Source organism: Colletotrichum aenigma (genome assembly GCF_013390185.1).
Source record: "Colletotrichum aenigma strain Cg56 chromosome Unknown KSG_Cg56_contig08, whole genome shotgun sequence".
NCBI classification, from domain to species: Eukaryota; Fungi; Ascomycota; class Sordariomycetes; order Glomerellales; family Glomerellaceae; genus Colletotrichum; species Colletotrichum aenigma.
In genome coordinates this window covers 1,208,981-1,343,773 of record NW_023500914.1, presented here as the reverse complement: position 1 = coordinate 1,343,773, position 134,793 = coordinate 1,208,981, and the positions used below count along the sequence as shown (strand labels likewise).

The 134,793-nt window shown below is 52.9% G+C and overlaps 38 protein-coding genes across 38 annotated transcripts in view; 23 read left to right on the top strand and 15 right to left on the bottom strand.

Moving 5' to 3' along the window:
• The window catches only part of ccsA-1 (Polyketide synthase-nonribosomal peptide synthetase), a gene marked incomplete at both ends in the record, with an annotated part of 3,704 nt that extends 1,501 nt beyond the window's left edge, over positions 1-2,203 (bottom strand). Inside the window, 3 exons of the mRNA XM_037327133.1 lie at positions 1-556; positions 616-1,129; positions 1,184-2,203. The exon at positions 1-556 is cut by the window's left edge and continues 1,501 nt beyond it. Of these exons, the coding sequence (XP_037174380.1) occupies positions 1-556; positions 616-1,129; positions 1,184-2,203 (2,090 nt within the window). The remainder of the gene's footprint in view (positions 557-615; positions 1,130-1,183) is intronic.
• Positions 2,204-2,817: 614 nt separating this feature from the next.
• Positions 2,818-3,637, top strand: BOA3-2 (Cytochrome P450 monooxygenase BOA3; the record flags this gene model as incomplete). The annotated part of the gene is made up of 5 exons (XM_037327132.1): positions 2,818-2,877; positions 2,974-3,086; positions 3,144-3,193; positions 3,263-3,322; positions 3,375-3,637. The coding sequence occupies 5 exons, from the start codon at positions 2,818-2,820 to the stop codon at positions 3,635-3,637; spliced, it is 546 nt and encodes a 181-aa protein (XP_037174356.1).
• Positions 3,638-4,193: 556 nt separating this feature from the next.
• Positions 4,194-4,785, top strand: BOA3-3 (Cytochrome P450 monooxygenase BOA3; the record flags this gene model as incomplete). The annotated part of the gene is made up of 2 exons (XM_037327131.1): positions 4,194-4,385; positions 4,441-4,785. 2 exons carry the CDS (start codon positions 4,194-4,196, stop codon positions 4,783-4,785), a joined length of 537 nt encoding a protein of 178 aa, XP_037174371.1.
• A 1,640-nt stretch (positions 4,786-6,425) lies between these two features.
• On the top strand, positions 6,426-7,748 carry ccsE-0 (Hydrolyase ccsE; the record flags this gene model as incomplete). The annotated part of the gene is made up of 1 exon (XM_037327130.1): positions 6,426-7,748. One exon carries the CDS (start codon positions 6,426-6,428, stop codon positions 7,746-7,748), a length of 1,323 nt encoding a protein of 440 aa, XP_037174372.1.
• A 269-nt stretch (positions 7,749-8,017) lies between these two features.
• Positions 8,018-8,515, bottom strand: ccsC-0 (Trans-enoyl reductase ccsC; the record flags this gene model as incomplete). Its single annotated transcript, XM_037327129.1, has 1 exon — positions 8,018-8,515. The coding sequence occupies one exon, from the start codon at positions 8,513-8,515 to the stop codon at positions 8,018-8,020; it is 498 nt and encodes a 165-aa protein (XP_037174369.1).
• A 1,294-nt stretch (positions 8,516-9,809) lies between these two features.
• Positions 9,810-11,156, top strand: ccsF-0 (Diels-Alderase ccsF; the record flags this gene model as incomplete). Its single annotated transcript, XM_037327128.1, has 1 exon — positions 9,810-11,156. One exon carries the CDS (start codon positions 9,810-9,812, stop codon positions 11,154-11,156), a length of 1,347 nt encoding a protein of 448 aa, XP_037174370.1.
• Positions 11,157-15,169: 4,013 nt separating this feature from the next.
• Positions 15,170-17,223, top strand: mlcE-0 (Efflux pump mlcE; the record flags this gene model as incomplete). Its single annotated transcript, XM_037327127.1, has 7 exons — positions 15,170-15,436; positions 15,493-15,569; positions 15,631-15,682; positions 15,740-15,998; positions 16,067-16,576; positions 16,630-16,790; positions 16,843-17,223. 7 exons carry the CDS (start codon positions 15,170-15,172, stop codon positions 17,221-17,223), a joined length of 1,707 nt encoding a protein of 568 aa, XP_037174376.1.
• Positions 17,224-19,483: 2,260 nt separating this feature from the next.
• CGCA056_v011882 (uncharacterized protein) lies at positions 19,484-20,644 on the bottom strand (the record flags this gene model as incomplete). The annotated part of the gene is made up of 1 exon (XM_037327126.1): positions 19,484-20,644. The coding sequence occupies one exon, from the start codon at positions 20,642-20,644 to the stop codon at positions 19,484-19,486; it is 1,161 nt and encodes a 386-aa protein (XP_037174377.1).
• A 658-nt stretch (positions 20,645-21,302) lies between these two features.
• On the top strand, positions 21,303-22,688 carry CGCA056_v011881 (uncharacterized protein; the record flags this gene model as incomplete). Its single annotated transcript, XM_037327125.1, has 1 exon — positions 21,303-22,688. One exon carries the CDS (start codon positions 21,303-21,305, stop codon positions 22,686-22,688), a length of 1,386 nt encoding a protein of 461 aa, XP_037174374.1.
• A 134-nt stretch (positions 22,689-22,822) lies between these two features.
• Positions 22,823-23,818, bottom strand: CGCA056_v011880 (uncharacterized protein; the record flags this gene model as incomplete). The annotated part of the gene is made up of 1 exon (XM_037327124.1): positions 22,823-23,818. The coding sequence occupies one exon, from the start codon at positions 23,816-23,818 to the stop codon at positions 22,823-22,825; it is 996 nt and encodes a 331-aa protein (XP_037174375.1).
• Positions 23,819-27,365: 3,547 nt separating this feature from the next.
• CGCA056_v011879 (uncharacterized protein) lies at positions 27,366-28,497 on the top strand (the record flags this gene model as incomplete). Its single annotated transcript, XM_037327123.1, has 3 exons — positions 27,366-27,626; positions 27,746-27,871; positions 28,210-28,497. The coding sequence occupies 3 exons, from the start codon at positions 27,366-27,368 to the stop codon at positions 28,495-28,497; spliced, it is 675 nt and encodes a 224-aa protein (XP_037173847.1).
• Positions 28,498-28,965: 468 nt separating this feature from the next.
• CGCA056_v011878 (uncharacterized protein) lies at positions 28,966-29,562 on the bottom strand (the record flags this gene model as incomplete). The annotated part of the gene is made up of 1 exon (XM_037327122.1): positions 28,966-29,562. The coding sequence occupies one exon, from the start codon at positions 29,560-29,562 to the stop codon at positions 28,966-28,968; it is 597 nt and encodes a 198-aa protein (XP_037173846.1).
• Positions 29,563-30,856: 1,294 nt separating this feature from the next.
• Positions 30,857-33,449, top strand: CGCA056_v011877 (Transcriptional activator protein acu-15; the record flags this gene model as incomplete). Its single annotated transcript, XM_037327121.1, has 4 exons — positions 30,857-30,972; positions 31,300-32,089; positions 32,142-32,393; positions 32,445-33,449. The coding sequence occupies 4 exons, from the start codon at positions 30,857-30,859 to the stop codon at positions 33,447-33,449; spliced, it is 2,163 nt and encodes a 720-aa protein (XP_037173702.1).
• Positions 33,450-37,978: 4,529 nt separating this feature from the next.
• Positions 37,979-39,695, top strand: phacB-0 (3-hydroxyphenylacetate 6-hydroxylase; the record flags this gene model as incomplete). Its single annotated transcript, XM_037327120.1, has 4 exons — positions 37,979-38,347; positions 38,403-39,160; positions 39,215-39,333; positions 39,388-39,695. The coding sequence occupies 4 exons, from the start codon at positions 37,979-37,981 to the stop codon at positions 39,693-39,695; spliced, it is 1,554 nt and encodes a 517-aa protein (XP_037173701.1).
• A 1,162-nt stretch (positions 39,696-40,857) lies between these two features.
• ATG29 (Autophagy-related protein 29) lies at positions 40,858-42,527 on the top strand (the record flags this gene model as incomplete). Its single annotated transcript, XM_037327119.1, has 5 exons — positions 40,858-41,118; positions 41,198-41,270; positions 41,323-41,332; positions 41,387-42,333; positions 42,397-42,527. 5 exons carry the CDS (start codon positions 40,858-40,860, stop codon positions 42,525-42,527), a joined length of 1,422 nt encoding a protein of 473 aa, XP_037173994.1.
• Positions 42,528-43,074: 547 nt separating this feature from the next.
• On the bottom strand, positions 43,075-43,500 carry CGCA056_v011874 (uncharacterized protein; the record flags this gene model as incomplete). The annotated part of the gene is made up of 2 exons (XM_037327118.1): positions 43,075-43,115; positions 43,164-43,500. The coding sequence occupies 2 exons, from the start codon at positions 43,498-43,500 to the stop codon at positions 43,075-43,077; spliced, it is 378 nt and encodes a 125-aa protein (XP_037173700.1).
• Positions 43,501-45,311: 1,811 nt separating this feature from the next.
• On the bottom strand, positions 45,312-47,075 carry CGCA056_v011873 (Cytochrome P450 52A13; the record flags this gene model as incomplete). Its single annotated transcript, XM_037327117.1, has 4 exons — positions 45,312-45,513; positions 45,586-45,802; positions 45,858-46,333; positions 46,384-47,075. The coding sequence occupies 4 exons, from the start codon at positions 47,073-47,075 to the stop codon at positions 45,312-45,314; spliced, it is 1,587 nt and encodes a 528-aa protein (XP_037173705.1).
• A 2,588-nt stretch (positions 47,076-49,663) lies between these two features.
• Positions 49,664-51,523, bottom strand: DCW1-0 (Mannan endo-1,6-alpha-mannosidase DCW1; the record flags this gene model as incomplete). The annotated part of the gene is made up of 3 exons (XM_037327116.1): positions 49,664-51,207; positions 51,256-51,360; positions 51,412-51,523. The coding sequence occupies 3 exons, from the start codon at positions 51,521-51,523 to the stop codon at positions 49,664-49,666; spliced, it is 1,761 nt and encodes a 586-aa protein (XP_037173704.1).
• A 5,541-nt stretch (positions 51,524-57,064) lies between these two features.
• CGCA056_v011871 (Synaptobrevin-like protein 2) lies at positions 57,065-57,343 on the top strand (the record flags this gene model as incomplete). Its single annotated transcript, XM_037327115.1, has 1 exon — positions 57,065-57,343. The coding sequence occupies one exon, from the start codon at positions 57,065-57,067 to the stop codon at positions 57,341-57,343; it is 279 nt and encodes a 92-aa protein (XP_037173703.1).
• A 2,662-nt stretch (positions 57,344-60,005) lies between these two features.
• CGCA056_v011870 (Protein arg-6) lies at positions 60,006-62,738 on the top strand (the record flags this gene model as incomplete). Its single annotated transcript, XM_037327114.1, has 2 exons — positions 60,006-62,631; positions 62,683-62,738. The coding sequence occupies 2 exons, from the start codon at positions 60,006-60,008 to the stop codon at positions 62,736-62,738; spliced, it is 2,682 nt and encodes an 893-aa protein (XP_037174115.1).
• A 1,316-nt stretch (positions 62,739-64,054) lies between these two features.
• CGCA056_v011869 (uncharacterized protein) lies at positions 64,055-64,493 on the top strand (the record flags this gene model as incomplete). Its single annotated transcript, XM_037327113.1, has 3 exons — positions 64,055-64,210; positions 64,323-64,445; positions 64,491-64,493. The coding sequence occupies 3 exons, from the start codon at positions 64,055-64,057 to the stop codon at positions 64,491-64,493; spliced, it is 282 nt and encodes a 93-aa protein (XP_037174422.1).
• Positions 64,494-65,863: 1,370 nt separating this feature from the next.
• On the top strand, positions 65,864-66,064 carry CGCA056_v011868 (uncharacterized protein; the record flags this gene model as incomplete). Its single annotated transcript, XM_037327112.1, has 1 exon — positions 65,864-66,064. The coding sequence occupies one exon, from the start codon at positions 65,864-65,866 to the stop codon at positions 66,062-66,064; it is 201 nt and encodes a 66-aa protein (XP_037174423.1).
• Positions 66,065-66,846: 782 nt separating this feature from the next.
• CGCA056_v011867 (Vegetative incompatibility protein HET-E-1) lies at positions 66,847-68,504 on the top strand (the record flags this gene model as incomplete). Its single annotated transcript, XM_037327111.1, has 2 exons — positions 66,847-68,425; positions 68,500-68,504. The coding sequence occupies 2 exons, from the start codon at positions 66,847-66,849 to the stop codon at positions 68,502-68,504; spliced, it is 1,584 nt and encodes a 527-aa protein (XP_037174316.1).
• Positions 68,505-68,710: 206 nt separating this feature from the next.
• On the bottom strand, positions 68,711-69,934 carry CGCA056_v011866 (Fasciclin-like arabinogalactan protein; the record flags this gene model as incomplete). The annotated part of the gene is made up of 3 exons (XM_037327110.1): positions 68,711-68,936; positions 68,989-69,763; positions 69,826-69,934. 3 exons carry the CDS (start codon positions 69,932-69,934, stop codon positions 68,711-68,713), a joined length of 1,110 nt encoding a protein of 369 aa, XP_037174654.1.
• Positions 69,935-72,876: 2,942 nt separating this feature from the next.
• On the top strand, positions 72,877-75,599 carry CGCA056_v011865 (uncharacterized protein; the record flags this gene model as incomplete). The annotated part of the gene is made up of 3 exons (XM_037327109.1): positions 72,877-75,037; positions 75,096-75,348; positions 75,413-75,599. 3 exons carry the CDS (start codon positions 72,877-72,879, stop codon positions 75,597-75,599), a joined length of 2,601 nt encoding a protein of 866 aa, XP_037174317.1.
• A 1,498-nt stretch (positions 75,600-77,097) lies between these two features.
• GH5FP-1 (Glycosyl hydrolase 5 family protein) lies at positions 77,098-78,573 on the top strand (the record flags this gene model as incomplete). Its single annotated transcript, XM_037327108.1, has 2 exons — positions 77,098-77,423; positions 77,484-78,573. 2 exons carry the CDS (start codon positions 77,098-77,100, stop codon positions 78,571-78,573), a joined length of 1,416 nt encoding a protein of 471 aa, XP_037174662.1.
• An 86-nt stretch (positions 78,574-78,659) lies between these two features.
• Positions 78,660-80,643, bottom strand: ZEB1-3 (FAD-linked oxidoreductase ZEB1; the record flags this gene model as incomplete). Its single annotated transcript, XM_037327107.1, has 5 exons — positions 78,660-78,827; positions 78,878-78,999; positions 79,058-79,694; positions 79,750-80,174; positions 80,229-80,643. The coding sequence occupies 5 exons, from the start codon at positions 80,641-80,643 to the stop codon at positions 78,660-78,662; spliced, it is 1,767 nt and encodes a 588-aa protein (XP_037174668.1).
• Positions 80,644-88,408: 7,765 nt separating this feature from the next.
• Positions 88,409-89,125, bottom strand: E2AA-0 (Heat-labile enterotoxin IIA, A chain; the record flags this gene model as incomplete). Its single annotated transcript, XM_037327106.1, has 1 exon — positions 88,409-89,125. One exon carries the CDS (start codon positions 89,123-89,125, stop codon positions 88,409-88,411), a length of 717 nt encoding a protein of 238 aa, XP_037174319.1.
• A 1,353-nt stretch (positions 89,126-90,478) lies between these two features.
• On the top strand, positions 90,479-92,059 carry CGCA056_v011861 (uncharacterized protein; the record flags this gene model as incomplete). The annotated part of the gene is made up of 3 exons (XM_037327105.1): positions 90,479-90,964; positions 91,621-91,875; positions 91,931-92,059. 3 exons carry the CDS (start codon positions 90,479-90,481, stop codon positions 92,057-92,059), a joined length of 870 nt encoding a protein of 289 aa, XP_037174322.1.
• Positions 92,060-93,128: 1,069 nt separating this feature from the next.
• Positions 93,129-95,044, bottom strand: CGCA056_v011860 (Beta-lactamase-like protein; the record flags this gene model as incomplete). The annotated part of the gene is made up of 5 exons (XM_037327104.1): positions 93,129-94,008; positions 94,069-94,269; positions 94,368-94,488; positions 94,544-94,614; positions 94,659-95,044. The coding sequence occupies 5 exons, from the start codon at positions 95,042-95,044 to the stop codon at positions 93,129-93,131; spliced, it is 1,659 nt and encodes a 552-aa protein (XP_037174691.1).
• Positions 95,045-96,326: 1,282 nt separating this feature from the next.
• Positions 96,327-101,447, bottom strand: rgf3 (Rho1 guanine nucleotide exchange factor 3; the record flags this gene model as incomplete). The annotated part of the gene is made up of 2 exons (XM_037327103.1): positions 96,327-97,304; positions 97,356-101,447. The coding sequence occupies 2 exons, from the start codon at positions 101,445-101,447 to the stop codon at positions 96,327-96,329; spliced, it is 5,070 nt and encodes a 1,689-aa protein (XP_037173980.1).
• Positions 101,448-106,247: 4,800 nt separating this feature from the next.
• Positions 106,248-107,246, top strand: CGCA056_v011858 (Superoxide dismutase; the record flags this gene model as incomplete). Its single annotated transcript, XM_037327102.1, has 4 exons — positions 106,248-106,260; positions 106,661-106,840; positions 106,920-107,168; positions 107,224-107,246. 4 exons carry the CDS (start codon positions 106,248-106,250, stop codon positions 107,244-107,246), a joined length of 465 nt encoding a protein of 154 aa, XP_037173884.1.
• A 1,373-nt stretch (positions 107,247-108,619) lies between these two features.
• snd1 (Staphylococcal nuclease domain-containing protein 1) lies at positions 108,620-111,283 on the top strand (the record flags this gene model as incomplete). Its single annotated transcript, XM_037327101.1, has 1 exon — positions 108,620-111,283. One exon carries the CDS (start codon positions 108,620-108,622, stop codon positions 111,281-111,283), a length of 2,664 nt encoding a protein of 887 aa, XP_037173644.1.
• A 2,357-nt stretch (positions 111,284-113,640) lies between these two features.
• Positions 113,641-114,894, top strand: CGCA056_v011856 (Transaldolase; the record flags this gene model as incomplete). The annotated part of the gene is made up of 4 exons (XM_037327100.1): positions 113,641-113,710; positions 113,875-114,158; positions 114,221-114,604; positions 114,658-114,894. 4 exons carry the CDS (start codon positions 113,641-113,643, stop codon positions 114,892-114,894), a joined length of 975 nt encoding a protein of 324 aa, XP_037173643.1.
• Positions 114,895-115,678: 784 nt separating this feature from the next.
• Positions 115,679-116,953, bottom strand: apaH (Bis(5'-nucleosyl)-tetraphosphatase, symmetrical; the record flags this gene model as incomplete). The annotated part of the gene is made up of 1 exon (XM_037327099.1): positions 115,679-116,953. One exon carries the CDS (start codon positions 116,951-116,953, stop codon positions 115,679-115,681), a length of 1,275 nt encoding a protein of 424 aa, XP_037173647.1.
• Positions 116,954-120,447: 3,494 nt separating this feature from the next.
• On the bottom strand, positions 120,448-121,529 carry CGCA056_v011854 (uncharacterized protein; the record flags this gene model as incomplete). Its single annotated transcript, XM_037327098.1, has 2 exons — positions 120,448-120,972; positions 121,035-121,529. The coding sequence occupies 2 exons, from the start codon at positions 121,527-121,529 to the stop codon at positions 120,448-120,450; spliced, it is 1,020 nt and encodes a 339-aa protein (XP_037173645.1).
• A 2,469-nt stretch (positions 121,530-123,998) lies between these two features.
• Positions 123,999-126,104, top strand: CGCA056_v011853 (uncharacterized protein; the record flags this gene model as incomplete). The annotated part of the gene is made up of 1 exon (XM_037327097.1): positions 123,999-126,104. The coding sequence occupies one exon, from the start codon at positions 123,999-124,001 to the stop codon at positions 126,102-126,104; it is 2,106 nt and encodes a 701-aa protein (XP_037174321.1).
• Positions 126,105-133,066: 6,962 nt separating this feature from the next.
• CGCA056_v011852 (Casein kinase I-like protein hhp1) lies at positions 133,067-134,333 on the top strand (the record flags this gene model as incomplete). Its single annotated transcript, XM_037327096.1, has 4 exons — positions 133,067-133,078; positions 133,231-133,792; positions 133,852-134,265; positions 134,317-134,333. The coding sequence occupies 4 exons, from the start codon at positions 133,067-133,069 to the stop codon at positions 134,331-134,333; spliced, it is 1,005 nt and encodes a 334-aa protein (XP_037173649.1).
• Positions 134,334-134,793: the final 460 nt, after the last annotated feature.

Here is a 134,793-nt window from a genome sequence, read left to right as displayed (position 1 = left end):
TCCGCGTCCTCCAGAGATGTGCCAATGGCCATCATCGCACCCTTTTGAGACTTATTCTGGCCGGCGAGTGCAGTGACCCTTTCGCGGTAGTAGGCGATTCTGATGGCACTGCTGGCGGTGATGAAGCCGGCAGCGTAAGCCGCGGCTATTTCTCCAGACGAGTGGCCGACGACAGCACTGAATTCAACGCCCGACGCTCGTAAAAGGTCGACCAATACGACTTGCACAGCAGTGCACAGCGGCTGAGAGAAGGCGGCCAGATGAACTCTTGAGCGTGTGGCATCAGCCAGAAGCTCGTCCACCATTGACCACTGCGGGCGATGATCATGCGGTAGGGCCCCCAAAGAGCGGTCCATATCAGTGAGAATAGACCGAACCTGCGGGAAATTTGTGATCAACTGTTTTCCCATGGTGGCCCATTGCGCGCCTTGGCCTGTGAAAACTCCCAATACACGAGCTTGGCCTGAGCTGCCCGAGAAGCGAGTACTGTGAGATACATCAGGACTTGACCTCGTCTTTTTGAGCCACTCATTCAATCTGTCCAGCAAGTCCTCGACTGATTGTGCAGGAAATGAGATTCTGCAAGACAAGGCAGATCGACGGGACAGGGTATACGATGGTCTGAAAGGTTTGTCGTCGGATTCTCTTCGATATATGAAACGTAATGCTGAATCAGATTTTTCAATGACTTCTCCGACGAGGCGGAAAACACGAAAGGCGAGAGCAGATGATGCCGAGAGTTTTCGTTCTCCTCCAACTCCAATGGGTGTTGTAAGCTCTGGTCGAAACTCTCAAGGATGACATGGGCGTTAGTGCCTCCAAAGCCAAAGCTGTTGATACTTGCTCGACGAGGGACACCCGGTGGAAGAGATGGCCATCTTTGAGGCGTTACGGGGATCTTGAGATTATTGTAGAACGGAGCGACTGCGGGGCTGAGTTTATTGAACAGGAGATTTGGCGGAATTTCACCGTGTTGCACAGCAAGCGAAGCTTTCATGATGCCGGCTATGCCTGATGTGCCTTCGGTGTGTCCAATAACAGTCTTGATGGAGCCGACGTATAACTTGTCTGCAATGTTGTCGCTGCGGTGACTCTCACAGAAGAACGCAGTGGCAATAGCTCTGGCTTCCTGTCGACCTAGTTAGCGATTTACACTTGGTAAATTACGACATGGCTGGCTTACTCTAGGGTCTCCAGCACCGGTGCCTGTACCGTGTGCCTCAAAGTATTGGCAGCGATCATTAGGGTTAAGGGCATCCAGACCTGCTTTCGAGTAGGTTCGCTGAATCAACTCGGCCTGTGCTTCCGAGCTTGGAACAGTAATGCCTTCAGCGGTCCTTCCGTCTTGATTGACTAGACATTCCCTGATCACGCTCTCAATATGATCGCCATCAGCGAGGGCGGCAGATAGGGGCTTCAGAATGAGCGCCGCTACACCGTCACCGCGGGCGTATCCCTTAGCATCCTCGTCCCACATACGCGATCGACTGTCGTGAGAAAGCATTTTCAACTTGCTTTCGCCGATGTATGGCTCGGGAGTCAAAATGATGTTAGCACCGGCGACAATTGCCATCGGGGAGTCGCCGTTTCGAAGTGTCATCACCGCATTATAGACGGCGACTAAGCTAGACGAACAAGCTGTGTCAATCGTTGCCGAAGGACCATGCCAGCCAAAGAAATGTGATATGCGGTTTGACAAAATACTTCGGGCAGTCCCAACACCCGCATATGTCGGCAGACTGTCCATGTCCCGTTGAAGATGGTCGTTGTAGTCGCACCACATTTGACCAACGTAAACCGCAGTCTGAGACCCAGCCACTCCCTCCATCGGGAATCCGGCCGACTCAAGAGCCTCATAAACGGTTTCTAGCAGAATGCGATGCTGCGGGTCGGTCGCATGTGCTTCGACTGGTTTGATACTAAAGAAGCCCGCGTCAAAGACCCGAGGATCTTCTTCAAGAAGATAAGACTCGGTAACATTGCTGGTTCCATGATGGGTGCCGTCGGGGTGGTAAAAGGCTTCAGGGCTGAAGCGATCTACGGGTATCTTGCGCAGGACATCTCGCGGTTGTCGCAACAGGTCCCATTGCTTAGATGGGTTGCTTGCACCCCCGGGGAAGCGGCAAGCAGAACCCACGATTGCGATGGGCTCTTGCAATTTGCTCTTAGCCTTGGAGGCAGAAGGCTCAATAGCTTGTCTCATGGCTGTTCGTCTGATTGGTGAAGTCGATACTTCAAACTAAGATAATGGTTGACGTTGCTGCGAAGGCTGAAAACCAGATGATGCAGCAGGCAAGTCAAAGCAATGCTGTTGCCAATGACAAAAGGCTTCCAGAATATGTTAGTTGAGGCTATACGGCAGGTTATCTAGATAGTCTAAGTCTAATCCCCCACTGATTCGGAGTTGTCACTTGGAATCGAAGCCTGTTCTGTCTCCGTCTCCCTCCGGCTCCGGTCGTGTTCACTCAAAGGAAACCCTGGGCCCGCTTCCTCATGATTCACCCGACTCGGCCTATGCCCCCCTGTCACCCAAACCTCCGAACTATCCGACAACGATAGCTCTCTTAGCCAAAATTTCCGACGTTTTATCGCAAGAATTGGTGGAATGGTTCGTCCCGACTTTTGGGTGTGCGCATGGCACGAAGCCCGCTTTTCCAGTTGATTGACACATACACTTAGCACTCACTCATTGCATGGAAGTTTCCTCTTCGATCCGCACACTGTTGGCCAGAGCGACATCGCTGCATTTGGTGACTTTCACTCAAGCTCATTGCCGTAGTGCTTTTCAATCTGATCACTCAGTCTATTCACTGAACAATGGGTGTTTTTACTGAATTATGGGACTCGGGGGAGGCGTTGCACCTTGCCATTCTCACGGTTAGTCTGTTCTCGAGATTTTCCATGCTCCCAATGCGCACCTTGCTTTACCATTGAAGAAAACAAATGGGAGCTGACTGAATGATTTCGCAATAGCTCGCCATATATGGCGTCTGCCGTTCAGTATACCTCCTGTACTTTCACCCCTTAGCTCGATTCCCAGGCCCTAAGCTCGCGGCAATCTCTGAGTTATCCTATGTTTATCACTGGTGAGCGGCGTACCTCCCCATTCTCGGCTTCTTGTGAGTTATCTTCTGACTTTACAGGCTCACTGGCCACTATCATGAGTACATCCACAAGCTTCACCAAAAATATGGTTAGTAAACGCACCTGTTCGAAGGCAAGATCGACCGTCCACAGAGCTTTAGCTAATATTCTGGTGAAGGTGACGTTGTACGCCTAGCTCCCAATGAACTCAGCTTCAATACTGCCCAAAGTTTGCAAGGTAAAAAAACGTCGCACCACAACCTTCCCAAATCTGACCAACTTTCGCATAGACATTTATGGTAACCCCTCCAAATCGGGCCAGACCTTTCTCAAATCATCATTCTACGCAGGTCCAAGCGGATACAGCACCATAGTCATGGAGAGAGACCCAATTAAGCACAAAGAGACTAAGAAGCTGTTATCCTATGGCTTCAGTGCCAAGGAGCTTCAGGCTCAAGAGCCGATCTTGAAGACAAATTTAGACATGTTGATCACCCACATTGACAATCAGATTGCCGCGGAAAAACAGGGGCTTTCACTCAACAAGGCATAGATCACCCCATTGATAATAGTTGTCACTTGCTGATGATCGACAGCTCCTGCAGTCTTTTGTCTTTGATACAATCGGGGAACTAGGCTTAGGAGAAGCATTTGGCGCACTTGGAACAGGTATTTGCCTCCCAGCTGCCGACCAACTTTGCCTAAGTACCAGACCAAATGCTCACTGTCATTCCCAAGGCACAACGCATCCATGGATTAGCACAATTCATGGTGCTATCTACTTCATGAGTATTGTGCAAATTGCGCCTCGTCTTCCAATCCTGTGGCTCACGGTACCGCTCGTTGTGCCTTGGAGCTCTATCGGTCAATTCATCCGCTTCTTCAAATACCAGACTTCAATGACACGGAAGAGACTATCGCGACCATCTCAAGAACAAAAACGGGACTTATTTAGCTTCCTTCTGAAGGAAAAGCCTGACAACTTCTTGCAAGTGGCGTCTGAAGAATGGCTTGGAAACCAGGCTGGCGTACTCATCGCGGCAGGGTTTGATACCACGGCAGTCACCGCTACTGCTGCATCATACTATCTTGCAAGGAGACCAGAAGAGATGAAACGCCTGCAGAGAGAATTACGGGAGAGGTTCTCGGATGCGTCTGAGATGAGCGGCACCTCCGTCCATCAGTTGCCTTATCTCAGCGCATGCATCGAGGAGACCATGAGAATCATGCCGCCGTTGACATTTGGGTTGCCTCGCGAAAGCCCTGGCGCGGAAGTTGATGGGAACTTTGTTCCCAAAGGGGTGCGTAACCTGATATTTGAAGCTTGTGCCTGGCTAACGGATTATGATGATTCAGACTGTCGTTTCGACCAGTGGTTGGAGTATCACTCGCCAACCCGACTACTTTTTTGAGCCCGAAGAGTTCCATCCTGAGAGGTGGCTTCCGGCATCTCACGGCTACTTTGACCCATTGTTTTGTAACGACTTAAAGGAAGCGTCGCAACCATTCTCGCTTGGTCCCCGGGTATGCTTGGGAATCAACTTGGCCTACACCGAGTTGAAACTACTACTGGCGCGTCTTGCATATGAATACACCTGGGAACTGGTCAATGATATCAGGTTTGACTGGGATAGAGAACGCAAGTTTCAGGCTCTATGGGTTCTACCCGACCTGCGAGTGAGATATACACGCACTACTTGAGATAAATAATACAGGCATCACCTCTGCATGCCTCGTTTGCTTCGCTTAATCGGTGTTCAATTCACCTGCTCTCAAAGAGAGCAGCATTATGAAAAGGGTTTTGGACGATTCAATAACTGTTATGTGACCTAGTCTAACAGCCATCATTGACTGTGTTATCCCCTTCGTTCGCGCACGAACAGCATTTTCTTCCTCTTCGTCGATGTCTGCTTTATTTTTCAAGGCCTTTTAATACTGATCTAACCACATTCGCGTACATCTGAGTTCTATGACTGACGAAGTTGGTGACAGAATCAACGATAGGAATCTATTGATTATACTCAAGTCTATGATTTCGACCGCAAGATCCCCCTGACGCTAACATAGCAGCTTATGATCAAGGCAACCATTCCAAGCGCCAAAGAAGCCTTTTGAGAATGGCATCCCCAACAAACACCCAGGTTCTTGGTAACAGCTGCCACAGTGAAGATCCAGCTGGGACCATCTGTGAGGAAGAGATGCTCCAGATTGACTCGACGATATCCTCGTAAGAAGTAGTCCACCTTCTCTGCACTGTAAGACTGATCGCCACCTCTGCTAATACGCATCAAAGCTGCCGTAACTTCGCGAGGCCTAGGCTGCCCCATGCTACATAGAAGTGCGGCAGCCCAAAGCCAGCGAGGGGCACCTCCGTGTTGCAAGCCAGACGGAGGATCCAGATAGAGGTCGAGACCAATAAAGGTAATGTTGAACATGAACACCAAAGCCATGGACCAAGCAAAACCAGCGAATATTTCTATCCAGTGAAGAAACACTTCGCGACGCGCTTTTGACCCCAACCTTGGATTCTGAAAGCTTCTGAAAGCAACTCCTTGGGCAAAGGACCCCATCAAACTGTTTCACATTGTCATCAGTATGATGAAATCGAGGAGCACTAACAACGCCAAAGAAGTGATCAACGGGGCAACGTGGATGAATGCCACTGCCATCTTGGCTGTATCTCAAAAAAAAAAAGAAAAAAAAAAAAGAAAAAAGATGGGAAGTCTGTACAATACTGGATGCGCGCAAGTGAAGCTGTCACAAATGTGTCTCAGCCGTAAAAGAAAACAACCGGTTTGGCAGCGATTTCTGTCGTGTCTCGGGCACAGGGTGTTGTTGTGGTAACGGGGTCAGGCCTTGGTGCCCACGAGAGTCTCAGCACAGCCCCGACGATTTTTCGGAATTGTACGGTCGTATATTAATTCGGTCCGCAAATAATGCAAGCTTTTCTGTTACTTTGTAGCTGTCAAGCGTCGAGTCATGCGAAATCCGGTGGTTCTGATCCTGTCTGAAGTGTGTTCTGGGAAATTTCCGAGAGCCATCCAACCTCCGACCGGTCACTCCGAACAACCCCAGCCAGTTCGGCCAAAGTTGCACTCCCCAGAAGTGACAGCGGCATGCGGTTTCTCCATGAAGTCTGCCTGAGAACTGTTCAGATCTGAGTTGCAGTAAGTTCCCTGCCTGTATGAATCTTATGTGTACGGGAATGATAGTCGCTTCTACACTTTGCGTGTTGAAAGCATCCACCCTTTGATATCAACTCTGTCGAAAAGCCTTTGCACTTATCGATGGCAGGTGCTCGAAACTCTCTAAACTTCAACGACCAACCATCGAATGCTATAATGCATCACTTCTTCTCTTCTTCCTTTTACAACTTTGATCTTACACGCATCCTTGGGACAACTGCTACCGGAGGGTGCGATGTTGCCGAGTTTCTTGAGGCAGTAGGCGAGATCAAGAAACATGACCCAGAAAGCTGGTATCGCGCCTGGTGGAAGCAGGCAAGCAGGGCAAGCCAGGCCGCTATGGATGCCAGTCGCCAGGGCCTTGCGCCTCTAGCCAAGGCCGCCTACCTAAGGGCTGCCAACTACTACCGAGCTGCCCCATACATGCTTCCAGCGCTGGACCGCCGCGCCTTGAAGTGTGGCGAGCTCAGCGCAGAGCACTTTGAGAAAGCCACTGAGTTCATGGAAGGCAGAGTTCTTAACATGACATTTCACTTCGGCAACATCGACATTCCAGGTCGCCTGTTCCTGCCCCCGGAGGCAAAGAGATTGAGAAATGAGCAGAAGACACCTCTTCTCATCAACTGCGGTGGCGCAGACTCAACCATGGAAGAACTGTATTTTGTCTTCGGCACGCTGGGCCCAGAGCTCGGCTATGCTGTTCTCAACTTCGATGGTCCTGGGCAAGGTCTCACATTGAAGCGCGACGGTGAACCAATGAGACCTGACTACGAAAAGGTTCTCTCGTGTGTTCTTGATGGAATCTGGGCTCTGGCTAAGGAGCGGCCCGATGCCAATCTTGACCTTGCCCGCGTCTGTGTCGCAGGCATCTCTATGGGCGGATACATTGCTCTGAGAACGGCCGCCGCTGAGCCATCCCGTGTCGCAGCCTGCATCTCAGCCGACCCACTCTACGATATGTGGGAGCTGGCCATGACAAGACTGCCGGGCTGGTATGTGCGTATGTGGCTCAGCGGCTGGATCTCAGACGGCTTCTTTGACTGGTCATGCAATTCTCATATGTCGCTGGACTTCCCTACCAAATGGGAGTTTACTACGACAATGCATGTGATGGGTCAGAGAAAGCCGGCGGATGTTGTTCGAGAATTTAGAAGATACTCTCTACGACGGCGACCTGATGATGACTTCAAAGACAAGGACGTGGATGAAGAAAGGGGTGGGGCAACCATCTTGTCGCAGGTAAGGTGTCCTGTCTTGGTTAGAGGAGCATCTCAAGCTATCTACCAGCTCCCTGATGCCAGCACGCAACGCATCATGGATGAGCTCGTTCATGTTCCTCTCCAGAAGAAAGAGGTGTGGATCCCAGAGACCGTGGGGGAGGGTGCCTTGACAGGCAAAGTCGGGGCGTGGAACTCGCTCGCGACAAAGACCTTCGCATTTCTCGACAAGCAACTGGGGGTCAATAGGCCTTCGAGATGAGCTATTGTAGCTCTGTTTAATAGCATGCACTTGACATTATTTGAGCACAGCCATATCCAATTTACGGCGGTTAGGCCACTTCACATGAATTGATTGGATCAAGTCAAGAGTTTGCCTGAGTGAACGTCGTGGCATTTGACCCTTGGATGCATTTTGTTCGTTTGCTAGGACCCAATCACAAAGCTTTCACGAGCAATCGGTTCGATCAGATTGGAATATGGTTGAATTCAAAGTTTCTATAGGGGAATCGAGATGTTCTCTCTAATGCTCTACTGAATTGTGTAAACCAACTTTTCACCACTCACCGCCTTATCTTGCAACAGTTTTACTCCTTTAGGAACCGCATCTAATCCCCCGTCCATCATCCTCACTGGATGAGGCTTCAGTAAACCTTTATCCATGAGTTCTTGGACGACGGTACGGAACCACCACTTGCCAAACGCACGCTTCTCAGGTCGTGGCTTGCTGTAATATGGCCCCGTAAGACCCTCCTCTCTGCCAATCATGCTGGTACCCATGACATACATCCACTTGATCGTCTTTCGAGCGCTGCCAGTGCCATCAAGCACGTCTTCAGGCAGAGCCTCAAGCCCAGCGTATCGACCACCAGAACGTCCCATGGCCTTGTCCGCGACTACGATAGACTTTGGGTCCACGATGGTATCCAAGACATAGTGAAGTGTACTTTTGGTGTAAGACCGTATGTCAGCTGCACAAGATGCGCTATTGTAGTCAAATGTGTGCTCTGCTCCATATGACAACACCATATTCGCATTCTTCGGTGAGCATGTTGCGATCACACGAAAGTCACAGCTAATTGGGCAAGACAAAATCAGCCGTTAATGTCAACAGGAAGCCTCAGATTCATTGACTCACAGTTTAGCCAGTTGGATCGCCATAGTTCCTGAAGCAGTACTTCCTCCATAAATCAACACAAAAGGTGGCTTGGAGTTCTCGAAAGACTGATTCAACTCATATCTGAGCCCCAAAGCGTCCTCAGCAAAGAGGGCAAGCCCGACCGTGGCCACACAGCAGCCTCCGATTGCCGCAGCATCTGTCAAGGACAATGACCGAGGAACTTTCCACGTTAGATCTGCAAAAGCACAGGTATACTCTGCAAATGAACCGGCTTGAGGATCTATGGGATTGGCTCCGTGAACCGCTCCAGCGACGGCATCACCAACTCCAATGCCTATTTTTGGATCAAGCCCGGGACCGGTCGCTACCACCACTCCGGAAAAGTCCATGCCGCATCCGGCCCCGGGGCACGGAAACTGCGTGGACATTTTCCAATCTGATGGATTAGCCGCAACGGCATGGACGCGAACCAAAATTTCATCGGATGCTGGCTTAGGTACAAGTCGATCAGAGCTAAGAGCCAGCTTCCCTGGTGGGGTTTGAGCTTGGATGATGGCGCGCTGCCTTTCGGGCAAGTTTGGAACACCAAGTGAGCCCATTCTGTGAGAGATCAGATGCTCGAAGATGGAAATTGAATAAATGCTGTGACCAGCTCCCGACTACCAACGCCTGTTGCACATAGTCCTCATAAACTCATAACATCGAAGCAACTCACTGCTTGAAGCAGTGTAACGTCGGCTAACACGAGACTATTCGGGTGGCGCTGCTCAGTCGCATTCGGGCCCGAGATTTCTCGTACTAAACATCCGATTAATGATAATTGCCGACTAGGGGTAACCTTCTCAGCCTCCAATCATGTGTTGAGTAGCTATAATCCCAGGGGCTTTCAGTCTGGAGGCCGAGTGGTCGGGATGCAGCGGCCTATTGGATCGGTATGGCCGTTCGAATAAGTGGCCCACATGTAGCCTAGAACTCTGGCCATGACATTGAATTAGAGTTATTGCTGGCCCCATCAGCTGTAGTGTTTTCCAATCCGTATGGGTTATATCAATTGAAATACCTGTTCTAATGTTCCAACCCTTTGCTGCGTGTCCCCTAGTCATCTGTTACTCTCTGTTGTTCTCACCGCTTTCTTCAACTGCCGTTTAAAGTTCGAATGAGTCATTTCAATACGTCGTCACACAAGCTCGAAACGTTGAGACGATGGTTCGTTTGAAGCTGTGGGGTCTGATCCTCTTCGAGGCTGTCACAACCGTATCGACGGAATCCAGATTCCAACAGCAGAAGCACCTGGCCCATGATGATAGCAGCAATCTCCATGGGATACCCCAAAGCCAATCACAAGATTGGAAGCAGGGATGCAAAGAGCACCGAATTGGGTCTTATGAGATGGTGGCGGGAGATGTGCACTTTGGTCCACGGAAGCACGATGAGCACCCCACCGTTGGCAAGTTGTCTGGCATCAACTCAACTCCTTGGGAGCAGTGGGTCTTTGATAGTGTGTCCGACAATGGGTCGAGTGGTATCTTTCTCTCTCTCGGTCGAGATGCCTCCTATTCATTCTTCGGGCAGGGCAACCTCCATGTTGAGTTTTACGCCTTGCTGGAAGACGGCACCAAGATCCAAGAGCTTGCTTTTGTCGACGAATCCTCCATCTACGACTGCGGAGACTTCGTGGCCAGCACCTGGACGTCTGACAGCCACTCATTCGAATTTCGCGTCCCCAGAGAAACGGAAATCGGAGCCAGTACCACCTTTTCCGTGAGGACGCCCAAGTTCCACGGAAGCTTCCTCCTCGCCGGCTCGGCCCCGGGCCATTTCCCCGACGGAACATTACACGCGTCGCCGCGAAGCTCATCACAGGTGGCACCGGGGCTCCACATGCATGGCACCGTCCCTGCTGCCCAGGTCCGGGGTAACTTGACAATCAAGGGACGCCGGGGTGGGTCGGTGTCGTACTCCGGGATGGGCGGCCATTTCCACTTGTGGGCCACAGACAACTGGTTCAAGATCATCTGGGGCTTCCGCATTATCCGCGGAACTGCCGGTCCGTACTCGTTCTTCTACTGGGAGCCCACGTCGAGAGTCGGCGGCAGGACCCCTCACTACACGGCTATATTGTTCAAAAGTGGACAGAAGCTCGCCTCGACACAAACCAGCGGACCGCCTATTAATGAACCGCCGGAGGGAGACTATGTAAAAGTCTTGGCAACTCAGCATGGACGTGGGGCTCGTGCTTCAGTTGCTGGACGCTCGACCGGTCATATCGTTGAGTTGCGGTCAGCCGGCAAGCAATGGCGCTTCGAGCTGGAACACCAATATGTTAAGGTTCAAATGCCATTCGGCCGAGATACAGGTCTGGCAGTATTCACAAACAGAGTCTTTGGAGGTGAAACCGGGGGGTGTCAATACTTAGGAAGTGCCTTTTCCGAAGAAGCGGAGTTCCCGGAAGAGCTCGCAAGGTGGAAGATCTGGCTGGTCTATGGTGTTGGAATGATGGGTCAAATGAAGGCGCGTGCAGAGACCTGGCTGGCTGATTTGGGGTTCTAGTCTTCATTATGAAGCGGTTCGATATTGGTTTGGGTTTTCCGCCACCCCGAAACACTGCTTTGAGTAGTTTTCTTTCTTTTGAAAGGGGTAGTTACCTTCTCAGTGACGAAACATGAAGTTTAAAAGGAGAACCTTTTACCAGCTGCATGGTACTGGGTGTGGTGTGGACAGCCTTGCGATGTGATTAACCCAGTAATGGGATGAGCTTTGGCTGATATTCGGTGAGGACGGCGAGTCAGTTGTGACAATAGAGTTCAGAACGCGAAAGCATAAGCTTCGGTTGTGCTAGCTGTCAGCAACGTGAGCTGGCAACTCGGACCATGTCCCTTGACGTTGCATTCAGGTGTTTGCTACATGCTGAGAGGTTGGTCCGTAGTTAAACAAATCGATTGAGTCTTTCGACCAAGGAGATTTCTGGAATTGTATGTTGCCACAAAGCTTGTTTGCTTACAGTGGAACCGCGACTTACTTTCTCCCTGATACGATGTTATGATCGCGAAGGTGCATGTCGCGACCCCCGGAAATCCCCCACGCTCCGCAACCCGAGTATCTGTCTGAGTACCGGTATCTCCCCCGGTGGCCTGAGCTCCGTCTTTCTGAGGCTGAATGCAGATAGCGAAAAGTGCCATGTGTTCCATGGAGCTCTCACCTTTCCCGTGGCAATACAGACGGGGCTTAAGGGTTTGGGCTGGGGTTAACAAGGCTTTGCTCGCTGCCCTCACCTAGCTCTACCTAGGATGCCAGCGTCCCGTTGCAACGCAAGTCGCCTTCAAAGTTTGAGGGAGTTTCTGTTGTACGTAACCCTTCCTGCTTTTGAGGGGCATCCTTCGCACAGTATCCTTACCGTGAATATGCCATCAGGCGTAACCCAGAACATGTTCCTTCATGACACGAGGAGACAGGGCCGCAAGATGCTCCCCTCACTACATGTAGCTACCCCTCATCTGGGAGCATCTCTGCTGCATAGTGCTGACACTTCGGTATCCTCCGCTTCACCTTGTGTCGTTGACAGCGTCCTACAGGTTATTAAAGTTCGCCAGCTACAGTTGATGCTGGCTGTCTTTTTGGAGATTAATGATCGCTTAACCTTATCACGAGTCAGCTTTGAGCACCCGCATGCAACTACTGACATTCCGGGGCCAAGTACCTCCTGAGCGAGTATCGTACCCATGTGATGATGGGCAGACATCGTCGCATTAGTCTCTTTTCTTAGATCTGATAGTAGCGCCTACTTTACCGATTTCGAGCTCACGCATTGAACTTACTGTGCAGCGGACGTCTAATTGTCGTATATGGCCCGACATCCTCGGATTCTTCTTTTTCGCTAGTGCACTTACTCTCATGTCATCTGGCGTACACTTTCGCCTCCTCATGTCACATTGAAGCCAACGTGAAGCTTGCTCGTATCCGGCCGAAAGACACGAACTAAACTACAGCACCTCACCACCATGTCTTCCACCGATCCTTCCAAACGCACGAACAGCCTAGCCTGCGAGCGATGTCGAGCACAGAAATTACGATGCGACTGGCCTGCCGCTGGGAGCTCCAATCCATCATGCGAGAGATGCAGTCGTAAAGGAGTTCAATGCAGAAAGAATCATTCTCGTCGCGTTGGTCGCCCGCCGAGATCGCGAGCGGGGAGGGCAGGGTCAGCTTCACTTCATCTGGTTGATCCGAGGGGAATTTCGTTCATTCCGCCGGCGCTATGGCAAGAACCATGCGATAGGCGAGGTGCATGGGAAGAGAATCACACAGGACTCACCCCAATAGATCCTGCAATGGTCAGTAGAAGCACTGGGTGCACTTCCCCAACTCCCCAGCCCTCATTCGATACTGATTGATGTAGATGGCGTCCGGCTTGGAGAGTCCGCCACTATCTGGGGTCTTGGCTCATGACGGAGAGCTGATGAACTTCTTCGCATCTGATCTTGCCACGGACTGGATGGCTTGGAGCTCCGACGGCTCAAATTCTGTCAACTTAGTATCGGAGCAAAGTAGCTCAGGTGAATCTCTCCAGTCCTCATCTGACAATTCGGAACCTCCACCAAAAGAACCAGAGCCGCCAATCGAGGACCAGCAGTGTGACCCGCCCCCGCCGCCGGAAAGCTCATTCAATGCGGCCTTGACATGTGAGGTGGCCAGCCTTACTTCGTGTCTATTCGAGCTGGTCCCGTCAAATCCTGTGCAAAAGCCGAGACTTCACCAGGAGGAGCGAAAGGCAGATCAACGGCAACCTTGCGAAATATTCTGCAACATACACAGACGTTGAGTAATCTCGTTACCAAACACGATCGCACTGGGTCCGGAACAGCCCCGCTAGCTCTCGACTGACCGACGAAGTTGCTATTACTCTCGTGTTACGCCAAGATCTTCCAGGCATTTCGCCAGATTTTTGCTGCCGTATATTCTGGTCTACAAAGCGGAGAAAACATTGCAGAGCTTCTCTACGACCTGCGAGTGGAAGACGTGATTCTTGATGGGGATGACGACCTCAGGATCTTGGTGCTAATGCAGGTTGTAACGCACAAGCTCAACACACTTGGCGTGCAGCTTGGCGTCCCAGAAAAGCACTACATTAGTGTCGGTTCCGGGGGTCTGGATGCCCCAAAGCAAACCCAGACCCGCGGTCGTCAGCTAAGCTCAGAAGAGACCGAGCCGACGTTGGATGCGATTTTGTCCGGCAGCGAAACGGACAGGTGTGTGTTTTGGGGAGAGTTCAAGGACAACAATAGAGCTATGGAAAGTGCTGCTGCTGCGTTTCGGGAAGAACTTGGATTGCTACGGGGGCAGCTGGGACATCGCAATCGATGTCGAGCGCTGACAATTTTGTCATGATCTATTAGCGAGAGCAAACAAAGATGGCGAAACACGTTTAAATGGCATGCTGCAATGAGCAGAAAAATCGAAGCTTGTTGTAACAACCGTTTGCCCATCGGACGTGATGAGCAGCAATGTAGAAATCGGCCCTATTCTTCTTCATCGTGGTACGCACGTGGTGCTGCGAACCACGAAGTCTATGCTCACGACAAGCTGCTCGCGATTCAACCGTTGGACCGGCACTCCCCTAGCTTCGACTCAGGTCCCCTAAGCTGTGCTTCCCCGCACCGATCAGTGAGGGGTAGGTCGGCCAGGAAACTTCTCGGTGGCTACTGAAGCGAGTCCGAACATGGTTAAGGTTCCTCTGTACAGGTACTAACACTAACATCAAACGAACCCCGGAAAGCCTGAGGTGGCATGCGCGGATAACTTCCAGAATGTGCACTCATGCTCTGCTGAAGGTTTCCGCTGTGCACTAGTTGACACATGATAAAAGCTACAAACTACAAACGGCTGGGACACAGATGCAAACTGGGTGTGGTCTTGTTCCCGTTCGGGAGCCTTCAACGGCGGTTAGTGCAGATTACCGCGCCGATTGTGTGCAAGATTACTGTCAAGATATATGCAACAGAAACTTCGGCTGACTCTCGGCGAAGAAAGCTCTTTCTATGCGATTCAAGCTCAACTTTCCATAGTGAGTGCGGGAAGTATTGACTTTCCTCATGGCAGCTTGTTCGCACATCCGCCGGCTGGCACACCCGACGGGATAAGCTTGTTTGTGCCGTATTATAAGATACCGCCGTGCAGTAGGTTCGAGGCTATAGACTCTGAGCATGAATTGCACATGGCAAAGGGACTTCTAGAACAAGTAATGTTATCCAGGGCATGTACCTTCCTTCAGAGGATGCTGAACTCTGCACTGATGATCGACAGTACGACGGCACGCGAGACAGAGTGATACCACCTGCTGAGTCGGTCAAAACCTTAAGCGATGTGTACCGATTCCAGGGCATCTAATCCCCGAAGATTTGAATGTTCGGTGACTTAAGGCCTGCACATTAAGCCTGTATTACCACTTTAACGATGCGCTGTGGTGTTCAGTACTACTGCACTACTGAACCCTCATAGCCTAGCCAACCGTTCTCACCATTTTTGTAGATCCATCTTGCAGGATCTCATCGTTCGCCTCAAAGCTAATGGAGCCCAAAAACAGTGATATTACACCCAATGTGCTAGAGTCACGTGGCTCTTTTACTGAAGACACCAAATTCATCGGAAATGAAGACATCGAGCCAACGTCGGGCGATGATACGTTGGGAGCTGCGGATAAGGAACTCCAAGACCCCCTAGAGGATATCAACGAAGGACCAAAACACGTCACCGGCTACAAGCTGCTATTCGCAATGGCAGCTCTCAACCTGAGCGCCATACTAATTAATTTAGACAATGCGATCCTCTCAACGGTACGTAAATCAGAACACTCTTTGAGCAATTCTCATATAGCTAATGGTGCACAAAGGCAACCCCTACTATTACCAATGAGTTTCACTCTGTCAAAGATATCGGCTGGTACGTGAGTTCGTATCAATTAGCTGTGTAAGTCATGAGCCATGTTCTGTTGGTCAAACCATTAGACGTTATTGCTCACATACCAAAGATCGGCTCTACAGCCTTTGACCGGCAAGTTCTTCACTTACTTCAGTAACAAGGTGAGAGCTTTTTTTATCCAAGGCCAAATGTTACATAGCAGCGCTCACATGTTGTAGTGGACGTACATCGTGTTCCTAGTCATATTCGAGGTTGGCTCACTGATCTGCGCCCTCTCGCAGTCATCAGTTCAGTTCATTGCGGGGCGAACAGTGGCTGGCATTGGTGCTTCGGGCCTTTTCAATGGCTCAATGATCATCATTTACGGCATGGTGTCTGCTCAACAGCGACCCGCTATGATGGGCACCATGCTTGCGATCTCGCAAATCGGACTGATTGCAGGCCCGCTCATTGGTGGCTCGCTAACACAGTACACCAGTTGGCGCTGGTGCAAGTATCAAGCAGTGCCCGTCTCTAGTGCCAGCAGGTTCTGACCAACATCACAGGCTTCTGGATCAATCTCCCTATCGGAGGTTTTGCTTGCATTCTGCTTGCATTGGTCTACATTCCTGAACAGATGGCTAAACCAAAGTTCACGGCGGTGCTCACTGACCGCAACATTCTGAAGAAGTTCGATGTTGTAGGCTCAGGGATCCTGATTGGAGCCATCGTCCAGCTCCTGCTAGCGCTCCACTACGGTGGTGCTGAATACCCCTGGAATAGCGCCGTCGTCATTGGGCTCTTCTGCGGTTTTGCTGGAGCCACGATTCTGTTCATGGGCTGGGAATACCGAGCTGGCGCGAATGCTCTCATGCCACTTGAGATGTTCAAGAACAAGGTCGTGGCATGCGGAGCCGCCATGAATACTTGCTTGTTTGGAATAACGTATATCGCGACTTACTTCATCCCTATTTACTTCCAGAGTATTCTTGGCGACAGCCCTATGGAGAGTGGCATCCACATGTTGCCAAGTATCATCGGGTCCATTGTCATGACTCTTCTCTCAGGCATGATGGGTGAGAATCAATGGTTCAAAACTCTCAGAGAACAACATGTTGACAGGAAACAGTTTCCAAACTGGGATACTACCTCCCGTGGGCAGTATTTGCGGCCATTCTGACCTCAATTGGTGCAGGTCTGATAACTACCTGGTCTACCGACACAAGTGCGGGAAAATGGATTGGTTACCAGATTCTATACGGATGTGGCAGAGGTCTGGGACTGCAGATGGTAGGTTTTACAACACGGCTTCAAAGGTTTAGATCGCTAACTTCTGGGCCAGGCTATTGTGGCTGTTCAAACGGCGCTTCCGCCAACACTGGTGGCCATCGCCCTCACCATCCTTGTTTTCGTACAAGGACTCGGCGGTGCGGTGCTCATCAGTATTGGCAACACGGTTTTCGATAACACCGTCATCAACCAGATACAGATACACGCACCTAACGTGAACCCAAAAGCCGTTCTCACAGCGGGCGCGACCGCTTTCAGGAGCCAGGTGTCTGCTGCTGACCTACCCAACGTGGTAAAGGCATGGGCCGTCGCTTTCCAGAAAACGATGTATATCACCACGGGCCTGTCTGTAGCCATGTTCTTTTCTACTTGGGGTTTGGGCTTTTATGACGTCAGGAAGAAGGAAGCCGGAGCGGCGAAAGCATCTAAATGAATCGGCAACAAGGTGTAGAAGCCTGGTCTACCAATCACGTATATGTAGGTAGTTATTGAAGCAACCTTCAGTGTCGTGAAATAGACGTGTTGGCCCAACAAAAGCAATGAAGGTAACCATTAAATTCATTTCTATGAGCCATACCCATACGGCCAAGACAACATGAGCTCTTGTCAACTCTGAGCTGGTTTTGAGACTTTGGTGATCCACGCGACTCTCATTCGTCGCTCATGTCACTCTTCCAATTATCGTCTTGGGAAGGGCACATGCATCTTGAGTAAAACATGTAGGGACGCAATTCCTGACCGTGAAATTGGTGAAATGAGACTAAGTAGCATAAACTTAAGGAGCTAAGTGATCTCTTTCTTGATCATTGACCCTTGCTGAACTCATGATTATCTTGCAACGCACGCTCTCTAAGGTGCTATACAAAGTCATCTTCTGCTAGTAATATCCTGACTCCTTTGAAGACTTCCTCGCCACCATCATACTGTTGTGCATCAATTGACGCGGAGAGGCGACATGCAAAGCCAAATGCAGAATGAGCCTCAGTCCATCCAAGTTTCTCGAAATCGAAGACCTCTCGGTACGTTTTCCCGACGCCCTGAAAAACGTCGGGCTCTCTTGCGACGTTTTGCTTCAGCTGTCTGCTATGCAGTAGTCGATACAGCCTCCCTCTCTGCTGAAGACTCGACGCATTGAGGTGCTCTGGTCCACTCTTACGACCCTTTTCCTCAGCATCGTCTATCAGGTAAATGCATTCCAAGCCTTTCTGAATACAAGATGCCAAATACTCAATCTCGACTAGACTCAAGGGCATCGATGTCTCTCTGACATCGATAGCTATGCGTCGTGCCTGCCACACAGTGAGCGCCATCTCTGTACTCCAGTGAGCCTCAAGAGCTTCGGCTATACTGCTGAAATGGGGACTGCCGTGCGATGAACTCGTCTGCTCGACATACTCGGCGTGGTACTGGCTAGAAAAGCGGAGATGCAGCACGTCTCGGTCGTTGTCATACTCGAACTTTCCGGCTTGGCCAGGGAAGTAGACGGTGTTAATGTTTGCAGCTTTGAGAGACGACACCGATGCCGCCTCATGACAGGCCTGGCGCTGAAACCTTCTGTGAAGATACATACTAGGGTCTCGCGTACTGCGCCGCGGCCATGTCATGGTCGGTCGGCTGTCTTCATCTTGAATGCTTGGTACACTGTCGAGGAAGGCGATGTACTCGTGCCTGCTCCAAGAAGAGGCTTCTCGCGGAGGGTGATGATTGGCTGCAAGGGTTAACCCCTGAAAAGCACGTCTGCTGCGGCTATTACCTCGACGCGATGGAAAGCAAACATCAACGACGTGCATTGATGGGCCAGCCACCGCTTCTTCCCAGATAGAACGACGGAGCTCCGTGGGGAGGCTCGAGAACTGAGGAAAGGTCGTCGGGGCGGTCGCCATCGTGAGAGGTTTACGAAGGAGATGCGCGCGGGAGAGGGAGGAAGTTCGGATGGCAGTCGTCTGGAAGCGAGAAGAACTAATTGCTGAAAAGTTTGCCGAAGAGTCGAATCCTTTCTGGTCAGTACCTAGGCAATTGGGTGTTTCACCCTGACACATGGGCTGGGCATCAGCTATATGGTCGGCTTTTACTGAAGACCGTAATTGAAGCGACGAAGTCCACAGAGCCTTACTCGCGCAACGCCTTGTATGCCGAAACCGATCCACTCATATTTCGCCGTTCGGCCAGTAAACCCTGTTGCGACACTCGGGCCGGAGTTGAGGCCGGGGCCGCACCGAAGGCTTCGGCAATGTGACCCACAACAACTCCGGAGAGAATACCGGGCCCCGAACGAGTCGGGTTAAGGCGCGGCTCCAATGGCTTTTTGGGGACAGTTAAGGAAAGTTCGTACGAGAAAGTTGCTCAACGCGTAAATATTTGGAGATTCTGTGTTCTTTATGAAGACATGACTATGCCCAACTTATGCTCGTGATTCAAGCCTCGGAAATTCGGGTATCGGACATTTTGCTGTTCGCCTGAGCTGCCCGCCGACTCCGACGGAAGTATCCATAAGCAGAGGATGATCATTCAACTTGTCGCTCAATTCTTTTGAGACGTTTGAGGTAAGCTAGCCGAGGCCTTTCAGAAAGCACGGAGCCAGAAGCAAGATGATTTGTGCATGGAGGTAGTGGCCCTCGTAATGAGACTCTTCATGCACCTAGTACTGTATTTTGGAGGTGTTCTGCAATTATTCCACAAAACATCTCAGTAAGCTAATCTTCTTCCTCTTCGGACTCCTCTTCGGACTTCTCTTCGGAGACCTCGTCGGCGGCGTTCCCTCTGTCCTTTGAAGGCAATTGGCCCTCCAGCCCCGCAAGTATCCCCCTTAATCCTTCTTTGAGTTGCGGGTTCACGGTCTTTTCGATGCGTTCTTCCAGTTCACGTATACGCTCTTGAAGCTCAACCCTATTCGCCTCCTCGGGGTCGACTTCACTCTCATCCTCATCCCCTGATTCGTCGGCTTCTTCCCGCGTCAACCCCTTGCCAAACGCCTCCTCGAACGCATCAGCCATACCGGCGTCCTTGATGGCGAAAACAACTTTGTCAATATCGTTCCAAGTTTCCTTGTTGCCCTTCTTCTTTCCCTTATTGTCGTTTCGAGGGAGAAGCACCTTCTTCCAAGCCGAAGCAACCTCTCCAACCGGATTGCCAAATGCGCCGCAACCCCAAGCCCCGAGAACTACCTTCTTTACCCCCTTGGCTTGACAAATGCGCAGAACCATCTTCATCTTTTCGAGGACGAGCTGGCGATCCGTGTCGTTGACGTAGCTACTGAATCCCGTTGACTCGTCGCGGTCCGTCTCTGGGTTCCGCAGCATCGCAGCACTAATGCAGTCGACGAACCAGCGTTCCTTCTTCTCTAGCACTTCGTCGGAGTTCTCTCCTCGGAAAACGAGGACGTCGGGAGTGTATATCGCGCCAAGCTCTGGCAGCCGGTACCACTCATCCTTGAGGGATGGAAGCAAAGTACATCTCATACAGAGTGACTCCTCCTGGCTCCCCGCTCCATTGATGAACCCGCCTCCAGGCGTAAGTGGTGAAGCCATGTTGAGAATGGCGACCCGGCCCTCACCTGGTTGGTCAGATATGAGAGAGTGAGCTGCCGTGAGAGTATCCGCCACGCGAAGGACAACACTTGGTGGGGAGTCAGCTTCAAGTGGCCTGGTTGAACCATCTTGCGAGGGCTCCAGCTGCTTCTTCGCTGGCCTTGGCTCAATTATGAGCTCTGCGGCGTCGATTCCCCTGCGAGCGCGGGGATGTGTGGGAAGGAGAGATGGAATGAGCTGGTTGAGTGTGACCTTGGCCTTCTTAGCCCGGGCGGCTTTCCGGAAGCTCGCCGGCGGCTGGCCGACTGAAGGTTGAAGTCTTCCCATGACAGAGAAGTTCAATACAATTTATGGAGAAGGAGTTGAGCAGGTGTTATCAGAGGAATGTGTGAGAAAGTGGAAAGAGCATCTCGGTATTAAATGGCAACTTCGTGGGTGGGTCTTCGGCACCCTGATGGCCTCCGGAGCGACTGCTTACTGTGTCAGTGAATTGATTGGATATCTCCGTTTTAACACACTGCGGCTCGTTTACGTCGATCACCTGCGTCAAGGTTTCGAGTCTTGTAGGGGAGGTGATTGTCTTTCTCACGATGACACCGTGAGAGAAAATGGTGTCCAAGCTCCGATTTTCTTGTGGCGAACGATAAAGACTCCAGCCGTTGCCAGCTGGTCTCACTATCTACCGTGATAAGGTGTCCGTCAATCCAGTGAAACTGCCAAGGAGTTGGAGTAAGCCACGGCTTGAGTACGATATTAGGTTATTGTTTTCTTATTTCTCGGCATTTGCCTAAAAAAATCAATGATTACAAATGCTCGTCCGTGAGAAAGGGGCTGGTGAAAGTTCAATTTTTCATGATTCCCGAGCAAAGTGAGGCATTCGGATGAGACTGAAATTCTCAGAGTGAGCCAGCTCACTGTAGAATGAAAACCCACTCACTGAGTGAGCCGCTGAAGTCACCGGACCCACCCGGGAAACAATCTCGAAATGGACACGGCGCTCGCCGCCGGCTCCTGCCCTGCCTCCAACCTCACCCAGCTCGTTGCGGCAACCTCGTTCCCGAACACCGGCACTGATTCAACCCAACTCGTTCTGGCCGCAGCAGCAGTTTCCTTCACCATGGCGTCTCTCAAGGAGCCCCGACGTGTCGCAGAGATCATGCTCTCGTGGCTGGGCCTTGACCTCGTCTCCATCGTCGAGCTCCAGACGCTGTGGGCCGGCTACGGCCACATCTGCGCCATTACCGCCCGTCAGAGTGACGCTGTCAACGGAAACTTCGACGCGGGCGCCATCTCGCCGGCGCTGCGGCCGGACGCGCAAGGATCGTATCGCCTCGTTATCAAACTCATCTCGCCGCCCCGTGCCAAAGCTGGGGATGAGGGGCACCTGCGCAAGATGCTCAGCTACGAAGTCGAGCAGTACTTCTACTCGGAGATCGCGCCGAAACTCAGCGACGAAGTTGCCGTTGCGAAGTGCCTTGCTTCGACGCGAGACATGACGGGCAAGCCACGCGCCAACGAGTTGGAGTCGTTGATGGCGACCATCATCACCGATCTTCGCCCCCAATTCCCCGTCGCGGGCGAGAAGAGACTGGTCCTTAACCGACTGCAAGTCAGAGCTGCACTAGACTGGCTCGCCAAGTATCACAGCAGTTCGTGGGCATCGCTGCCAGACGACCTGGACAGGTTTCTTCTGCCGCCGCTAGACGAGCAGAAACGCAGAAACTCTGGTCAAGCACCCACGGACCCCAAACTATGGCTGAACGGAGGGTATACCTACCTAGCGACGAGGCGAAGGGAGTACGGCTCGTTGTGTCGGGACGACTACTCCGAATGGAACTCGGCTTTCTGCGACCCTGTCGACGGTTCTTCCAAGTCCGTCGCCGAGTTGGTGGCCGACTTTCTCACGCCCTCCGGAAGGCCGTTCGAATCCTACATCCATGGCGATGTGAAGTCTGAGAACCTGTTCACCACGCAGGCCGGCGACAGGGTTGCCTTCTTCGACTTTCAATACGCCGGACTGGGCGTCGGAACCTGCGACCTCGCCAAGCTCTTCACCTGCTCAGTACCTCTTGAGATGCTCACGCAGCATGAGGATATACCCGATCAGCTGCCGATGGATAAAGGAGAGAAAGCATTGCTGGAACAGTATCGGGCAACACTGTTGAAGGAGAGACCTTCAGGGAAGGGCCCATCGGAATACGATTGGGATGTTTTTGTCCGCCACTGGGAGACGGCGTTAGTCGATTGGTGCCGATTTCAGGCGTCTTGGGGATTCTGGGGAAACACGGAGTGGTTAGAAGCAAGAGTTAGATCTATTTTGGCCGACGAGGGCTGGGTAGCCTGGCTGAAGAAGGAGGTGACACAGGAGTAGATATAGATTATGCTCTAACGACTTCAGCCAATCCTTGGTGGAGAATCACGGGTAGAAAGAACGCTCATGATACATTAGACTTGAGAGAAGCTGTTTCGAGCACTTGCAGACTGGGCTTTCACACTTCTCTCTTACTACATCTTCGCACTGAATGGGCACCCTGGGCCGCTCATCTTCTCCTTGATGAATGCTTCGTATGATTTATCCAGCTTCCTGCTCTCCTCCTTGCGCTTCTTCACTTCCACCTCCGGCAAGGTCTCCAGTTGCTCGAAGAAGGGTACTTTAGGATCAGGCAGCAAGGCTTCTGAGATGAGGAACATTGTCCTCACGATGAACACGATGACCGCTCCAAGTACTGCATTGGCCGGCTCAATGCGGAAGTACTTCAACGTCGTAGTCAGCGAGAGCGTACGGGGAAATGCCATGCCAAACCACCGCAACCCCGGAGGAAAGTACCGATATGCAAAGAGGTTGAAAATCGACAGTCCAATATAGCGCGCCCTCTCATCATATTCGCGAGGGGTGTTCTCATAGGTCTCACAGAACGTAATGCAGCCTTCAAAGTCGTCTGGAAAGCCAGTGATTGGCACGCCTTTGCCTTCAAGCTTGAACAACGGCATCATGTCCCGCCAGAAGTGATGGGCCGCAATCTTCTGCTTATCATTAAAGCCTGAGAGCCCCAGGCGTAGTCGGAGACGATGCATGAGCACAGCGCTGAAGGTGAGCGTGTACACGTAGTCTTCGTTGTGGGTGAAGGTGTCTGGGTATCGGCTCGCTAAACCTGCGTGCAGTTGGTTGATCCTCTCAACGGCATCTCGACAGCGTTGGTCGCTGGGGCCGTAGTACCACCAGGCCATGTTGTACTGCTCCGTCCTGTCGACACGATCGCTCGCTTTGTGGACTACTTTGCCGCCATCTGAACGCCAGACAGGTGTAGATCCATGGCTTGATACGACGAAATTAGGGAAGGTGAGGGTGTAGATTAGGTTGTTGGCAAAGTCTGAGAGGTCATAGCTCGACGTTAGGCGCCAGATGAGTTCGTAGTCGGTTTCAGGGTCGAGAGATTCGACTGCTTTTGCGATCCATTTGTAGCTGTTCTGGCTTATTTTGTGGTCGGATGGCAAATGCATGTTTGCAGAGAGTTTAGACAAGGAGTTTTCGTGATTGGAAATGATAATCGGAAACTTGGGAAATGCCTTGAACCCAGTGGTTTCCATATTCCTTCGAATTGAGTCGTTGTTAAATACATTCTTCAGCACATGCGAATTGGGTGTTCGTCGGGGAGTTAGGAGCTAACCGACAGCCTCCAAGATCTTATGATGTGAGTTGTTCTTGGTTTTACTCGACAAGATGCTCCGTGTGTCTCCGGGCGGCCGCCTCAATGATCTTGGTCGACATGGGCACTGAGGAGGCCGAACAGGAGGCTCGCAATTCCGATTGTCCGTCAAAGAAGAACGCAACCCACTCTTGGGGTGCTCATGGTGTCAATGCGCGACGCCCGGAATTCCGAATCGCCCGATTAATAAGCGGCCAAAACATGATGACAGTGAAGCTGAAATAAGAGCAACGCCCAATCCAGGCGGTAGAGGTGATAGTGTTGTTTCCTCGTTCATCTAGACACAGTTGGTTTACTCGTGCTGCGAAGCTACTGAACTCATCACTGATCGAGGTGCTTTTACTGCTTTTTACCCTACTGTGAACCCCCTCACTGGGTTGGCTTGAAAATTCCTGAACATGAATTTCATCTAGATACACATAGGTAGGGGGCATCTTCGCTGCCAAGTTCGCCAGTCTCTCTGTTCTCTGCATCATTGACACGGCATGAAACAAATGGTCCACAAACTGTACAGGAACACCAGCGTCAACTTACAACATGCTAGTCATTCCACCGCAAATATCAACGCTCTCGTAGTTCAACTCAGAGCTGTTCAGCTTAGGAATGATGAGATTGTAGAAGTTGGCGGTGTGATTCGTCTCCAAGTGAAGCTAGTAAGATTCTGCACCTTGGACTGAGAGAGAACATTGATTGTAAGACGATGTTTTGGATTTATACGTCTTTTATTGTTCCCGCAGTCAGGGCCGAAAGCACGATTATCACGAAAGGGCCATTGCTATGAGGCGTCACGGATGTGTCTTTTAGCACTTTTGATGTACAATACCAATGTCACGATTTCGAGCCTCCAGTCCTATCTGCCCAGGCTTGAGCTCCTTCATTGCTCTATGTAGCCATTTGGGGAAGGTGCAAGGGGACTTTTGGAGCTAACGAAGGTGACTGTGCTCCCGTTTAGAGGTGAATAAACGACTGCGGCTGATTCCAGGTCGAGATCGTGAATGGAGTGGGGAGGTTCTAGGACGGTTTCCTGCCTATGAGAATCAGAAGACCCTTGTCAGTGGAACACTGTTCAGTGATGCATTCATAACATATCAATTTGGTAGAATCCTGCAGCTCTTTTTATCCCCACGGTGAGTTCAAAAGCATCGGTATCCTTGGGTAAGCTAATATGCACAACTTTGAGCTCGATTTACAGCAAGGGGCTTGAGAGCAAATAGAGCATGAATAAGCTTATCAAGAGTGTATTTGTTTTGTCTATCATTTTTCAAACTAATAATTCGCTCGAATTTTCATATCTACGGTTTGCAGATCATTTGGTTGGCTACTCGTCGATGAGGTTAAGCCCCTGGCGCATCGGGCGTAGCCGTGCCGCAGGATAGATGGAGACTGAACTCTCACCTGGGATGGATCAGGTTATGGAGCAGACAGGATCACATCCTTCAGAAGCTAAGATACGAGGACCCATCAGAAACGCTCGGAAGCTGTGCCGGGCAGCCTCATCTCTTGGCTCTTGTTGCCTGTGACGTAGAAGTACAAAAGCCCAAAAGCTTGCTGCCGGATACCCGTTGCCTTACTTTTTAAGTACACGAGCCCCATTATTAACCTTAGATCTGCGGGTCAAAGGTTCCCCAAAGTGGCCACGATCGCGTGCCGAACCGGCCGATTATCTTGGCTTAAATGCTTATTCAATGAACTACAACAGAGTGCCCTTAGCTAGGCAGGTCACCAGCCCCTCCATCAATTCCAAATTCCAGCAACCCTCCTGGCTGAACTCTTCACACTCAACCTTCTCCCAAACTAACCTTGTCATTGTCACATTACTTCATGAATCGGATGACTGCCATGGAAAACCAACGTGATGGTCCTTCAAGGGATGGCAAGGTGACCCACTCTAATCTTGCACCAGCCCTCCCGAAAAAGAGAGAGCAAGATGTTGCCATGATCTTTCTGCAAAGCCGATACACGTGAGTAATCTCTCTTTTTGGCTCAAATTCCCGCAATACTCAGGATGGATCCGAAATTGCGACGTCCTCTGCTTCGTTCTGACACTGGACAGCCCAATGGTTCTCATGCTCGGCAATGTTCATTCAGTCTCTATCTCGATACGTAGGGGTCGTCGAGTGTGATTCTACTGCCCTGATCTTCTGGTATGCTGCCACGATAATTTACACTGCTGGCATGCTATATAGAGGAGTTATCTATTGGAGGCTATCTTGACGTACCTCTGTCATGTGAACTGCGTGGGATTTGTTGCCAATGGAGTCCGACCTCATGGAGACTTCTAGATGTAGTAAATGGAGAACCATTCCCATCGCCACTGGAATTTATCACGACTTTTGTTCTTCAGTTGCTGAGCCGGGCAGGGCATACCATAGATCCTGAGGTACTCATTCATCCAGGATCATGAACACCCTTTACGAGCAAAAGGTAGAGTTTGTCTGTAAGCTCCTGGTGAAGCTGTTTGATGCGCTGTCCAATGACACTTTGGTATATTGCCTGATTGATGGTATTAGCCTTTTCCGAGTCCCTTGAAGCTCGTCAGTGACTCAGTAGGACATGGTCGTTGTTGTGGAACTTCTCCTGCATCATGCTGGGAAGAGACAGAGGAAGGCGCGCGGTGCTAAGCCGAAGGTGTTGTTTGCCGCTTCTTCAAATTGCCATGAGCATGGGATGTTTGAGGAATGGGAGATATTCACTATTCACGACGGCTTGCGCGACAGAGACGCCTGGAGGTAGCATTGCTTCGCGTAATGACGTCTCGTCACACAACCGTCAGAGGCTGAGAGAGAGATAAGGGAACTTGTTTCGAGTATTTTCTGTTCTCGATAGTGTTTCGTTGCACTTCTCTCTGCTTCTATAGATGATTGCACTCACAGTACGTGAGAATAGTTATGCTTTGTGGTTGTCTTCGATCGCTTAGTTTAGCTGTGCTTGAGGTAGCGCTTAGCCCAAGACAAGAACATTGTCGGCATTTGAAGAATGCAATTTCAAATGGTATTTATTCCGGTAGAGATATTGTTATGTAGGCGAAGTTTACCAATTTTGTGCGTTTTGAGTCATGACTTCGATTATTCACTACCATCTAAGAAGCCGAAGAAGCCTACTTAACGTGCTGTGGGGAATTTGACAACAATGACATCTTCTTTCAAGCTACTACCACCAATTTGTTGTAACAAATCTGATCAAACTAGAAGTCTGATTACAAATCTTGATTCCGATGAGTTGATTAACAATCACGACGCATCTGCTAGCATCTCTGATATAAGACAGCTTGGGCAACCGTGCCGATTGCGTTTGGGATTTCGTTTCACTGAACTTGATCTGCTTTCTTTCTGGAGACGAAAATGACGAACGTACTCATCACTGGCAGCTCAGGCTATCTTGGTGGATCGCTACTTGCATCATGGGCGGAAGCAAACATTGAGGGTTACGACAAGCTGTACGCACTGGTGCGATCCGGCTCGCAAGCTGCCGCAGTAAAGTCGCTCTACGGCGCTGATCCTGTCAGATGTAGCCTTGAGGAAGGCGATATCAGGAGTCTGGTCGTGGGCAACGACATCACCGTGGTGTTGTACCTGATTGATGCCTACCGTGCCGAGCGACCCGTTAGCTTCATCAAGGCTCTTGGTGAAGTTAAAAGTGCAACTGGGCGAGAAGTTCACTTTGTCTACGCAAGTAATTTGTTTTGCTGAGCATCTGAACTTACAATCTGACTGGCCTTCAGACTACTGGAACGAAACAGTTCTCTGAGCATGCCGGTGCGCCGACAGACAAACCGCTTCTGGACACGGATTCCAATCTGTATTACATCCAGAGAGGCCAAAAGGCGCCAGTTGAGGAGATGGCGGTGGTATGTTACTCCTATTCCAAGTGCTGAAACCCCCTGCCGAGAGTTCCAAATGCTATAGCCACCAATTGCGCAGTAATTGATGCCGGCGAGAATTTCGACGTCAGGGTGTACCTCTTTTCACCCTGTATTGTGTGTAAGTACTGGACATCCCAACATTAAATCCACTACTGACATGAACAGACGGTAAGGGACTGGACTTTGGGAACCTAATTTCCATCCAAACGGTAGATGTGGTCACCGCAGCAAAAGGGGCAGGACGCGTTTACCGGATTGGGCCTGAAGGACAGGTGCGTCGCGGACCAAACGTCTTTTGTTTTACCGGCTAATTATTCGAGTAGACATGGCCGGTGTGCCACACATCCGACAACACATCGCTCTACATCGCGCTGGCCAGAGCCATTTTGAGCGGTTCCAACCCCGATCATGGGAAGTTCGGTTACTACCTAGCTTCATCAGGCTCAGGCAGCTGGGATGACATTTACGCAGCTGTGGTCAAAGCAATGGCGGAACGGGGTGTCATTATTGATGACACAGTCGCACCCGTCACAGATGAAGCGTTGAGGAAGATGTCCGCTGCGTTGAATGTAGAGCCGGCGTCGGCGGTGTCCAAAGTTGGTGGAAAGTAGGTCGCTCATTCCTCCTTCCATCATCACATGAACTTACTAGGTCGACGTATACTCCCGGGCATGGGAGAAAGCTGGTTTGGAGCCCGCGATTTCCACCAAGTCATATCGTTGACTCCTTGGACGATGAAGTTGAACTTATCTTGGAGAGTTGTACCACCAAGCACCAAGGTATTAGGTAGCATATGACTATGTGGACTGTACCAGAGAGAAATCACGCCACAACATATCATAAATTTGCTATTTGGGTATTTGTTCAGGCCATCTTTCCCGGACTAGCTTGCCCGTCAGAAATTTTGCTATACGGTTTGTTTCCCATAAGTGTCGATATTTTCAAATAGAATTAAAAGTCTGTGTGGTTCTCTGAAGAGGCCGCACAATCCAACGTGACCAAATTCCGCTCTCGCTAAATGTCCTTTTGGCGGTTCCGCTCGCAACAGCCCAATCGCCCACGGTGCAGTCTAGCTTTTTTCAGGAGGTCTTCTTGAAGTCTAGAGTCTGGCCGTTTAGCATCCTTCTTACTCCCTCGTAGTATTCCGGCGTCATCTTCACCCAGTCCATGCAGTCCGAACCACAGGGAATGGGCATGCCAGTGCCGTTGACAGCGCCCCCGAGCATGGTGGCCAGATTCATGCACACAGGGGGCACTCCTGTAGCTCGAATTCCATGATCACCAACAGGACCACTGATCGATATGTTTGCCTGGCGGGCTTGGTTGAAGCAATCATCCCAGTTGTACTGAGGCACTCCAGGAGGAGCCAGGCCGGGTTCCTCTAATGACTGAGCTCGACGCGTTTTAATCTCGGCTGCAATTTCCCGCACCATTCTATGCGCATAGGTAACGGCGTACTGGTGACGTCTGTCTTTGCCTTTGTTTTTCTCATCTTCTTCCTTCTTCTTCCTCTTTTCGTCGTCCTTGATGCCGACGGCGATAATCGCGGTAGACGAGCCGGCAAGAACCCCGAATGTTGCGGCGGCGCCTATCCATGCTATTGCTGGTGGCGCCGGCACACCTTGAATGAATGTCAGGGCTGCGAATATTACTGTGAATGCTGCGGTGCTTCGCATCTTGATAACGAATTGGGAGTGCTGGGTTATTTCGAACCGCCGATGGAACGTGCAGGATTTAAGAGAAAGCGTGCGCACGACTGGCTATCCCATCTTTGAGGACTAGAAATTTGAGGTCTTATACATATCTCACTTAAACATTGGATACAGTGTCAAATTAGTCATCGACAGGAAGTTCATCCTGTGCTCCATTCAGTGGGAAGGCCGGTAGAAGTAGACCATAATAATCAGTACCACAAGTACGACCCATCTCCCTTTTGCTTTGTTTGACCCACCGGATGCGTCAGAAGTTCATCAAAGCATTGTTGTCATCATCCTCATATTTTATAAGCCGTAGACTTTTATTTCATGCTGGAAGAGACTCGACTCCAAGCTTCTCCCGATGTCGCATTCAGCAACGCACACCTATGATTGTTCGTGGAGAGACACCGTATGAACCCTCGTCAATCTGGTTAAGCCGAACTCGTAACTGAAAGCCATTGGAGCCGTCTGTTTCATACTTAGACGCGGTACTGATGTTGCAAGTGGCCGGATCTCTCTTTGAGCCCGGCCATGATCTCTCAAGAAGGCAGGGCCTGCGATACCGTGTAAAGTGCAGTTCAGTGGTTAAAAATACTGTGCTTGCGCGGAATCTCACAAGAAAATTCCGCTCTAAGTGCCGGACATCCTAATTTCCGTCTTTCCGCGCCCCGCAAACCCCTCTCACCTCAGAACCAGTGATACAGGCTCACGAGATCAACTGCCAGGGATGAACGGTGCTGACATCCGAACTAATAATGCTAGTTCACGAGATCGTGATTGGAGAATGTGTAATCACAAGTTGACGGTGCTGTAAGATTGTGTTCAATGCCTCTCAGTTGGCGAGACATCTCACAGACCTCAATTGCAGCATCTACCTCCTAATTGTACAAGTAGTGTACTGTTTCCCCCAGCAAAGACCCGTCTTAGAGGTGCCAGTTCTCACCGCTGAGCGCTGTAACCAACGTAGCACCCGGCTATCACTGAGCCGGACAGTACGTCAGAGTGCCTTAGCCTCCCTGTCCGGCCTGAAAACTCTACCCCGGAGAGGATAACAGTGGATCTTGCGGGGTGCTCTATGCGGGGTGTGCGGCGGAGGATGCCATTGCCCAACATTCAAAACCGCGGAGGTTCACCAATTCCGCTCATTCTTCCTCCCATCTGTGCCACCCAACATTTGTCGGACAACAACCCCTAGAAAGACCGCCTGCAGGACGTGGAGAAAGAAAAAAGCAAAAGGGATTACGAACTCTTTTCCTCATTTCATCTTTCCGCCATGGACCCGCCAACTTCCGAAGCAGCACCGGGTTCCGGGTCTCCAGCCACCGCAAATGGAAATGCCACTGCAGCCAAGCCGCGTGCAACCAGGGGGAAGTACATCTCCAAAGCATGGTAAGACCACCCTTGACAGTGGTACCACATTACAGTGGCCCTTCTGGCATATTGTGGCTGACTGTTATGGTGATGCTGCAGCTTTGAATGTAGAAAGAGAAAGAGCAAGTGCAATGGGAGAAGCCCCTGTCTACGCTGTGCACGTCAATCATTGACCTGTAAGACCACATTCTCACGCTCTGCAAAATATGCTTTGATAGATGCTAATTGAACACCAAAGGTGCTTATCCCGCTTCCAAGAAGCAGAGGGAAATCCCAGCAAATGGGACGTGAGTTCAGCCCCATCCGGTCTGCTCGGATGATTCCTGTCTAACTCGAAGATTGCAGCGATGGTGATACTCAAGCCATTCGGTCTTTGAAGGAGCAAGTTGCCTCATTGCAGGGCGATCTTGAACTGCTCCGTCAACAGTCTCCCCACCGGCGGTCAAGCTCACAGACACACTCTTCGCCCCATTTCGATGAGACTCTCAATGCCTCTCGTGCTCGCTTGATCTCACCAGATTACACCGACCCAGGCAGTAATCCTGCAAGGGCAGATCAAGCCTTGCCCACGACTGAGCCCCCTGAAACCCAGGACAACTGCCAGCCGTCAGCAAGCTACACGTTCAACATCAGTCTGGCCCGGACACATCTTCGTGCGCAGGGCATCGCCATATCTGATAGTGATAAGCAGGGTGCCTCATCGTCTGCAGATCGCACTCGACCGCCTTCCCCTTCCATCCACACACCCCTGGAATTCGGTGTCGGGTCCGTCGACCCTTTATGGCTGATTGATGAGAAAGAAGCCATCAGGCTCTGCAATCTCTACGAGGTCGAGATAGGCATCCAGTATCCTTTCCTTGACATCACTCGCATCATCGAGAATGTGCGCGTCCTTTACAGGGCCATGGCCAGTGGTTCGCAGAACGGCTTCGCGTTCACTGCTATGCCGGGTCCCACCGTCATTGATCCCTTGGATCTGGATTTACTCAAGATGGTCATTTCTGCGGGATCAATCGTTGAAGCAGGAGGATCCAGCCAGCTTGGGAAAGCCCTCTTTACCGGAGTGAGGAAGTCATCACACGACAAGTTGTGGGAGCCAGCAAGCGTCAAGAACACGATGCTATTCGTTCTTCTGGTCAGTCAAGCATCATATGTAGACTCCTGTACTTATGCTAACGCGTTTATAGGCTGTTTACAGCTTTCTCACTGGGGATGACCTGCAGGCCTGGAGGCTGGTCGGCGTTTCCGCTCGCTGGTGTTTAGAGATTGGCCTTCACCAATCAGGCACAGTCAACAGAATCTTCAAGGAGGTAGAGGCGCGGAAGGTAGCGCTGAGACTCTTCTGGTGTGTCTACACGCTAGACCGTCGGTGGGGCTTCGGTGCCGGCCTACCATTCGTCATGCATCATTGCGATGTCGATAGAAACCTGCCAGAGCCGGTAAGTTCCCAGCAGACTGATACATGGAGAGATGAAAGCTGACTCTCGTAGGACGATGACGTTCCATACCTCAAAGCCATGGTGGCCTACAGCCAGATCGGCAACAAAGTCTGGTCCACATCCTACAACTCTGCCCGGACAACAGGTGCAGTTCGGGATGACGAGATATCCTATCTGCTGTACCTGATTGGTCAGTGGTATGAAGAGCTACCAGAGAGTCTGAAGCTCAGCCCAAAATGGGAATCGAACGACTGGACAGGGTCAACAAGAGGCCCTCAACGGCTCCAGCTTTTGTTACATCTGCGAGCGAACCAGATGAAGATCCTCCTCCTGCAGCCAATCTTGCATTCCCCGTCGAGCCTCAAGATCAACAAATCCAAAGTCCAATCGCTCATCAGATTCGCCAAGGACACCATTCAGAAACTGAACTCGTTGAACAAATCCACGGACATCTACCAGACGCAACAAATGTGCTTCAATCACTTCTTGGTGTCTGCTCTTGGTGTCATCTTCTTGGTCGTGGCACTCGCACCTTCAGAGTACGGCGCCGCAGTGCGCGACGAGTTTCACATCGCGCTAGATCTGATCCGCGGTCTCAGCGCCAAGTCCTACGTATCAAGCAGACTGTGGAAGATGGTCAGTGATCTTCGGCTTGCGTGGAGGAAACTGGGCTTGAATCCTCCCCAGACAAACGAGGACAGGGAGACGCGTGCCATGCGCAGCGCAGTTGCAACTCCTCCGCCCTCTTCAAGCGGCGTCGATATCTCGCCTCACAACACAACGCATCTCGACGAGGAGGATTCAAGAGTGGGAGAGTCTGAGGTCTGGCAAACTGGGGCAAGGGAGCCCATCAGCGACGTGCAGATGGCACAGGAACTGAGCGATTTCTTCAACGCGATGGGTAGTGCGCCAGACTTTACGAGCTCATATCCATTACTCGGCATTTGTGGCGATGCGCTTGAGTCCGCGGAGGGACATCCTGATGACAGTCTACCAGAGAATGCTCTGGACTCGTCAATGCTGAACGTGTCTCATTTGTTTGTAGATATGTTATAAGATGCAATAAGAATTTTGTCGCTTGGTCAAGTCGGTGCGGCACGATTACGAGGTTTCTTTGAGATCAGCAGTGTTGTATTATTTGCGAGCCAACGCATCTAACAGTCACTGATTCCGGAGGCCATTGGCGACAAATTTTCCTCTTCAAACTCCAAGTCCCACGCTAGTCTAAGCAATGAAAGAAACCAAATTTGCTGTCAGCAGCCCAGTCCGCCATAACCTGTATTTGCTGAATGATGATGCGATGATCACATTCTGAACATCTCATCCCCAAGAAGCCTACAACTTGGTTGAGCGATCACTCAGCTCGTCGGTACTGGATGCCATCCGCTTCCTGACAGGTTGTTCTACCGCTTCGTCCGTACCCTTCGTCTTTCCATCCACCAATGTCATAGTACTTGATGCTAAGGACACCTTTCCATAGCAAGCTCTCGAGGATTTTCCGGAATGCGGAGGATCTAGCGATTGTACCGCTTTTGCCGAAATCGATTCACCGTCTGTCTTGTGCGATTCTGGGTGAATGAGTGCGTAGAGGATATCCCCGGCGCCCTCCAAAGGCTTGAAGTGAAAAGCGTCAGAAAACAAGTACCCATCGATGGTCGGTCTATCGAAAGTCAGCAATGGGTTTCAACTGCCCAAATTTTGCACATACTGATTGAAACCAGCGGGGTATTCTGGTTGCCATTCAAATGATACCGACATTACGACTCGCAAAGACTTAGCATTGTCAAAGATTTGATCAAACAGCCGCCGATGTTGTATGTCGTCAACCGTTCCGCATCGTTGAGCAGCGGTGTCCCATCTGTAATGCTGGACGGAATCAAACGTGTCGTGGGATATTGAGTGAAGTCCAGCAACAAAGTCGGCCTGCAAGTCGTCAGCGTACCCTCGGCGTTAAAGGGACAGGACACAAACAAGATAGTCTCCAGCGGTATGTTTTTCCTCCTTTTTGGGGTGTTTGATGACGGATTCCTTTGGGCGCCGGCAACGTTTGATTGCGTCTGCCACAATGCAAAGCGCATGATACAGAGAGGGGATTGCTTTCTGCAAGCTCCACAGTACCTGAACACTCCACTACCTTCTTCAGGAGGCGATGAAGCAGCTCAGCGACATGATAGGACAATGTGTACATGAACTCCAAGAACAGTACCTGGTAGACTGCAGGGTGATCATGCCCTAACGACGTTAAGGTGGTCAATCTGTCTACGAACAATTGATGGCGATTCCAATTGTACAAAGCGTTGATGAAGAATGCGCATTTCCAGGCGTCAGTGGCAACTTCTTGCTACTCTCATGTCAGCTAGCCAATCAACAATTTGAATACGTCAATGGATAACTTACATCCACATCTGGAAGTTGTTGTATCAGATTTTCCGGTGCCCTCTCAAAAGCGAATTGGCTCATCTCCTGATAGTCAAGAAAAGGAGGGCTGTTGCTGGAGCTATGTCTGGCGGAGGGCGGCACGCCAATGGCAGGTCGAACAACGATGGTTTTGGCAGATTTCGAGGACTTCATTCGAGAGAAATGACCGCATTCATCGTCAAGATGGCACAATAAGCTCCACTTCCCTCGGAAAAGATCGTTGATCATGGGTACAGCTTTCGGAGGATGCTCGCTGTTTACATGCTGGCGGAGCTTGTTCAACAAATCGTAGGTTTTGTCTATTTGACGTATGTTAGCGTCTATTACTTTTGCATTCCTCAAGATCTTGAGGGTCTTCATACCGATCTGAGTTCTGAGAAACTGAGGAATGGGAGTTCCGTTATGCATGATGCCTTTAACGCTCGGGCGTTTGCTCTTCCTTTTGCAGGTTTTCTCACACGTGCTGCAACGAACGCCGGGTTTGCCGTCACACTATCAAGTGTTAACGATAAACGGATCCGTAAGTTTCAGCAAGTTCTCATTCGTGTCTTACCGGCTTTTTGCGAATATGGCATTCATAGCATCGGTAGGTTGTCCTTGTCTTCTCGGGTAGGCAAGTCTAGCGAAACGTCAGTCTTTAAAATAACCATCGGATGTAGCATGCTCTTACCGAGGGAGTATATATTGGGGTTATATTTGGGATCAAAGCAGCAGATGCCGTGGCAAGATTTGTCGAAGAGTGACTGGAGGTCTCATGGGCATTCTCCGCGTGGAACTCCTGTGGCGTGAAACCCACGTTGTCTTGTCTGTTTGCGACAAACAATTGTGTATACATCTGTTCTGATTGAGCACTTATGCCTTCTGTGGTTGAATCTTGCCAGGTTGACATGTCTGGACCAGAGGGTAGGTCCATATACCTATCCCAGTCGATCAAACCCAAGTCATCAGTCACACCGTTGAATCCTGCGCTGGGCAGTTCTTCGTTGAACATTGCTTCTTGGACTGAGAATTGTGTTGTCTGCTCGGAAGGTAAGTTAAATAGCAGCGGGTTTTTCATTTTTCCAACGCGGAAGCTTACGTTGTTCGCTAACAGGCCGTTGAAGACCTCCATCTCCTGTCCGATGAGATTATACCGGTAATCCTCCATCATCTCTTCGATGAGACCTTTGGTGATGGTGTCAAAGCTGTGCGAGCCCGCTACGTAGTTTCCATAAGTAAGTATGGCATGTCGCATTGAACATTGAACCAAGTAATAGGCCTGGACTTACCTTCTCCAGCTTCTGGCTCAATCCCAATCGTTTCCGCGTTCCATTTTATGCTCTCTAAATTGCAGATGCTCTCTATCGGCGCCAGATCAAGGCCCGAGTCTTCGTTTGTTGGGTCGTGATCGAGGAGGGGCCATTCTGCATCGAAGCATAGCTGCAGTCCTGCGTCTTCCGCAATGTGCGGGGTGAATAAAGAATCCATGGTCCTTTGGTCGACTAATTGAGATGAGCCTGATGTAGCGTGGGACCAGGATTCAGACGACGAAAGAGTGAAAGGTTTTATGTTCATCTTGAGAAGATACGTTGTTTCAGATGTTGGCTGTGGCTCAGCTGGGTACATGTCATTCGCACCGTTCCGCGGGTTACACAACGCCTCGCTTCGAAAATTGGACCAATAAATGGTGTGTACATGGAGCGACTTATGGAAGTGCACATCCCATTATTTCGGCTCAGGACCTTATTCGACGATTTTTGTCGGCCCCATACTCTACTGGACTGGGGTTTTGTCGGACTGCAAGTTGATTTGCCTACGAGCCTTGCTTGCTTTTTCGGACTCGACACTCATTCGACCGGGACGACGTAAGATCCCAGTCGTTTGACCTCATGAGACATACGATACCTCCAAGCCACCGCCCTCTCCGCCGCACACCTCGGTGTATGTCGGTGAGCTGAGGACTTTTAACACAATCAGCTGAAGAGGGGCTGAGCCCCTGACCCCCTCTTCCCTCGAGCTGCCCTCACAGCCAGTAGAGCCCCTAGAAGATCCTATGCAACACGCGCAGCTGCAGGGGGCCTCATAGCTAGAGGGCCACTGGGCTAGAGGGAATTCTTTTCGTTCACCCTTGACACAGGTGCACCGATAGTTACCACGAGTTAGTGGGGTTCGGATTGGGGGTGTCGTGAGATAGGCCCTTATTTCATGGGCGTTCTCCAAGCATCGACGGCGTCTAGCCACCTCTAGCTCATGTCAGTAATGACACGGTGTTCGAAAGCCTCTGTGTAGTAATTAATTAGCGTATTAGAACAACAGCAGATGATTCAATGCAACCCGACATAGTACTACGCAAACTTGGGATTTTCAAGTACTGCCAGTGTTGTAAGTGGTATTAGGCCCTGACAAACGAACGATTATTCAGGAATGAGCCTTCAGTTCGGGGAGTAGAGTACCAAAGTCGGAATGGTGTCTTGGGTGCCTAGATTCATGAGCCGGTTTCCCTTCTCACATGTTGACTTAAATGTGATATCGGCAGTCTGTGGCTACGGTCGTGTCCTACGGGAGAAGAGGCACTGGAAATGAAAGCCGCGGTTGGCCTATCTGTAAGATGAATGTCTAGAACTAGGCACGTTGAACCAGCGCGTGAGATAGTCACATGAGTGAACCAGAACCCAGATTCGCTTTGGATTGGATGGTGCGTTTCGAGATGCTATGGCAAAACACGAAGTTGACTACTTGGAATTTCCTGCGACAAAATTGCAAAGAGAATAGACTATCACCGCTCCTTGTGACTGGTTCATATTATACCTTGTAGTCTTAATTACTGAAAGTTCCATTCTCTGATGTACCAATTGCGATCGAATCGTTACTTTAGTTGTGGTTCCGCGTGATCACTCCGTAAACATTCGCTGTGCCGGAATTCGGTAGGGGCGGAAGCGGAATCTGGAATTCCGCCACATGCTCACCATGCTACGGTACGGGAGGGATGTCACACAAACTTCGAGATTTCCTTGAACCGGTGGGAGTGAACGAACCTTCCGCCCAATGAAACATTGTATATTATAAATTTCCCCGGGTCGGCCGGTGGTAATAAGTTGGCCATCCTTCAGAACATCCAGACTCCTTAAGACGATCTCATCTCAGCACCAACTCGTCGACCACTCGTCAACACCGTCAGTGCTACGACCATGGCCATCGCGGACCTACTTCAGATCCTCGCCCGGGAGGCGACAGACCGGCCCATCGAGTTCATGGCCAAGGGCCTGAGCTTGGTATTTTTGGTTTACGTGATCGCGAACGAATTCATCCGCTCCAAGGCGCGGTTATCCAACTTTGACGGACCAAAAGGCTTTCCCCTCATTGGAAACCTATGGCAGGTCAGACATGACGCTGCGGAGAAGTACAGGGAGTGGGCGAAGGAGTTTGGTTCGGTGTTCCAAGTGCAGCTTGGCAACATTCCCGTGTTGGTCATCAACAGCGCCGCCGCGGCGAAAGTCATTCTCGGTCACAATTCACAAGCAATTGCATCCCGCCCAGAGCTCTACACTTTCCACAAGGTATTTCTCATCGTCCCCATGACCAAATGAGCCCCCAATACTTACAGTGTGAAAGATCGTGGCCAACACCGCTGGCACGACCATCGGCACTTCACCATACAATGAATCCCTCAAGCGCCGCAGAAAGGGCGCCGCTTCAGCCCTCAACCTACCCGCCATCAAGACGTACATCCCCCACCTGGACCTCGAGACCAAGGAGTTCCTCAAGGACGCCCTCAACTACGGCAAGGCGGGCAAGCTGCCCGTGAACCCCATGCCCCTGGTCCAGCGCCTCAGCCTGTCCCTGGCCGTCACGCTCAACTGGGGCTTCCGCTTCCCGAGCCACGAGGACCCCCTGTTCAAGGAGATCATCGACGTCGAGGTCAACATCAGCCGCTTCCGCAGCGTCACCGACAACCTCCAGGACTACATCCCCCTCATGCGCTGGAACCCCTTTTCGGCCGGCACCCGCGCCGCGCTCGGCATGCGCGGCCGCCGCGACATCTACCTCTCCAAGCTCAACAACGACCTCAAAGAGAAGGTCGCCAACGGCACCTACGAGCCCTGCATCCAGGCGAACGTCATGCTCGACGAGGAGGCGAAGCTGAACGACGTCGAGCTGGTGTCGATCAGCTTGACCATGCTGTCGGCTGGGTTCGAGACGTTCTCAACGGTTACGACGTGGGCGATTGGCTTCCTGGCGCAGCACCCCGAGATCCAGCAGAAGGCCTTTGACGCGATTAAGGAGGTTTACGACGTGAACAACCCGCTTTGCGACGCCAACGACGACCAGTCTATTCCTTACATCAGAGCTCTGGTCCGTGAGAGTTTGAGGTGAGTCTCGCTTTCCCCTGAGCTGAGATGAATCCCGAGCCTGACCCTTGACAGATACTTCACCGTCCTCCGCCTCTCTCTTCCCCGCGCAACGAACAAGGACTTCGTCTTTGAGGGCAAAGTCATCCCCAAGGGCACCGTTGTGTTCCTCAACTCCTGGGCTTGCAACATGGGTAAGCCCCTCCCCGTCTCGCTCACTTCAACTCCAGTACCTGACACAATTATAGATACCGAGGTCTGGGATGACCCCGAGGTTTTCCGCCCCGAGCGCTGGCTGGAGAACCCCGAGGCCCCGATGTTCACCTACGGCATGGGCTACCGCATGTGCGCGGGCACTCTGCTCGCCAACCGCGAGCTGTACCTGACCTTCATGCGCATGCTGGCCAGCTTCAAGATCTCCACGACCGAGGTCATCGACTCCAGCCCTCTCACCGGCGTCGACGACAAGAGGAACTTGGTGCTTGCGCCCAAGCCGTACACTGTCTCATTCACCCCTCGCAACGAGGCGGCTCTCCGAAAGGCCCTTGAGATTTGATCTAGGTCATTGCGTGTGGATTCTTGTTGAGATTCTTGGTGATGTATTTGGGTACTGGCGGGGGACGTTGGGGCGGCTAAGGTCAATGGCATGTTTTCATGTTTGTACGCGATCAAGAACGGGTTCTTCAGGCACTTTCACAAAACGGTTGCATTCGATGTCGCAAAGCAGCGTCCAAATAGGATGGATGACCAAAGATATCAAAAATAAACATTTCCCTTTTCAACATGAGTCAAAAATGTTCCGAAACCGAGAATCGAACTCGGGGCTATGCCTAACCTCTCACAAGATGAGAGGGCATCATGTTGGCCACTACACCATATCGGATTGGTTCATGTGGATCGCGAACACTGAGATGGTCTTCAATGGTCGGCGACGGCTAGTGGGAGTTGGACAGTGTTGGCAAAGAATTTTGGAGACTTTCAATCCGCTATGATGGGTCTAGCCGTCGAGCGAAACTTACAACTCAATTCTTGAAAGGTTCTTGGGTTCTTTATCGGCTTTGCAAGGTTAGGTTGTTGTGATCACCGCAGCAGTAGAAGACGCCTTCTTGATTAGCAAAGACAGACCTTCCGCCTGTGTTCAGCGGTTCTATTGGTCTAACGTCCATTTGCTGTACGGTTAATCAGCGCAGATAAATAAAGCGAGTCCGGTGTATCTCTTAAATCCAATTGCTCGTACGGAACTTGCGTTCCCAACTCCCGATTTCTCTACCATCAACTAGTTCAATCTATCACAAGTAAGTCGGTCCAACCAACATGTTGGCTGAATCAAAAGGCCTTCATGCGTCTCAGCCTCAATACATACGGGCAAACGTGGTCTACAGGGTGCGACCCAGTCTTGGAAAGCCTCGCCTTGTCGTCCAATGACATTGGCCCATCATCCTCACGGAGGTGCAGTGTAGATGATGAGACGCAACTATTGCGAAGGTTTGGGGCTTCCTGGGCGGGGTTGGGCGATTCAGGGTGATGCCATGAAGAGAGCGCTCGAGAAGATGCGGGCTTTTGACGGCATTGGGTATTCTTTGCTACCTTCCTGACAACTCACCATCGCATGGCGTGACTCTGAAGAAGGTTCATCCTTGGTCAGCAAGAGGTTGAGAGAGTGAGGACGAAACTGCAGCCAACGGGCTCCCGAACAATGGCCCAAACACCAGCCCCCCATGCACACCGGTGCCAGCCGTCAGCGGCCGTGCCATCCGGCACCCGTTATCGCTGCCGCAGCTCCGATAAGGAACGACGAGTTAAACCACTTCCGTCATCCTCGTTCCCGCGGTCGCGCTCCTTCAAAGCTCCCCAAGGCTGTCACCATCCCGAGCTACGCCAGCAAGCATGACGAACACACGTACGGCATGACTGACCCTAACTACACAGTCTTCGTTCGGCTGCCCATCCTCCGGGGCGAGTTCACGGATCCCCCTCCGGTAGGTTTCCCCCGTCGACGCCGTCCCCCGATGGCTGTACCTCGCGGGGCTGAAGGCTGATGCGATCGCACCTTTGCAGGTCACCTGGGATTCCACAAAGGACGATGTGCTATGGAACATCCTCTCCGGCGCAGCCAAGACGGAAATTGACTGTAGGTCTCGATAGCTCCCTTCTGTTGACATTGCTAACTCTTCTCGATCCAGGGAACGAACTGTAAGTCTCCCGCCGAACGTGGACTTCCCCCATCAAAGCTCACCCGTCTCCCAGAGCTGCCCATTTCGACGTGACCGTCGACTTCCTCCTCCAGCAAGTGGCCTACCTCACCGAACGACACACCGCCCAACTCCGCGCCCAGGTCCGCAAGGCAACAGCCGCCGCCAAAGGCTCCGCGGCACCCTCCCCGATCCCCGGCGCCGAACCGCACTCCCACCAACGCACGATATCAGCCCTCTCCATCCGCCGCGACTCCCCCCTCCCCCGAAACGATGCCAGCACCCCCGCGACCCCGATCACCACCTCCCTCCGCCCGAACCTCTCCCGCAACGGCTCCGCCGGCACCATAACCCGCAACCTCGGAGGCGAAGGCACATCGACCGCCCGCCCGGGAGCCACCACCAAGCCGTCCACCACCTCGCGGCCATCCAACGACGGCCAGCAGCAGCAGCGCCGCCGCCTCTCCTCCCTGCCGATCCAGAGCACGCCCCGCAGCCCGGAGCCCGCCTCGCCCCCGGACGAGTCCAGCTCCCCGGCCTCCTCGGACGACGAGTCCAGCCCCGCGCAGTCGCGCATCATCCGCCGTCCGCCCCGCTTCCAGCAGCAGCGCGAAGGCGGCATCAACCTCGACGACGAGGACGACGACGACGCCGAGCCCGCGTTCCTGCAGTACAAGCCGCAGTCCGCGTCCAACGCCTCCTCCGCGCAGGACATGGGCTCCACGCTGCGCGGCGACCCCCGGAACGCCCGGCGGACCCCGAAGGGCAAGGAGAGGATCCACCACTCCGAGACGTCGGACTCGTCGACCAGCTCGCCCGCGCTCATCTCGCGCAGCTCCGCGACCAGCGATCGTCGCACGGCTGCTGGCGGTGGTGGTCCTCTGTCCCCGCGCCGCGCCGCCGAATTGTCTGGGAAGAGTCCCAGTTCGAAGGGCAAGGGATACTCGCGCGACGGGAGCGACGGCACGCCTAGCATGGGTAGCAGTTTCAGCGACTTGGACGGTATGTTTCTCGTCCCGCGTGCGCGATGAATTTCTTGGGATTTCTTAGCTGACTATTGTGCAGACGCATCAGTGACGCAGTCCGCTTTGGAGGAGGCCCTCGCGAGTAAGATGCAAGACGGCGCCATAGGAAGCAGGTTCAGCATCAGTCAAGCGTTCAGGAGTCGCTACATGCCCAAGCCTGGCCAGCAATAGCAGCATTACGAAGGACAACGTTATTTCCTCTTTTTCTTTCCTGGTAGATCATGGGACGAATGGGTTGGGTAGCATCCGCGGCGTTTAGGTAAGATCACGAAGCGGTTCAGAATGTCTATTTACTTTGGTTTCTCTCGTGATGCAGTATGGGCTTAGGGAATGACGACAATAAACCTTCCCTGGACTAAGTGTCCTCCTATATTCCAATACGAGCACAATTAGCTTTTCACCAGGTTCCATGCGAATCGTTCCGCTGGGGCAGGTACATCTCCTTCACTGCCGGATTTCTCGAATGCATTTGAGGATATTCAGTATTATTTCACCCCAGTGAGCAGGAAATATGGTGCAACAAGTTAACGCCAGCTATGTGCAAGAGGTGCTGATACCAGAGACAAATCGCAAATGCTCCCCCAAACCAGGCCCAAGTTAAGACTCTCCGCAACGTCATGTTCAAGCCAGCACCGGTTGTCCCTTCACGTTCCGCGTCCACGTTTGATGCAGGGGCTTTTGGTTCTGCAACTTCTGCACTTCTTGCAATGACAAAGATCTAGGTCTTGCCACGCATCTCGTACGCCTCTCCCCTCTCAACTGCGTCATCGTCAGTATGTGGCACGGCCTGATTCGAGGTTGACTTACGGTCACCCTCATACTCCCTCCCAGAGCCAAAGTCATTCCATGCTCTCTTTTTCCTCGTGGGAGGCGGTATCTCGAGATCCGCGAGTTCTGCCTCTCGAGACGATCCGCCGTCGCTTTTGGCCTGGCCTGTGTCGGGGTGGTCGTTCCTGTATGGTGGCTGTGCGTTGTTGGAACGACGCTTTTTGGCCTTTCGGTTGCGGTAATAGAAGAGAGAGCCGATGGCGGCGAAGAAGACGGTGATGGTGCCGATGATGACTCCAACCTCGACAGGAGTCAGGGCTCGCGGAGGAGGCGCGGGCTGCTCACCAGGACGGGAGTCTCCTTGGAAGAAAGACATGGCAGGGCTTGTTGACGAGAGTCTGTTGTTACATTCGACGGAGAAATCGAGTCAAGCTTGTGGCTTCGGGGCGCTTCAGATCATTCGTGAAAGCGATGATGCCCAGTCGAGGAGCAAGGTCGACGATGTTCAAGAGCGCGGCTATTCCAAAAGGAGAGAACCAGAGTGTCGGGACTGGGGGAGATGAAATACGAAAGAGCGGTGGCCATTCGAGGCAAGCAATCAAGCAAGGAAGCAAGGAAGCAATCAGGTTAGCAAGCAGCAACACGGTGCCAAGGGAGAGAAAGAGAGCCCGAGGTACGGATATCCTGCATTCAACGTAGAAGATCAGGAAGCAGCCAACGGCGATGGTGTCTCTTGTCTCCACAAAGATGCCGTGCGGGAAGCCGTGCTTCCTTCTTCTTGGGACAACCTGAAGCTCTTGCAGCTCTGGTGTCTGTTAAACCTTCCCACCTAGGCCTGCACTATGCGGGTAGCCGCGATGGCCCGTCGCCCTCTTTCCTGGCAGACGCGCCTGTCCTGCCCTGCCCTGCCGGCCTGGCTGTCTTTTGCCTGCCTTCCCGATGAGAGACACGCCTAGCAAGCGAGATGGGGAAGGGCCCAACCTCGAAGAGGAAGGTCTGCTTCCCAAGGCGGTCATCGAGAGACATGCATCGTCTTCTTCCCTGGACCCGAAGCTTCAATCCCGCTCATGAATATTTCAAGTCGGCAACTGCGCTGGTCCTCGAGCTCGAGTGTCCGTCAGCAAATACGACTCTCAATTTGTCCCCGACTGAGATACCTGAGCACTGTGCTCAACTCGAAACTGCTCACAAACACAATCACCAACCAACATACGAGTCGACCAAACGGAAAGCAAACACTGCAAAAGCATCTTCTCAGCACCCGGTGACTAATACAATGGGGCCAGGCAATAACAAAATGAAGATCGTTTCACTCGTCGAAACGGCTAGCGGCCATATTTCTTTTTCCCAGACCACGCAATCTCAGACTGATTGCCCAACGGAAGACGAGGTCTGGACGTTGTCGAGTCGGGTACACGCATCGGAAACCCAGTGCCACCGACCGGTTGGACTCTGCCCTCCCACCGAAACCTCCATCCGTTTGTCGTCTCTCCCAGCTCGATTCTTGTCGCGCAATGGCACACAATTGGCTACCCAGCCTTGCACGAGCCAGCCGTTCCCCGTCCGCGTCAGACCTCAACCTTCCCGTCATTCATGAAAGACCACTTCACGGCAGCGACGATGAAGTTATGGCGGTCGGGTCCCCTCTCGAACGATTGTCTTGGCTGGGGGCCGAGACACGACACACATTGATCTTAGCAACCAAGGATTCCAGGGACGGTCCCTTGGCTTTGGAGCGACATGTTCTCGCTTCCAGAAGACATCAATATGGGATTGTTCCACCTGACTCCGATCCATGAGATGAGCGCGAAGATCCCGCATGTCACCGACCAACCATGTGCGAGCTGTCTGGGGTGGTGCCGCATCACGAATCGACGGCTGCATGCCGAGATGGGACGCACATATGCTGCTTGCATACCATTGTGTATTGTCAGTCCCGTCGAGGTTCTGTTACCGCAAGCCTCGCACGCGGGAAGCAAGCCACTGAAGAAGTTCGACTTGGGTCTAACAGGCTGTCTGTCCCAGGACCAGGCAGCCCACTGCACTTATGCGAAGAAGGCGCAGCCAGCCGCTGCCATCATGCCATCTCGATCGGGGAGCGATCCGCCATTCATCATGCCGAGTGTGGGGTCAAACGCCGTATCTATCATTATAACGTGTTCAAAGATCTACACTACAAAGCTTGCTTCACGCGGGTGTGAAGCTTAGGAGAACATCATGCGGCAGCTTGGTCGTGATGCCTACAGTCTGAGCCAAGCGCCTCTCATCCCTCGGCTCAATCGTCTTGAACGTCTGCAACACTCTCACTACGAAGTAGGCCATCTGCGTCAGAGCGAATTGCTGGCCAATACAAATCCTTGGACCACCAGAAAAGGGCAGGTAATCCCAACTGCACGCACGTCAGCACTCAATTCTCGCGACGACGAATGGATCATCGACGATAAGAAGGGAAGTAACTCACCCCGGGCGACGATCCTCCCAACGTTCAGGGCGAAACTCGTCGGCATCTTCACCCCAGATGTCCTTTCTCCGATGGGTGATGTACATGGACCAACGTACGAGTGTCCCCTTCGGAACGAACACGGGGGATTTGCCGTCGGGCCCACCGCCAACTGGGAGGGTGGTATCTCGTGCTGCGCCGCGCGACATGGTCGCAACTGTCGGGTACAGCCGCAGAACTTTGGTCATCGTCGTCAGCTTCTTGAACGTCCATTCAAGCTTGGCATCACTCACTCTCCTTCAACACCATGTTGAGGTACTTCATATCCTTCATCTCCTCCCACGTCGGCTGACGCTCACCGAGCTCCAGTTCGATCTCGTCTCTCAAGCGGGCTACCACCTCGGGCCTTCGTGCCAGGATCCAGAAGAGCGCGGAGAGCGTCGATGCCGTGGTGTCGCGACCCGCGAGAATCATAGAAAGCAGCTGCCCGCGAACGAATTCTGGGGTAGTACCCTGTTCCATCATTTGGTGCAGAAACACGTAAGCTCTCTCAGGGTCCTTCTCTTCTGCCTTCACACGCTTGATGTAGCTGTCGCAGTAATTGTCGATGATCTTCAGCCCCTCATCCCACTTGTTGTCCCGATCCAAGAAGGTGAACAGACCCAAGCGGGAGCGGATGGCTGAACGGGTGAGAATGTATTCGAACGTGGCCGTGAACTCGGACGCCTCAACCGATGGTGTCGTGAGCATAGACGTAGACTGGCCAAACCTGTTGTCGCATCAGTGTTGCGATCCACAAACTCCCCCCAAGCAACTCACATGAAGTCCGTCGCCGAGTCCATCGTCATCATGTACAAAAGCGCTTGCAAATCCACCGTCTGCCCATCCTTCGGAATCCTCTTGATCAGATTCCCAACATGCCTCTCAAAGCACGCCAAATCAGCAATCTGGTTCCTCACAAACGTAGGCCTCATCATCGCACGCGCGTCGTGCCACGCCTGCCCGTTCGCCGCGAAGATGGCCTCCTCCCCCAGAATCGGCGCAATCACGTCCCGCCGCGGGCCCATGATCGGCCAGTCCTGGAACCCCGACGCCAGGATCGTCTTGAGGTTCTCCGGCTCCGTCGTCATCAGCACCCACGTCACCGGCGTCTTGACCCACCACGTCCACCCCAGCCGGTCGAACACCGTCTCCCACCACTCCAGCAGCCCGTGCTCCTCCTGCTTGGCCATCGACGCGCGCACCCAGTCGCTGCCGAAGATGGGGTCCGTGTGCGGGAAGCTCGGCGCCTCGGCGCAGCCGCGCGCCTTCATCTTGAGCAGGTAGCTCGCTTTGCGGTAGAGCACCAGCGTCGGGAGGATGAACAGCGCGGCGAGGAGGGGGAATGCGAGCGCGTGAGAGGGTGAGAGGTGCGGTCTGCCGCTGTAGGCGAGGTATGTCTCGGCGGCTGTCCAGAGCACGTACGTCCCCAGTACAACCGACGAGGCCAGGTAGAGGTACTCTCGCGCCATGTTGAAGTTGTTTCGCTAATACCGACGTGAGCTCGCTGGTTCACGAGATGTGCCGAACCAGTCTTTTATATCTTCGCGCGTCTGCTTCACTTACCCCTCAACGGACCTTCTCCAGCTATTTTGAATCGCCGTCAGTGTTGCGCTGACGTTCCTAAACGTCCGTGCCGGGGTGTCCGATGGAAATAGGATATATCATCAGACGACAAAGGCTAAAGGTAGGAAAACAGGCGGGCTAGGGGGAAAGGCTAACTACTTTTCCCTCAGGTTTATAAAAAGCCCAAAAGAACGCTCCCAACCTTTGGAAATACGACGTTTCCCTCGGCATCATGCAGTAATCAGAAAAAAAGAGCACGGAACCGTCACCCATTATATTCACACCGGAGGAGCTGGGGGACCATCTGCCGAGGCGAGGGGACGGGGACCATGGGAAGGAGGGGCGGAGAGGAGAGGGTGATGTAACATGCCCATCCCTAGAGCGCTAGGTACTTCTCCCCCCTCAACGATCAGATGCGTGCTGTTTGCTGGATTTTCTTGTGCCACAACACCCCGACTTTCCTTTCTCGCGAACATGTGGTTTGCTGGGAAAAGGCACACCACACCGCATCGTCTCTAGTCCGTGGAGTTCCGGCCCCCCGACCCTTGTTCTTCCCCCACACAAACATCGTCAGTCTGGGCGTGATCAGCTCCAAGCCTCCCCCCAATAAACGGTCGCGCAGGGCTGATTACGATCGCGCCCGCGCCGATTGGACCTGGGATTAGCCCCCCCCCCTCCCCCCCCCCCCCCGCAGCCCTGGACGGGAATAATCCCGAGCGAGGCAAGTCTGCTTCATTCGGGAAGACAATAGAAGAGTAGGGCCAGGCCTAGATCGGAAGGCCGGCGATGGTGGCGTGAAGTAGTGCAGCTAGCTTTTTCCCACGCCGTAGTCTGGCCTGGAGTAGGAAGAGCAAGCAGCAGGCAAACAGTGAGCTCACCCTTCGCATTCGCTATTTTGCATTTCTCCCGCTCCGGCGCATGTGCGAATAGCGCTTTAATTATCAACTTTACGCAGCCAAGAAATACCGTAATGCACCGCTGTTATCAAACCCAAGAACTCACTCAACATAACGCGTGAATTGCTGGTATTGGCGTACTACTGCCTTGGACGCGGATTGGGCCAGCGACAGCAGTTCTCCAGGGTCCCGTCGCCGAGACCCCGTTCGTACGTCAAAACCCGTCGGGACGGCTGGAAAGTTTGTTCGATGAAAAATTACCCACCTTTGCTACGAAAAGCCAATTCCTTGGTACGAACGGGACTACTCCGCCCCCTTTTCAGATGTTAAATGTCAATATCAACGCCCAAGTTCCATCTTACCATAGGTCTGCGACATTTGTGCGTGATGTCACAGCCGGTTTCCGGCGGGACTGGTCCGAGAAACGACATCCTCGACCTCCCCCAGCAGATTGGCTGGTCTCAACGATAACCCGGCGGCCGCTCGTCGTCCGTCGCCGTCGTTCGGTTTCGGCGGACGGGGGCGTAATCTGCCCCGGCCCCCGGTCTGCGGCCTGGATTGGGGGCCGGAAGCTCTCGGCGGCGGTCTTGGCGGGCCTTATGCACACAATCAAGCCAACTATCGCGTGCCGGCGAACATTAGTAATCACCTCCGGGACGTCTCTCCAGCACAAGCAGCCCAGGCCCATCTCTCATGAGAGTTTCGCGGGGCACTCGCCAAGACATATCCTGCCACGATACCTCACTTAAGCTCCAAGATTCCTCGGCGAAAAACCCTGCGTATTGAAACAGTAAGCTGTGCAATCTACTTGGAGACCTCATCCATCAGAAAGCCTTTGCCCCAACCATCTGACCATCTAAGCCGGAAAGACCAGCCAATCAAGACAGCCAAATTTCATCCCATTCATCTCATACCAAACGTGGACTCTTCAGAGACCCTCTATCCAGTCTACTGGTAAATTCTCACGTCAGATCGTAGCTAGTACGGAACCTCACTCTTCTTGCGTTTGGATAAGGGGGTCGCAAGGATCGGTCATCTACTCCGGCGAGTGGGATTTGTCCATGTCGGCCCGAGGATCGAGAAGTGAAATCATGATGGTGATAACCAAGCGTCTCATATCGAGCGCTTAGCCAAGAGAACAGTTATGATCACGATGTTTAATGAGGCGCGAATACCTCTTGTTGTTTATAATATAGCCGCCATCAGGCTATTTCAATCACTCCAGCTGGGGGATGAGGTAGCGACAGCCTGAAAATTCTCACGAGACTCGCAAATGAGGGCATAACGACCTTCAGGTCGTCTCATTATAATTGGCATCATCTATCTATGTACCATTCGTCATAAGGTCGTAGGCTTTTCTGTTGCTTCCGGTTGTGTCGGCTTTTGAGCTGATCCTGTCTGTCAACCGATATTCATTCTTTATCCCCCAATCAATGCAAGATGATGCTCGACCCAATGCATATGTCGAAATCCAAGTATGTTCCAGAAAGGTAAGGCCCAACGCGGGCTCCACGCCGTCTGAGAAGGAAAACCAGACCCAGTGCGCCACCGCCTGGACCCTGCAATATTTTAGAGCGCCATCACGCACCTTGCGTGAGTTATTCGATCCGAGCCGACTGTTGAGACGCCACACTATTCCGCAAAGCAGGGTTTCTGCTCTTTCTGCTCAGCCTCTTCTCTCTCACCATCGGGATGCCCGCCACGTCTGTGGCACCCGACATTTGGGACACCATACTGCCCCTCTGTCTCCCGTCGTCGAAGGCAGGGGCTTTTGTCGGCAAGGGTGTAGTAAGACCGTGGTCGCGCGAACTTCTCCCGTCGCTTGAAGTATCGCGATCGACTCCTTTGCCCTTCTCATTCAAATCATCCGTCTTCCTTCTTGTGGACAAGGCCGCGATGGCGCCACCACCGAGGAGTGCAGACCTAAAATCAAAGAAACGCTCTTGGAGAGACTTCTCTGACGTTTCATCCATGAACATCCAGATGATGCCGGCGATCAACAATGCAAGGACAATGAAGGTCAGCATTGCTGCTCCAGCGGTCTCGCCGGGACCGAGAGGCGGGAGGACGGCGACAGCGGGGACTGTTCGGCCAATGTCATTACCACCGGCACCTGGATCGCCCACAGAGGTTCCGCCGCCACCCGCAGTGACTGGTGCTTTCGACTCGTCAATGAGGTTGCTGAGTGTGACCTCGAGGGCCGCCATCTGCTCTCCAACGCCTTGCATGCCATCCCAGGTCCCGTTTTCTGTCCACTTCAGCCCACACATTCGACCGTTTGAGCCACCCTTGCACTGAGCTGCGGCGGCGATCGACGATGGTCGGAGTTTGTCCATGACACGATCGTGAAGATGTGGCGCCCATTTCGTGATGGCAGCCATCCAACGGCTGAGGTACGCCTTGAAGGATCGCTGGTCAAGGTTGCAAAGTTCGACTGTTTCGCATGCCACTTCTTGCATGATATTGGTTTCCGGACCAACGAAAAACACATCGGAACCTTTCATGAGGCCATCGAGCCTGTTCTTCCACACTTCGCTGCCGGTGTGGTTGTACATGGCTGCTGCTCCGAGTATCATGCCGCCAGCGTTATAGGTCCATTGGTACGGTACGATGTTCGTGCAGTTGTACTGGATGTGGCCGCCATCGTATACATAGTAATCGTCCGAGATGAACTTGACGCCAACCATCCAATCCCATGTCTTGTCGGCCCATTCAGCGTACGAGGAGTTGCCGGTATACAGCGCGAGACGACCAGCCAAGGCGAAGAAGCAGGCCTGCGAGATGGTGTTCTTGTAGTCGTATCCGTTATTCCATTGGAAGATCTGCCACCTCAGTCCACCTGCACAGTGATCCGGATCCCATCGAGCGGCCTGTGTGTTAAAGACTGCCTGAGCGAGGGCAAGCCACTGAGGTTGGTCTGAGGGCGGGTCGGGGAACTTAAGCTCGGCTGCCGACATGACGGCAAGTCCCCAGAATCCCTGGTCGTCGTTACCCTCGGTTCGTGTCTGGTTTTCTGGCATGTAGTCGTTGAATTTGCCGACTTGGTGGAGGAGGCCCTGGGTGACAACATCGTTCCAGGTATCGTCGCCTGTGAAGTACCAGTAGTCGATCATCGTACCCATCATAGCGCCAGCTTCCCACCCTAAAGCCATGTCAGCCAATGAGCCGAATAACCAAGCAGTCCACTTACAGTAGTATGGGTCGGGAAGGAGACCGGGTGTTTTCCCCGGCTTGTCTCCGTCGTAGAAGGACATGAGATCTTCCGTCATTTTCCTGGCGATGGACTTGACATTGCCTTACGGACATGTTAGCAATAGGTGGAAAGCGGTGGATCAAGGCCACTGACTGGGATCATTCACGTCCAGGTCGTATGCAGTGGTGAACTGGGTAGACACCAGCAGCAAGGCCGACAACAGCCGGCTTACAGACCATGTTGACGTGCCCCGCAGTGCGGCCATGATGTCGGAGGTTGGTGCGTGAGGGGTCCTTGGCTTGAAGGGACGGACCGCATGAAAGACGGAACTCTAGATCCAAAGAACCGGGGGGCAGTCGAAGACTAAATGCCAAAAAAGAGGGATGCGCGGGCACCTCAAGGTTGAAATAAGAAACCACCAACAATTGATTGCATCAGGTGGAGGAATCCTTAGCGCAAACGAAGCCAGCAGGGCGTGCGCATGGGTAGTCGAGCCACGTTTGTGAGGTGATGGAGCAAGTCAAGGGTCGATGAAGTGCTTCGACAGGCTGACAAGTTGGTTGGCGGTGTCTGCGGTTGAGTTGCCTACCAGCACACAGCAAAGCGGCACCTTCACACTTGGGAAGGTAGGTGTACTTGTATGTAGGGATGCAATGGCGAGTGCAGAGTTTCCTGCAGGTTGGACGCCCCCAAGGAAGTAGTGGCACCTTGTCAGTCTGGCCGTCGGTTCTTGTAGGGCCAAAGCAAAGCAGCCACGAGGAGGGGATGATGAGGGGAAAGACTGAGAAGGGGTGAGTGATGACGGTGGACTTGCGCTGGCCTCCACCGGGTTACTTTTCCACCCGACGAAAGAAAGGTGTGGTGTGCAACTGCAAAGAGGAAAACGAGTGGCTGCCCCCCAAGGGTAAATACGAGCTGCTTGGTCAGGAGCGATCGAGGGAACGGAACGAGGCCAGTCAAGAGACCATGCAAGAGAAGGTGAGCGGCGGAGGTCCACTAATAGCTTCGTCTTCGGAGAAGCATCAATACGAGTAAAGGGTTAATTGTAGGTACATAAGTATGTATGTACGAATACAAAGACCAAAAACGAGATTTGCCTCCGTTTCTCGCAGACTGAAACGGGGGAAAACAAATAGGCCAGAGACAGAGCTAAACAGAAACACAGGCATGGGAAACGAGAGCATTTCGGGACTGGTAAGACTGGGGAAATCAGTCAGGAGAAAGCGCGCAACCAGTTGAATAGCAAGACTGGCCCCCTTCCAGCCGTAAAGGTAGCTGTCTCACACTCCTCGCCGCCGCTGGGCTGCGTAGTGTTATGCGTGTTGTGTTATGATCCCATCTTTTTTGCATCACTCCCGCCTGCCGTCTGGTCCGCCCTGGGCTTTGGCCGCCTTCCTTGCTTGTTTCTGCTTCTAGCGTTGGCATTGGCAGCTAAGCTTGTTCGGCGTGCATGTGGTGGTGCACCATCTCATCATGTCCCCAGCCGGCTGCAGTCCGAGCCCTTGTCATCCCATGAGCTTGGTGCTGTCCCCTGCTGACTTGTCGCTGGCATCCCCCAGCCTGCACAACGTAAGGTGATGCGGTGACGTTTTCGGGTCCCGCTGGCTGTCTTCTGCCCTGTAAGAAACACTGATTGATTATTGATGCGTCCAGCTCTGCCCTTCCCGCCAATTTTCTCATGTCAGACAAACCTGGGGTTCGTCTGTAGTCTGTCGAAGCCATGGCTTCTATTGTCTGAGTTTGGCCGTGACAGGCAGAGAGGGAGATGCTCGAGCTGAATCGACTTGTGGCTCGAAGCGTCTGCCCGACCGTCTTCTCAGCTCTGCGCTGCGACCCCGTCCTGTCACCAGTGCAGTGCGGTGCGGTCGTAGTGTTTGTTGGAAAGCCGCTTGGAATCCAGCTTGAATAAAAACTGGACTGGTTGACGTCGGTGATCAGCAGGCTCTGGGGGCCTGGCAGCCAGCGACAAGGCCCCAGTGCCGATGATCCCGGACTCGACAGTGGGCAGGGCGGCCAAGCCCGACAACCAACGAAACGTCCAGGCCTTTGCCGTGCCGTCGTATTGCAGCCAGCATGCTCATCATCGCCAAGGGACGAGAACGTCGAGCGGTAAAACGAGCGGGGAAAGTTGAGCGTTGGCCAAGATTTTCCGCTGCGGACGGGGACCTTAGACTTCCATCTTCGTCGTTGTCGGCAGCATGTGCGATCAAGACGATGATGTCCTGAGAAAACAACCAAACACGCTACTCGGCCGATTAGCGGCGCATCGACATCGACAGGTCCGTTTATCTCTAGCCGCTCTCAGCTCGTAACGCTTTAGCGCTGGTGCGAGCGGGTAGGCTCATACTCGTGAACGGTCAAGTCAAGTACCAGCTATCCGCCCCCATTCCTGTGGTGTCAACCCCCGACCACCCGTAACAGAGGGGCCAAAAACAACGAAACCACGAGTCCACCGTTCGTGAGGGTGGCCGTGAGTAAGGCTTTTGCATGGTGAGTGCAATGCTAATCTCGAATAAGCATCTTTTAAGGAATGCAGCACGGCCGTCGGCCCAGGCAACAGAGAAACGGAATGCCAGCGGGGCATCTAGATACGGGGCGGCTTTGTCATCGCCAGGGGCTCTGGCATTGAACCTCATCTTGCGACATTGCTGTGTGTGGGAGGCGCAAATTGTTCTCGGAGGGCTCCATTCCTCGAAAAGTGACTTGATGGGACAATCATGATTGACCTGATCGGCCTCGTTGGCTTCTGCAAACGGTCAAAAACGAGATTTCCATCGTCCAACGACATTCGACTTGAAAGCCGATGAAACCGTGTTGTAACAGTTCAGGGCGAATGGAGGGAGTTGCAAAACAGCCTAACGCTTGCAGAGTGCTTCAGCCGTGTATCTCTGGAATCGAGCCTTTGAGCAACAACCTCGCTGTGGTCAGGCTGAGAAGATTGTGTGGTTGCGAATCGCAGGGTGCGCCTTCGTTGCAACGTATGTCGACGTGGCTGTTCGCATTGCTGCTCCTGCTTCGAGGTGCCTTGACGAATGCTGACAACGTGCGACGGAGGCAAATGGTCTTTTTTCAGTTCTCAACGGAAAACGCTCCGTGTCCGACAGAGGCAACGTCGAGTTCAACGACGTTGGCCGACTTGACCGGTGCTTTCCTTGAGCGGCGGTTGAGCACCGCAAAGAGTGATTGCGCGGCCAGGGTCTGAACGTTGAGAGCAGATCAACCGAGGGGCCTGAATCTCGCAAGACAGACTCCCGTCGATCAGGGGCAGATGAAGATATGTTGCATTCGTGGCCACCAAACAGAAGCCCGCGCGTTCAAACGCTGATGGAATCCAATGGCTGTTGGAAGTGAATGGCGGTGGCCAAGAGGATTCCAAGCAAGGGCAAAGCCACAGAGCTGCGCCGCATGGAAAGCGGGTCTGTGGCTGTCAGTCCCTCGCCCGGGTAAGCTTCGGGCAGAGACCCGGACTTTGTAATCACGTGAAAGGCTTTCACGTGCATCGAAGTGAGCCGTCGTCTGGTCCCAGCCGCCGGGCATGAAGGATCTTGACGGGAAGGGGCCAAGTCTCCGGGCCAATTCAGCTCCGTCGGGGTCCAGGTCCCATCCAGCAGCAGTGACGAATGCGCAGCACCGCCTCGACGATTACATCAGAAGCCGCGAGTCTACGGCATTGGTTGGTGAAAACGCCTCCTTCCTGCACAGCTTTCCTAGCTGCCCGGCCCTCCTCAGCCCAAATCAATACGCGCGAGGCATACGATTGAGGCGGATGGAGACGGCGACCGGCGAAGGCGATGGAAAAGAGGCACCAGGCTGGCTGGCAGGCAGGGCAGGGTCCGATCATCCAGTGCTGTATTGTTCGTATCCATACGGAGGTAAGCAAAGCAGGGAAGGCAAGGTAACCATGGAAATGGTGGTCCCTGGCATGAGGGATGCGTGACCAGCGACCAGACACTCATTGACAGACTGCGACCTCAAGGCGTCGCCGTGCCGGGCATCGGATTGTGTTGCAGAGATGACGAGGAAATGGCTGTGCTGTCCCGGAGACACGCTTCCAGATTGTTTGGTCCAGGGAACATCCATCGCAGCGCCTTTGTCATGTTTATGGAAAGTCGGGCACACTTTTGAGTTAAAGGCGACGAGCCACTGCGTTCAGTGTTCACGACTTCGTGTTGTCCACTTTTTCCGGGTTCCCCAGGCACCGGACGGGGGTTGGAGGTCGCTGCAGAGCGATACGTACCGCACTGCCCGTGTGTGATTTGCTCGAAACGCCGGTCATGATTGGCCCTCAGGCGCCGCTCCAGCGAGCGCCGTCCCCCAGTCCCGTCCACTCCCACTCAGGTCTCCAACAGTGGCCGTGCTGAAGCTGCCGCGCTGTGGTTTCTGTTTCGCTCCGGTGCTCTGGGTCTGAATAAGAGACCGGGTATTCGTGGGCAAGGGAAGGCAGTATTCCCCATCACGGCGCATCCCAAAGGCGGCGATAAAGGGGACAAAAACAACGAGGCGATAAACCCAGAGAGCGGCAGGAAACCGCAGGCAAGGGGGAAACATGGCAATGAACAGCAAAGTAAACTCGGGATGACATGTCCTGTCGGAATCAAGAGCGAGCAACCTAACCTTAGAGACAATCACTCACTCATCCATCGCCAGCCCGGCTGGAGGAGGGAGGTTTGTCGCAGTGGCTGGGCGTTCCCAGCTCAACTAAAATTAGTGGCCCAGTTGGCTTGCCAGCAGCTTCCCTCCTTCCGGCCCCCCCTCCCAGCACCCTCAGCAGGCACCTCGTCCTCAAGCGCTGTGCCACTGCGCATCCCTCCCCCAAATCCTCAGACGGACACCTTGTTTCGGCCGGGCTCTCGCCTCTTTTCCAAGACGTCTCATCACCTGAACTTAACCACCTCATCAACCTCCCACGCCCGCCAACCACCCATCCTTTCTCCTCTTTTTTTCCAACCACACTACACCTTCGACCGCCTACCAAACTACTGCTACCGACCCTCATCTGCCTCGAGCAACAAACTCCCGGCCATCACCGAATTCTAAATCTTGCATCTCGCAACTCCGAAACATATTTTAATCGACCCGCTTGCCGCGTCGACCCTCTTCCGCACACCTCTCTCGCACCTCCGTCACCACAGCGACAATGCCCGAAGACGCCCCCTACGACCCCTACATCCCCAGCGGCCAGGCCGCCGGCGGCGCGCAACAGCAAGGAGCTGGCGGCAATGCGAGGACGCAGGCTTTGCAGGCTGTAAGTTGCGATGCTTTTCTTGACCGAGCTTCGCTTTTCTCTCGATGGACTGGATCGTTGGTTGCCCCGGATTGTCCGACGCCTGATGACGACGACCCGACCGAGCTACCCGCCCGATTGAACATGTCGCCGATGACGCCTGATTGGGTCATCACAACAATTCACCGGCACAACCCGCTGTTCGCGATGACCACGGCAATAATGGCGGCGATTGACAGAGGAACGAGGTACGGTCGCTGTTGGGCTTGCTATCGCGACGGGAAAAAATCAGCCCCTGTCTGGCTACGCGGGTGTCCAGTCTTTCAGCCTGGTGACGACATTAGCGACCGCGACGGCAACAACGAAGACTGCATCGACCGGATTCCATCAGCGGTCTTCGTGGAACCAGACGACAATTCTCTCCGTCATCCGCCGCTCGAAAACCCGATTCTCGCGTGTTTCCGTCGTCGGCGTCGCAATCAGGGGCCGGATCCGTTTCGCTAACTGCGCGCCCGTAACCGTGTCACCAGAGTCATGTGCTGACGTTTCTATTTATAGCAAATCGACGACACCGTCGGCGTGATGCGTGAGAACATCAACAAGGTCTCCCAAAGAGGCGAGCGTCTTGATGCTCTGCAAGATAAGACCGACAACCTGGCTGTCTCGGCCCAGGGCTTCCGTCGGGGCGCCAACCGCGTCCGCAAGCAGATGTGGTGGAAGGACGTCAAGATGCGCATGTGCTTGATTGCCGGCATCATCATCCTTATCCTCATCATTGTCATTCCAGCGGGTGCGTTTCCCCCCTCCCAGTGCGCCTTTCCTTTGGATGGTTCGCATTTCTTAAGTCTCGTCCGGCTCTAATCTTGGTTTTGCAATGTAGTCGTTGCAACCCGCTAACTTACCCGCCCAGTTGTTGCTACCCGCAAGTAACTAGATACCACCATTTTTGCATCACACGACCCCCTGGGTCCATGGTTATGGTCCGTCCTCATGATATGGAATGAAATGTCAGATATCTCGCAGGCTTCGAGCAACCGTGGGAGACTAGGGGAAGAGTCGGCACACAGGGCCAACTCTATGGGATAATGACTTGGGAAAGGGGCGGAGGTTGTTCGAGACGGACTCCGATCTTCTTCGATGGTCTGCATGCAAGAGGCCGTCGGCCGGCTACGGAACCCGCTCCGGTGCAGTCGGCCCGGTCAGTTCGGCTGCGGATCGACCGCATGTATGTATGAGGGATGGCAGGCGTTTGCGTAATTGAATTCTTAAATGGCCCTGAATATGTGTCTGTTTCGGCTCTTCGTGAAGAACCTGTAGATTATCTTCGGTGATGCCCTGCAGCTAATCTGCATTTGCTAGACACACTTCGGGGCGGGACTCGGAGGATGATGCTCCGTAGCACGAAGTGCGAGAGCATATATCCCGTGTCTGTATTTTAGCATCTCGAGATAGTGACATGTCCAAGAACGCGAAAGAAGCTCTTTGCAAAGCAGTCCGCGAGAGAATGCATCGACATCTTCCACATCGTGTGACGAACCTACGCACCTTATGGGAGCATCTACAAAGTGATCTACAACGGGCGCGGTGCAGTCGGTCCCCGAGTCTATGATTCACGGTCGATACGGATACCCATATGCGCCTTAATTTCCATTACGTCGTATATGGAGGTAGTCCGAGATGGAGGGGGGTGTGTAGACGTGCAGCCGAACAACGTGCTCAAGAGGGAACTTGTCTTTTTTCTCCAGTGTTCAAGGGTGTCTTGGCCGAATGAGACGGGGTCCTGAAACGTCGTGGCCCAAAGTCATCGGCAGGACAGCCGATGGGCATATGCAGTGTGGACGAACGGAATCACACAAGGGAGGCACTACGCAGAATAGTATCCTTGGAAGAGGGGACCGGATCCACGATGTCGAGCGGTGTATCGAATGCAAGCTTAACGGGCGGTCGGCGTTCCGGGGGTTCAGGGTCAGGTTCGTCTCATCAAAGCTCGGAGGGGATCGCCGTTCCGTCGGCGTTGCAAGAGCTTGGCTACGGAACCGAGGAGGCGTTTAAAGTTGCATTTCCGCTGTTTGCAGGTTCCCACCGGTTCCTGGGAACAGACGGACCAGAGGGACGGGCAGGTTGTTGCTGGTACTGATGCTACTGTTGCGTTTCTCCATGTCAAGGTTGGGAGTCTTTTATGTGGTCGCGTAGTTATTTTCAACCTCATCGCCTACGAGCCTCTGATCATCTCATCATCTCAGTTACCTTGGGGTGTGTTGCGAGGTATTGCTCTTATCGATTCTTGGAAGGTTGCGACGTCGTGGCTGCCTCGGCTCGAGCTTGCGTGCTTCTTCTTGTGTGCCTCCTTCCCCACCGGGCAAGATGAAAATTTTCAAGTAATTGCTTTACCAGGGCAACTGCCGCAGATGCTGCCTCTTTTAGTGTCTTCAACGTTCCTCCCACAGGACTTGGTGATGGGTACGTACCGGCAGATTCCTTATCAGATCCGATCAATAACCGGACTGTCGACCCAATTGGCCGACGGAGCCACAGGGCAGAGCAATGAGAGGCTGCGCTGGGCGGGCGAGGAGCCACACTTGGAGGGGAGGAGACACCACGCTGGACACTGAGGGGAGGGGGGAGGAGGGAGGAGGAGGGGGGCCACAGTGTGCCACAGCCCACTCTGGCAGTCACCCACACCGCCCTGGTCACAGTGCGCAAGTACCTTACCCGGCGACAGACAGCTGCAGCAGCAGAGGTGAGGTGCAGAAAGGGCGCGGACCTGCCGCCTGTGAGCGGTTTCGGTCAATTTTTTTTTTCTTACGGGCTGTGAGCGCAGGTGCAGTGCTCGCGCGCTCGGAGCCCCCCCTGCCCCTCCTCCACACCTCCACTGCATCATACTGTACGCAGGCCAAAGTGCCCACACTCACCGGCCTGCCCACCACAGCAAGCAGCAACACTAGCAGCAGCCCACCATCCACCCGCCCACCACGACGTCCAGTCCAGTCATAGTCTCGCAGGCCTCAAAAAGTAAAAAGCCTCGCTGCTGCTCCCGACTCCTGCCCTTCTCCCCTCCCGCTCCTCGAACATAGTCCCTCTTTGCTTGCTCTCCCCCGTCCGCAACTCGTCTTTTCTGCCCCGGGCTGCCAATTGAGCCTGTTGTTCCCTCGTTGGCGTCGCCAATTGACCAGCTATCGAATCCAGCTGGCCCGCCAAAGAGCAAGAAACAGACAGAGACAGACAAGAGAGTGGTAGCTCGCTTGTCCGGGTCTGCTGAGGTGTACAGTCCAGTGTGAAGTCATACTCTGCCTGACCAATCCACCGACGTTTTGAGGTGTTCCAATTCGAAAGAGGTGTGTAGCTGCGTCCTGCCCTCTGACTCCCGGAAAATGAGAGCGGGAAAAAAACACACATCTTGCCAATGCGGTGTTGTGCGCGACATCGGCTCGGCGCAGAAACCCCTCCTCCATACCACTAACTTTACCACTGCCGCCGCCACAGAATGGGCTGACCTGTTTGCCGTCCAGTCCCAGTAGCCACGATGCTCTCCGCAACCTCTGCCGTTTTCCGGGCCGGCGCCCGTCGAGCCGTTCCTCGCGTCGTCCGCCAGCGTCAAGCCGTCGCCGGTGCCCGCGCCAACCCTTTCCAGCGCCTCAATGCCATCCGCGCCCTGTCCAGCACCAGCTCCCAGTCCGAGCAGGCCAACCGCGACCGCACCCGAGCCATCATCATCAGGACCCTGAGCCAGATCGGCAGCCGCCGCGAGGGCCAGCAATACCTCTCCTACTTCACCTCGGTCTCCTCCCAGAAGTTCGCCGTGATTAAGGTTGGCGGTGCCATCCTCACCGACTACCTCGATGACTTGTGCGAGAACATTGCCTTCCTCTACGAGGTCGGCCTCTACCCCGTCATCGTCCACGGTGCCGGCCCCCAGCTCAACCGCCTTCTCCAGGAGGCCGGCGTCGAGCCCGAGTTCGAGGAGGGCATCCGCGTCACCGACCCCAAGACCCTCACCGTCGCCCGCAAGCTGTTCCTCCAGGAGAACATGAAGCTCGTCGAGAAGCTCGAGAGCCTCGGTGTCCGCACCCGTCCTCTGACCACCGTCCTGACGGCCGACTACCTCGACAAGGAGAAGTGGAACCTGGTTGGCAAGATCACGAGCGTCGACAAGGCCCCCGTCGAGCTCGCCATCTCGCAGGGCTACGTTCCTATCCTCACCTCAATGGCTGAGACCACCGAGGGCCAGATCCTCAACGTCAACGCCGACGTCGCCGCCGCCGAGCTTGCCCGCGCGCTTGAGCCCCTCAAGATCGTCTACCTCTCTGAGAAGGGCGGCCTGTTCAACGGCGAGACTGGCGACAAGATCTCCCACATCAACCTCGACGAGGAGTACGACCATCTCATGTCTCAGTCTTGGTGCCGCTACGGTACGCGCCTCAAGATCAAGGAGATCAAGGAGCTTTTGGAGACTCTGCCAAGAACCTCGAGCGTTGCCATCATCCACCCTAGTGATTTGCAGAAGGAGCTGTTCACCGATTCCGGTGCCGGTACCCTGATCCGCCGCGGCGACAAGATTGAGTCTGCCGACAGCATCGCTGCATTCCCCGACCTTGCCAAGCTGAAGCAGACCCTCATCCGTGACAGGGAGGGTATGGATGCCGAGGCTACCGTCGACCGCTACATCGAGTTCCTCAAGGGCACTCCCTTCAAGGCTTACTACGACGAGCCCCTCAACTGCCTCGCCATCGTCCTGCCCCCCAACGCCGAGCGCTCTCACCCGACCCTCGCCACCCTGACCGTCACCAAGGAGGGCTGGCTCAGCAACGTCACCGAGAACGTCTTCCACGCCATCAAGAAGGATCACCCTAAGCTCGTCTGGACCGTCAGCGAGGAGGACGAGAACCTTACCTGGTTCTTCGACAAGGCGGACGGCAGCTTCTCCAGCAAGGGCAACCAGCTGTTCTGGTACGGCATCGACAACCTCCAGGAGCTGGGTGTCCTCACCGACGAGTTCAACGCCCACGGAAGAGCCATGCTCGGCGACTCCAACCTCGAGGCCCGTCTGCGCCGCGCCGCCCAGGTTTCCAACCGCAACCTGTCTCAGTCCAGCCAGCCCGCTCAGGCTCGCGCATTCTCCACCATGGCCCGCCGTCCTCAGTGGGCCCCGGCCGCCGCCCGTCTCAACGGCAAGCGCACCTACGCCACCACCACCAACCCTAACCCTCCCCTGGGAAAGAAGAACGCCTCTAACGACGTTCCCTCACGCGTTGCGCTGATTGGTGCCCGTGGCTACACCGGCCAGGCTCTCATCGACCTCATCAACTCCCACCCCAACATGGACCTCAGACACGTCTCCTCTCGTGAGCTTGCTGGAAAGAAGCTCGAGGGATACACCAAGAGAGAGATCACCTACGAGAACCTGAGCCCCGACCAGGTCACCGAGCTCGAGAAGAAGGGTGCCATTGACTGCTGGGTCATGGCTCTCCCTAACGGTGTCTGCAAGCCCTACATCGAGGCCATTGAGGAGGCTCGCAAGGGCGGTGCTGACCACCGCAGCGTCATTGTCGACCTGTCCGCTGACTACCGCTTCGACAACACCTGGACCTACGGTCTTCCCGAGCTCACCAAGCGCTCTGAGATCTACAAGGCTGATAAGATCTCCAACCCTGGCTGCTACGCCACTGCTGCCCAGCTTGGCATTGCTCCCCTGGTCGAGTACCTCGGCGGTGCCCCCTCCGTCTTTGGTATCTCCGGCTACTCTGGCGCTGGCACCAAGCCCTCCCCCAAGAACGACATCAACATGCTCAGGGACAATCTGATGCCATACAGTTTGACGGACCACATTCACGAGCGTGAGATCAGCTCCAAGCTCGGTGCCGAGGTCGCCTTCTCCCCTCACGTCGCCTCTTGGTTCCGCGGCATCCAGGCCACGATCCACATCCCGCTTAACAAGACGTTTACCTCTCGTGACATCCGCCAGATCTACCAGGACCGCTACGCCGGTGAGAAGCTCGTCAAGGTCGTCGGCGAGCCCCCCTTGGTCAGGAACATCATGAACAAGCACGGTGTCGAGATCGGCGGTTTCGCTGTCCACAGCAGCGGCAAGCGCGTCGTCGTCTGCTCCACCATTGACAACCTGCTCAAGGGTGCCGCCACCCAGTGCCTGCGTAAGTCTTCCCCGATTTGCTTTTCGAGAGCTCTACTAACACCTGGCCTAGAAAACATGAACCTCGCTCTTGGCTACGCGGAATACGAGGGCATCCCCACCATGTAAACGGGAAGCGGTCAACATTCAAGAGACGGAACGAAATAGATTCATCAGGCTCGGCGCGGAACAACCCACACACAAACTTTCAACGGAGTCAAACCGGTTCAAAAAAGCATATTTTCCTTGAAGCTGTCAGACGGTCCTTTTACACTTGGTTACCCAGTTCTTTTTTTATTTTTTATTTTTGCCTCTGTGGAACGACTGGTGTTCACTCTACACGTTTGCTATTTTGCTCGCGTTTCTCGGGCCTGGGTTGGCGGGTCGGTGACGGTTTTCTTAAACGCGCGGTTTGTGTATGCTTGTATATAACCGGGTACGAGTCAAAGAGTAATTACACAGATTCAGAGCATGACGATGGTCAAGAGTTTTGCGTGAGTTGAGTATTGCTGACGGCGGCACTTGCATGACGGCCGACAGAAGTGATGAGGTTTGTCATGTTTGTTTGCCAAGACTGATCGTCCAAGTGAAATAACCCGCAAGAGAGTTGTCTATCGGCGGACAGGTGACTCCGTTACCTTTCTTCGCCTTGTGCCTTCCAGCCTCCAGCCTCGCTGTTCAAAGTTATACCGTGGCAGGGTAACGAATAGGCAAGTGTTGCTCGAGATCTCGCTTGGTATCTACAACCAAACCCTAAAGAGCTCTTAAGTCGACTTAGTAACCCAGCAGAGAGTTTCAGCGCGTGTATATTAGACGCAAAGCTTAGCCGTAGCGTCTCTAGTTGTCAGTCTACTGAGAATGGCTATTCGCTCTACAGAAAACTGGTCGGCATTCTCGTCATGAGAGTTACAGCACGCGCTGCAGTCCGCAACGGCGCCCCCGACGCCAAATAAGGGGCGCAGGCCAATTATACTTTTTCTGCCTGCGTGCGGTCGGATTGCCAGCTGTCTTGAGCTTTGGTGGTTCTGACTCGGGCAAACCCAAGACGGTTGGTTGCGCGGGAAGAAACTTGGGGTCTAAGAATATCTAACCTGACCAACCGCATTGAGATTAATACACGCGGGAAAAGTTATATGCTGGCCTTCAAACCTAGTTTGATTGCGGCTTCTACTCCCTACGAGGCTGGAGCTCATTTGTGTGAAGCCGCCAAGGCTAGGTGAGGTGTTCGGCCAGGCCTGCGATCGTGCGGTTGCGGTGGTCATATGGCTTTGCTGATCTCTAAGTTGCGTGACTCGATTCGCGGGCGTGGGGCTTGATTTTTCTTTATGAAGTCTGTTTGCGCCATTCGAGACTTCTTTGCATCTTGCAGTTGAAGTTTGTCCTGTCGCTTTCGAAGTAAATCCACACAAGGACGTTCTTTCTATTACCAAATAAGATAACCCACGATGCATCCCTCAACCTTTCTGACAATCGCCTCCCTCGCCGCCGGCGCTATGGCCTCGCGCTCCATGGGCTACTGCATGAACTCGGACCGGTCCGGCGGGGACATTGGGTTGACCAAGTTCTGCTGCGATTCGCAGTTCGATTTTCGTCTCAATGAGGTACGTTTACGTTCAATGAGCCAACTCCCCCTCCCCTTCTCTCTTTCTCTATCTCTCGAGATGCACCCGCCCCCGAATTCTTTTCTTGCTAACGAAACGGGGCTTTACTCAGGCTGGCGTCTGCAACATCCCCACGGACAGCTGCTACAGCATCGCCGAGTGCTGCCAGACGGACTTCTACACGTTCAACACGTGCCCGGACACGTTCCCGTGCGAGAACAGCGCGGTCGACAAGGTGTGCCGCCGGGGGTCTGGGTATGTTGACCCGGGCCAGCCGAAGTGAGCGGTGACGAGGCGAAGGAGCGCATTTGGTTGTGGGCGGAGGTGGTGAAGGGAAGGATGCTTGGGTGGTGCATGGCGAATTTTGTAGATCATGGTTGGAGTTAGCTTTTAGGAGGTTCTGGAAGATTCCCCAGGAAATTTATGTTATTCGTTTCGTCTAGTAGCAATGATTCGTTGCATCTGCGAGAGCAATGACTTTGATTATATATGAAGAGCTTGAAAGCATTACAGAAAGTCAGTATATAGAAATGCTTCTAGATATCCCGGAAGAGTGCTGTTTTATCTCTATTATTGTTATCTCTTTTATCAGATCTATTCGTATTATCACTATTATTTCTTGTATCCTTATCGTCCCTGTTGTCTCTATGGTTTTTATTGTTTTTATTATCTCTGTCGTCTCTCTCGTCTCTGTCGTCTCTCTCGTCTCTGTCGTCTCTCTCGTCCCTGGGTAGTTATGTACCTATGCTAAAATTGCAGTGTGATGAGCACTGCAGTCGGTGCCATGTTCAGTGAGACATGTTTCTTCTACTGCTCACGCTGACTACCGTGGTCAGCGAGGTTCTCAGCTACTTTTGAAAAAGTCTTCACGGTAAACTTTATCGTAGCTATACATATAAGAGGCCTAGATACCAAGCGCTCCACCCGAACTCATTCCTCATCCTCGATCTGAACAACACACTCTCCCTCGTAAAACAGACCGGCAGCCTGCAGATATATGCAAGAATAGTCGCCTATACTGTCAAGGTTATCTCACAATCTATTCTATCAACGCCACTGCAATCACGACTAACTAACACGACAAGAATAGCACACAACAAGATACAGAGAATAAGACAAACTAGAAAGGAAGAGAGAGACGCAAAGAAGACGAGAAGGGAGGAATCGAAGCGCACGATGTTCAGACGACTTCTCAAGTCCGGTCTCTCGGCTGCCAAACACTCAACAACCACTGCTCATGCTCGCTACTGCCCCTCCATCACAGCTCAAGCCCATTACCATCAAACAAGTCGCCTTTCTCAACGCGGTACCGAATCGAGCTCCACATCGACCTTCAAACCAAGCTTCAAAAAGAGACCCAAACGGATCATGGAACTAAGTCCTGAAACGAGGGATGAACTAAACGCGGAAGTAGGCTATGAAAAGTACGGCCTCACGCTTTCAGAAGATGACGTTTTTTGTCCAATTGAAAACCCCAAAACTGCAAAGTGGGATCTCGCGCTATCCGATAAAGACGTCGTTAGAATTCTGGAAGGCTACGACCCCGAACGTATGGAAGACCGCTGCTCGCTTCGGGCGGATGGACCAGACGAGATGGGGAACATTGTTTCCACGCGTACCGGAGTTGGACTGGGAATGAGATAATACGTTTTTATGTCAAGGCTCCTAGGTTTCGTACAAGTGGTACTCCATCTGCTACCGAAGCAAAGGTTGAGTGTGAGGGGGAGAATCAGGACGCGAGAGTTACGGAGATTACTTGGGAAACTGCGCCAGACATATGCCGACCGTACACGGAAGATGGGGCGAAGAAGCAGGCCTTTGATTTTTGCAAATATTGGCTGGGCTGTGAGTTGAAGTAAATAAATGCAGGCAGTTGCTGGGTTTTAAGCTCTGCGGTCAAGTTATTGTCATTCACCTCCTTTCTGCTTTTCGTACTTGTCTTTGAAAGTAGCGGGTCTAGACTTGTAAGTATGAAACTTCTGGCAACTGGAGCTTCTACTTGCGTGATTTCCTTTTGGTCAGATTGGACTATGCAAAGGCCTTTTTCTCGCAGGGCTGCGCCGCACCAGGCTGCATTTCGTATGACTCCGTCTGACCCCCAAGCTGTGTGAACCAATGAATGGAAGCGCCCACCATCCTGATCAGTGATTTTTATGGCAGAGATCATGTGGTTCGGATACGTGTCTCTGTGTGTATTTTTCCACTTCAGCATTCCATGATCTACGCACTCTTCCCAGCGCCACCCCACAGCTGCCAATTCTCGCGAAGCTCCCGCCGCCGATGCTGTGGCTGAAAAACACTTGGGGTCAAGTGATTCGATCCATTTTGCTTCTTGACATAGTGCTCGAAGCTAGCAGCTTTTTAGTTGCGGTCTGCCTACTACTACCTTCATTTGGACCTTCACCGACCTCCCTGCCGCTCTATCCCAAAACCAGTCTGTATCACGGCCAAATCAGAAAATTGAGTTGTAACTTCCAACATACTGGCCGCATTCGTACATTCCACGCGTCAGTATGTGCATTTCATATGACGTTGCCAATGCAGCCCCAACAATCATAGGAGACGAAGAACCGAGAGACCCGCGAAAAACTAGAACAATACCACACAAAACGTCTCTTACTATAGAACCGTCCATCATGCGGCTAATAGAAACAACCACGCTCTCTATGGAAACCTATTATGACCGAGAGATACCACCTTACGCAATCCTCTCACACACATGGGAAGACGAGGAAGTCACTCTCCAGGATTGGAGTAGATGGAGGCGCAAGAGGATGAAGGGTTTCCACAAGATACGTAAGACATGCCGGTTGGCCGCCCACGACGGTATCAAGTACGCCTGGATCGATACATGCTGCATCGACAAGTCCAACAGCGCAGAGCTTTCGGAGGCCATCAACTCGATGTACAAGTGGTACAAAAATGCCAAAGTATGCTACGCCTACCTGTCAGACCTCCGCCTTCCTGCATCATTTCCCAAGGATATGGCCCTGGAGCCCTTCTTGCGCAAGTGCCGCTGGTTCTCCAGGGGCTGGACCTTGCAGGAGCTCATCGCGCCGGCTGATGTGCGCTTCTATCAACACGACTGGGGGCTCGTTGGCGACAAGCGGGACTGGTATGAAATACTCTCGGGCGTCACAGGCATCTCTTCCAAAGCCATGACGTATTATGTTCCGGCAAGCCACTCCATCGCGGAGCGGATGTCGTGGGCTGCCGGTCGCGAAACCACTAGGGAGGAGGACAAGGCCTACTGTCTTCTGGGCATCTTTGACGTCAATATGCCAATGCTCTACGGCGAGGGATCGAAGGCGTTCCGTCGTCTTCAGGAGGAGATTATACGAACCGGATATGATGTGTCAATCTTCGCCTGGTCTAAAACAACCCCAGGGTTTTGCGGGGCGTTCGCCGATGCGCCCGGACAATTTCACTCGATACCTGCAGGCCATATCAGACGTCAATGGAACGAGGTCAGCATCACTAACGCTGGGGTGAAGTTGACCCTCGAACTGTGCCTGGTGCGGAAGGGACAGACCGATCTGCTGCATTACATTCTCCCGGTCTCCTTTCACGGCGGGCAACCCACGCAGAAGGGTGTGGTTGCGGGCCAGCGCATGCCTGCGCTCGGCGTTGGGCTAAGAAAGATAAGTCCAGGCATATTCGCGAGGAATATTGGCAAGCTCGTGAAGATACCGGACGATACAGAAGCTAGCATGGTGCACTGGATACGCTGCCCAGACGCGTACATCTTCAAAGACCCGCTGGACATCATGTCCATCAACTTAAGCACTCTCTCAGACCAGCCATACTTTGCGTTTCCCCAGGGCTGCAAGATTGTCAAGACGTGGCCGCCAGATAGCTGGGACCACGAAAACCGCATGTTCCTGGTGGCTGTTGAGAAGCCAAAGTACGGGTCAATCCTTTTGGAAGCACCATGTCCTATGCTGGCAGACGATGATCCCACTAGACAATGCCGAATCGGAGAATTTATGTTCCTGTTTAGTGGTCTACTCGGTTACGAGGACATCGGCATCGAGGATTTCGGACACAATGTGCAATACACCATTGTAGGGTACAGAGAACACCAGTTGATGCTGGACATCTTCCACTTAAGGATAGGAGCCGGAGACATGGACGTCAAGGAGATGCGACGAACCCTTGGGAACTTCGGAATCCCCAGACAACGCACCGCAGCTGTTCGTCTCGAGGGAACGGAACGTTTAATCTATACTTCCGTTGACCTTGATACATCACATATATATACCTTCAGTACCCCGTTGATTTCTTGTGAGAATGAGCGGCAGCCGTGGCATGTGTAACCACATCCGCGACCACGGTGGAGCGAGGGGTTTATATAACATTGCAAAATTTTTAAAGTCCGCTCTAATTAAAAAGTAGTATCTGAGTAATAGGTCTCTGGTATTGTAAGATGCTCGCTTGAAGCTCCCAAAGAATGGAATGAGATTTGTACGTGACAAAAGAAGACCCCGTCTCCATTGCGCTTTACAACATGACCACCGCCAGGCATCCGAGGAACCCAAGCACGGCACGAACAAAGCTGACCTTGACGTTGATCGCGCTCGATTCAACGGCGAGGACGAAGTTGGCGGTCGGCTTTACCGTGTCGGCGAACGGGGCGTTGGCTGCAGCGACGGCTCCATTGAAGGCGAGGGGGGAGGTCGCGGCGGATTTCGAGGGGGTCAGCTTCGGCGAGGCGGGGTTGAGGACGCTGGAGCACGTTAGTCAGGAGTCTCAAGACTGGCAATTGAGTGAATGCTTACTTGTCAATGACGTGCATGACACCATCGCTAGTGATGATGTTGGCAACCGACACCTTGGCCGAGTTGGCATACACCACACCCTCCTCCTTCCTCAGGGTAACCTTCTCCCCCATCAAGCTCTTGAACCCCATCTTGGTCGTAATTCCTGTACTGAAGCGGACCTGGTTCTGCACGACGTGGTACTGCAGCACCTTGGCTAGATCCGCCGGCTGCATCGACGTGACAGTCGCCCCAATAGCCTGGAACGCCGCATTCGTCGGTGCAAACACAGTCGCAGCCTGCAGACTATCCACCCCGTCCACCAAGCCCGCCTTCATCAACGCGCCCGCCATGCTCGTCAGGCCCGTGTTCATGGCCGTCTCGGCCGGCGTTCCGGGGAACGTCAGCACCGAGTCCATGACGTGCAGCACGCCGCCGTTGAAGGTGATGTCGGGCGTCTCGACGATGCTCATCTGCTTGAAGCCGCTGTAGACGACGGCCTTGCCGGCCATCTTGTTGAGCTCGACCCTCTGAGTGCCCGTGACGTTGGCGAAGGGCGTCTCGAACATGGTGTTGGCGAACTTGGGCTTCGAGGAGAAGGCGGCCGAGGTGGTCTTGCCGGAGACGACGTGGTACATGAGCAGGTCGGTGACCCAGGTAACGTTGGTCATCTTCTGGGCGAGCGTGGGGTCGGCCTGCATGGCCTTGGCGAAGGCGTCGTTCGAGGGCGCGAGGATGGTGAAGTCTTTGGAGGTGGAGAGGGACTCGCCGACTGCGGGGACCATGGCGAGCAGAGCTGGATTTCGATTCGTGTAAGTAAGGCCATTCCCCCCTACGATGCGGGATACTACTACTCACAGTTCATCGTACTCAGAGTTCCATTGTGAGTCTTTAGCACGGCGGCCAGCGGCTCAGCCGCCGCCGCCAGTGCAGCGAAGGCCAGAGGAAGAAATCCCTTCAACTGCATAGCGGTTGTCGGGCAAGGATGGGAACCAGCCCGGCGGGTTGAAGAGAAAAGAGAGTTGCGGAGACACGCACCACACACACTCGGAGATATAAAGACAAAAGGAAACAGAGTTTAGAGGGTCGTCATGATCGATAGCACGGGAAGGCAGCCGTCAGATATACTTATAATGACAACCGGACGCGCGGGTCTAGGGCCTGGGGTGAAGAGCCATGCTCTTGACACTTGCCAAGCTCAGACGGGAGATCCTGCAGCACGACTACCAAAATAAGCGCCGGTGGGTACGAATACTGCGATGGGGGGTGCGTTGCTTGTTTGATGCAAGTCTCCTGCTGTAACCCAGATCTGGACGTAGGACTCCGGGCCTGGGCTCCCGTCATCTTCTTCGTCGGGGGTTTTCAAAGGTTTGACAGGCAGTCTGGGCTTGGCTTGGCTCGGGGTGCTACGGTCCCGAGGGGTGAGAGGGGGAAAAGAAGTGGGAATACGAAAGACCCATACGGGAGAGGTGGGTTGTGGATTCACAAAGAGAGAAAGACATGGACCCCCAATTCATCATCAGCCTTGGGATTCGTCAAGCAGCAGTTTGATACGGACAAACACCAGAGAGGCTCTTGCGCTTCGCTGCGTCCCAAAACACGGCGGACGAATCAGGAAGTTGGATGGAAAGGAGAGCGATGCCTTGGCGGATTTGCCAGGGCGGGAGATCGACGAATAGCGGCGCGGGATACGATTTTGAAACATGCCTCAGAGAGGGAGTGGGACACTGGAAACGCATCCATGCGGAGTGGGGGCTCTCTCAGACGAAAGTCAGCTATTTTGAGAGGGAGACAGGCTTCACACCTTCGTCTGTTAGGGACGTCGCCTGCGAGTGAAGAGCCGCAACACCAGCGGTGCCAAGCCTGCAGAGGCCGTGTGACTAGTTCTTGGACTTGCACGAAGATGAGGAGAAACACTTTGACAGACAGAGCAGCCTCATGGAGCAGAGATATGTTGCTGTTGCTGTGAAGCTGGTGGCCCGCACTTCGCAAATGCCAAGTCTGGTCCAAAGTAACTCAGCAACAAGGACGACGTAGTCTTGAGACAAGAGCACTGACGGGTTGCCAGTCGAAGCTATTCGCGGGAGAGGCAGAGGTGCCCGTGCCGCCCGAGGTGGAGAGGGGACGTGGGAATACCCCGAGGTGGGTCTCCCGGTAACAAGTGCCCGGTCGAAATCGGGGCTGACTCAGCTAAATTTATCCCACTCCCAAACACCCACCGCCCGGAGTCTGTCATCATTCTCCCGCGGAACATTCTGCCAACAGCTCCCTTTCACACGATGCTGCTTTCCCTTTGCTGACGGCTGACGGAGACAGACAGACAGGACAGACGCACGCACGTCGCCACGGATTCGTCTCTTCTCCCATCTACCTTCTCGACGTATGCAAAACTTCAGTTGACCGAGCGCACGGCTAATGCGGCACCACGTCTATGCCGTAGACCAGCTGAAAGGGCACAGAAAGTAAAAATGGCAGTAACTGACTGCGCTGCGGTGCGCATTGGCTTGCGGCAGCTTGGCAGGAAGCGAACAATTCTTTTCTGGCATGCTGCACCGCCGACTTGGGCTGAAAATGCTGAGGTGCGCTCGGGGCTTTGGTATGTGGAGAAGAGAGAGACCGACTGACAGGAGCCGCTACGATGGGCACTGTGAAATTTCGAGATCAACTGCTAAATTTGGTCTGTTCGATTGTGTAGTTGAAGCGATTGATCGTGGACGCCGGGTCTCATCTGGCCTCACTTCTGGCCTTTCCATCGTCAACTCTGAGCTGCGAATCACCACTCTAGCGACAGGAGTAGTCGTGTGTCGTGTTGAGTATGATAACCCCAACTCTTCGCTCCCCCGTCATTCTTTTTCGAGGACGACTTGGCTTTCTCGAAATAGACGGCTATTTTGTGAACATCAAATCACGATCCCCAAGCTAACGACTTCGACCCTTCTTTCGGGTTCCTCTCAAATGCTTGGCTCCCCCGCGAGGATGCAATGCTTAACACTCTCGCCTAGAATCCGACCCGTTCTCCATGTCGCATACCCATGGTGACATCTGTTTGGCTTCCTCCGACTTTTCCCGATGCCCCCAGCCGTGGCATCGCGACGTACGCGAAACTGTCCAAGGTCTTGGCCCTTCTGGATGAGCAGCAAACGCTACATATACTCATTCCTGATCGTGACCAGTAAACGGTGCTGGATGAGTGTGCGTATAGGTGCTTCATGGTATGGTAGGCAGGTCACATCCAGCCCCCAATTCGTCCATCCACCAGAAAACAATAGAATCTTTCCTGTGCAACACAACACCCGCACGATCCAGCAGCTTAATCCAGGGGTATCGTAGCTTTCGCAAACGGCATGTTCGGGGCGAGAACAACAGCGCGCCGCCTCAGAGCAGAGAGAAGTGACCGCCCAGAGATCCAAGTTTTGCTGCTATCCCCAGGATGTCTTCGCTATGCGTTCGCCGGTCGCCCAACAGACACTCACCGCCGCACCGAAACCCCTCGGACTTGAAACCGAGCTCTAGCCACAGTTTGGCCAATGCCAGGATCGCCAGAAACCACCCCTGTCCATCACGGAGATCCCGTACAAGGACTCAGTGAGCTGCGCCGCTGACCGTTGGGGCGCCAGACTGCCAGAGCCACAAACCAATTCGGGCTGCGCCACACCCTCCCTCAGTGACACCACGTCATTCCCTTTCAACGCCGCACCGGGGTTGCGCGTTCCAAGGCGGTTTTTGTCGCCTCAGAATGCTGAAGAACCAAACGAGCTCCAAATTTAAGGTTTGCGCTGACTTGACTGAATTGGCTTGTGTCCGTATAGCCCGCTTCGTTTCCTCACTTTTCTCTCTTCATCGAAGAGCAAAAACCAAACAGAAAATATAGTGTCTTGGAAAACGTGCAGTAAAGCTTGCATCGCCAAGATGGACACTACCCAGCAGCGCCATACACCAAGCTCCATCGCGGAGCAGGAGCTCTTCTTCCCATCCAAGCCGAGCTCACAACAAGCTCAGGGACAGCATGAGTACGACCAGCAAACTCACAGCAACAGCCGCTGGTACGATGACCTCAACAATGAGTCACCCACCGTCCCATCAGGCAGCGGAGTCCCTGCGGTGAACATTATACCCGCCACGCCCACGACCTATCGCTCCAATAGCGTGCGCTCGCAGTGGTCTTATAAGGACCCCAATAGGACGAAACATGCGGCCGACGCCGTCCCGGAGGAGGAGGAGGATGAGGAGGACAACATTTACGACCCCCCAAGTAAACCTCGCGTCGACATCTACGACCCCCCAGCAGAGACCATCATCAACAACAACACCGCTGACGACATTTACGATCCTCCCAGCAAAAGGAGCGCCTCGCCGCCGTCGCCTGTCGAATCCAGGGTGACAGTCGACGAAATGGCGTCTTCATCGCACCAGCCTCAACATCAGCCCGCGCAGGACAACTATTACGTATCACCCATGTCCGAGCCTGCCGTGCTGCATCACGACACCGGCCACTCACAGCCCCCCAATGGACATCCCACCGCAGAAGACAAGGGCAAAGCGCCCGAGCCCGTCGTACATCACAACGACACCGGCTACACATACAGCGTACCAGATGGCCACCGCATCCCCGACGACAAGGGCAAGTCGCCAGAACCTCCAGCACCCGCCCCCATCCCCGAGGACCGTCCGCCCTTGCCTGGTCCAAGGCCCTCTCAAGAGCCGGAGGTCGCGGACTACTATGCCCAAGCACACGCGTCCGATCCCTCCATCCAGGAGCAAGAGGACCGCGACTACGCAATGGCATTAGCACTCCAAGAAGAGGAAGAGGGAAACCACAACCGGCATGATCTGCCCCAGCGCCCATCACATGGCTCATCTGGCTGGGGAAACAGCGGGCCACCACAGCCGCAGCCGTCTCATCCAATGTCCCCAGAAGACGAAGACCGCGCGCTCGCCATGCGCCTGCAGCACGAGGAGGAGCACGGCGGCCCGGCCCCGCCGCTGCCCGCGCGTCCACACCCAGACGCCGTAGCAGCCATGCTCAAGCAACAGCAAGAGCCCGCACCGTTCACCAGGACACCATCCACAGAGGGCTTCATGGCGCCGCCGCGGCGCCAGGGCTCCGACTTTGGCGCCGACGACCCCAACAACCCGGTGCACTACTCGCGCGACCCGCACAAGCTGATCGCGTACCTGGTGCCGTTCCCGAAGCCGTGGCTGGGCGCGCCGCCGGACAAGGGCGGCATGCCGACGCGGTTCCTGGTGTACACGCCGCCGCCGCCGCCGCTGCAGGCGCCGCCCGAGGGCGTGAAGGAGGGCGTCTCGCACAAGGTGCAGCGCAAGTGGCAGGCGGAGGTGCGGCAGGCGAAGCAGAGTGACGCGAAGACGACGAGCTGGGCGGGGTTCAAGGCCAAGTGCACACGGGGCGTGGATAGGGCGATGCAATATACCACGACGAGTAATCTTGACTTCCTCGCGCGCGTGACGCCTCCGCCGGCGCCGGCTTCGTCGTCGTCGACGTCGAATCTTGCGCGCAAGCTCTCGCTGAAGAGCAAGGGGAGGAGGAACAAGTCGAAGGATGGTAAAGATGGGGACGTCAAGGGGAAGGACAGCGTGGATGTTGACGAGAAGGCTGAGGAGAGTGGCAAGCCCGCTGACGAGGCGACGAGGGCTGCTGACGAGAAGGCGAAGGAGGCTGGCGTGTATGACAAAGCCAGGGAGGCCGGGTCTGAGGAGAAGGCAAGGGAGGAGAACCCTTTCGAGGAGAAGTTCAGCGAGGAGAAGGCACGCGATGAGAAGAGCGGCGGCAAGTTCTCGGAGGATATCAAGGAGGAGGATGTCCAGGACGACGACCCGGCGCACGGCTCCCACGAGACCAAGAAGACGGTCGGTGTGGAGGAGATCGTCTTCGTGTACCCGCCGTCGATGAACATGACGCCGGAGCAGATGCGGGAGGAGTTTGTCAACACGATGCTGCGGACAAAGTCCAAGGCGCAGCGGGACGCCATCATCGCGACGGGCCTGCTCCCCGTCTCGCTGGCAATCGACCTCGTCATGATTGCTATCAGCGGGCTCTTCGAGGTCAATGGTCAGTTTATCTTGGTTACTATTGGTAATTTGTTCGCCAATGCTAACGTGAGCGACAGCTGTGTGGGCGTACTTCACCATCAAGGGCACCAAGACCGCCCGCTCCGTGACGAAGCGCATCGCGTCGACGTCACAGGATCCCGAGACCATCGACCCCGAGAAGTCTGAAAAGGAGCTGGAGAAGGAGAACAAGCTGAAGATCACGTTCAAGCCCGCGCACCGCATCGACGTGCTCTCCAGCTACCTGTACGCCGAGTGCCACCGCGTCGACTCGCGGCTGTTCCCGCGGTACAGCCACGCACCGACTGAAGTGTGAGTTTCATTCCCCGGTAATATGTCTCTAATATGTAAACACCTGCTGACATTGGTAAAATAGTGAGTGCTTGGAGGCCATCGGCTGGTCGCCCTCGCGGACCGGCGGGCAGAAGAACTGGGAGGACGAGGCGTGGGAGGTTAACGACGTCAAGGACGACTTGAAGGTGGTCATGCACAAGGGCGCTAAGGAGTGGAGGAAGTGGTGCAACAGGTACGAGAAGGACCCGGAGAAGAGCTTGAAGAAGTAGTGGACGCTTTTTACTTTCTTTAGTGAATATATTTACAAGTCTGTGCCGCCTACCAATGAACTTTACGAATGCCTCTCAAGTTCTTGTTAAATCGCAGCGGCTATTGCAACGTTTGGATCACCTGCCGGTAACATGATGTTCGTACGCCTGAAGCTGCCCATCTGAAAGGCGCGTGTTGATCTAGAAGATTCTGTCAGACCAGGCCGCTCGGCCCCATCTTTCCCTCCAGGCAACCACGATGACTGTCAGCCCGCATCGCCTCTTGACTTAAGATCAAGACAAGAGAGGAATAATTCAAGAAGAAAGCAACGGCTGGGTAGCTCGGGTGGTAGAGCGGCGCGTATTCCATATCTTCCAGGCGCAGGTCGCGTGTTCGACTCATGCCCCAGTCGTGATCTCTCTTTTTACATCATTTTGGGGTGTTGTTGGGTATGTCGCGGCGTATCATAAGGTTCCACTTCAAATACTTTCAACTCTAACATCAAGATGAGAGGCGAAGACTCTAGACTCTAGGTCGAAAAGCTGCTTTGCCATTATACCTTGAGGCTCTAACTACATGCTATCTGTGGGATAGCTGGAGATATTCTTACATATACTAGCTATATTGTCTCTATTGTTCCTTTCTCCTAGATTATCTTCATCGTCCTCGTCATCATCGTCGTCCCCATTCTTGTTAATACTTGTATCCGTCAGTCATCTAATATATACTGTCGTCACTGGCCTCCTTGACTCCATTACTATACAGCCATGTTCTCACCCAAACTCCTCGCACAGCTTGGCTGACGACGTCATCACATGATTTTTCGACATGTGGGAAATCAGGCTACTAGAGGTGCCAGGCATCTTACGGAGCACCCATCCGATTCGGTCCGGCTCCGAGCCATGGAGCCCCCACCCCCGGGGACGGGTTGCTCGGCAAGCCAGTGGACTGGTCAACTGGGAAATGTCCCGCTGCCCGCTCTCATTTCCTTTTTATTTGTCTTCTCCACCGCCTCCGCACTTTGCCATGCGGGGTAGCCCGGCTCCCGAGCTCTCCACTCTTTCAAGCGGTCCAATGCCGTCATGAAGCTTCTCCAACAAACCTTCCCCGCGACAAGGGCCACCCTGCTCTCCCGGCCCCAAACCTTGATCGCCCACAGCTCCGGCAAAAACCAACCCCATCCACCGGCGTGGTACGCAACCAACCCTCGTGACCAGACAGGTTTGAGAGAGTATGACGATGCTAATCCCGCTGGAAGGGGCAGAAAGCAGCACATGCGGGGATTGCGGAGCCGACCCAGCCAACTAGACTGACCGACCAGCCCTTTGCTCTCCACGGATACGGACACCTCGCCGGCCAATCCACCGAGGACAGGAAATGGCAGCGGCTCATGAAGGTGTCGCCGCGGGCGGTGGCCTTAAAAAGGACGCCGGCGTCCTTTTCGCCCTCCCTCGACGCAACGTTCGCCGTTCCATTGCAGCTTCTACACGTGGTCGTTGGCGCAACTTTGTTTCCATAATGAAGCTGACGGCCCTCGCGATCGCCGCCGCGACCCTCGTGTCGTCGGCGTGCGGCCAGTACATGAAGACCCCCGTCATGGGGCGGTACACTGCCCAGAGACAGTCCGTCAGACAGGCGACCAACGACTCCAGCAACGCCTGGCCATATGGCCCCTTCAGCACCCAACGCCGCGACATCGTCAACAGCCGCGGCGAGGTCATCACATGGGCTGGCGTCAATTGGCCCATGAGCGGCGAGACTATGGTCCCCGAGGGCCTGGAATGGTCTTCGGTTGACAAGATCCTGGACAGTGTCGCCAGCATTGGCTTCAACTATATCCGAATGTAAGTCCTCGCTACATGTTTCCTTCACGGTGGTCACGCAACTAACCCACCCTTCACCAGGGGCTACGCCATTGAGATGGTGGACCAAATCTACGACCGCGAAGGCGAAGACGTCCCGCTCGAGGTCGCCATGGTCAACGCCCTCGGCTACGTCAACGGCACCAAGGTCACCAACGAGATCATCAAGCAGAACCCGACCTGGACGCGCGAAACCACCCGCTTCGAGATCTGGTCCGACATCGCCAAGGCCGCCCTCGACCGCGGCATCTTCATCTCCCCGGACGTCCACGTCAGCAAGGCCATGTGGTGCTGCTCCCACACCGACGGCAACGGCTGGTTCGACGACGTCTACTTCAACACCACCCACTGGCGCCGCGGCCTCTCCTACGTCGCCAACTGGGCCCGCGGCCACCCCAACATCGTCTCCATGTCCCTGCGCAACGAGGTCCGCGAGTCCTGGAACAAGACCGACCTGTACTACAACTGGGACACCCTCGTCGGCAACTTCTCCGCCGGCGCCGACGCCATCCACGAGGCCAACCCGGACGTGCTCATCCTCTGGGGCGGCATGCAGTACGGCCAGGACCTCTCCGCGCTCACGAGCGGCAAGAACTACCTCACCGCGCCGTGCTACAAGTGCACCGCCATCCGCGACGCCGCGCGCCGCGAGCCCAAGGTCTTCGACGTCGACGCCCACGCCTGGGCCGACAAGCTCGTCTGGGAGCTGCACCTGTACAAGATGAGCGAGGACGTCGACACGGGCACCTGCCCTATCATCGAGGCCGGGTTTTACCGCTCTGGGTTCAACGCGCTGGGTATCGACAAGCCGGCCGCGTGTAATGTTACCGGCGACTGCCCGAAGGCGAGCCGCCTGACGCCCGTCATCCTGTCCGAGTTCGGCAATGCGCAGGACGACACGATGCGCAACGACACTTTGCAGGTCTGCCTGCGCGAGTTCACCGTCAAGAACAAGATCAGCTGGATGATGTGGGGGCTGGCGGGCAGCTACCGTATTCGTTCCGGCGCGCAGGGTGTCTTTGACGGCTGGGCGCTGGGCAACTACGAGTGGAACGGGTGGAATGACCCGGGCACCATTGAGGATGTCTGGAAGCCGTGGGTGAAGAAAATGAATGTCACGACGAAGGCTTAAGCAGAGAGCACCGTGGTATTTGATCTAATCATAGTTAATCGATATAATTCGTATTTCACATCCTCCGCTGCATCTTATGGTTCAACTCAGGCCCGGCAAAGCCGTCCTTCATCGACCACCTCCCATCCCTCGTTACCAACGCACGGCTCGCACCAGAACACGCCGTCTGGGTCGACGATCTTCTTGATACTGAGTAGTCGATCATAGTGCGCGCCCCAGTAGGCCTGCTGCCAGTCCTTTTCATACACAGAGCCCTGTGACCCAATAAGCAACTCATCCTCCAGCTCGAATGCGGATCACTCACCTCGTTGATGTAAGACCCCATATCAGGAGCCAACCGTCGCAACCCCTCCGCCGCCGCATCAACAAGCTTAATCGCCTCCTGTTTTGCCGTGGCATTCATGGCAGGGAACTGAGCCGTCGCCACTGTGCACACATCATTAGTCTTCAACACATCCCACCCACTGCAAATATGAAAACTCACTCGCGTGGATATACGCCCTCCTCCAAGCCGGATGCACCGCATTCCCGCCCCCGCGCGGCACCGCCTCGTGCACCCCCCTCCCTGAAACCAAAAACGCCGTCACGCGTCCCACCCTCTCCGTGGCCGTCCCAACCGCCGCCGCCAGCGCGTCCACATCCTCAGTCAGAGCCGCCTCGTCGAGCAGCCGCGACGCGAAGATGAGGTGGTACCCCACGGGCCGCGCGTCGCGGTACTTGTCGAACCAGTCGAACCACGAGGCAAACTGCTCCGTCTGCAGCACGAACACGGCCTCGGGCCAGCGCGCGGCGATGGTTGTGTTGATGGGCTGCCAGAGCTCCTGCATCGCTTCTGAGTCCGGCTGGTCCTGTAGAAGGGCCACGCCCATCATGCCTGCGATCTGCGCCGGCAGACTTTGTACCGGAAAGGGGTTTTCCATGAGCACGCGCGATGAGGTGCAGTACATGGACATGCCGGCGCGTTCGAGCGCGGGCATCTGGGAGAGGACGTATGCGGTGAGGGCTGGGAGATAAGGTGCGTCGGGCTCGGTTCTGATAGCCCAGAAGGTATGAGTTATTGCAGGCGAGGGGTGCGTTAAGAAGGTGATGGAGGTGATGACGCCGAAGGTGCCGGGGCCGCCCTGCTCGAGTTAACATCGGGAAGTCGTGTAAATATCAGATGATGTCCGCTCTTACACCGCGCATAGCCCAGAACAGATCCGTGTTCTGCGCCTCGTTGATCGTCATGATCTCGCCCTTGGGCGAGACGATCTCCATCTGCAGAACATTGTCCGCCGCCATGCCGTACCGCGGGCCCAGCAGCGAGTGGCCGCCTCCGGGGGTGAACCCGCCGACTCCCACGGTCCCGCAACCGCCGCCGACGATGGCCTGCCCATGTTCGGCCAGGGCCTTCTGCGCGTTGTACAGCTCGGTGCCGCCCCCAACAGTGACGGCGTTCCCCTCGATAGTGATATCGCTCCCGGCAAGTTGGAACCCAGCTCCGTGGTACTGCACATCTTGCATATGGTGCACCCAAGTGGACAGAGACCCCGGGGCAAAAGAGCGCCCTAGGTAATCGTGCCCCGTACTCTTGACGACCAACCTCACGTTATTCTCCCGCGCTACACTCGTTAAGCAACCGGTCCATCATGACGAGAAGTTGGGTACAAACGCACCAAAGTCAACACCAAACTTGACATGCTCCGGCGTGGTCGCGTTCACGACGAACGCAGAGTATCCGTCAGCGCGACACAGATAAGCCGCGTCAGGGAGGCAGGTGGCATTGCTCCAGTTGTCCCACATGACGGAGACGGGGTCGGCCTTGTGGAAGTCGAAGCGGCTCCATCCGGCCTGCACGGCGGCGCACCGGCCGGCGTCGTAGGACGGTTCTCCGGGATGGCAGACAGCTCCTGGAGCAGCCGGTTGCAGCAGTCGGCTTCCAAGAGACTCATTGAGCGCGGCCCAGGATTCTGTGGACGGCCAGTCAGCGCTGCCTGGGAAGGACTTGCATGGGGTCGTGGTGTCTGCCGAACTCCATGGCAGGGATGCTAGGGCTAGAGCGAGGGATGGAAGGAAAGTAGAGGATAGCATTGTGGGAGGGTATTGTTTGGGCTCACTGGAGTTGAGAAGATGAATATCGAGACGTAGGAGTCTCCCCTTTTTAAGTCGGGGGCTTTGAGATCCCAAGACGAGGAGGACAGGCCGGGCGGCTTCGCCTGTGTTCAGCTGCCAGGTGCGGCGTGGTTGAGATGCAGCAGGGAGATGAGGCAAGGCACCAGATTTCTCGGAAAGGAAATCGTCAGCAGGAGAAATGCTACGTTGTGTTGGTTACGCCGCAGCGTGTTGGTCATCCCCTGCCCGGGCGTCCTGGACCCCAATTCAAGTCCGAGGAGTGGATCACGTTCGGTGTCGAGGTTTAAGGCGCAGTCTTGTCGCGTTGCTCGAAAAAAGTGTTGGAGGTGTACTCGTGAGAAATTGCTGTGTCGCGGAACAAGAAAGATAAGGCTCTCTGCCGTCAGCCGCTGACGGAGTAGTGATCCCTATCAGGTACAGTCCGTTGCACTAATAGCATCCACACCCCCTTTTTACTGAAATTACGTACGTATAATCCCTATATATATATATATATATAAAACTTTACTTAATACTATATAGATATTTATAATACAGTAATTAACCTATTTTAATAACTTTAATTAATTTATTTCTATTAAATCTTATAATCCAAAAATATTATAATATTTTTTAAGTATTATTATATATTTTAGTAAATACATAATGACTTATCTAGGTATTATTTATTACTTATTACTAATAATATATAAACGTAATAATATATATAATAACTAATATAAAATATTACTAAAAACAATTTTAATATTTTATTTTATTATTAATTAGAATTATTATATTTATTAAAAACGTTTACTAAGCTATTATTATTTAAAAAGTTATTAGAAAAGCTATTAAAGAGGTCATTATTACTAAAGTTAATTTTAACCTTAATAATTCAATAGTTTTTAAATCTATATTATAAAAAAAGTATGTATACATAGCTTTTTTGTTATTATAAAAAGCTTTAAAATATCTTTTTATTAAATAATAATAATAATATAAAAAAAAATAGAACAAATCTATTATAAAAGATCTAATTTTAAAATATTTTATTTTTATTAATATGATTATTTTAATTAAACTTAATTCTAAATAACTTAATGTTTTATTAAACTATTTGATTTATAGATAATATATCTATAGCTTTTTATTATAATATTAATAACATATTTATATTATTCTTTAATATATTTAAAAAAGAGAAAGATATAAATAATAATAAGTTAATTTTATTATAAACCTAAATTATTTAAAGCTTAACGCTTAAAAATAATAATTTATTTATATAATCTAAAGAAAATTAATATTGTTATGATTATTATTTATAAAAAACTCATTAATATATCTAAATTAATGCCATTTTTTTATTTAAATATATTTATTTACTAAAAAGGTTATTTAACTAAATGTTCTATAAATTAATATTATTTTCTTTTTTAAATAAACTAAAACAAAGAAATAAAATCTACTTCACTATTAAATAATAATATAGCGCTATATTAATCTCTAATAAGATAATAATTAATATATAAACGCTTTAAAAAATAATTAAATAAATATTATAATTAATATATATAAAAAAATAATTATAGGCTTAATAATTCTATAAATATTAGATATTAAAAAGAAAATGTATACAAATAACTTCTCTACATATATATCTATTTAAAATATTATAAATATAAAAACAATTTAAGTAATAAGAAGTTTAACTAATATTATATATTAAGCTAGAAATACTATAAAATTAAATCTTATTATATAAAAAAATAAATCAAAGTTAGTATAACTAGATAAACTAATATTAATAATATAAAACCACTTAGAAAACTATTTAGTGAGATTTTTTATAATTAGTTTATTAAAAATTAAAATTATTAAAAAAAAAGTATTATTAAAATTAATAATAATTAGAAAATAATGAAAATAATAGAAAATAATAATAATAATAGAAAAGAAAGCTAAAAATATTATATTTTTATTATTAAAATTAAAATATAACTTAATTGATACTAATAATAATAATACTATTAATATATATAGTAATATTAAAATATTAAATTATTATCTTTAGTATTTTAATCTATATATAGTTATAGCTATTATTATTAGCGTTATTACTACTAATATATTAGCTATATATAAATATCTTATAATATTTATTACTAAGTTTCTTATTATTAAATCTTCTAAATATTTATTAACTAAATATTATACTTGTAATTTATTTATTCTTATTAGTAATATTAGATTTATTTTTAAAAAACTTTAAATTAAATAGCTAGCTTTATTAAATAGTTTATATCTATTTATAATAAGCAATATAATATTAATAAAACAATTAAAAAAAAGCTATATAAACTATAATTAGTAAATAATAGCTTATAAATAATTTATAAATTATTAGATATTTAGTTTACTAAATAAGGTTTTACTTAAAATCTTATTAAAAATACTAAAAACTTAATTAAATCTCTTATAGACAATAATATCTATTATAAAAATAGTTTAATACTTTCTCTAATATAATATCTCACTCTAACCTATAACGTGGTTCATCAGTCAGCCAGCCAGACCAGTCAGCCAGACGTTTTTTTCCCACGTACACAACAACATCTAGTATTTCTCAACCACAACGCATTAAATCAACTATTAGTTGTCGCTATCAGAATCTCCTGAGGGTTCGACATCTTTAGAACAGGTTCGCGCGTTATGCCCAGTCTCACCACACATACCACAGCGTCTCCGAGCTGGCTGGGCTCTCTTTGATGGACCCCCCTCGTCATCCTCTTGAGGTGCTGGACGTTTCCCTTTTTGTTTCCCTTCAAGCAAAACCTGAGATTCCTCTATACTAAGTGCCCCTCTAAGCTGGACCTGCATTCTTTTAGTCCTCTAGCGTTTAGTAAATGCTATATTTATATCCTTAAGGGTATAAAGCTAATTAGTTAAAATAGTGATTAAGTATACTATTACCTGCATACCTTTTAATAATTACTTAATTATAGTAATAATTAATATTAGTAAGCTACCTTAATAAGTAGAGATATAACTTTTAATAAAGTTAGACTATAAAATAGTTTGTTATAGGTTAGAGGGCGTTTTTAACTGCTAAGGTGGAGGTGTTAAAGGGTTAGCTATAGGAGGTGTAGGCGTCTGTAAATATATATTAAGCTTTTTAATAATATGGTCTAGGTCCTATGGTGAAATTCTAGCGCTTTAGAAAGCAGACCTAATGTTTTTTTTATTAAAAACCTTATTATAAGCTTAGTAGAAGGTAATAAAGAACTTAGACTTAGTGATATAATTTATAGAGGCTTTAATAAATTAGTTGATTTTATTACTATATATGCGTTTTAAAGGTGAATGAAGGGTAATATCTAATAGCTGTAGTAGATATAATAAATATGCAGGTATATTAATAGTTATAATATTGTTCTGCTTATAGTAATTATTAAATTTAGCTGATAAATAGCTTTTGTAGCTATTAATAATAAGTATCTAATAGATATCTTTTATTTAGTTCTTAGTATATTTATTAAAGTGTTTAATTCCGTTAAGATCTATCTATTTATCTATCTATTTATTAGCAGTAGGTTTAATCACCTAGTTGCCTAGAACACCTAATTCCATAGTCTAACTAGCAAAATAATATGCACCCTTAACAATTATAAACAGAGGGATATACCACCCACCTAAATTAATATATTTAATAACTATAGCCTATTTATAATTACTAAGCTGGACAGACTTTACTTTACTATATTAATCAGTATATATAACTATTATTAACACAGTAATTATGCCTATCATAAAGCCAGTTTTATTAAAATTATATAGGTCCCCCTCTAAGATGCTATATTTAGCTATTATGTTGCATAATAGCGCAAACCACTTTGATATAACCTCAGGATCTTCTTAAAGAGACTTTTAATAATTATATAGATAATTTAACTTAGTTTTCAGAGCAGGCTGTAAGTCTATAAACTGCCTAGCCTATCGCTTACTAACAGGCTTGCTATTACAGGCTCACAGCAGGAGATTAGCTATATCTTCCACACTGCTGAGGTGGAAAGGAAATCCTCTAGAATCCTATTTAATAATGTATTAGAGAAGTGTTTTCTCTTCGATTAGATTAAGTTTATATCGTTAGGGTTAAGCTTATTCGCATCGCGGTCAGTTATTCATTCTATCGGCTAAGGTGCTCTTTAGGATACTGTAGGTCTTTGCAGCATGCGAAATGCTTAAGTTATTACCTGCAGCGCATGTTGATTAGATCGCTTTAATCGTGAGAATGACTTTGTCTTCTTAGGTGTAGATTAGCATTATGGTTCTTTGGATTTTACGCGTCAAAGGTTTAAGTGATTTGGACGTAAGAGTGTTTAGAAAAAAACGTCCGGCTGACTGATGAACCATGTTATTTATGTTATCAAAAGTTAAAAAAAGATATTTATATAAAAATGTGTACTAAATTACTAAAAGAGATAATAATAAAATTAGTTAACAAACTTTATAATATTAGTTTTAAATAAATTAAAGTTATCTTAATATATTAATATTTTAATATTACATTAATGTATTAATTAAAAGATCTATAATATATCAATTAAAATTAGTTAGTACAGTAAATATATATAAAGCTATTTATTATTAAGTATAATTAACTTTATAAGTATTTTAAAACTTTTTAGTTTTATTTTATTATTATTATTATTAGCGTTATAAATATTAGTTATATATATTATAAATAAAATAAAGCAAAGTTAAGCTAGATAATAAAAATAATTAGATTAAAATCTTAAGTAATATTATATTAATAGAGATATATTATTTAGAAAACAATACAGAAGAAAAATAATATAATAAAAATAATATAATATTTAACTATATATATAGTTTTTTATATAATATATTTAACTATAACAAAATCTATTTATAGCTATAGATTTAATATTACTATTTTGTATACATAAAAATAATAGAATTATTATAATTTTAAATCTATACATTATATAATCTATTTTAATACTTCTTAATTAATTATAATTAACTTAAAGTTTCTAATTATAATTAAAATCTCTAACTATAAACTATAGTATTATATTATTATTATAAATTACTACTATAGTTATTAATAACATATTTTAACTATTATAACTATATAATATTATATTTTTATTTTTATTAACTCTAATAATATTCTTTTCTGTCTTTGTATTTTATTAATAATATTATGTTATAATCTATATTATTAAATTATTTATTTAATATAGTTAATAATATTTATTAGTTTATAAATTTCTTAGTTTTTTAATATTATTATTATTATAATTACTAATAACTATAAATTTAATATTTTAAGTCTTATTATATTATTATTATTATTTAATATCTTTTTTAATATATTTAATACAATAAACTATAGATATATATTAATTAATAATAGATAATTAATAATTAAGTATAATTTATATAATAATAAACTTTTAACTATAAATAAATTAAACTGTTTAAAACCTTATTATTCTTATTAACTACTAAAATTATTTATTCTAAAAAATTATATTAAAATCTTTAACATATTTTTATATTATTTAAAGCTATATAAACTATATACTAAATAAATATATAAAATTAGATAATAGGTTTTTTTATTTATTTTTTAATAAATATTATTTTAATCTCTTATAAAAATGAAATATATTTTTTATTAATTAATTAATATAAAAATAAAATAACTAACTAAATCAATAATATCTCTATAAATAAATTAATTATTATAAAAATATTAGATATATATTTTATATCTTTATTATATAGTTATATATTTAAATATTACTATAACTATAGTAATTAATAATAATTAAGGTACTAGTAATAGATTTAGCGCGTTCTATATATAATGCGGAAAAATACGTATTATAGTGTAAAATAGGCTTTTTTCATGTTTTTGCATAAGCGGGGAAAAAAGGGGGGCGGACCCTGTCAGTGCAACGGACTGTACATGTGCGGCGTCAGGGATGATGGGCCAACGGGGACAGACCCGGCCAACTGCATATGGACGTCCAGGGATGATGTGCCCAATCACAACTACCTCTTCATTCTCGGTATGGTCTAAGACAGAATACCTAACATGACCGTTAAGTGACACTTGCCTGTCAATCAAACAGCCTGGCCGTCCGGTCCTCAGCCGCCAACCTCTCCAAGTGATCCTCCCGAAGATGCGCATACCATCCAAGAAACTCGGGAATGCTCTCAAAGACATACATCCCCCTCTCCCACAAATTCACAACGTACCGCCATTTCCACCCATCCCCGCCCGGCTTACGGCAGTACACCACGCAGCATGAGGCGTCCTGTCCGTCCCTCCCCTGAGTTTCACCCGCCTCCCATCGTTCAGCCTTGGGGGTCACAGCCGTTCAATCCCGTCTCGTCTTCCAGCTCTTCCGGTGTCTTGGCACGGCTCGTGTCCATTGTCAGAGACCAGAAGGTCAGCTGCTGGTGGTCGTGGCACGGCAGCCCGGGGCCAATCAGGCCGTGAACTTCCTCGGCCACGACCCGGAGCTCTGCTGGAAACTTGATCGTATCTCTGATATCCTCGTGTGAGTTTTCGCGCAGAGCCTCCTTGATGTGAGATATGTAGGCCTCCAGGAGCCCAGCGCCGTTGGCCGGGTCTAGGCGGATTGTCCCGTCTAAACCACTCAACTGAGCTATCTCATCCCAATGGATCAGAACGTCATCGGGAAACCTGACGCCCTCCATGAACCCGCCGAGTTCTAATCGTTCCTCGAGAAATTGCAGGCGAGCATCGTTGATTTCCTCGTCTGTCCAGTCCTGGTCCAGTGGTAACTGCTCCAAGACATACTCCACGTACAGTTCCATGTTCTTCCGAATATGGGACGCGATGTGTGCGCGATAGGCGTTTAGCGCTTCAATAACCTTGGATCGATCGGTTTCCATGGTGAAGGCGGTGAACTTGGGTGTGGCTGACGCGAGCCGAGCCGCAGGGATCGAGATGAGTCGATGTCGTGGAGGAGTTTGAGACAGTTGCTACACTGCGGTGTAGGTATGATCGCAAGGCGTATTCCTCGTACATGCAACAACGTTCTAGGCTGCATCGGGTGCCGCCAAACGTCAGCTACAGCCTAAATCAAGTCCACATGGGAAACCACCCAGAAACTTGCCCGTATCAAATTTCATTCGTAGATTGCAGCATTTCGCTGGAACTAGTTATCAGAATTTTCCGAGGGTTTGCACTTTAACAAACAGCGCAGTATAATTCTGCAGCAGCATGACCCCTTTTCAAGGTATCTGTGTCATGATTCGTCTAGTCTTAGCAAGAGACTAGACTTTTTAAAATCTATCATAAACTTATTTCTCAATAATAAGCTCTACAAACCTCGAGATCGAATACGATTTATAGCTTTACCTCGTATATCTTTCTCATATTCTTTTAATTTTTAAAAGCTTTAAATTTATAGCTAAATCAGAAACTGCAGATCTTAGAGCTAATACTCTATTGCTTAAGAAGAAGTATATATTTCCTGTGAATGTGGATGTAGAGCTACGCTTTGAAACACTCCAGTCCGACAAAAATGTCAAGGGACAGCTTCAGATCTATCGATCACCGGATAACTCTCTCCCCTGTCGGCCCCTCTGTCCCTTCTGTCCTTTCTGTCCCCGTCCTTCTTCTTTTCTCGTTGTCCAGAGTCCCCGTCGTCCAGGGTCCTCCATTGCCTTAGCATCAAAGGCAATCCGGACAGAGGGCGTTGACGTACTCCAGGTGCTCGTTGGCGTACTCGACGTTGCTCTTGGCTGGCGAGCAGGCGCGCTTGAACAGATCTCTGGCAGATCGGCGTCTGGTGCACGTCGCGAACTCGGACCACGGCGCCTCGCTCCAGGCAATGTGGTTGGCAGGGAACGCGGCCAGCTTGGGCTGCGAGCCGCCGGTGCCCATGTTTCCGTAGATATCGGAGCGGTAGAAGGGGTTGAGCTGCTCCTTACCCTCGACGCCGTTTTTGACCTGCGTCCAGCCGATGATCTGGTTGTCCTTGATGCCGCCAAGAGCGGCGAACTCCTTCTCCTGAGGGTACGGGTTGTACTTGCCGAGAGTAGCCTGGCAGTCGATCATGTTGGGGGCAGAGTGGATGCGATAGATGTAGCCGTTGTTGCCGAGGAACTGGCGGACCCAGGTGCGGGCGAGGTTTCTATCAGAGGTGGTCGAGACGTAGCCGTCTTCGTCTTTGCTGAAGCCGTTGTCGGCGCCGTTGACGTGGTTCCAGAGACTGGTATCAGGTGACACGACGCCAATGTTGGACTGTCCCTTGGCTAGGAAGCCTTTGGAGGCCTGGATGGTCGAAAAGGCTCTGGAGTCTGCCCTGTAGAGGTCGACAGCGGAGCCGAGGATTGACCAGAGGGAGAAGAGAAACAACCCGAATACAAAGGAGTATTGCCGAGCCATTTTAGATGGATAGCAATAGAGGACGACAGCGACGGATAACGGCAGATATGAGGATGATGGAGACGATATTGATATAACTACCACAGGGCCAAAAGAGAGTGCTCTTAACGAGTGTAGGATTGTGATGACGAGGCTGGTCGGCAACAAGACATGAATTGACGGGATAGTCGCCTAGGTTTTATCGTTTTACACATTTTCCATGCCACGCTGCTCTCTCACTCGAACTTGGGGTAGTCATCTGCTTCTCTCCTCAACAATACGCTTCTCTCACCGGAACTTTGGACTGCCAAAACCCCGTGCGCAAGATACCAGCTCAGGAGGTCTCACGTATCCATAACACCAAGTAAGTCAAGATACATCGTCATCAAGTGCCAAGCGGCCTTCGGTTTCGTCGGAACTCGAAATCAAAGTTGATGTTAGTTAAATTGTTCATGATTCATCCATTTGCCTAGGCCAAATACAGACGGCGATGAAGTTCATACTGCTCCGTGAGGCTGTGGATATTGAACACTAGAGGCCCACAAGAAGTTCAGATCATGCGTAAATTTCTTACACAAACGACGTATCAACCCCCAATAACGCAAGTCATAGATACCTGACAAGGATTCTGTGTGTTGTCCGGCTGAGAGCTCAACCGCCGAGTGGACGATTGTCTGATGAAGCTCTTGCGCAGTCTTGGCCGGGGCGGATAAAATGACGTTGAAAGTGTCCTACCCGGCAAGCCGGTGCCGGAGCGGATGTACGACGAACGACAACGCGAGAACGATCCACTTCGGTATCGCATGTCTCTCCGCGGACACGCGAGGTCTCCGGTCGTGTGGACGCAGCTACGAGATGGAGTTCAACTAGTGCATTACCGCTTTAGGAAGTTCTTGTGATCTAGCGGTCGGCGAGGCAGATAATCACTTATGTTTTAGTGATTATGCCTTAGTCAAGACCCTTATGCCATAACCCACTAGGTATCCAGTGTATTAACCACAAAGGTATAGAAACATCTGACAATCGCTACTCGGGATGGAATGTGGTCCATAATATATTCTAATTGAGTTTCAGCTAGGAAGATGGCAGTACAAATTTAAAGTTATATGCCATCCCGAAAGAGCCGAGCGGTGATCTGCGCCGGCTTCCACTGCACAGAGCCAGCCTTAAATGGGCAGAATTGTTGGTTTTATTGTTTCACATTAGCTGGCCAATACCGGAAAACGTGGCAAAAAAATATGCACCCGTGCTCCATCATCGGGCTTATAAGCTCCAACCTCCGATAATAATAGATTGCAGCAACACCGCAAGCTTCTGCCCATCACAATTCAACCTCCACCCAACTCCCATATTCCCAGCACACACAAACGCACAATGTTCCGATCTTTTCTCAATTCCATTTTCCCAGGCTCGCAAACCCCGCCAGAGTCCACAATCGCCAATTCTGCCTCCCCCGACGAGTCAGGTCAGCGAGTGACCGGCTCGACGTGGGAAGTCCACCCAATCAGTCATCCTGCAACCGCGCCGTGGCATCTCAACCTGTCGGACACAGACACCGACAAACTTATCAACGGATATCAGCCCGCGGCGATGGAGGATCGATGGATGTGCCGTTCGGATGGACCGGACGAACAAGGCGATATAGTGGTCCATGTGTACCGAAGTTGGACCGGCAACGAGCAGTTTCAGATGAAGGTGACTGCTTCCGGCCTCCGCGGGACCGCACTCCGCGGATCCGAAGCCAAGAATTCTGGTGAAAAGGATGCGGAGATTGCAGAGATCACATGGGATACCGGCAGTGGTGATACGCAAATGTCGGAGGAGGATGCGAAGAGCTTGGCGACGACGATTTGTAAAAGGGTGCTGGGATGTGAGCTCTAGAAGAATTCTTAGAAGAGGAACAGAAGTAGATGTCATCTGATTGCTGTGGAGTTGTCAATATGAAACTTTGTCTAGTTTTCGGAAAGAATGTCACAATGCGTAGCCAGCTATCTAGTCATCGTACACCGTACATCGTACTGCAACCACACCAAAGACCGTTGGGAAGTGGCGCCAAGAAATCATGCACAACCCCCAAGTCACATCCCGTCGGGTGTTACCTCTAAAATCCGCTTCCTTCAGCCTCAAATTGTGAGCGGGATGCGTCGGAGAGCGAGGCTCAGACCCATCAATAATGGACCAAAGTTAGAGTTCACTCAACTGCGGGTTGCTCTAGCTTAGTCTGTTCCACCTTCGGCTCCGTCATCCGGAACTCGTATTGACAGTTGACCCCGAAAGCGAACTGAATGACGAGGATCGTGATGATATCTTTGAACTCGAAAGTAATCGCGATGGCTGAGTTTGGTCTATAAGTAGGTTTGACATCCGCAAGACTACTTAGGCTATTACTCTCAGCATCAACTCATCTGCACTCGCTTCTGATCTATCACGTTCTTTTCAACATTCCAAACCCATAACTATCAAGGTATTCTATATTTCCAACGCACATGCCTGAAAAATACTAACTGGGCACGCAGATGCAGCTCTCTACTCTCATCCCAGTCGTCGCCCTCGGCATTTCTGCCATCAGCGCCGAGTACTGCACACAAGCTCTCGACCCCTACCCCCGCAAAGCCAGCACTGGTTTTCTGTTCGAGAGCGTAGATGCAAACAACTGGAAGTGGACGTCCAGAGACGTGCAGGTGGTCACCACCGTGAGCCCACAGGGCGGCAACTGCCAGATCCACCAGGGCGGCGGCGGCGGTGAATTCTCCGCCACTATCTGCATCGACGTACGTCCCCCATTGCCTGCGTCATGTTTGAGGTAATGCTGACTTGTTTCAACAGTTCAAGGGGAACTACGCCTGCTGGGTCGCACCGTCCAAGAACCAAGTGTGTGACATGGTCTTTGAGCAGGACGAAGCCCCTGTTGATGTTTGTGGAAACATCAAGAACATTTGGGGCTGGGTGGCTTAGGTGAGTGCCATGACTTCCGGAGAGTGACAACGTGATTGACAAATCAGTTTCCAGGCTACCAAATCTTTCCTTCTGCGCTGGCATATCATGAAATTTAGAGGACGATGGATCGTTGGTAGAAACGGTTTGGAAAGTATCTATCGGTGAATTAGGTTGCAAATGAAGTGATGTTAGTCTTGTTGTCTACTTTTTATGCATCTTCAAATCTTTTGCAGCAGCGATCTATCATCTATGTGGTGTGCTTTCAAGAAATATTTGCACTGCCACCATTCGTAGGATCAGAAATCCCAACTTTGATTCCGGTTTTTGAACTTACATAGCAGTGTTTTAACATATGGATGAATACTTTCACAAGTTTCAAGCTAATAGTTTCGAAAACAAAAAGGGACAAGGGACAATAAGAACGATAGAGACAATAGCTGCATAGCAATTGTAGAACCAATATGAGCAACAGAAACGATAGGGACGATAGAGACGACAGATAACAAGGAAAATAGAGATCACAGAGACGAAAAGAACGATAAGGACGACAGAGAAGATGATAGGGGAATTAGAATAATAAGAATAGCAATTAGTGTGGGTAACTTTGACAAGGCCAACACGAACAATATAGCTCAAATTAGACCGCGCTTTATCATCACGTATTGTAACATAGAAAGACTGTGGACCGGAATATAATTAACTAACCTAAAGAACAGCAGGTAGGTGGGCTCTTTCTAAAGCAATAAGATATCAGCTCCGAAATCCACAGCTTCTGAGTTAGCTACACGTCTGAAGTTCCCAGAATTAAAGGGCACGCGCGATATACACGAAGTAAAGCTCTCAGTACCATTCGATCTCGAGGTTCACAGTGCTTATTATTGAGAAAAGGGCGTATCTCCAAGATTTTGGTCTCTTTCTGCCACATCTGTTCTTCATCTAGTTGTTCCCTCTTCCATGTCTTCTACCTTCGGCTCTGTGCGGTTCCGCATACGTCCCGCAGCCCCCTTACGAACAGCATGACTCTCGCAGAACTTATTATTTAAGTCTGATAGATAATAGTTATTGTCTATAGCTCTTTCGATTGTCTCTAGTTAGTCTGAGCTCCTCCCTCCCCTTCCCCCTCAACTCTCTTCAACTCCACCCCAAAAGCGACAGGCACAACCTTCTCAACCCTCCCATCCTCCCCGTACACAAATTCAAAATGGTCAAGCGCCTTGTACCCGTACGTGATCCGGTCCACAGTCCCCCAGCTCAGGCAAGACGCGTTGGCATGGAACGCCTCCCTATCAATCGCCTCCCGCTGCTCCGGCGTGAAATAGTCAAACACAGCCCTCCACGCCTCCGTCTTCCCATCCCCAGACTTCAGCCCCGTGGGGTACACCCGCGCCGTCACGTTCGGGTTCGGCTCCATCCCTGTCTTGTTCAACCCCGTATGGCTGTACCTCCCCAAATTCGGCACAAACTCGAACCCCCTCACAACCCAGCCCTCCACCCGCACCCCCCACCCGCCGTCAATCCTCAACGTCACCGCCGATCCGGTCTCCGCATTTTCAAACCGGCCCGCCACGCGGCTCGCGGCCTCCTCCCGCGAAGCCTCGTCCAGCGCGCGCACGAGCCCCGGCAGCAGCGCCCACAGCTTCCACTTGTAATACGCCGGCACGACCGCCGAGATCTCGGGCCCGGCCGCGAGCACGGAGACGGTGAGGCCGTACTCGGGCAGCAGCGCGAGGCCGGCGTGGTAGTTGAAGATGTCGCCGGACTTGGCGTACATCTCGACGGGCCGCCCGCCCGTCAGGTTGGCCGAGAAGATGCCCTCCCACGGCTTGCCGACAAACTCGCCCGGCGCGGAGGTGAAGGTGGACGGCTTGAGCCAGCGGCGCGTCTTGGCTGGGGACAGCAGGCGGTGGCGGAGGATGGCGTCGCCGAAGCGGAGCATGTCGCGCGTCGTGGAGTACATCCCCCCAGCCCTGCTTCTCTGTAAGCCACACGATAACACTTCATGTTGACCAGTGTCGGGCAAAACTTACGGGGCAAAGACTCCCAGATCCCAGTCCCAGATGGTGTTGTTTTCAGGGATGAACAACGTCGACAAGTCCTCGGGGGAATGGGGGTACGTCGTGGAGGACATGCCCGCGGGGTCGAGGATGAGTTCCTGGAGGACCTGGCCGCCTCCACGACGAGCCCGACGATGGCTATTCCGGTGTTGGAGTAGACGGGCGTTTGGTAGGCTGGTTAGACTGGTGACCGGCGGCTCTTAAATACCTCGATGAAGTCTGTGGTATGGTAAGCCTCTCGTGCCTCCGATCGTTAAGAATAGAATCCCAACAAGTCACCCTCCATCGTGCAAGGCCGCTGTCCAAGGAACCCGCCACAGGCCGGCTTCTTCTCCAGCGGAGGCAATCCGAGAGCCTCCCAGTCACCCTCATACTGTCCCCGGTCCATCATCACTGCACCCCGTCAGCAAACTTCCCATCCCAAGCCCCAGGAAGTAGCGCCACTCACTATCGGCCCCAATCCCAGAAACATGCACCGCAACAGCTTCAACCGTAACCTCATCCCACTCGACCTCCAACCTAGTCAGCCCCCCCCCGCCGCGCCCTTCAGCGCCGGGAGGAACTTCGTAACCCGGTCGTCCCACCGCACCACATCATCCCTCTGCAGCGCCGCCAGCACCGTGAACACCTTACTAACGCTCGCAAGCCGGTATACGGTGTCCTTACCCACGGCCTGCGCGCCGCGGGCATCGCGTCGCGGCGGGGTGTGGTGGAAGTCGAGCAGGGGCTCGTCCTCGAGGGCGGACTTGATCCCGATCGACACGGCCGAGGTTGCGAACCCGGCCGCTTCCTCCTCGAGAGAGGCGAGAAAGGTCGCGACGGCGCGTTGGACCGCCGGGTGGGCCGACGGGTTGCGCGCCGCGGGCAGGACGGGGCCGAGGGGCGGACAGGTGTAGGATGCTGCGGCTGCGAGGGGGATGAGGGCTGAGGGGAGGAGTAGGAGGCGCATTATGGCTGTTAGACTATATGATTGCATATGTCCTTTTCGTCATTGATTCAGTTTAAATTGGTTTCTGCGACGACGAGATTGGAGAAATATTTAACATACCCCTCGATCAAGGATGAAAAGACATGCTTTAAACAGCCGCAGAGCTTCACTTCTCGTAATAAGAAATGAGTCAACCATTCGCAATGCGTGCGACTACCCCAGTCGAGATTCGGGTCATTCTTACATATCTCACCTTCCAATCCCAGCTTGGCGTCATCTGGCAAAAGATCCAAATCCGCGAATTCGAATCGCCCTGTATTCGCACAAATCACCCAACCCAGCGACCACAATCAAGGGCCAAGAAGGTAAAAAGAGACGTCTCCTCTGTCCTCGGACTCACACTACTACATTGTTAATCCATTTGTGTAGCGAACACCCCCTCACTCTCGGGTCAGCAACGCGAATCACTTGCGAGTGCTCCCCAGCAAACTTGCACCTGTAGCGCAGGAACTGATCTGGCGTGGCTTATGCAGTACCAAAGTACCTTATCCCTCGTAGCCTATGCCATGCTAATTTGTAAGAACTACTCTGAATTGACAGTATCCCGCCTAAGGTACGGTGGTGCATCTTGCGTGCTTACGATGACGTTGGCTGACGCGACAACATCTATCGCACTTGTGCCAGCACCTTCCCTCCAAAGCTTTCACATGGACTCTCACAGTGGGTTGAAGGAAAGAAGAAAATTAAATGGTGCATAAACATTGTGAGCGGTCGGTCACAGACACACGCAAAAAGGCATCGAATTGACGTGGGAATCGTTATAATTCTCATCCGATGAAAACAAAGGTGATCTCGCACCCCTATATCGCGAGAGATCCCTCTAGACAAAGAACAACATTGAAGAAAGTCTGTTCCCCACAGCCGTGGCCTCAGAAACTTCTAACTGCCTTCCTTTCCAAAGCGTCAGAAAATGGGAAGAAAAAGGAGAAGAAAATAAAAACAGAAAAAGCTTTCTTAACTCTCTCTCAGCCACCCACACGCCTTCCTAAAACGCCTTGCGGTCCGCGCATCCTAATCCTTCATTGGCTCTCATGCTCACGTCCCGATATCGCGGGGCCAAATAAAAGCTAGTTGTAAAAACGTGCAGAATAAACACATGGCCCCTAGGCCCAAAAGGACTCTAGATGGATTTTGCCCCTGGCAATATCTATCCAACCCCGAAAAAAAATAGGGGTGCTGGGCCCCCAACTTCCTCCTCGTCATTCGTCCCATCCAAAGGCGCCCATCCATCTCATGTCAGACCTTACTTCTCCATGTGTCCATCGTTGAGAAGCATCTCCAAGACAATCTGCACGCCATGTTGCTCAGGATGGCTCATGGAAATCTTGACCGTGCCCTTGGAGTCTTCTCCCGCCGGCGTTTGGCCGCCGAGCCAGTTGTTCTGCTGGTTGTTTGTCGCGTTGCCGCCCGTCGGGCCTCTAACACCGAAGTCGAGGCAGCGAACATCGCGGCCAGCAATGATCTGTCTGAGGCGACCGTTTTCGGCGTTGCGCACCTCCACGTAATCTCCGTTGAAGAGGAGCAGGTACTGTCCGTACATTGTCGCACTCGTAGCCTTCTTCTGCTTGCCCGAGTACTCCATGATGAGAGTGCGGCTCACATCGCCGTGCTTGTCGACGTAGACCGCGCAGTCCTCATATGCCAATAGGAATTCCTGGTCGTTCAACTTGAACATGCCGAGTGGCCTTTGGTCTCTAATTCTGCTGGCGATGTTGGCAATCGCTGGTTGCTTCAGGTCGGGGATCGACATCGTTTGTTTCTTGTCCAGAGTGAGCAACTCGAAGCCCTTCGCAGTAGACACCGCGATGTAGCTCTGGAAGAGGTTTAGAGAGTAGCACTCTGTCGGCAAGTAGAACTCGTCATAGTCGCGGAACGAGTCGGTACTGCCCTTGATGCCTCTGTGCCCACCAAACAGCCGCGATCTCTTCTCCGAGGCTTTCTGGAATACTGGCTCAAGCACCTTGAAGGTGTTGTGCATACCCTCTCTTCGCTTGAAGAACACGAGCATACGCTCCTTCATGCGAGCCGTGGCGAAGAATGCCACGTCCTTGGCCAGCCTCTGAGGGGCCCGCCTAGGGTTGTCGTGAGCGGGAGCAGGGAAGTTTGATACTGGCGCAATCACATCCAGCGGATACGCAATCAGGGATCGGTCTGCAATGATGAGGCAAACCGAAAACTCCTCAAGCACTGCTATTTGAGTGACCCTCGAGGTTTGTACGCTCTGCGTATCGTTAGCATCGGTATCTCAAGAATTGCGACAAGCTTTACTTACCCTCATCCATCCGCGGGGATTTGTCGCGTCAGAGATATACACGCCGTAGTCTGTTCCGATGGCAATGATGGACTTGCCGAATGCGTTGAACCCACAAGCACAGTTAACCTGCGCTCGACACACCGGAGCGGGCCCCCTGCCGGGTCCGTAGACCTCCTCAATCTCACGGACGGCGCGATCGAGCGGGGTACCCCGGATCGGAACGCCTGGTTGCCTTCCGACAGCAGACGCCGCATCATATACGAAGGCGCTGTCGGCGAGCACTCGAAGGCGGAAGGGCTCAGCGTTCTGCGAGAATAGCGCCTTGGCGTGGCGTGTCTTTGCCTCGATAATCTTCTCAACCCATTCCGCTCGGGCCTGTGACGATGTAGCGTAGAGGGTGTAGGTCTCGTGACCGAGATGCTTGATCTTGAAGGGGTAGAGGATTTTGCCTTCGGGGTCGGTGGACAAGGATGGCGTGAGTCTTGCGGTAGAGGTCGAACCGATTGATGAGCTCGTAGCAACATGCTCCAGGCCCGGGCGCTCAGTACCGTTAGACGTGATCTTGTTGAGCCTGGGATCTGATCCTCCTGCGCCAACTCCGGTCCGGGCCAGGGGTGCTGTGATACCTTTTTGCTTGGAGATGGGATCGTCGTTCATCGTATCCAGGAACAGCAGAGGCATTGGGATTGGTTCCTTTGACACATCGTACTTCTTCTCACCCCTGCCGTCCTTGGGGCTGACTACCTTGGCAAGGATGAAGTAATGGTCAAACAGCAGCGCGTGCGTGTCGACCCATCTGACACCCTTGGAGCCCATTCTTTGCAAATCGCCCTGCTTAATAAGCTCTCTGCCCAGATGGTCAAGGTTGAGGACTGAATGAAAGCCGGGTCTCAGGACGAGCATGGAATTGAGCTCCATCATCTCGACCTTCTTCTGCATCTCCGCGACCTTGGTGTCACACTCCATGGTAACGTTGCGGATTTCTGCGATTGCCCTTGCGAGATTCGCCTTCTCCTCATCATCGCGAATGGACTTCTTCTCAACGGTCTCGAGGAGCAAAGAGTATCTTTGCAGACGAGTGATCGGGGTCTTGAGGAAATGCTGCCAGCCTAGACGCTCAGAGCGCTTGTGCTTTTGTACTTGATCAAGGAAGTTGCGGAAGAGAAGGTTACGATCAGACTCTTTCCGCACCATGTACTCAGCATAAGGGAACTGAGACGCGTAGTCAATGTACACATCGCGAGCCTTTCGGATCCATTCGCGGAAGAGGTCCGAAAAGCCTGTAATCCATGGGCCCTGCTCTTGCTGTCGGTACTTCAGTTGCGCAAGGAGATTATCCTTGTTGACAATTTGGACAGCGTCCGCCTTTCCGAACACAACTTGAAGGAACTTATCAATCTTGTTGGGAGGAATGATGGGCGGTTGACTGTTGCGTAGGTGGTCCCTGTAGAGGACGCGAAGGACCTCGAGTTGGTTGACGAACAACTCCTCGCTGTTGACGATCTCGTGAAGGACGTGTTGGCGCTCAACCTCTTTCTTCGGCTTCTCTGCCATGTCCGCTTCCTGAACTTTGTAATGGACGTTCCAGTCAATAGCCTTGACCTCTTCGAGCAGCACCTCGTCCAAATTGGCCTTTTTCAATGTCCTCATGCAGTGGTACGAATAGCACCGGCCGCTTTGAGATTCATCGTCATGCAGCTTGGACGCGTAGCAGCCGGTGCCCGTCAACTGGGGCAAGACTCCGGAAATCTGCCCAGTTCCAAACTTGACCCACTCTTCCTCCGGAACCAAGACACCAGCGTCCAGCATCAGCTGGGAGACGAGCGTGCTCAGAAGCTCAGCATCAGCCACGTTAATCGTAGGAACCTTGGCTGTGAAGAGCTTCAGCAACGCTTCCTCGACCGACTTTTGCTTCAAGTCCGGTTCGCCGTCGGCCATTTCCCGGATCCAGTTTGCGATTCCGCTCAGGGCCCACGGTTCTGTACACCTCTTGATGTCGCCCGATGTCAACTTGGACGGAACAAATTTCCTCTTTCGGCCGCTTGGTAGTGTGATCATATCGTATGCCATCGAAGAAGGTGTTCCGGTATCTGAGTAGGCATCGTAAGGTAGTCCTTGCTGTGCGGCAAGCTGCTGCTGCTGCATTTGGTGTCTAGCCATCTTCCTCCGCTCTTCAGCCGCGTCGGTTCGTGATCGGGTCGGCGCCTGCACCTGAGGGGTATGGCTGTGGCTTGACAGGGAAATGGACCGCTCAGGGAATGGTGATTGTAGAGAGTTGACTGTTGTCGTGCTCTGTTGGTAGTAGTCGGAGCCGTCGTTGTAGAGCGTGCGGGAATCGGTGCTGAGAGAGTGGGAATGGTAGCTGCGAGTGGTTTGCTGTACGGATAGCAAAGAGCTTGTATCGCTACCCGGGCCTGGCGGCAGCGCTGGAAGTGGCCTGTTCGTAAGTCCGGGATGGTAGAAAATGTCGGGGTAGTCTTCCTTGTACGGAGACTCGCTACCGCTCTGCTTGGAGTTGAGTGATACCCGTTCATCGCCCTCGTCGAAGCTTAGACGGTGAGTAGTCGGGGCTTGCAGGCCGCCAGTGCCACCATAGTCGACTTCGGCCTGTCTGAAAGCGGGCGCTTGAGAGTAGTCGTTCGGGTTGGGCAGCGGCCTTGATCCATCTCGGGGCGGTGATCCCATTTCGTCGCCGTACGCCAAGTTTCCAGCATAACCACCCGAAAGAGCACCGAGGTCCATGCCGCCAAGATCTGTACTGTCGCTCTGCTCCTCGGGGGTAGGCTGGAACTGAGTCAGAGCCGCGGGGGCGGCGTCATAAATCGCTGCCATGTTGCTGAACCGCCGGTCTTCCAAGTCGGCCTGTTGCATGGCCAGCAACCCCGCGGTTCCCTCTGGATCATCATCGTCTTCATCGTAATCGACCGTGAGGGTAGGGTTGCTTCTGTTCGGAGCGGATGGATTCATCGATGCGAGGTCTGAGTTGTAGCGTCGCAAGCCTGAGAGTTCGTCGTCGGAGAATTGACCGTTGACAGGTATGGGTCGGTGTCGTCCGCCCAGTTCCGCCTCAATGTCTTGCATAATGTTGGCCTGCAGCTGGGCTTGGTCCTCGTCGGTGGGGGTTGCGGCGCTCGGGTCCCAGGTCGGCTCCTCCATCGGCCGACTGGGAAGAGGGGCGTTGGTGGGATGTCGTTGCAGACCAGGAGAGTGTTGCGGAATCTGCGGCGAGGAAATCGGGGAGGCTGCCGAGTCGGACCGTGTGGACCTGTTGTAGAAGGAGGTAGGATCGGCAGAGTAATTTGGCCCGACAGGCATCTGTGACTGCATCGGATAGGGGGCCGACGAGGTGTCTGATGCCGCATATGTTGAGCCAGTACCATTTGTCCCGTACGCACCGTAATTGTCGCCGTAAGACTGCGAGTATGACTGCTCGTAAGCCGGGGCTTGCGAAGCTCCGGAGGCCTGCATCGACTGAAAAGTGGAGTTGTATGAAGCGGGAGGCGACTGAAAACCGGAAGAGGGCTGTGAATTGGTCGGGGAGCCGTAGCTCTGGCTGTAGTTGTTGTATCCAGAATATGTCGGCTGCCGCTGGGGTGCCGAAGAGGTGCCCGCGTAGGCGGCCGGGTTGTAAGCAGGCGGCGTGTAGCTGGAAGCGGCGGGAGGAGTATATGAAGTCGGCGAGGTGGCAGACTGGAATCGGTGCGACGGATGGGGGAGGTATGGCAGGCTCGTTGTCGCTGAGGCCGTCGACGGCGTTCGCGCAAAGGCCTGGGGGTTGTATGTCGAGTGAGACGATGTGGGAGGCGACGAGGCTTGGTACTGATGTTGGTAGCCGGACAGGGCATTGTTTGTCGAGCCGTAGCTGTGACGACCTCCAGAGTGGCTCGATCCAGTCGGACTGGTCAAGAATAATTCGTCCTCGCCCCTCGAAGATGTATGCTGGTGACCCTGGGGAGGCTGCGCTCGGTTCTGGTCAAACATGGCGGCGTCGTCCCCGTTGTTGAAACTCGGGCGTCGGCCGAGGTAAGACTGATCTTGCGACTGGTCGGCGGTGGGGTACTGCACCGGCGGCACATGGCCATACCGACGCTGGCCGTCGCGAAATGACATGGCGATCGCGAGCGGGGATGGCAACGATGTCGAGAAATTGTTCGTGGAGTCAGCCTCTGCCGCAGGCTACTGTGTCGACGGAAGCGGCGTCTCGGGGAGGGTTCGTTGCATCTGATCGAAGCAAGCTCGAGCGAGTGACAGTTTGCTGCACAGTGTGCCGCTTATTCAAAGGTTCGGTTCGGCATGCGCCCAGGACTGGGTCTCTGGTGAGTCGGGGATGATATTTGATGAAGCGTAAGGATGAGGTTGGTCGCTCGTCCGGGTGATCGCGGGGTGAGCCTCGTGGTTGCTGGTAGTGCGGCGGCGCAGACGGGGCCTAGCAGGACTGACGTCTTTTGGGTGCGGCCCTCACAGCTCTGGGCAGTGATGTGCGGCGGCCGCGGGTTGGGGAAGGTCGTTGGGCTGATCGGCGTAGGACTGAGGCAGCGGAGGTAGCCGTCGCACGGCGAAGGAGGACTCCACGGCAGGACGTAAAAGGCGATGGGAAGGAATGACAAGAGCAATGCAAAGCCGCAAATTTGGTGCGGTGTTGAAAGATGTTGGGCGCTGCAACGAGCGGTGCTGTAGAGGCAGCTCACAGTGCGGAGCGTCTGCCTAAGCTGGGCTGCTGGTCACTGGCTGCTGGCTGGCTGGCGGCGAGAGCGACAACCAAGCCACAATACCGGGGCTGGAACGTCGTCACAGACCGGGGAAGTCGCAAGGTCAGCGTCGTCGGGTTTGGCTTTTGGGGCTGGCGGTGCAGGTGCAGCGCGTAAGGACGTCGACGACAAGGACGACACAAGCAAGGCAATGCCCGCGTTCCCAAGGATGGTGCCAGGCGCTATGAGGCCTCTGCTTCTTTTTGCGGGTTGAAGTGAGGTGCTGACAGTGAGAGAAGGTGCAGCGAGGCGAGTCGCACACTGGCCGTGTTCGTCGTGTGTTTCGTCCTCGGGTCTCTTTCGGTGTGGTATGGTGTGCCTGACTTGACCAGACCCCGTCGGAATTTGGTGAAAACCAGGCGCAATGGTCGGCAGGCGGACAGGACAGCCCTCGTCTTGTCTTGTCTTCGGCTAGACGATGAATGCGATTGTTAGGGCGTCGGTCACTTGCTGCTGTGGTGCAAGGTGAGGAGGAAACAGAGAGTCGACACTACCACCGCACACACGGACGGTTGGTTTCTTTGCAACGAATGTCGCTAAGAAATTAGGTAGGTCCTGGTTCAAGTTGTGTGCGTTAGTAGTGTGGAGGGTGGTGTGGGTGAGGAGGACGACGACGACCACGCGCTGCGACTGGGCTAATTGTGACCAAAATATGAGGCACCAACAGAAACAACCCGCCCACGTTGGTATTAGTGCCACCACCTGCTGCTACTTTTTGACCCCCCAATATGTGCCCAATGCCGGGTACCGGTAATAGCTGCGGTACGAAACAGAAAAAAAAAAAAAAAAAAAAAAAAAAATTGTTGTTCAGAAATTGAGACGGGCCTGGTGCGTCTTGGCTTGGCCGCACCAGATTGAACTGGGACGAACGGGACCGGGACTGGGACGCTGGCTGGGCTGGACTGGGCTGACTTGGGTGATACGTCCAATTAAGGTGCATGTACATGTATGTATTCTGGTCCCCGTACGATGGAACCTTCTAAACCCCCCTCTCCCACGGGCCTAAGAAGAAACAGGATGCGTTCAAAGTCTCAATAAGAAAGTCTACTTGAATCTTGACTTGTCCGCTTTCGAGACTCCTTCAACGACACTAAAGATCTTGGGCATTTGTTGCCGTGTTTTTTCCCCGGTTCCAGCATGAACCGAATCCAAGTTGATGCTCACAGAACTACCTTCATTCACGGGAAGAGTAATACTTGCTGTTTCATCTGCTGCAAAGTACGACACACTGTTGGGAACCTGGGGAGTGGCTGTCGGGAAATACAACGGGGGGCCAATCACAATTTCTCATCTGTTTCGTTTCCTGTGACATTCATCATCCAGGACTGGGAACTGCTACGGTACCCAAGTACTTTCCCTCACCTCACCTCCTCACCTTATTTCCCAGGACTTGCTGCTGCTGCTGCTTCTTCTTCGCAGAACAGATTCGTCCTTGCTTCTTCGACAGTGCTGACGACATAACAGCTGTTGTCAACTCCTCTCACCCTGGCCATTGGCCATTGGCCCTGAGTATCTGCGCCGATTTCCCGGGCGGCCACCCCTCCTTCTTGGCTCCAACGTACCTCTCTCTCGCGAGTCTCATGGCTTTACAACGACGGGTGTCTCTCTGATTCCCCCACAGGGCCTTCACGTTCCCTCCCCCTCCTCTCGTATTCCAACAAACCGCACAACTGGGCTGCTGCAGGCCCGTTCCTTAGGTTTGATTGACCGGGCCTGGCCTCCTGGTCCTCGTCCTGCAGCACCTGTCCGCACACACGCACACACGCGCCACGGCGCCCTGACCGCACGGAAAATTCCAACAACTCGGGGTCCCTGCCGGTGGGTATTTTAATCTGTAAAGATGGCTGCTAGGCTCTATGAGTTTAGCGAACCCCATTTCTCGTATCCTCGCCCACAGACGCCGACAAGCACCGTATATCGCGACCCGCGGGAGCTCCAGAAATGAACCCCCAAGCTTCGTTAAACGGTCGCTTAGCAATGCGAAAAGGGAAGGAGCACGCAATTCCCAGCTACTTCGCTGGATTCTTGATTTTCTTGTCTCTCTTTATTTTCTGCGAGAATCTGTCCGTAAGGCCCTGTGCAAATGACAGTGATTCGATGGAGCAGTACGGTGCGTCTCACTAATATGTGAGATATTTACAAGAACCGCAATTCCAACCCGCTTGCAGTCTAGGAATCCCCATAGGTCCCCTCGACCGTGCCCTGCAAACACCAAAGAGAAAGGGAAATCGTCGAACTCTTTGACACCACGTGTCCCTCCAGGATCGATCTTGGCCCCCAGTCCGCACGATGCGGCAGGCTTGGCCGGCCTCCTTATCCGTTTCTGTGCCTGTCGCTGGCTCTGCCAATGCCGAGAATCGTCCACCAGCCCATGCCTTTTTTCCTCGAAATAGAGAGCAATATCTTTTCGCTTTCGTACACTGGCCATCCTGAAGGTGGCCGCACATACCATCAATCCGAACGAGATTCTGTGAGCCCGTTGTCTCACGCACTGCCCCGAGCCAGCCGTCTCGACAATCGAAGATGATGGTTCCGTAGGGCTGACTGCATCTGAATGACACGGCGTGCGGCGGGATTGGGTCTCCGCACCCGTCAGCCCGCCCCCCCGGCCAGCAAATGCCCGACTTAAACTCGTTGGGGGTTCATCCTTTATGCAGGAGAGACAGCGGGCACCCTACGTGCTTCAAGTTTGTTCCAGCTGCAACCGCCCTCGTCCGTTGTCTGGACTGTGAGCTTCTGGGCTTCGTTCCCTCCACGACTTGTAGAGAAAGCGATCAGTCGACTTCCAAACAATATGATTTGACCAGTTGCCGCTCGTTCCGGAGGTCTGCCGGAAAGTGAAGCTGATGGCCAAAACAGCCAAGTAACATCGCTGAAGCATGTGCAAGCTTTCAGATGCTTTGCAACCAAACCATCTTGACAGGAGCCCATTCTGATTGTATCGAATCTCACGGCAGTTGTTCATTTACAACGATGATGTCAACGGCACATCTCGACATAGGCCCCGCCAGCCCGCTATATGGCCAAAGCTTCATGCTAGTTCATCGTGCATTGTCCATGAAGCTCTCAATTATTACCAGCTTTGCCGTGTGATGCTGGCATCTGGATGATCAAGTACCGGGCAGGACCCTGCTACTGATGCTGCGACACAGATAGTCTACCTTGTGAGAGGCTCAGCAACGAGGTGCTGCAGAGTGAATGCCCGCGGTTGTCGTGTCGTAGGTTCACAGCAGCATAACCGAATCATCGGATGCCTCCCGTAATTCTCACCCAGCCACCCGGCATTCGCGGGGCAACTACCGCTGGTGCTGACGCCTCGCTGTCGGCGGCGGATCGCCTTGAACCAAATCGCCGGTCCGCCTCAAGCCATGGATAGGAGGGGTATTGCGTGCCTGGCGACCTCCACACCTCAAAGGCGGGATCGCATCGCGGAGAAATGTCCTCTCCGCGCTCCGTTCAGAGCTGTCCGAGAATCGGCTCTCCCACGAACGGCGCCTGATGCCTCCTCTGTCGGCTCCTATGACGGAGCTCGTGCTTCGCTGGTGTCCTGCCGCCGAAGCTATTTGGTCGTCATTGTGTGGTATTGCAGCTGCCATTTGTAATCACGTCGCGGTACCCCAGGCAGAGCCAGCCAACCAGCTCTCACCAACGGCCAATGAGAATCCACTTTCCTCAGCATGACGGCGATGAGATAATGTCGATGCTGCTCTGGAAGCGGGGCAACACAGCTTCCCCCCACCATGAAATCCCACTGGCAGTGAATGGAAGCTGTACAGCGCTTTTTGGCTGGCGGGATGGCGGAAAGGGGAGATGTGGTTGTTGCAGAGACGGAGGGGCGAGCTGTCCCTCGGAATTCCGAATTGTTCCTCTCCATTCCCAATTCGATGCTGGAAGGGGAGAGGAGAAGAGATGGCGGCCCCCATTGGATGTCACAGACTTTGTGCAAGCTTGTGCCGGCCGGCCCGCCTCTCTGTGCTTTCACTGTTCCGTCGGTCTCTCCTGCTGTTGCCCAAAACCAGGGACTCCATAAGGTACTTCTCTGCCTTTCTTCCCCTCTTTACCTCTGAACCTTCGTCATTCTTCTCCTCAACCACTATCGATTGAGCATCACAATCACAAACAACACCAAACCTCAAGAAAAACAAATCTGAAATCAGTCAGAATGGTCAAGGCTGGTAAGTTGGACACCTTTATACCAGCACACACACTCCATTTCCCTCCCCTAGTGCAAAGCAGCGGCGCTGGGATGGAGGGGTAACGCAGTCCAACCATCCAATTTGCGCTGGATTGAGCGGGTTTTTGCACGATTCCTGCTGAGCAAACACCCTGATGGCTCCGCGACATGGCCTTGACTGGGAGCAGCTTGCCGCTGGCCAATCTTCAGCCTCGAACGATCTCCATCCTCGTCGTCCCTTGCGTCGTTACTCTTCGATCCGTTTGGCCCGAATTGAGAAGCTCCCGTCGTTCCCGTCGTGGGGAAGCCGGGATGCTGCGTTCCTCTGTGGGAGGACGGGCATGGGGGGATTTGATGAACCGGTCGATCAGAATCAGCTTTGCTAACCTTGATGGCCACAGTCTGCGTCGTCCGTGGTGACTCCAAGGTCACCGGCTCCATCGTCTTCGAGCAGGAGTCCGAGTCTGCCCCTACCAAGATCACCTGGGACATCAGCGGCAACGACGCCAACGCCAAGCGTGGCATGCACATCCACACCTTCGGTGACAACACCAACGGCTGCACCTCTGCCGGCCCTCACTGTAAGTTGGCATACAATGTTACCCGGCGCTCGCTGGAAAATGCGGCACAGTTTGCTGACCACATGGCCGTATCCCTCAGTCAACCCCCACAACAAGACTCACGGTGCTCCCGAGGACTCCAACCGCCACGTCGGTGACCTCGGCAACATCGAGACCGACGCCAACGGCAACTCCAAGGGCACCGTCACTGACTCCCACGTCAAGCTGATCGGCCCCGAGTCCGTCATCGGCCGCACCATCGTTGTCCACGGCGGCACCGACGACCTCGGCAAGGGCGACAACGAGGAGTCCCTCAAGACCGGCAACGCTGGTCCCCGTCCCGCTTGCGGTATGTGCCCGCGAGTATTTCTCTTGAAGATGACAAAAGCTAACAATCCTTTCAGGTGTCATTGGTATCTCCAACTAAGTCTATAGTTACTAAGCTAGCTTTGCTGGATACACTACGTCCCGAGGCGGAGTTTGAGAGTAGCCAAACCATCAGGGGGCTTTCTCAACTCGATACCAGAGCTGTAGTGACGGAATCTAGGCTTTGAAAATGTAGTCTCGGGCTAAGTGTCCAAAATACCTCTTGCAATAAACAAAAATCACCGTAAAAGCTGGTCGCGTGAACGTGTAGCTATTTAGCCATGTTCTGCAGGTGAACAAAACGACGAAGGTGACAAGTAAACCATGGCCAAATACGAACAAGAGGTACCACTAAGAGCAAGAGTTGCCGTGGCATCTTGATAGCTTCCTGCCCACATAGCAGAACTCATGCAGTGCCTGAAGTTCTCGGAACGGAGGTGGGGGCATGGTCCTTGCGCTGTGAGGGGTAAAGGATGACGTGAACACCATCAATGTTGACATGATTCTTAAGTATCTCTTAGCTAAGGCCTCAGTGCTGGTCTTGCACTATTCGTGGAGTTTTGGCAACCTTCATGGGGAGCCCAGAGACATCCAGAAGGCAGATAGGACGCTGTGTCGGTGCATCCCGAGCAGACATGGAACTACTAAATTGACTGCAGCTTCCATTCACCAGGTGTTGAGGGGTCTCAGCTGGGGCGGTCAGTCTGGGGTGAGACGCTTCAGGGAGAAGCTGCGTGGCTGCCCCCTAGCAGCCCCCCGAAAGCCAGCACCAAGAACAGCAGTACCTTACCTAAGGTCGCCTCAACCCCGCTCTCGTCTAGCCGGCCGTGGATGCTACTGGCCGCCGGCTGCCTGCTACCCCTGTCGTCGGGTGGTCCCTGAACCTCCTTTCCCCACACTGCCTGCTCGAGACCGGCCGAAATTGAGGCAAGCTGTCAAAAAGGCGGTACGATTGTCGAACGTTCATCGAACAGTCGCCTTTCCGTACTCTTTCCTCCCACTCCCCCCCTCCGAAAAACATCACCACATCCTCCTCTCTATTCTTCATTTTCTATAGTAAGTCCATGAATTCTGTTTTGTCCCCATTGGTGCTCCTAGCTAGCTTCTGGATGCTGTTCATGGAAGCTACTGCTGGCTGCCGCGCGACCTGCGTCTACCCACGTGAGCTTCTTGAAGCCCCGTCTTGAACAAACAGCCACGATTCGGCTGGGTGTTTGGTTCCAAGACCAGACCATTGAGCTCTTTCGGTCCGCAGTTTTCATGCAGACATCATCCGAAAGCTCATTGTCATACCGTTTTGGAATAATTGCCTGCCAATGTCTAAGACGGCAGGGACGAGACATGGAAACGGTTGCTGCAAACAGCTCGGAAGAACAATGCGCTAACCAGCACAGTTTACCTCTCAGTATCCCAGCCGCTTCTTGATCGCCCATCATGTCGAAAACTTTCTTCGCCAAGGTCAAGAGCGTGCTGAGCGGCGACACTCTGGTTCTTACCGCCCCGAACAACCCCAAAGCCGAGAAGACCGTCTCCCTCGCCTACGTCAGCGCACCCCGTCTGAGCAAGGATGGCGACGAGCCCTATGCCTTCCAGTCAAGAGAATTCCTCAGAGAACTTGTCGTCGGCAAGCAGATCCAGTGCACAGTAGTATACCAAGTAAACTCTGGCCGCGAATTCGTCTCTGCTCTCCTCTCCCGCGATGGTCCCTCCCTTCCCGATGAGGCCATCAAGGCTGGCTGGCTCAAGGTCAGGGAAGAGGCAGGCCGCAAGGACGACGACGAGACGGTCCTCGCCCGCATCGACAGCCTGCGCCAACTCGAGAGCGACGCCAAGGACCAGGGCAAGGGTCTCTGGGCTGGCACTGGTGGCAGCATCGAGGTCCAGAACGACCTCGGCGGCCCCGACTTCATGAAGCAATGGAAGGGCAAGACTGTCGATGGTATCGTCGAACGTGTTCTCAGCGGAGACCGTTTGCTCGTGCGACTTCTGCTTTCGGATAAGAAGCACGTGCAGGTCATGACGCTTCTTGCCGGAGTCCGCAGTCCCTCCACCGAGCGAACGGTTCAGTCCACTGGCCAGACCCAGCCTGCGGAGGAGTTTGGCAACGAGGCCAAGAGCTTCGTCGAGGAGAGACTGCTCCAGCGCCGCGTCAAGGTCGACATCGTCGGCGCCAGCGCCCAGGGCCAGCTCGTTGCTGCTCTGATTCACCCCAACGGCAACAAGAACATCGCCGAGTTCCTCCTGCAAGAGGGTCTGGCGAGGTGCAACGACTTCCACTCCACAATGCTCGGCGAGAAGATGGCTGCCCTGCGCGCTGCCGAGAAGGCCGCCCAGGACAAGAAGCTCCGCCTGCACCAGCACCACGTCGCCAAGGCTGGCGGCTCTCAATCAGACATGATTGTTGCTAAGATTATTGGTGCCGATACCATCATCGTCCGTAACAAGGCCGGCACTACGGAGAAGCGCATCAACCTCAGCAGTGTCCGCGGTCCCCGCACTAATGAGCCCTCCGAGGCTCCCTACAGGGACGAGGCGAAGGAGTTCCTCCGCAAGAAGGTCATTGGCAAGCACGTCCACGTTACCATTGATGGATCCAAGCCTGCTCAAGACGGCTTCGAGGCCCGCGATGTTGCGACCGTTACTGAGAAGGGCAAGAACATTGGTCTCATCCTTGTCGAGGAGGGTTACGCCACCGTTATCCGTCACCGCAAGGACGACACCGACCGCGCCTCCAACTACGATGAGCTTCTCGCTGCTCAGGAGAAGGCCAAGGAAGAGAAGAAGGGTATCTGGTCCGGCAAGGCCCCTAAGCTCAAGCAGTGGGTCGACGCTTCCGAGTCTGTACAGAAGGCCAAGATCCAGCTGGCCACCCTGCAACGCCAGAAGAAGGTTCCTGCCATTGTCGACTTTGTTAAGTCTGGTTCCCGCTTCACCGTTCTCATTCCCCGCGAGGGAGTGAAGCTCACTCTGGTTCTCGGTGGTGTCCGCGCTCCTCGCGCTCCCGGTCCCCGTGGCGAGAAGGGAGAGGAGTTCGGCGCGGAGGCTGCTGACCTTGCAAACCGCCGTCTGAACCAGCGTGATGTCGAGGTTGACATTTACGACATCGACAAGGTTGGTGGATACATCGGTGACTTGTACGTCAACCGTGAGAGCTTCGCCAAGATCCTGGTTGAGGAGGGTCTTGCCTCCGTCCACGCCTACTCTGCTGAGAAGTCCGGAAACGCCAACGAACTGTTCGCCGCGGAGAAGAAGGCCAAGGAGGGCCGCAAGGGCCTGTGGCACAGCTGGGACCCCTCCCAGGACGAGGAGGAGGAGGCTGTCGCTGCTGAGACCACCACCAACGATACCCCTGAGGCTTACGATAACAAGCCCAAGGACTACCGTGACGTTGTCATCACCAATATTGATGGCAATGGCAAGATCAAGATCCAAGAGATTGGCAAGGGCACTGCCGCTCTTACCACTCTGATGAACGACTTCAAGAAGTTCCACTTGGACTCGAAGAACGCGAAGCCCATCAGCGACTCCCCCAAGACTGGCGACTTTGTCGCCGCCAAGTTCTCCGCCGACGGCCAGTGGTACCGTGCCCGTATCCGCTCCAACGACCGCGCGGCGAAGGTGGCCGAGGTCGTCTACATCGACTACGGCAACACGGAGAAGCAGCCCTGGTCTAAGCTCCGTCCTCTGGACCAGGCCCAGTTCACCACCCAGAAGCTCAAGGCTCAGGCCATTGACGCCTCGCTGTCATTCCTCCAGCTGCCCAACGCCCCTCACTACCTCGAGGATTCCATTGGCTTCCTTGCGGAGCTCACTGAGGGCAGAGAGTTGGTTGCCAGCTTCGACTTTGTCGACACCAAGGAGAACTTGAGCTACATTACTCTGTTTGACTATAACGCCAGCGACAAGAAGCCTGGCCCGAACGACTCGCTCAACAAGGAGGTCGTCGCGAACGGCATGGCCATGGTGCCCAAGAAGCTCAAGGCTTGGGAGCGCAGCAGCCAACACGCCGCTTACTTGAAGCACCTTAAGGAGGTCGAGGCACAAGCCAAGGAGGAGAGGCTAGGCATGTGGGAGTACGGCGACATCACCGAGGACTAAGGGATTGTGATACCAAAGGAAAAGGAGGAGGCTGTTTAGGAAAAAGTCATACATAATATGCAATAGCGTTAATGAAGCACAACGCACGGGGCCAAACGAAGCCCTTGTTTTTATTCGCATTCAGCCTCATTTTTCCTTCCCCTCTTGATCACGGCGAGCGAGTGAGCGAGTGCTGCGGTATGGATTTCCGAAGGTAACGGGACTCTGCAGCGTTCCTCGGGGTTACGTAACGTGGAGCCCCCGGTGCGCGGAAGTCGCTTGTCGCGCAAGTTGGCGGTCGGGATCGTCGGCCGGTCGGTTCAATGTTCCATGGCATACACCCCTGCCATGCCCCCCACTACTCGGCCACTCGGCGGGAAACTGGAAGCACGCCGCCCTGCAGGCGAGCGGGCTGTCCGCGCTGCGGCTGACGGGGGGTGGAGGAAAGTGGTGGTGGTGGGAGATGGAATGTCAGAGAATACCGAGACCCGGAGTTTCCTGATACGTGACGTGGACTTGGCGGCTTGCTGCTGTTGTTGCTGGCTGGACCTCTGCTCTGATCTGATCTGACATTGGCGCGGCACAGACTCGCTCACCTTTCCCAAAGATTTCTGCACCGCATATGACTGTGACGAGATATCATTTTGCCGCTTGGCCGTTACTGGATGCGGTTATTGGGTGTAGTTTATTTTGTTGCACAAATGTCGATGGCTGACTGAGGGCCACGCAGCAGCCTCATTTTACGCTGTAAATAGCGCAATGAGATACAACAGCGTCTCCAGCGTCTGTCGGCTGCATGGAGAACGTCGGATAGCGAGCAGGGTGCAGCATGCTCATTCTTTATCTCTCGCGGAAACAGCGAGAGGGCCAAAATAAAAAAGGGAACGGGACCCAACGACGTGATGTCATAAGAGTGGTTCGGAATGACATCAACTGTGGCTATTTTGCTGTTGCTGCAGACTGCGCAGTGGCCTGTGCAGAAAAAGACAGCCTTGAAGATTTGTATCGAGACCAAGGTCCCAAGGCTGTGTAATAAGTGATGGTGGTTTGTCCATGCGTTTTTTTTCTCTCTACCGGCTAAATTTCTGTTGAACGAGGCATGGATGGAGACCCCTCCCTCCTCGCATCGAGGCTTGTTGACTACAGAAAAAAAGTCGCTCGGCTAAACCACGTGTCCGATGTCGCCTTACTGTTGGCCCAAGACGCGAGGGCGAGCGAGAGAACGAGGCAAAGCTCGCCGGGCCACGGACTTTAACCCGGCAGCTGCGGGAGCGCAGCTTGCGTTTTCGTTGTCAGGCGAATTTTTGCGGTGATATTTTCCGCATGTTGTAAGCACCCAGCGGATTATGTCAGCTCTGGAGGCCCTTTGTTCTTCTGGCAGGCCGTTTTGTCACTTTTCTCCGACGCCAGAGACGAGGTAAAATCCGATACAACTCGCGACAAGGCCGAACAAGCGCAGGGTGCCCCGGTCCCGCCTCTTGGTTTTGTGAATATGGAACATGGCTGCTGCAACAGCAACGCCGTAGTCAAGCCGTTATGTGTACTGCAAGACTGCAGAAGAGCAGCCCGTTGCTGCGTCAGGGACCCGGCGGCGGGTATTCTGTGAAGTTTGGAGGTCGCGGAATACTGGGGGTATGACGCCGATTCTGGGTCATGGAGGGGCAAAACTGCTGCGAATGGGGCCCGAGTTACCTCTTGCTACCTGGACTCATTACTCGACGGCCCGCGGTTGGGAAACTTGGACTGAGGAGCGGTTGTATGTACAAAGTGCTCCTGAATCAGGTCTTCACCGAGAGGAAGAGAAAGCGAGAGACTGTCGAGGATCGTTTGATTTGTTTACTCACCTTATCATGGGAAAACCCAGGCCTCGAGACGATGAGGGGTTGCCGTTGCCGTTGCTGTGCGAGAAAAGCGCTGGGGAATCAAGGTGCAGCAGGAGCAGCGTGTTGCAGGGAGAGAGGTGTGGAACACGGAGGGAGGTGGGAGGAGGGACCCCGCTCTCCCAATAATTGTTGCTGAATTGGCCGGAGCACTGGAGTCCGGGGCCTTGCCTCCACCGTCTTGACTGTCATGTCCCGTCAACACTGAAGTCTTGAACCGCTAGAGGGGCACTACCACTGCTAATTGCTCGTTCCCATCCCATCTCTCATAGGTTTGGTGCTCTCTCAGTGCTGGGTAGGTATCAGCGTTCTGCTGCTGTCCCTCAATTTTTGTAGCCACTTCACTCGTGCATGCACCCCCAGAGTGTGGGTCTAAGCTCAACCAAAAGTCTATATATATGTAAATACCTCCACCACCACTACTCGTCATCCCACCTCTTGCATCTCGTCACGTCTCTCAATCCCTCTCGATTTGAATGATCAATCAAACAATCCAAAATGTCTACCTCTCTCGATCAGCTTAAGGCCACCGGCACCGTCGTTGTCTCCGACTCCGGCGACTTCGCCTGTAAGTTACACCGTCGTCACCCCGCCATCGTTACCCCTCCACCCCCCACAACCGTGGCCGGACACACGCTCCTGGCCAGATGAGCTATTTTTCTCATTGCCGCCTCCTGCAACACCACGAACGCAATACCCAAAGCAAAAGCTGACCGCATTTCCAATCGACAGCCATCGCCAAGTACAAGCCCCAGGATGCCACCACCAACCCCTCCCTCATCCTCGCCGCCTCCAAGAAGCCCGAGTACGCCAAGCTGATTGACGAGGCCGTCGCCTTCGCCAAGAAGCAGGGTGGCTCCGTCGACCAGCAGGTCGATGCTGCCCTCGACGCCCTCCTCGTCGAGTTCGGCAAGGAGATCCTCAAGGTCGTCCCCGGCAAGGTTTCCACCGAGGTTGACGCCCGCTTCTCCTTCGACACCAAGGCCTCCGTCGACAAGGCTCTCCGCATCATCGAGGTATGTTTCTTTGTCCCGCAGCGTCTGTCCCGGGGTAACCGGGTTCTAACAAAGAGACACAGCTCTACAAGCAGCAGGGCATCGACAAGGAGCGTGTCCTGATCAAGATCGCCTCCACCTGGGAGGGTATCAAGGCCGCCGAGATCCTCCAGCGCGACCACGGCATCAACACCAACCTCACCCTCATGTTCTCCATCGTCCAGGCCATCGCTGCCGCCGAGGCCGGTGCCTACCTCATCTCTCCCTTCGTCGGCCGCATCCTCGACTGGTACAAGGCCGCCACCAAGAAGGAGTACTCCAAGGAGGAGGACCCCGGTGTCAAGTCCGTCGAGACCATCTTCAACTACTACAAGAAGTACGGCTACAAGACCATCGTCATGGGTGCCTCTTTCCGCAACACTGGCGAGATCACCGAGCTTGCCGGCTGCGACTACCTGACCATCTCCGTACGTTCCGTTCCCGTTACTACTTAATTCGGCATCCAACTAACACTCTCCAGCCCAACCTGCTTGAGGAGCTCCTCAACTCCGACGCTCCCGTCCCCAAGAAGCTCGACGCCTCCAAGGCCGCCTCCCTCGACATCGAGAAGAAGGCCTACATCAACGACGAGTCCCTCTTCCGCTTCGACTTCAACGAGGAGCAGATGGCCGTCGAGAAGCTCCGCGAGGGTATCTCCAAGTTCGCTGCCGACGCCGAGACCCTCAAGGGCATCATCAAGGCCAAGGTCCAAGCATAAATTGCCACAATACCCCAAAAGGCGTGAGCACGCCGAGGAGAGAAAGGAAAGGTGTAACTGGTGCGAGGAGGCAAATTACCCAAATCATGACGTGAGAATGACTTAATGAGACGGATACACACACCCATGGATACAACAGAGGCAAAAAGGGGAAGGCCAGATTGTTGAGGAGGGCGGGCGGTGGATGAATGATATCTTAGAGCGAAGGCAAACATAGCACAAAATCCCGAGATAGATTGCTTGGTTACCAAACCTCTGCGCCCAGCTCTCCGACGAGCTCTTGTGTGTAATCTGACATTTTCCTGCCAAATATATTAGCCGTGATCTAGGATTGAGTATCTGAGTGTGTTGATATGGCATGTACATGTATAAGTCCACCTCGGGATGTCCTCACAAACTTTCACCTGCAGACACTTTCACCTGCAGACGAGGTTGTTGTTCACTTGCATGCATGTCAAACGGCACAGAGTCTAAGCCATCAAGTGAAAGTCGAAAACGCCAATGGTATTACTATGTTCATTAGGATAAGAGCGGGTTTTCCGCCCGTCTTGTCATGACACCCATTTATACAATCCATTCCCCCCGCCCGTCCGGGCCTGGTGGGAGTTTTGTCTCTAATCCTCTCTCTACCTGCTTCCCCGTCGTGGAGGAGCACAGAGAACGTTGTTTTTTTTGCCTTTGTTGGCATGCTTTTCCTCGCATGCTGGTGTCGCGTCTTTTTCATTTCGCTTTCCTTTCTTCCTCGTCGCCTGCTCTATCCAGGGCACACATAAACAAGCCGTCATCACCTGCTCTTCTCCTTCTTGCTCTTCTTGTCCTCCTTCTTGCACTTGATGCTCTTCACCTCGTGCTTCACCCCCTCCGCCGTCGCCTCGATGACCAGCGCGCTGAGCTCCCCGCCGTTGACGCAGCCCGAGTCGAGGCCGAAGGTGTACTTGTCGATGTTGAGGCCCTTCTTCGAGTCGTGGCCGTAGGCGACGGCGGTGCGGGGCTCGTTCTCGGGCAGGCTCTTCTGGTGCTTGTTCCAGGCCTTGGGCCAGCTGCTGGAGCCGTCGCGGCGGTCGGTGGGCACGGCGATGACGCGGTCGTCGGGCTTGCGGCGGCGCTCGTGCTCCTGCTCGATCATGTTGTCGGTGATGCCCGGCGCGGCGGTGTGCGTCTTGCGGTACTCCTCGAGGGCGTTCTTGGCTTCTTGGCGGCGGAGCTCCTCGCGCGGGTAGACGAGGCCGCGCATGTTCATGACGGCCCAGGGGTCCTGGGACTTGAGGGCGAGGCCGGGGACGAGGCCGGCGTGGACGACGACGAGGTTGCCGAGGGACTCGATGGTGCCGGCGTCGAGGATGACGGGGAGGGTGGAGAGCCAGTCGATGTGCTTCTTGGAGAGGGATTTGGCGGTGGCGCGCTCGGCGGAGTCGCCGTGCGGGAAGACGGGGAGCTCGAGGTCGTCGTCGGTGTCGTTGTCGTTATTGTCGTCGCTGTTGTCGTCGTTGTCTTCGTTGGAGGCGGCGGGGCCGTCGACGGGGTTGCCGTGGGCGTCCTCGTCGGCGACGTGGGTCTTCTTCATGTTGCGGTGGGCGAGGAGGACGCGGTCCTCGTGGTTGCCGCGGACGGCGGAGGCGCCGAGGCGCATGGCGAGATCGACGACGCCGCGGGAGTCGGGGCCCTTGTTGACCATGTCGCCGGCGAGGACGAGGTGGTCGCCGCGGGCGGTGTCGAAGGCGAGGTCGGCGAGGAGGGCGTCGAGGGAGGCGCGCATGCCGTGGACGTCGCCGACGATGACGAGGCGGCGGCCCGGGTTCGCGCGGGAGGGGACGTGGCGGTCGGGGAGGGTGCTGATGTGGACGGAGAGGTCGGTGAAGCCCGGGCGGGCGGTCTCGCCGTAGGACATGGGCGCGTCGGCGGGCGAGGGTTTCGGTTTGGGTTTTGACTGCTGGCGGCGGATGGAGGGGAGGTCGAAGGAGGCGAGGCGGGCGGCGGCGAGGAAGAGGGTGGTGATGATGAAGAAGGCCGCTATCAGGATGAGGCCGCGCCGCGGGCGGGACGGGGCTGGGAAAGACATCTTTGCGTCTAAGTGTGCGTGTTCTCCCTGGGCCGGCGGTCTCGCGTGAGTGTAGGCTTTGGCGGAGACGTCAGAGTCGTTCCTCCTCCTGAGGAGTGTGCAGGTTGGCGGAAGATGAGGATCGGGGACTTCGAGGCTGAGGCTCGGTTTGGGTTTGGTGAGGGTGAAGCCTTCCCGTGCGTAGGACCGAGCTAAAGGGGCAAGCTTCGTTTCGGGCGGCTGTTTTCCTTGGGGGCGGCCGACCGTTGAGATTGAGTCTGGTTTTAGGTCGCCTCTGGCTTCGTGTGCCTTATCCCAACGTCGTGGTTTAGGTTAGGGGAAAAGCGTAAATGGGTGCCGATGAAGCCGGGATGGAGGAGTCGGGGGCGGGAGCGGCGCGCGGGTGGGAACAGATGGGATTTTGAGTTGGGTTCCCTCTTTGCCTCTAATCGGATGCGCTTCCTTCAAGGGGGTTGGTTGGTTGGGTGGATTAGGTTATCGTGAAGGCAAAGGGATTGATGTGTGGTTTGGGGCCATATCAAGGAGGTCTGTCGTCGTAATCGTTCGTTAAACCCTGGCGTTTCCGCTTTATTGACCTGGGTTTGGGAAAGGATGAACATAGACGGCGCGCAGGAGGGCGGGGGAACGTGAGAAAAGGACAGGCGCGAGGAGAATGAAAGACAGGTGCAAAAAATAAAGACTATCTCCCAGGCCAAAGGAAAAAGAGGAGGAGGAGGAGTAAGACCAAAAAACCGAGATGCCGTGCAGCAGATTTCGCCAAGGAGAAGAAGGCGGCCGGAGAGCAAATGCCAAAAAAAAAAATGATGCGATGCTCCTTCCTGCTGCTGACATTCTGGATTTGGATAATACGGGGCGCAGGGCCAAGGGGTGTTGAGGGGGCCGCTGCCGCGCTGCTCGCTGTTTACGAACAGCCAAGGGGAGCATTTTGGTGGTGGACTGGGAAAGTCGGCACGCGACGTGGCATGCGACCCCTGTCGTCTCCCGCTGGGCGGTCCGTCAGCGGCGTGTCAACGTCCTCTTCCCAGCTACTGCGTGAGATGCGCTGTAGCCTGTGGAGGATTCGCAGCTGGTCTCGCCCAGCCCGGTCTGATTGGTTTGGGGACGTGATTGCGGCGGGGCGGAAGCGAGCTGGGGAAAAGGGATGTGGTGGATTAGTAGGAACGGATGGGAATTGGGGAGTTCCTCTGTTCGCCTTTTTCGACAGCGACTTTGCTGGGTTCGTCACCGATGATGGGGAAGCATCCCCGGTGCTTAATTTTTCTGCCTTTCGATAATCAACGGCCAAGATAACTCAATTCGTCTTGTGGAGGCTGTAGAAAGTTGGTCCCTATCGCAAACGATCTACAGGGGAGGCTGTGTATCACAGGGCAGGCACTTCCCATTTTCCACTCCGCGAAGATGTTGAACTTGGGCAAAGCAGAGGAATGCCTTGCCTTGCCGTCCTGCCATTGTCTCAGTTCCCAAATTCCGTCCCGTCGCACGCTTACGTATTCCCGCCGCGTTCTGCCCGTATGTCGTGCTACGCTTTCCGCCGCCTGCATGCGCTGTCATTTGTCTTCTGCGCGTGTCCCGCCGTCGCTTCATTGAATACCAAGACCTTGGGTGGTCCTATGCCAAGTACGTCATTGCGGCACGGATGGTTCCTTTGTGAAAGACCCCCTGCCTTTTCCTGCAGTCGGTCTCCTCCGATCTATGCCTTTTTGGAGAGGTTGGGGACTCAGGCCATAGGAGTGTCAGCGGAACAGACTGCGGAGTTAGGATCATCAGGTTGATGATACTGCACTCGAGAGGTCTTGTGTAGTTCACTAGATCGTTGAGACGTTGAAACGTTGTCAAGCGGCTACGAGAACTTTGGGCTAAAGAGTCAACGGGTGCTAGCTTTGCCGCTGTGGTCAGTCCCACGTCTGCACCGCTGAACTCTAACATAGTGGGGGCCGCAGAAAGAAGAAAAGGCATTGCAGATATTCGCAGGGTCTTGCGGATCTCTTTTGAAAATTCTAATTAACATGACATCGTTGAAGAGTCATAGCGTTGACGAACTACCTGTCATTCCCTTTTACCAGATTTCCAGGGAAAAGGCCGCCAAAATGCCCTCAAAACTGTCACTAAAAACTGAAAGACGTAGCAATCCAGAAGATCATGACATCAAGTAGGTACGGATAACTCGTTCAAATAGTCTCAAAAGCAAAAAGTTTTGACCAGCATGGGGGTCGAACCCACAATCTCCTGATTCCACTGTATATCGTAGTCAGACGCCTTGCCATTGGGCCAACCGGCCAAGACAATTGAGAATGCCTGAGGCACCCGTCTTGCTTGCAGGAACCTGCTGTGATTCTAACTAAGTAGCCCCGACAAATTTGTCTGTTTATCTATTACACGTTTTTCATGTCGTTCCTCAGTTTTCACCATCGTCATATAGAAGAAGCATTTTTCAGCTTTCTCTGTATGTTACAACCATTAGTTCAACGCCTATCCAACTTGCTCAAATAACCTATTAGAAGACGCGGGATCGGGGCCAGCGCAGCAAGAATTCCAGTGCTCAACTACCTTGGTGTGCGTCGTCGAAAACATTGGCCCGAAAAAGTTATATGAACAACGTACGATCGCAGCATAGAAGTATAGGCTGAGAATTCAAGGATTTTGTGCTCTTGATCTGTGATGTTTCACTTTGGTGACTTTATCAGAAATTCCAATTAAGGCCGAATTGGTCACTTCACAGGCTCACATGGCTTTTGCCGTTGTTGTGCCTTTAAGCAACCTTAAGTGGTACATAGTCACGTTAAAAGAAGTTTTGCTGAATCCATACAATATAGTTGTTTTGAATTCTCTCTAGCTTAAAGCCTTCCCGAGATCACCACGAATGGGGCCGTCTCTGGCCTTCGTCGTTTCGGCATTCACAACATGGAACAGCCGTTTTGTTCAAGCCATGACCTACTCCGAGTCAACTTCGGTTCATCCTATTTTCCATACAAAGCAATAACGTTCACCTCTTCTGTAAATACCTTAAGACGTTCAGCATACAGCAAGTGGACACCGTTGCAGCCAAGACAACACATCCGGGCAAACGAAGGCTCTTCTCATCGCAGTCCTTGGACCTCGCGGCACAGGCAAACCGACCTTCATCAAGTCTATCACCGACTCTAAGCCATTCCATCTCAGATGAACGCCCAAGCTAGATGCTACGAACCTCAGCCCTGGCAGGGTAGAATACGCCACGTACCGCTTCAACTGTGACCGGCACGAACAGACTGCTACTGTCTGATTGAGTACCCCTGAACTCATACAATCAGACGGCTCAGAACCAGATGCCGCCGAGATTCAATGCATCCAGAGATTCGTGAAGCGCAACAGACGTAAGCTGAGCAGCATCATCCAATTCCATTGTGGCTTTGCAATGCACCAGAGGCAAGTTTGGAACCGTCACATTTCAGCAGTTGAATCCTGCATGCGGGGTCGTAACAATCTTCAGTCATTTCTCCTAACTTTTGCATTCTCTAAGCGTCTACGATTGTAAACCTCAAGTTCAGGTGAGCCTGGTCCGGTTTCAAAGTCGAGTTCCCGGTCAAGTCTAAGCTTGCGTATGACGCCCATATTACCACTTCCTTAATGTTCTTCATGCCCAGTTCTTCTTTGTGCTGAATGAGCATCCAGGCCGTAGAGGCCCCATGAACACTCCCAAGAATTGCAAAGCCCTCCTCAGTGTCCATTGAAAACGTAATACGCTCGTTCCAGGTAGGGATCTTCGGGTGCCCTCCTCTACGTAAAGCTTCCACGACAATCTGGAAAGTCTTATCGTTGAGAATATGTGATCGGAAGACGATCTTTAGACCCTTAATGTCAGAGCCTTTAGCTGAACAGCCGTCTTTCCACTGAAAGTAGGCAATGTCGGACACGGTATCCAGGTCTGGAACGTCTCCACGCCCTATCTCCTTTTTAGCCCAAGAAGGACTGAAGTTTGAATCGAAAATGAACGTGCCGTCCTCTGGGTTGACCACGTTGGAATACTTCCCAAGTGTTGGCTAACTAAACAGTACGTTAGTATGTACGATACACAACCGAGACTCGTGTGATTGAGCCTTACCTGTCCCAATTGACCGTTCGCTAGCCTGAACGGGCGATCGTGAAGAACATGCCAAACCATGTTTAGCGTTGGATGGACAGGATAATCCGGGTCTTTGAATGCTTCGTCGAGAGCGTCCTTGAATGCAGGCCGGTGGCTGCTCATCATGTACGGGTAGGGATTGGGGGTGGGCGACCATCCCCACCTAATCATCTCATTCGAGTTTTGGAATGGGCTGGCAACTGTGACACCGCCATTGAATTCTTGCGCTTGAGTAGGACTCAGTGGGAGGAGATCCTTTAGGTACTGGCCCTTTTGAACACGGCCTTCGTAGGTATCTGGAAACGATGGAAACGGTTGCTTCACTCGCTTGGCGAGATCGTGGCGGGGGAAGAGCGCATTTCTAGTCGCTGGAGTGAGGACTGCTCCAAAAGCTGGTGCAAAGTGAAACAATGATAGATACAAGAACAACAGCCGTAGAATTCCCAACCTAAGAGAGTGAATTGCGGGAGACATTGCTGCAAAGTAAAGACTGACAAGTAGTTGGAAGACGTGGCTGCGGCATGCAGAGCAAGTGGATGCCTTCACATCATGCGCGGCACTGTGTCCTTTAATAGGCAGCTTCAGCCAAGAATGATCAGCTTCAAACGTTCCTGTTGCTAGATGATATCAATTAATTCCCAGACCGGGTAACGTGTATAGGGGTCCGGTGGCGCCGGGCCGGAGTGGCCCGCACCGGAGTGACCCGCCCCCGGAGCGGAGTGGCCGTTCCTTAATGAATTGCGCCAGAATCCCTATCTTGGCACTAATTCTACCTGTCTGAGTGCAGCGTACTGTCAAAGAACCCTCAGCACTCTTTGTATGCTCCCGGGGCCCTGGCGAAGTAACACGGCGGAAAAGCGATTCCGAGGCTCTCGCAGAGCCCGAGAAGAGTTGATCGGGCTTTGGCCCGTAACGGAGTAAATTTAGGGACGTCACTTCCGAGATCAATGCGCGCAGTTGATTAACGCAGTGGGACCTGCAGGAGAGTATGATTCGTTCCAAAACTTTTCGCTATCGAGGCGGGTAGTTGGCGTAGACGACAATGGGGACGACAACGACGACGACGAGAGACGACGACAGGGATAGGAAAACGGATAGGGACAGAGACGACATGGACGACAGGGACGAAAAAAAAATATTGGTACATGAAACAAAGTATTAGACCTATTATAGGTAGTTATCTTCCGGTTCGCTAGACTCTATTCCAATGATGTAAGAGGTAAGTTCTCTGAGAGACTCTTTCTACTGAATTAGGCACATACAATCAGAGCGCTGCGGCTAAGCCAGGTAGGAATGATACTCATGCCGTCGACATCGTTAGATGTGCGTGAGGGTTTGGAGTCAAAAAGATCGAAAGAAGGTCTACTGAAGTAGTAATTTACTTAAGTCAAAGCCGTGAAGTAGTCGTTGAAGTAACCTTGAAAGAGATGAACTTGTCGACGATGTTGTACGTAAAGGGATCACGTGACCAGTAGCAAGTTGGAGATTGTTGCAGTATCTACAAGCTCTATGTAAAAGCTCACAGTAGACATACCTGTGGCCAGGAGTTTACGGAGTCAGCCGGCAAAGCAGGCGGAAAGACGGCTCCAAGTTCGCGGACAATCAGCGGATGGGGGGCCGATGCAATCGGCCAGGAAGAAAGGGCTGGAGGAAGCAGCACCACCCTTGCTGATGCCGGTCTGCCGTGCCGTACCCGTATCTAACGTGGAAACCCCAGCGAACAACTTCGCAACTACAGCAAACCAAGGGCTGACTCTACATACAGTTTTAAAATCTTCAGGTGACTCGCCAAAAGAAGGAGCACAAATCAAGACCAACATGGTCACAATCTGTTGCCAAAGACATCCAATCATCGTCACACAGGCACACCCACCGTCACGTCACACAGAGACACCGTCAGCATGGTCTTTTCAGCTCGGGCAGCCATCCCCGCCTCAAGCCGCGCCGCTAAACACGCTCTCTATCTCGCTCTCAGCCCTAGCACCAAACGAACCCGTTCATCCCCCCAATCACGCAGCTCCCCCGTGACGGCATGCGTTGATGATCATCTTCCTGCCGGGGCGGTTCCAAATCTTCTCCCGTTCGCTTTCTCTTGCGCTTTCCCGCTTGCCCACCGCCAATCTCGCGTTAGCAAGAAAAAACAAGAAACCAAGGAATAGCAGGCCGCAGCAACAAAATTGGATTTGCAACACGCGGACAGGCAGCAAGATTGCAGTGCAGGCTCAGCACACCGACGTGTCCCACGTAGGAGGCAAAAAGAAGGCTGAGCTCAGACATGGGTTCTCTGGGTTCAAAGGTCGTCAAACTCACTAAGCTTTACCCACCTCTCGAGCTCTCCCAAGCCAACACAAAACCAATAATTTAAACAGCCCAGGACCCTTGGAAAAGCATCAGCCCTCTAAAATTACCCGTTGCCCCATGTTCACAAATAATCTCCCCCCTCCAACCCCTGCATCTTCCCGTGTCCGTGGCTTGCTGCGCGCGCTTTGAGAAGGCTTGTTTAGCTGCCTAAACGCTGCGCATAGTGGGTTCAGGTGCGCTGGACACTGGAGAACTGCTGGCCCTCCCCGGCCGTCCGAGTCCGAAGGAAGCCAGTTCGTCGGTTCGTCATTGAAGACCTTCACTTACCCAACTGGGTACCCGAAATCCTTCAGCTGCGCTAGGCCAAGAGAAGGCGGCGGCGGCGCTGCGGCTGCGCTGGGAAGCTAAAATAATTTGGCTTTATCCCGCGCGAAAAAGCCAAGCTTTCTCTCCTTCTTTACTCTTGCTCTTTTTTCCCCATCTTCTACAACTCAAACTCAACCAGGAATGCTGCGCTTGTGAAAGGACTTTTTGCGTCAGATACCCACGCCAGCGACGCATCGAAGGAGGAGCAAGAGAAGGAAACCGGGAGAGAGAGAGTGTGTGAGAGAGAGACACACACAGATGAGAAGAGAGGCAAAGATGGGCACCGGCCAAGGACCCCCGAAGCAACAACAGCACAGTTATGCGCCTTACTCACCACCGCCGCAACCTCAATACTACGTCCAACCACCACCACCACAAAAGCCGCAATCGCCGTCACAGCAGCAGCAGTATCAACAACCACACTACGCGGCATACTCACCACCGCAACAAGCGCAGTACTTCTTCCCGCCGCAACAACCGCAATATGCCCCCGCCGCCCCGAAACCCACGTCCCCAGCGCCCCAGCAGCAGTTCCTCGCCGAGTTGGAGGCCCCGCAAGCCCCGAAACCGAGACCGACGTCATCGTCATCCGCCACCCAGAATGGAGGAGCAGCAGCGCTCCCCGTATTCGAAATGTCCGCTGAGGCCGTTGCCCCTGCGAGGCCCCAGTCTGCGAGGCCCCAGTCTGCGAGGCCCCAGTCTGCGAGGCCCCAGTCTGCGAGGCCCCAGTCTGCGAGGCCATCGTCGCCCGCTGCCGGGGCTGCGAGCACGTCGCCAAGCGTGAGCGTGAGCGACGCGCAGCAGAAGCCGCTTCCGCAGGCGAATCCGTGGGGCTTCTTCCTAGAAGACGACCCCCTTCCCCCTACCGCCTCGACACCACCACCGCCAGGTCCCGGCAAAGAAGGACACGAGGACGAAATGCTCTCTGTGAAGCCGTTGAGAATCGTCAAGACTGGGCCCGGCTCAGCTCAGCCCTCGCCGGAGCAGAAAGCGACAGAGGGCTCGCCAGGGGGCACACCGCCGGCCGGCACCGTGCTCTCGGAGCCGCCTCCACCACCCTTGGACCAACAACAGGGTGCGCACGAAGGCGATGACGACTCGGACCAGCTGGCCCCGGCGCCGTTGAATATCTCTCGGCCCCAGCCGCCAACCGGGCCCCCGCCCCCGGTCCCGGTATCTACCGCAACCTCCCCCGTGCTGATACCGCCGGCCGGCACATACCCAATCCCACCGGCCGGTACTTACCCGCCCCATAGCCCGATCAGCCCAGGTCGGCACCCATCCCCGGGCGGTGGTGCTCAGACGACGCTGCCGCTCCACCCCCGCCCGTCGAGCACCTCTCCTCGCAGGCCACTCTCGGCAACGACGCCCTCGACTGCGGTCGTCACGCCCCTTTTCCCCATTCACACGGGAGCTACTACCGCCCCGTCGCCACAGCAAACCCCATACGCCGCCGTCATCTCACCACCCACGGGATACTCGCAGGCTCCCCCGCAGCAAGTCTACACCTCCGCCGCGCCCGTGAGCCCCGTCCTGGTCCAGGCCGCGCTGCCACCCACACTCCCCTTGGGCTCCTATTTCCCCCAGCAGCCGTCTTACGCCCGCCCAAGCACTGCTTCGTCCGCAACACACAGCCCGGCAGTGTCCACAGCCCAAGAACCCCAGCAATCCGCCTACGCCTCGCCGCCCCCCTCCTACGACCAGGCAATCTCCTCCCTCCCACGCCCGGCAAACGCCTCCTCCTCCCCGGCCTCGTCCCACGCAACATTAACGGGGCCACTCTCGCCGAACCCAACAGGCTCCTCTTCCTCCTCATACCCCTATTCTCCCGCAGACATCGGCGTCCAAAACCAGAACCAAAACCAAAACCACCCGCCGCCGCAACAATACCCCTACAGCCCGCAACCCCCCGTCCCCCAGCCGTCCTATGTCAATGGGCCTCAAAGCTACACAACCCCGCCTCCCCTCCCGCCGCGGACCTCGACCCCGACACAGCAAGGCTTCACCAACAACACACCGCAGAACCCGTACGGCCCGCCCCCGCCCCGGCCCGCCAACTACCACCCCGCGCCGCCCGCCAAGCCCCCCTCGGGCAACATCTTCAGCAGCACCACCGTCCGCAACCTGCTCAACAAGACAACCGACTTCGTCGACCAGACCATCGCGCCGTACCTGCAGGAGCACCGCTACCGCCCGCCCTACTTCACCCAGTACCCGCCGCAGGGCTACCACCCGCACCAGCAGCAGGGGTACCAGTACGGCAACGGCTACGGCTACGGCCGCGGCTGTCCGTCCGGTAGGCCGCTCCAGCCGGGGCAGTACGGCTACTCGCAGGCGCAGTCGCCGCCGCAGGGCTACACCCCCCCTTCACAACGTACGTGAGCAACACCGTCAAAGTTCCTTGGGGAGCTGGAGTCAAGTGATTAACATGGGTGACGGTTGTAGCAACGTACGCGACGACGCCTCAGGCCGCTCGTGAGAACCCTGACGTGCCTTCTCGTCCCACTTGAGGAGGGAAGGCGAGGAGGCCTTGAACAACACACGAGACGAACACTCGGGACGCAAATTGGCAGAATCTCCCACGGCCTTGTGGACTGATACGCACTCGACGCTACAGATATATTGCCGAGAGCACGAGACGGGCCACGATATATGGGACGAGGCGCCGACCCCGAAAGGCGGCAAGTCTGAAGGAAAGCGAGGTTTGCCCCGGCATTTGAGTCAGACGATGGTTAGATCGACGCGCGCGCCTCAGGGATATTGTCAAGGCGGCTGCCGGAGCACCTAAGTCCTCAAGATGCACACTTACACGCACCAAGTCAAGGGCTATTGAGGATTCATCAGAGTGCCAATCTACAATTCACTTGAATTGTTGACGCGAATGTCGCGTCGAGTTGCTACTAGTAGCCACCAGCATTTACTCCCAAAATAATGTATCAAATCTCATCCGGCAAATGCCAAGGAAAGAATCCGCTCGGACCGAGTGATGCCCGTCATTCGCACGTAGTGAATCTTATGATCCAAGATTTTGCAAGAGCTTCTTGAAGGCTATGTGTCCCTACCTCATTTCAAGATCTAGCGGCATCGCCGGCAGGGGAACTTGGCACCCTACTCGTGCAGAACCACGTGGTGGCAGCGTGCGGGACGGGAGCAGGGTCAAGCCCATGCCGAACCGGACCAAGCATGTAGTACCGAGGAGTCGGGATCGAGAGCGATTGACGTTGGGATCGATGTGGAGTTAGGCTCCATGCCGCTGCGTGCAAACGGGTAATCGAGAGGGAAGACGCACTGGGGACGGGAAGAAGAGAAAGAGACCTTTGGATTCGTGTGTCGTGTGTCGTAAGGTTCATCTCAAGTTTCGGCCTGCGCGGGCAAAGACTGAGACAGAGACAAGACTCGAGTCAGGGGATTTGCCATTGATGTACGGTAGATGGAGCCTTATGACGAAACTTCGCCTCTTGCGCTTCCACTTGGACTGCTGGGTGCAACTGTGTGCAGTTGCTTGCTGTTGAAGATTTTTTTTTGGATGATCAGAGTCCGTCTTTGGTCAGCAAGTTATTGACAGTGCAGGTAAATTCGGCGACAGCCTGCGATGTCAAATACAGATGTGGCTGTCGTAAACTCGGCCAGGGCCCCCGGCCGGTCTTCCCTTAGCTCCATTATACCGAGGATCCGGAGGGTGGTAAGGGTGGTGAAAGCGTTCATGGCTTTGCAGTGCGGCCCGGAGCATAATGTGGGATGGTCCGACGGCGTTTCAAGGCCTCGGGACCGGACATGGGGCGCGGGTTAGCCTCCCCCCAGAGCCACATACCAGAGAAGGGCTTGGGTAATTGAAGGGGCGGGAGAAGGAAAAGCGCATGGCGGTCAGGGCCGTTTCGGCGGCTATCGTGTGTCAGCGTCCGGATGCACGCTTAAACTGGTCCCCTCACTCATTTGCGCGGTCGCGGCGCGAGCGCGTCAACCGCGAGCTTGCGTCTGTGACGAGTGAGTGACCGTACGTTCAGTCAGGCTATTATGATGGCCGATCTTGCGAGTGAAACCTGCGCAGCCTGCTGTGCTAGGCCGAACGTGTTTCCCGTCATCCAGCTCAATGGCATGCAGCCGGCATCTTGTGACTTGGGCATTCTGGAGCGGACGCCTGGAAATAGGCAAAATCAGGCAACTCGCAGATTCGGTGAGCACGGCGCCAAGCAGCCCTCGGAGCCAAAGGCGAACCAGGGCAAGCGGATCGGTGTTGCTGATGTGGTGGAGTGCCCCCTCCGTGAAGTAGACGCCGCCGGTGGATTGGCCGAGGCGGAAAATCCGACAGCGATCGGCGTTGGCTAGAAGCACATCGACCTTTGGTTGAACGGTACTCTGACCTCGGAATGGCTTGGCTTTGCGGGGGTCCTGGAACCATCGGCAGCGACTGGCGTATCGTTGCGGTACACCTGTGATCCTGTTGATGCTGCTTGTCCGGACCCTTTGGCTTGTGTGTTTCACGGCAGCAGGAATTCAATGGACGTCAGAGCTGCTGAGCTCCCCGAGCAGATTTGATAGATGGAGAGAATCCATATCCGCCGAAGGATTGTGGAGAGACGGTTGTTCCGGCGGCGTTGGCGTTGAGCTTCTGAAGTACTCTAGTAGAAGCTCCAATGACAGGCTTCTTCGATTCTGAGCGATGGTCGGCTTTCGGCCGGGTGCGGACTTAGCTTCTGCTAGCCTGGACATGCCCGTCGTCTCAAGTGACGGTAGGACAAAGCTGGGGAGAGCGTTCGTTGGCTTGCCGAGCACGGCAAGTGACGTTTCTGAACCGACACTATGGAGACGGACTCTCACACCGTCTCTCTCTTTGATGCGTTCGTGCGGTACCAATGTATCAAGGACCCATAGCGCTGCCAACGGCGGTGAGCTTCCAGAATACCATGACCATCCATCTGCCGCTTCTCGAACGTCTTAATTTAGGACAACGATATGCACTCGAGCTGCAGATTCCAGGGTGGGAAGCGAGCTCACTCAGGAATGATGGCTTGGCGCACGAGAAGCGTATCCGCAAGACGCATTTCTCAGTCTTCTGGAGGCCGTCTCATTACCTCGTTTATGCCGATTGCCGAGTTTAGACGAGTGCACTGAGATAATTGCAACAGCACCTTTGCGTCTGCGAGGATGCATACCTCAAACCGACAATCGGAATCTGGCCGAATGGATAGAAGAAAAATATTTTGTTCAAGCGACCTATTCAAGCGATCTTCGAGTTTCGAGCGACATGTATTGGCGAGGCTGTACTGTAGCGGACGCATCAAGCGTTATTTTGGAGTTCATGCTCGAACTCGCAATTGGAAATACAGTTATCTCGGTGTCAGCCGGGCCGCAAGACAGGGCGTATTACCGGGAGCGAGCGCTTCCATTAATTCCCCAATATGCACGGAATACGATTTCAGTTGCGCAAGAGGCTAGGGATCGCAGTCCAGGATTGCTGCCCGACCGCGAGACAGCTGACAGGGGTCGACCGTTCGGACGTCTGAGTCGTCGTTGCCGGTCATCAGTGGGCAAAAAGCTGGATTTTAAAGGAACCAAATCATGGTTAAGAGAGCGCCGAGCTTACGAGCTGTTGGCTTCCTTTGCTCAGACTGCGAGGCACAAGAGACCAGCTCCAGCATGTCTCTCCTGCCCCTTTGACCGGCGGTCAAAGCCATTGGCGAAGTCTGGGGTGAGAGTGACGTGGGAGCCGTCGAATGGGTTCCCTGCCAATTAGCCATGCGACGCCACAGCTTGCTGCTCCGACGCCTGACACGTCTAATAATGATGAGCAAAGGCAACGAGTGAGCTACGCAGCTGAGATGCGGTCGGCGATTGGCGGTTGCATCGCAGGCTTCTGTCTGCTTTGTGTATCGCCAGATATGGGGTGGAAGGCCATGGAGAAAATCAATTGTTGCCGCCCCTTGTCGAAGATCCTTTGCTGGTCCAGGAGGAGGGGGAGAAACAGGGGGTTTGGCATTGGGATTTGATTTCTCGGACGTCAGCACAGCGAAATCCGAGAGGGTGTCGTTGCATGACGGATGGGGGCGGTACGGTGCTATGCTTGCTTCAGCTCCCCGTACCGTCAATTATGGCACGGTGGTCGGCAGCACCACATCGTTTTGTCTGTTCTCCATGGCTAGGTCGGACGAACGAGGCCTAGGTATTCGTTTCTTGGAATTGACAGGTCGATCCAATTGTGTTGCTGGCTTGAGAGACGTTTGAATTGTGGTCTCCTGACCGACTTCTAGATTCACATTTGAGTTTGAGCGTCCTCATTTAGCAGCGCAGAATCGACTAATGGCGGTGAGGCTCTCGCTGGCGGGCGATTAGTGCATCCTACCTTGGCGGGAGCTGCATCACCTGAGGGATTAGCAAGCGGTGGCATCTGCGGCAGGGACGATACGTGAGGGATTGATATTGGTCCTGGAGTAATATGCCGGGCCGTATTGGAAATTGGCACCGTGATGGCTTTGTGCCAGCAGATTGGGAGCATCCAAGATTGTCGTTGGAGATGCGGTTAGGTCGTGCGCAAGGTACTGCCCCGGGGTCAAGGTCGATGGTTAGTGACGATTCGCAAGGGCGTATGTATGTTTCGCCCTTGCGGGAGGTCGTGTGAGTCTGCGAGAGACCTGCGCAGTGGGTGTGGTTCCTGAAGAATTGGTTCGCGCCCTGCATGTACTCAGGTACGCGGGCTTAGCTGTCATTGTAGCTGTCGCTGACGTTGCGGGAAGGGTATTCGCGGGTACCAAAGTGGAATTTGATGAGCAGGCTGTTGGCTGTTGGCTGCGATGGAGACCTGACGACGACGGGACATGGCCGGTGAACAAGGGCGCGTCTATCGGGGAAAGGGCGCTCCCAGATTGCAGCGCAGCGCGGTTGCGGGCTGGGCCTTTGAGTTGAGAGCGGTGCGGCATGGGAGGTACGGAAAGGTATGGGTGGGATTCAGGGTCCATCCCGCGGCGGCGCTTTCGCCCCTCTCGCATCATTCCGTGTCATAGATGCGGCCCCGAATGGCGTAGTGTAGGCTCGGAGGGTAAAGTATCTCGGGTTTGTTCCCTGAATTCCAGACTGTTGTTCCGAAAGCAGTTCAGGGAGACAGGGTTCGTGGATGTTCTTGGGGTGGTCGTTAGGTCGGTTCTGAGGCTTTGGAATTTCCCCCTTTGGCGGGGTGGAACAGTAACGGGGGTGGACCGTGGGCCTTGGGTTCAATGGGTTGCTCAGGGCCCAATGTCTTGTCCAGGTATTCCCCGTCGTCGTCTGGTGGAAATGCGTTCATTGCATTGAATTGCGTGGCCAGTGCGTTGTTGCAATGTCGAGATGGCTCCAGGAGAGGCGAGATAGCATGACGAAGACCTGATGCTTGGCCAGTCCACTCGCAATCCTCTTTCCGCAGAGACGGGATGCCTAACCGGTTCTCGAAGGGAAGGCTGGCTGGTTGGCTGGCAGACAGACTGGCAGAGCTGACCTGAGCTGAGCTGGCAAACGTTGGCTTGGCTTGACTAGCGTAGCACCTAATTGAAAGGTAGACATGCAGGCACTGATCAGACCGGGCTGAGGTTTGAGGTGGTCGGTTGGCTGCAGCCAGCGTGGTGTTGATGTTGATGCTGATGTCAGGGCGTGCCCTTGTCGTAAGTTGGTCTGCTTATTCCTCCTGCCTTGCTTCCCTTTGCTCTGCCGTGCCTCAGATGGAGTGGCCGACACGGCAACCTAGAACGAGATTGACAGCAACAAGGGAAAGAAGATCAAAGCTGCCCGACAGTGATGAAGAAGAGGCTGGCTGAGGTCACAGACCATCAGTCAATCATTGCTGGAGCCCAGCGAGGTGGAATTGGAAGCTAAGATAGCCGGCTAGACAGTGAGGAGCAGAGGTGGACAAGCGAAGGAAGGACCACCTGCCCCTGCCCCCCAGATGCGGTCCTTCCACCAAGAGCCCAGCATTTCCATTTCCGATGGAATCGTGAAGTAAAGGCAAGCACCGCCGGGAAGGTACCTGGCGACCGGCACCGCCTGCCCGGCGCAGATATCGTGATGATCGGAGGAGGAAGGACGAACCAGGCAGGAGAGAGAAGGTACATGCTTTACCCAACCAAAATGGCGTGCATCGTCACGTACCTTATCCCGTCTTTTACGGAGTATTTCCATTCGAAAGGTGATGCCCAAGGGACGGGGATTCGTTCGGTAGCACCATCCTCAGGTAAGAAGGTAGGTAGGTACCTTTGGTGCTTGGCTCCGGCCTCTTAAGCGACCGGGACAACAATGACGGGACGCTACCGTACCCTGCCTGGGCTGGCCTGACCAAGTACCCGCCCGCCTCAGAGGGAATAAAAAATAAAAAAAGGAAAAAAGAGCCCAGCCCAGCCCGGACCACCTCACCCACTCCGTGTGTGGTGTCCCTGTCCCGTCCACCTCTCTCACCCATTCAGTGCAGTGCGAGGTTGCTCCTCAGTGGCCCCCCCCGTCCCAGGTCCGCCGCCCGCTGCCCGCCGCCAGCCCTCCTGCCTTTTTTCGCCTCCACTTTGGGCTCCCATCCAGTCCCATTAAGGTACCCTTTTCCCTCCCCTTCTCCCTCTCCTCTCTAAACTCTCTTCCTCCTTCACCCCACGATCTCTTCTCGAGCCCTTGATTGCAAAGGCTGCAAATTGCCAACATCTCGACCTGTCCACCCCATTAGGACACGGCTTTCGTTGGAGAGGCTCCCACTCGAACAATCATCTACCACGAAATCCCTCTCCCGACTCGAGCTTCACCGCCAGTCCGATCCGAACTCCTCGTCTTCTCCGTCTCGACAGCCCATACTACCACCCGTTGGCCTCTTTCGTCACAGGTACCTCCCACCACCGAGCTCTTCCGTCTACATACATACCAAGCCATCACCGCTTCCGAACACCCAAACAATCCCACCAGCAATCAACTGGTAAGCCATTCTCATTCCCATGTTTGCTGCGTCGTTTGCCTCGAACGCATCACCGACAATGAATCCGTTCTCGGACTTGTCTTTCTGGTTGAAGCAGCGGCCATCCTCCGCCTGGCCTGCTGGCCTGCCTGCCTGTTCTAGCCTCGGGTTTACCGCCCGTAGTTGGCGGCGGCTCCGCTTTGCCTTGTTCAACCCGTCTCTGTTCCAGGCCTCCACTCTGCAACTCACCATTCCCTACCTTCTCCATCAGTCTAATGTCAAACCTCCAAGAATTTTTATTATCTCTTCATGCATCAACGCTGACACCTTCACCTCTAGTCCACACAGCTTTGTCGCTGGATACCGATCTCACTAGTCAATCGACACCCAAACCCACCTTTTTAATTGCTTCCTTCCTCTGGAAAGAAGCCTCTATTTCTTATCAGCCAAGATGACCACCATGGTAAGTTGACACTCTATCAGGCTGCAGAATCAGAGGTCTTGGGGCATTCTGGCTAGACGTCCTGTCGGGTAACCCCGTCTCGCGGCGTCTCTTTGAAGAACCCTACGCACTCTCTGCAATTTTCCCAAGCTTCGTGACTGATTCGTCTTCAGGATCTCCGTGTCGGTAACAAGTACCGTATCGGCCGCAAGATCGGTTCCGGTTCGTTCGGTGATATTTACCTCGGCACCAACATTATCTCCGGAGAGGAGATCGCCATCAAGCTCGAGAGCGTCAAGGCCAAGCACCCCCAGCTCGAGTATGAGGCCAGAGTCTACAAGTCCCTCGCTGGCGGTGTTGGCATCCCCTTCGTCCGCTGGTTCGGTACCGAGTGTGACTACAACGCCATGGTCCTCGACCTCCTTGGCCCCAGTCTGGAGGACCTCTTCAACTTCTGCAACAGAAAGTTCTCTCTCAAGACCGTCCTCTTGCTCGCCGACCAGTTGATTTCTCGTATCGAGTACATCCACGCCAAGTCCTTCATTCACCGTGATATCAAGCCCGACAACTTCCTCATGGGCATTGGCAAGCGTGGAAACCAGGTCAACGTCATCGACTTCGGTCTGGCCAAGAAGTACCGCGACCCGAAGACGCACTTCCACATCCCTTACAGGGAGAACAAGAACCTTACCGGAACCGCTCGTTACGCTTCCATTAACACCCACTTGGGCGTCGGTACGTCTCCGCGTCCTGCAAAACCGCAACTTTTTTGACCCTGGCTAACAATGCATCAGAACAATCCCGCCGCGATGACATGGAGTCTTTGGGCTACGTCATGCTTTACTTCTGCCGTGGATCTCTGCCCTGGCAGGGACTGAAGGCTGCCACCAAGAAGCAGAAGTACGATAGAATCATGGAGAAGAAGATGACCACCCCCACCGAGGTCCTCTGCCGTGGCTTCCCCAACGAGTTTGCCATCTACCTCAACTACACCCGCTCCCTCCGATTCGACGACAAGCCCGACTACAGCTACCTCCGCAAGATCTTCCGTGATTTATTCGTCCGCGAGGGCTTTCAGTACGACTACGTGTTCGACTGGACCGTTTACAAGTACCAGAAGAACGCCCAGGCCATCGCTCAGGCTGCTGGAGCCACCCAGGAGGAGGATGAGAAGGCTCGCGCTTCTCGCACCAACGCCGCTACTGCCGGTAAGTAAATCGTCATTGCCCTTGGTTGAACTTGTCTGACAATCTGCACAGGCCGTGCCGCGAAGTGATTGAACCAGGGTCTGGCCCTGATGTAAACATTCCGGATACCAAGCGTGCCGTCGGCGGAAGCGACTGGATGTAACGATGTTTTAGTGTGCGCTCGGCCTCGAAAAGCGCACCGTATGGCTTGAAATCTCGCCTGTCGAGATGGACATGGACAACGACAGCTATACACATCGGCTCATCTTCTGGGAGCATGGTTTGACCGGCTTACTGGTTTCATTCCTTCCGTGGCATGGCTATCAAGCATCACGATTGGTACTGGTTCTGCTCATCACCAGGGTCTTTCAGATGATACGCCTTGCCATGCGATTCGGTCGCACCTCCCATCTTTTCTTACGCATTCTCAAATTCGTTCTTCGACATGTCTGGGTTGTTTTTCTCTACATGGCTCGGTTCTTCATGACGAGGCAACCGTCTCCGAAGCGTCTGGCAATCTGCCGGATTTCGGGGATTGTTGTCTATAGC